The following is a 144,179-nucleotide window of genomic DNA, read 5'->3' on the forward strand; positions in this document are numbered from 1 at the left end:
GGACTAGGCCAATTGCAGACAGCAGCAAGTTTATCAGGATCAGGCTGTACTCCTTCGGCACTGACAACGTGCCCTAGGTATTTTACAGCTGGTTTTAGCAGGTGGCACTTAGATGGCTTGATTTTGAGGCCATATTTGGTAAGGACTTGGAACACTTCCGCCAGGTGTTCTAGGTGGTCCTCATACGTCTTTGAGTATATAATGACGTCATCTAGATATAACAATATGGTTTCAAAGTTCCTATGGCCTAAACAACGTTCCATCAGCCGTTGGAACGTCCCTGGAGCGTTACACAGTCCAAACGGCATGTAGTTAAATTCGAACAGGCCCATAGGTGTAGTGAAGCAGTCTTTTCTCGATCTTATGGAGCCATAGGTACTTGCCAGTACCCACTAGTTAAGTCCAAGGTGGAGAAATAGGCTGATGACCCCAGGGCAGTCAAGGACTCCTCAATGCATGGTAATGGATAAGCTTTTTTGTGGGCAATTTGATTGATCTTTCTGTAATCCACGCAGAACCTTATACTGCCATCTTTCTTTCGGACAAGGACTAAAGGCACAGCCCAGGGACTGTCCCGGATTATATTAGAGTCTTTCATCTCTTGTATCATCTCTTTCACAGACTGATAGGTAGTAGGTGGTATGGGTCTGTGCCTCTCCTTGATAGGAGGATGAGAGCCAGTGGGTATGGCATGTTGGATTACACTGACCTCTCCATAGTCCGTGGAGTGCTTGCTGAAAGCCTTGTGATGTTCTCTCGCTAGCTTCAGAACTCCCTCTATTTGCTCCTTCGGGGTGGATTCGTTCCCCACATGAAGCTCTTACCACCAGGATGTGGTCGAGGTGTTGGCGGTGGTGCTGCTGCTCTGTGTGGTCTGGAACGCCTCCGTGGCAGGCAGACGGATCACATCCTGGAAATACATCTGGAAAAGCTGAGCAACGGGGCAGTGCTTAAAAAGAGTAACGGGGTGATCACGAAAATTAATTAAACGGACAGGCACTTTACCTTGGGACTTGGTCACCAGACTCTTGACTGTCCGTACGAAGGGATGGTTCTCAATCTGGATAGGTTCCACTAGGGCTTGATAGTCCTGACCCTGGATCCCTAACACCGCACGGCACCACAGGATGTTCTGGGAATTCGGAGGCAGGATTACCGGCCGGTTGTCCCGGATCAGGACAGTACAAATTTCCCCTTTTTTGTTGGTGAACCTTTGTTGGGCGCACAGCACGCTGATAGTCTTTTGAATGACCCTTCTGGAAGCAGACGAGGCTGAGGATATAGTTTGGTTCAATGCCTCAAGCACTTCGGAGTAACAGTTTTTAAGGACATTAGTCCCTAGGATCACAAGGTGTCCTCCTTTATCTCCTGCTTGTACCACAATCACACCTTGCTGTGGTAAGGTGGCCTCTCCCACCTGAAGAGTAGGTTCCCAGTACCCATGGACTTTCACTGCCTTCCCGTTGCTGGCAATGATATCTAGCCAGGACTCTGGTGGCAGGGTGAGGAGACTTGGATCCCAGAACTTGTCAAAGGCAGGTCGTTGGATGGTGGTGACCTGTGACCCCGTATCCAGCAGGGCTTCAAAGGGTATCCCGTTGATACATATTTTAATTTTTGGACGGGATCCCACGTATTTAGGCATCCAGCTTGGATCCTTTGGACCTACTGTTCTACCTTCCGAGGGGCGGTCCTCTGCCTCAGGGGTTGCCCGTTTAACTGCCAGCACATTGATTCAGTATGTCCATATTTTTTGCAATAGTGGCAAACAGGCTGCTTTCGATTTTTAGACCGATAATTCGGTCGTCCATCAGGTTCCTTTGGGTATACATCCCTATATGCAGGTGGGAGCCTTGGAGAAAAAGGGCCTTCATCTTCTAACAGTAATGGTCTTTCCCACTCCTCTATTTTCTTGCATACTTTTGTCTAAGCTCAGAGTGAGATGTTCACTTGCTCCATTAGTGCTGCCACTACATCTGTTACTGGAGCCTGAGTGGCTTGACTGACTCCAGCCGGCCCCACATTGGCAGTTTTTGGTTGACAAACCTGAGGTTCAGGCAAGGCTGCTGGCCCTGCGGCCGGGTTTTGGCCTAGAATGCTGATGGCCAGCTCTTTAAAGTCCAAGAATGCACAATTGGGATGTTGGACTGACAGCATCCTCAGTTGGCCCATTAAATGCTCTGTACTTATACCTGCAATGAACTGTTCTCTAAGAGTCCTGTCCTGATCCTCAGCTTCCTTGGGGTCCACTTTGACCACAGCCCTCAGGGTCTCTTGCAAGGACAGAGCAAAATCGCAGAGCGACTCCCCAGGTTGCTGCTTCCTGCTGAAGAATCGCATTTTAACTTCGGACACCGTTCTGGCCTCAAATGTGGTGCCGAGGCAATAAAAAATCTGCTCCAGACTACTCTTTTCAGAACGGGGCCAGGACATGACTTCACTGCGGGCGGCCCCTTCTAACTGAGCTAGGAGGATCTCCATTTGTTGTTCAGCAGATATAGGATAGAGCCGGAATAAGGCCAGTATCTGTGTCACGGCTGAGAATGGGGGAAACCCTCAGCCGGGCGATGTCTCTCTCCAGTATAGCTGTTAGGCCAGGACAGGAATCAGGGAGCTGGTCACCTCCTATCACATCCCTAATTCTGACCCTGTCTCCTAGCCGTATGAGCCGATCCTGATGGTGGGAGGGCTCATACACTGGAACCTGTAATTCCTACTAGCCCTCAGGGTGGCCCTGGACTAGGAGAAGGGTGAGACGACCTGTTCCTCCTTGACACGGAGCAACAGGAGTCTCACTGGCCTAGCTATAAAGGAGAAGGGGAACATATACAGACATATGGTAATGGCAGGTAGTTGAAACTAGAATCACACCTACCTGCCACAGACACACAGCCTGGAACCCGTGCACAAGTGCTGCAGTCCACAACAACATAGACGGACACAGCACATATCAAACATCACACAGGAACCCAGGAACCATACAGGGAGTGCAGAATTATTAGGCAAGTTGTATTTTTGAGGATTAATTTTATTATTGAACAACAACCATGTTCTCAATGAACCCAAAAAACTCATTAATATCAAAGCTGAATATTTTTGGAAGTAGTTTTTAGTTTGTTTTTAGTTTTAGCTATTTTAGGGGGATATCTGTGTGTGCAGGTGACTATTACTGTGCATAATTATTAGGCAACTTAACAAAAAACTAATAAATACCCATTTCAATTATTTATTTTTACCAGTGAAACCAATATAACATCTCAACATTCACAAATATACATTTCTGACATTCAAAAACAAAACAAAAACAAATCAGTGACCAATATAGCCACCTTTCTTTGCAAGGACACTCAAAAGCCTGCCATCCATGGATTCTGTCAGTGTTTTGATCTGTTTACCATCAACATTGCGTGCAGCAGCAACCACAGCCTCCCAGACACTGTTCAGAGAGGTGTACTGTTTTCCCTCCTTGTAAATCTCACATTTGATGATGGACCACAGGTTCTCAATGGGGTTCATATCAGGTGAACAAGGAGGCCATGTCATTAGATTTTCTTCTTTTATACCCTTTCTTGCCAGCCACGCTGTGGAGTACTTGGACGCGTGTGATGGAGCATTGTCCTGCATGAAAATCATGTTTTTCTTGAAGGATGCAGACTTCTTCCTGTACCACTGCTTGAAGAAGGTGTCTTCCAGAAACTGGCAGTAGGACTGTGAGTTGAGCTTGACTCCATCCTCAACCCGAAAAGGCCCCACAAGCTCATCTTTGATGATACCAGCCCAAACCAGTACTCCACCTCCACCTTGCTGGCGTCTGAGTCGGACTGGAGCTCTCTGCCCTTTACCAATCCAGCCACGGGCCCATCCATCTGGCCCATCAAGACTCACTCTCATTTCATCAGTCCATAAAACCTTAGAAAAATTAGTCTTGAGATATTTCTTGGCCCAGTCTTGACGTTTCAGCTTGTGTGTCTTGTTCAGTGGTGGTCGTCTTTCAGCCTTTCTTACCTTGGCCATGTCTGTGAGTATTGCACACCTTGTGCTTTTGGGCACTCCAGTGATGTTGCAGCTCTGAAATATGGCCAAACTGGTGGCAAGTGGCATCTTGGCAGCTGCACGCTTGATTTTTCTCAGTTCATGGGCAGTTATTTTGCGCCTTGGTTTTTCCACACGCTTCTTGCGACCCTGTTGACTATTTTGAATGAAACGCTTGATTGTTCGATGATCACGCTTCAGAAGCTTTGCAATTTTAAGAGTGCTGCATCCCTCTGCAAGATATCTCACTATTTTTGACTTTTCTGAGCCTGTCAAGTCCTTCTTTTGACCCATTTTGCCAAAGGAAAGGAAGTTGCCTAATAATTATGCACACCTAATATAGGGTGTTGATGTCATTAGACCACACCCCTTCTCATTACAGAGATGCACATCACCTAATATGCTCAATTGGTAGTAGGCTTTCGAGCCTATACAGCTTGGAGTAAGACAACATGCATAAAGAGGATGATGTGGTCAAAATACTCATTTGCCTAATAATTCTGCACGCAGTGTACGCTGCAATAAACATAAAGAGACACCACTAGACATAACATAACTTAAGATGATCCATGTCTAAACATAAGTTTTATGACCACAAGGGTGGCCCTCACTGGCAGATGGTATAATAAACCAGGAGGGTGCCTCCAGCTTACAAACAAGGCTGGAGTACCCCTCAGACATCAAGTCTCAACTGAGGCTTTATAGCCCAAAGTAGCCACACCCATACTCAGACACACCCAGTGTTCACACACAGAAGGGAATTAACCCTTCTCACACCAGGGAAGGGAAGACAGCCACTTAAAGGGAAACACACACCAACACACTCACCTGTTACCGCCGGCAACGGCATGAGTGGCAACCATGTCCTGTGGAACAGCCAACAGGCCGAGACACTTCCACCACATGCACATAACACCAGACGTTGCCGCGGACAACCACAAGTGAAGGGAGGGGTCACCGTGCATACAAACATAATCTCGTGCACAACAAACAGACATACAAAGTGCATAGACAGAACTACAAAGTGCATACGTACACACACACCCAACTAGGTGTAACCGCATGCACTTGACAGCAGGCTGCCTAGCAACAGCTCAGACTGCTATACTGCCAAGCACCAATCATGTTGCCAGCGGCAACCACACGTGAGGCAACATATAAACACAAATTGCCATAGGCACCTGCATCCATAGACAGTGAGCAGCCCAGCAACAAGCTCAGGCTGCTACACTGCCAAGAACACCATGTTGCCAGCGGCAACCGCACGTGAGTCAAAACACTCACAGCTGCGGTGAACAACCAAACGACCGCTGACAACTGCAAGCGGACTCTAAGAGTCACGACCATGACCATGGGTCGTGACACTCTGGTCCCTAAAGTCCTTTAATTTGTGGGCTTCCCCTGAATATCGCGGAAACCAGGGGGCCCCAAAATAATACGGCATGGTTAATGGCATCAGGCTTGATGAACAGTAATAAACAGTAGGGCTTAGTCACTTTTTAGGTAGATAATGGCACACAGTTTTGTAATCCACAATGGCGCAGATATGATCGAATCCTGTTCGTGACGCCAATTTATGCAGCACGCCAGACCTGCAGGGTATTGCGATAGTGAGGTCACGGTTATGGGCAATCGAGGGTTACTCACTGTATTGGAGAACCCTGGGCAGGCATGCGGCATGCGGCAGTGAAGGAGAGGTAGACACAAGTTCCTCTGGGGCACACTCTGTATGTAGAGACCAGGCCTGATGGTGGATGAGCTGCCTGCCCTGGATGTTACAGGTATTTTGAGTGCCTGGGGCAAGGTCCCTTTAAGGATCGTGACGCCAGTGCCTGTAACGGTGGCACACCGATTTATAGGAGTAGTAATTGAGGTACACAGATGGTATGATGAACCAAACGTTGCTTTACTTAAAACAGTCCAAACTTTGTACATACAGTTGGTAATGAGGCAGCTATTCTGGCTGACTGTATCCCAAGGCCCGGTTGCCTAAATGCTGGCTTTAATCCTTGGTAAAATAATCCTTCCTCCCGTATTGACCCTTGCTTCTATTTTATAGTACCTCTGCCCATCAGCTTACTTATCTGAGCTGGTTGTATTGTCCTTGCTTAGTATGCAGGTGGCTGCAGGTTTCTCCCAGAAGGTAAGTTCTTCGTCTGGAGTAATCTTCTGAGCTAAGCTTAGACTCAGGAACTTCAGGCTGACTAGGTTACACTTCTAGCCACCTGGACTGAACTACCTCTCCCCTGTCTGGGCCTACCTATATATACTTAGGGCTCTCTATTTCCCTCTAATGTCTAGGAGGTTAAACTACACCCTAACAGGCCTGACACCCAGATAACACAGGGAAATGCATAATTAAACATCACAGTAATGCAAAAGACATGTTAACCCTTGTGTAGTGCCCACCTTTACCTAGTGGAACACTACACAAGTGGCTCAAGAACTGGTGTAGGAAGGAGGGGTTTGGGTTCCTGGAGAACTGGGCCGACTTCTCTAACGGCTACAGGCTCTATCGTAGGGACGGGCTGCACCTCAATGGGGAAGGGGCAGCTGTGTTGGGGAAGAAGATGGCTAGAAGTTTGGAGGAGTGTTTAAACTAGGGACTGGGGGAGGGAAATTACATTATAGGAGGGGAAGATTGTGCAGATAGGGACCGGGGGAAAGGTAGTGGGACTGGGGAAGGAATGGAAGGAGGGACTAGAACAGTTCAGAAGGAAAGGTGTAGGGTAAAAAATATACATAAACCTCTCAAATGTATGTATACTAATGCCAGAAGCCTGACAAATAAAACTGGGGAACTGGAATTAGTGATGTGTGAGGAGGACTATGACATAGTGGGAATAACTGAGACATGGCTGGATGATAGCTATGACTGGGCAGTTAATGTACAAGGTTACAGTCTGTTTAGAAAAGATCGTCAAAACCGGAGAGGGGGAGGGGTCTGCCTTTATGTAAAGTCCTGTCTAAAGCCCACACTCCGGGAATATATAAGTAAGGGACATAAACATGTGGAGTCACTGTGGGTAGAGATACATGGAGCTAAAAACAATAATAAATTACTAATAGGAGTTTACTATAAACCACCTAATATACCAGAGTCCACAGAAAATCTACTACTAAATGAGATAGACAAGGCGGCAAATCATAATGAGGTGGTTATTATGGGGGACTTGAACTAGCCAGATATAGACTGGGAAACTGAAACTTGTATATCTCATAAAGGAAACAGGTTCTTGGCAATAACCAAAGACAATTACCTCTCCCAACTGGTTCAGGACTAGAGGGACGGCCATACTGGACTTAGTATTAACCAATAGGCCTGACAGAACAACAGACGTGCAGGTTGGGGGACACCTGGGAAATAGTGACCATAAAGTAAAAACCTTCCAATTATTATTCAAAAGAGCATTTCTACAGGGAGGAACAAAAATACCAAACTTCAAAAAAGCTAAATTTAGCCAACTAAGAGAGGCCATAGGCATAACTAACTGGGACAAAGTCCTCAAAAATAAAAATACAGCCACAAAATGGGATATATTTAAAAGCATCCTAAAATCTCATTGTGAGAGGTACATACCGTATGGGAATAAAAGGTTAAGGAACAAAAAGAAACCAATGTGGATAAACAGAACTGTAAAGAAAGCAATAAATGACAAAAAGAAAGCATATAAAACACTAAAACAGGAGGATAGCACGGAAGTACTGAAAAACTATAATGAAAAAAAATAGAACATGTAAAAAACAAATTAAAGCGGCTGAACTAGAGACTGAGAGATTTATTGCCAAAGAGAGTAAAACTAACCCTAAAATGTTCTTCAATTATATAAATGTTAAAAAGTATAAATCTGAAGGTGTCGGCCCTTTAAAGAGTAATGAGGGGGGAGTCACAGAGAGCGACGAGGAGAAAGCAAAGCTGTTAAAAAAAAATTCTCCAATGTATTCACTGAGGAAAATAAACTGTCAGATGAAATGCTGAATGTAAAAATTAATTCCCCATTAAAAGTGTCCTGTCTGACCCAGGAAGAAGTACAACAGCGACTTAAAAAGATTAAAATAGACAAATCGCCAGGACCGGATGGCATACACCCCCGTATCCTAAGGGAATTAAGTAATGTTATAGCCAGACCCTTATTTCTGATATTTGCAGACTCTATACTGACAGGGAATGTCCCACAGGATTGGCGCATAGCAAATGTGGTGCCAATATTCAAAAAGGGTCCAAAAACAGAGCCTGGAAACTATAGGCCGGTAAGTTTAACATCTGTTGTGGGTAAACTGTTTGAAGGTTTTCTGAGAGATGCTATCTTAGAGCATCTCAACGGAAATAAGCAAATAACGCCATATCAGCATGGCTTCATGAGGGATCGGTCATGCCAAACTAATGTAATCAGTTTCTATGAGGAGGTAAGTTCTAGACTTGACAGTGGCGAATCAATGGATGTCGTATATCTGGACTTCTCCAAAGCATTTGACACTGTACCACATAAAAGGTTAGTATATAAAATGAGAATGCTCGGACTGGGAGAAAACGTCTGTATGTGGGTAAGTAACTGGCTGAGGGATAGAAAACAGAGGGTGGTTATTAGTGGTACACACTCAGATTGGGTCACTGTCACTAGTGGAGTACCTCAATATATTCAATATATTTATTAATGATATTGTAGAAGGCTTGAATAGTAAAATATAAATTTTCGCAGATGACACTAAACTGTGTAAAGTAATTAACACTGAAGAGGACAGTATACTACTACAGAGCGATCTGGATAGACTGGAGGCTTGGGCAGATAAGTGGCAGATGAGGTATAACACTGACAAATGTTATGCACATGGGAAGGAATAATGCAAGTCACCCATACATACTAAATGGTAAAACACTCGGTAACACTGACATGGAAAAGGATCTAGGAATTTTAATAAACAGCAAACTAAGCTGCAAAAACCAGTGTCAGCCAGCTGCTGCCAAGGCCAATAAGATAATGGGTTGCATCAAAAGGGGCATAGATGCCCGTGATGAGAACATAGTCCTACCACTTTACAAATCATTAGTCAGACCACACATGGAGTACTGTGTACAGTTCTGGGCTCCTGTGAACAAGGCAGACATAGCAGAGCTGGAGAGGGTCCAGAGGAGGGCAACTAAAGTAATAACTGGAATGGGGCAACTACAGTACCCTGAAAGATTATCAAAATTAGGGTTATTCACTTTAGAAAAAATACGACTGTATAAATATATCAGGGGTCAGTACAGAGATCTATCCCATCATCTATTTATCCCCAGGACTGTAACTGTGACGAGGGGACATCCTCTGCGTCTGGAGGAAAGAAGGTTTGTACACAAACATAGAAGAGGATTCTTTACGGTAAGAGCAGTGAGACTATAGAACTCTCGGCCTGAGGAGGTGGTGATGGTGAGTACAATAAAGGAATTCAAGAGGGGCCTGGATGTATTTCTGGAGTGTAATAATATTGCAGGCTATAGCTACTAGAGAGGGGTCGTTAATCCAGGGAGTTATTCTGATTGCCTGATTGGAGTCGGGAAGGAATTTTTTATTCCCCTAAAGTGAGGAAAATTGGCCTCTACCTCTCAGGGTTTTTTTTGCCTTCCTCTGGATCAACTTGCAGGATAACAGGCTGAACTGGATGGAAAAATGTCTTTTTTCGGCCTTATATACTATGTTACTATGTCATGGGTCATATCATATATAACATATTTTGCATTATATCTTCCATGGCTCACTAGTGTCACGTTGCTCACACCTCAGTGATGTCACACATCTCACCTCACGCCTCACAAACACTTCAGTCACAGTTTTACCTCACTGCCCTGTCTCACACAGTCCTGGCGCTATCCTGCAGGGGGCGGGTCTAGGTGATGTGGGCATGGTTTCAGAGCTGCAGGGGCGTGTCATCTGGCAATAGGAGGGTATATCCACGTAACCAAAAAGTTACGGCTCGTAGTGAGATAAGTGGGACTGTGCACAGCTGTAACCAGGGGCCACATGGGGCACTCAGTGTGGGACCGAACTATGACATCTGCTGGCCGGTGACCCGTGGGTGACACAAGACACCCAACTCCAGCAATGAGCCCTTCCATCTGTATTGATGGAAGCGCTCATTGCTTGGTACTTACCTGAGAGACGGGAACCTGGGGCGGACCTACATTCCACCCCCCCTTACCACGCCACTGTTGGTGCCAACGTGTTGATTATAATTTTTGGAAAAAACTTTAATGGTCTATATTTACTTGTCAATAGGGTTGAGCGAACCCGAACTGTAAAGTTCAGGTTTGTACCGAACTTTATGATTTTTTGACCCCAGACCCGAACCCAAACATTTTATTAAAAGTTTGGGTTCGAGTTCGGTGTTCAGCGATTTAATGGCGCGTGTTGAAAAGCTGCAGGGCTGCCAATTAACAAGCGTTTAACTCGTGTGCCCTTAGAAGTCATCACAGCCATGCCTACTAATGGCATGGCTGTGATTGGCTAGTGCAGCATGTGACCCAGCCTCTATATAAGATGGAATCATGTAGCACTGCACGTGACTCTGCTCTTATTAGTGTAAGGATAGGATGCTGCTGCTGTGAGGGAGAGAATAGGAAATAATCAGAAGTGCTTGTTAACTCAGCGATCTACAGCGATTTTGTTTTCTGGGTGCAGTGCACAATTCTTTTACTCTGCCCTGAGCCAGTGACACAGAAAAATAACTTTTATCCGTCTGCTAGTTAGGTGGGAGTCGGCGGCCATTTTATGGAAGTTCGGTGCACCAACACAGCATACTGTATGTGTATTTGTGACAGTCAAATACAAGGTTTAAATAGAGTTGAGCGAACCCGAACTGTAAAGTTCGGGTTCGTACCGAACTTTAGGTTTTTCGGCACCCGGACCCGAACCCGAACATTTACGTAAATGTTCGGGTTCGGTGTTCGGCGCTTTCTTGGGGCTTTTTGAAAGGCTGCACAGCAGCCAATCAACAAGCGTCATACTACTTGCCCCAAAAAGCCATCACAGTCATGCCTACTATTGGCATGGCTGTGATTGGTCAACTGCAGCATGTGACCCAGCCTCTATTTAAACTGGAGTCAAGTAGCGCCGCCCGTCACTATGCTCGGATTAGTGTAGGGAAAGGCTGCAGCTGATGTGAGGGAGAGATCAGGGAGAAATCTTATGAAGAACTGCTTTTTTACTCAGCGATCTACAGCAAATGTGTTTTGTGGGTGCAATTTTTTTAAGCCTGCCCTGAGCCAACTACTACTGAAAACGAACATTTTTTTTACTTCAGTTTGTCAATATCAATACATAATCGGCAGCCATTTTATGCAACAATAGTGAACCAGCACAGTATATCTGCATGTCTGTAAGTCCAGAAATACAGCTTTTTGCTTACTGGGGTTAAAAAACCTTTTTTTTTTCATATAGTGCACATCTAGGATTAGACGTGAGTGTCACATTTAGGCCAGAAATACAGCTTTTTGCTTACTGGGGTGAAAAAAACCCCCATCTGTTTCATATAGTGCACATCTAGGATTAGACGTGCATAAGTGAGTGTCACATTTAGGCCAGAAATACATCATTTTGCTTACTGGGGTGAAAAAAAAACATGTTTCATATAGTGCACATCTAGGATTAGACGTGCATAAGTGAGTGTCACATTTAGGCCAGAAATACGGCTTTTTTGTTACTGGGGTTATAAAAACCCTCTGATATACTGCACATCTGGGATTAGACGTGCATAAGTGAGTGTCACATTTAGGCCAGAAATACAGCTTTTTGGTTACTGGGGTGAAAAAACCCACTGATATATACTGCACATCTGGGATTAGACGTGCATAAGTGATTGTCACATTTAGGCCAGAAATACAGCTTTTTGCTTTCGGGGTGAAAAAACCCTCTGATATACTGCACATCTGGGATTAGACGTGCATAAATGAGTGTCACATTTAGGCCAGAAATACAGCTTTTTGCTCACTGGGGTGAAAAAAACCCATCTGTTTCATATAGTGCACATATAGGATTAGACGTGCATAAGTGAATGTCACATTTAGGCCAGAAATACAGCTTTTTGGTTACTGGGGTGAAAAAAAACCATCTGTTTCATATAGTGCACATCTAGGATTAGACGTGCATAAGTAAGTGTCACATTTAGGCCAGAAATACATCATTTTGCTTACTGGGGTGAAAAAAAAACATCTGTTTCATATAGTGCACATCTAGGATTAGACGTGCATAAGTGAGTGTCACATTTAGGCCAGAAATACAGCTTTTTGCTTACTGGAATGAAAAAAAAACCATCTGTTTCATATAGTGCACATCTAGGATTAGACGTGCATAAGTGAGTGTCACATTTAGGCCAGAAATACGGCTTTTTTGTTACTGGGGTTATAGAAACCCTCTGATATACTGCACATCTGGGATTAGACGTGCATAATTGAGTGTCACATTTAGGCCAGAAATACGGCTTTTTGGTTACTGGGGTGAAAAAACCCTCTGATATATACTGCACATCTGGGATTAGACGTGCATAAGTGAGTGTCACATTTAGGCCAGAAATACAGCTTTTTGGTTACTGGGGTGAAAAAAAACCATCTGTTTCATATAGTGCACATCTAGGATTAGACGTGCATAAGTGAGTGTCACATTTAGGCCAGAAATACAGCTTTTTGTTTACTGGGGTGAAAAAAAAACATCTGTTTCATATAGTGCACATCTGGGATTAGACGTGCATAAAAAAGTGTCACATTTAGGCCAGAAATACATCATTTTGCTTACTGGGGTGAAAAAAAACCCATCTGTTTCATATAGTGCACATCTATGGATTAGACGTGCATAAGTGAGTGTCACATTTAGGCCAGAAATACGGCTTTTTTGTTACTGGGGTTATAAAAACCCTCTGATATACTGCACATCTGGGATTAGACGTGCATAATTGAGTGTCACATTTAGGCCAGAAATACGGCTTTTTGGTTACTGGGGTGAAAAAACCCTCTGATATATACTGCACATCTGAGATTAGACGTGCATAAGTGAGTGTCACATTTAGGCCAGAAATACAGCTTTTTGGTTACTTGGGTGAAAAAACCCACTGATATATACTGCACATCTGGGATTAGACGTGCATAAGTGAGTGTCACATTTAGGCCACAAATACAGCTTTTTGCTTACTGGGGTGAAAAAAAACCATCTGTTTCATATAGTGCACATCTAGGATTAGACGTGCATAAGTGAGTGTCACATTTAGGCCAGAAATACAGCTTTTTGCTTACTGGGGTGAAAAAAAAACATCTGTTTCAATATAGTGCACATCTGGGATTAGACGTGCATAAGTAAGTGTCACATTTTGGCCAGAAATACAGCTTTTTGCTTACTGGGGTGAAAAAACCCTCTGATATATACTGCACATCTGGGATTAGACGTGCATAAGTGAGTGTCACATTTAGGCCAGAATTACGGCTTTTTGCTTACTGGGGTGAATAAACCCTCTGATAAACTGCATATCTGGGATTAGATGTGCATAAGTGAGTGTCACATTTAGGCCAGAAATACAGCTTTTTGCTTACTGGGGTGAAAAAACCCTTTGATATTGTCACAGCCAGACAGTTGAGAAGCTCTGACAGGAGCCTTTCAGATCCTCCTCCTTGAATTTCTTTGTTTTGGTTTAGTTTCTCATCTCGTTAGTCTATCTCAGCTGTCATGCTGTTGGACTGATTGCTGCCCTTTAAGTTCCTCCCCAGAATGCAGTAGTGTGCGTCTTATACAACTTCCTGGAGTGTGTGTGCATGCTGTTCCTTGTTCCCAGTCCACAGTCCCCAGTCCCCAGTCGTCTGCAAGATAAGTTCTGTTTATGTATTTATGATTTTCTGTTTTCTGGATCCAGGTGACCCTGACTCCCTCCGTGTCTGTGTAGGGAGCCGGTGGTCGTGTCCCCTCACTATTGTAGGGTCTTCAGGTGTAAAATAGTCGAGGTACGTGGATATGCGCCCATCCACCTTTGGGGTGGTCGCATAGGCTGAGCAATAAGGGAGAGCGGCAGGTCTCTTGCAGGGGTCTCCCCTTTTGTTCCTTAGTTGTGGATCCAGTGAGTCATTGCTTATATTATGGTCTTGTTTCCTGTACACCATCCGTGACATTATAAGCCGCCAAAACCGTCACAAGCATGGATCCGGTTTCACTTTTGGCTGAGCGCTTCCAGGGTCTTTCATTGGAGGTAGCTGATCTCCGTAAGACTTTTTCTCAGTTTCAAGTGACCGGTTCAGCTTGCGTTCATGGAGTTTGTTCTAAGCCTAAGATCTCGCTCCCGGATACGTTCTCCGGGGGTAGTGAGTATTTTGTGCGTTTTAGAGAGGCTTGCAAACTCCATTTTCGCCTTCTTCCCCATTCCTCTGGTGATGAAAAATGGAGGGTGGGGATCATTATATCGCTGCTCAGGGGTAACGCTCAATCCTGGGCCTTTTCGCTGCCGGAGGGGGCACGGCCCCTCCGTTCAGTGGATGAATTCTTTTTAGCCCTGGGTCAGATATATGATGATCCGGATTGTATTGCTCTGGCTGAGTCTAGACTACGTCTGTTATGCCAGGGTAAACAATCCGCAGAGATATACTGCTCAGAATTTCGGAGATGGGCAGCTGATACTGGTTGGAATGATGCTGCACTCCGAAGTCAATTTTGCCATGGTCTTTCAGAGAGATTGAAAGATGCATTTGCCTTTCATGAGAGACCTACCTCCTTGGATTCTGCTATGTCTCAGGCCGTTCGTATTGACAGGCGTCTTAGAGAGAGAGGAGAGATCTCTCCTCCTGTCATACTCAGTCCCGGGACAGTGCAGCGGTCTCTTTCTGTGCGCAGGGGTCTCAGTCGCTGTCAGCCCCTTCTGAGCAGGAGCCCATGCAGCTGGGGTTGATTGCCTCTGACGATAGAAGATTCAGCCCGCATGGGAGGGTTTGTTTTTGTTGTGGAGGTATAAATCATTTGGCAAATGTTTGTCCCTCTAGGAGATTCAGGCAGTTTTCTGGGAGTAATAAAGAAACTAAAAGGAAAAAATCTTTTAAAAATGTTCCGTCTGTTACTATTGGCAGGGTTGAGGCAGAAATTGAAGGTTTTCCGTTTGCTTGTAGTTCCCGTTTTGTCCTGCCTGCTAGGGTGGCGCTAGAGAGCAAAAGCATTTTTTGTGAGATTTTTGTGGATAGTGGAGCAGCTGTCAATCTCATTGATAATCAATTTGCAATAACTCATGGTTTCCAGGTATGCACTTTGGGAAAGGATATTCCTGTTTTTGCTATTGATTCCTCTCCACTTTCTCAGAAATCATTAAAGGGCATAGTTCACAATATCCGTTTAATTGTCAGTGATGCTCATGTTGAGGATGTGTCATGTTTCGTCCTTAGCGGTTTGCCTACTCCTCTAGTGTTGGGGCTACCCTGGCTCACTAAACATAACCCCACCATTGATTGGCAAGCGAGGCAAATAAATGGTTGGAGTGACTTTTGCAGAGAGAATTGCCTCATGACATCTGTTTCTGAGGTTTCTACTAAGACTGTACCACCTTTCCTCTCTGAATTTTCGGATGTCTTCTCTGAGAGTGGAGTTCAGGATTTGCCCCCGCACAGGGAGTACGATTGCCCTATTAATCTCATCCCAGGCGCCAAGCTACCTAAATCTAGTTTATACAATCTTTCCCAACCTGAGAGGGTCGCTATGCGTGCTTATATCTCTGAGAGTCTGAGAAAAGGACACATACGACCCTCGAAGTCACCTGTTGCCGCTGGTTTTTTCTTTGTTAAGAAAAAAGATGGTTCTTTAAGACCTTGTCTGGATTTCAGGGAGCTGAACAGTATCACTATTCGTGACCCTTATCCGCTTCCTCTGATCCCGGACCTGTTTAACCAGGTTGTTGGGGCTAAAGTCTTTTCCAAATTAGACCTAAGAGGGGCATACAACCTGGTCAGGGTCAGAGAAGGAGACGAATGGAAGACGGCTTTCAATACCCCTGAGGGCCATTTTGAGAATTTGGTTATGCCTTTTGGTTTGATGAATGCCCCAGCCGTTTTTCAGCATTTCGTGAACAGCATTTTTTATCATTTAATGGGAAAATTTGTATTAGTGTATTTGGATGACATTTTGATTTTTTCTCCTGATTTCAAGACTCATAAGGAACATTTACGTCAGGTCTTGCTCATCCTGCGGGAGAATAAATTATACGCGAAACTGGAAAAATGTGTGTTTGCGGTTCCAGAAATTCAATTTCTGGGGTTTCTTCTCTCCGCTTCTGGTTTTCGCATGGATCCCGAGAAGGTCCGCGCTGTGCTTGAGTGGGAACTTCCTGAGAATCAGAAGGCGCTGATGCGTTTTTTGGGCTTTGCCAATTATTACAGGAAATTTATTTTGAATTATTCCTCTGTTGTTAAACCACTCACTGATATGACCAGAAAGGGGGTAGATTTTTCTTCCTGGTCGGTAGAGGCGCGTAAGGCCTTTTCAAATATCAAGGAGAGTTTTGCTTCCGCTCCCATTCTGGTACAACCTGATATTTTGTTACCCTTCATAGTTGAGGTTGATGCTTCTGAGGTAGGGGTGGGTGCGGTCTTGTCTCAGGGTTCCTCTCCTGCCAAATGGCAACCGTGTGCCTTTTTCTCAAAGAAACTCTCCTCCGCAGAGAGAAATTATGATGTGGGAGATAGGGAATTGTTGGCCATCAAGTTGGCTTTTGAAGAATGGCGCCATTGGCTAGAGGGAGCCAGACACCCTATTACTGTGTTTACTGACCATAAAAATCTGGCCTACTTGGAGTCAGCCAAGCGTCTGAACCCGAGACAGGCCAGATGGTCTTTGTTCTTTTCAAGGTTTAATTTTGTTGTCACATTCCGCCCTGGGGTTAAGAATGTGAAGGCAGATGCCCTGTCACGTTGTTTTCCGGGAGGTGGGAATTTTGAAGACCCGGGTCCCATTTTGGCTGAAGGTGTGGTGGTCTCTGCTCTTTTTCCTGAATTGGAGGCAGAGGTGCAGGCAGCCCAGTCAGAGGCTCCTGATCTTTGTCCTCCTGGGAGGTTGTTTGTGCCTCTCGCTTTGAGACACAAGATTTTTAAGGAACACCACGATACGGTCCTTGCTGGGCACCCGGGGGCAAGAGACACAGTGGATCTCATCGCTCGGAGATTCTGGTGGCCTGCGCTTCGTAAGTCGGTTGAGAGTTTTGTGGCAGCTTGCGAGACTTGCGCTCGTGCCAAAGTCCCTCATTCACGGCCATCAGGTCCTCTCCTTCCCTTACCCATTCCTTCCCGTCCTTGGACACATCTGTCCATGGACTTCATAACGGACTTGCCTCGTTCCTCGGGGAAAACTGTGATTCTGGTGGTGGTGGACCGTTTTAGCAAAATGGTGCATTTCATCCCTTTTCCTGGTTTGCCCAATGCTAAGACGCTGGCGCAGGCATTTATTGACCACATTGTCAAATTGCATGGTATTCCTTCAGACATAGTCTTTGATAGGGGCATGCAGTTTGTTTCCAGATTCTGGAAGGCTTTCTGTTCTCGCTTGGGGGTTCGGTTGTCATTCTCTTCTGCTTTCCACCCGCAGTCGAATGGCCAGACAGAGCGCGTCAATCAGAATCTGGAGACATATCTGCGCTGTTTTGTGGCGGAGAATCAGGAGGAGTGGTGTTCTTTTTTGTCCCTTGCTGAGTTTGCTTTAAATAACCGTCGTCAGGAGTCCTCTGATAAGTCACCATTTTTTGGTGCATATGGGTTCCATCCGCAGTTTGGGACTTTCTCGGGAGAGGGGTCTTCTGGTTTACCTGATGAGGACAGATTCTCCTCGTCTTTGTCATCTATTTGGCAAAAGATTCAGGATAATCTAAAGAGCATGAGTGAGAGATATAAGCGTGTGGCAGATAAGAGACGTGTGCCTGGTCCGGACCTGAATGTTGGTGATCTGGTGTGGTTGTCTACCAAGAATATCAGATTGAAGGTTCCCTCCTGGAAGTTGGGTCCTAGGTTTATTGGGCCTTACAAGATCCTGTCTGTCATCAATCCTGTTGCCTACCGTCTTGATCTTCCTGACTTGGAAGATCCATAATGTTTTTCATAAGTCCTTATTGAAACCTTATGTTCAACCTATTGTGCCCTCGCCTTTGCCTCCTCCTCCGATTGTGGTTGATGGAAATCTTGAATTTCAGGTCTCTAGGATTGTGGATTCTCGTCTTGTCCGCGGTTCCCTCCAGTACCTCGTTCATTGGGAGGGTTATGGTCCTGAGGAGAGGATGTGGGTCCCAGTGACGGACATTAAGGCCTCTCGTCTCATCAGGGCTTTCCATAGGTCCCATCCTGAGAAGGTGGGCTCTGAGTGTCCAGAGTCCACTCGTAGAGGGAGGGGTACTGTCACAGCCAGACAGTTGAGAAGCTCTGACAGGAGCCTTTCAGATCCTCCTCCTTGAATTTCTTTGTTTTGGTTTAGTTTCTCATCTCGTTAGTCTATCTCAGCTGTCATGCTGTTGGACTGATTGCTGCCCTTTTAAGTTCCTCCCCAGAATGCAGTAGTGTGCGGCTTATACAACTTCCTGGAGTGTGTGCGCATGCTGTTCCTTGTTCCCAGTCCACAGTCCCCAGTCGTCTGCAAGATAAGTTCTGTTTATGTATTTATGATTTTCTGTTTTCTGGATCCAGGTGACCCTGACTCCCTCCGTGTCTGTGTAGGGAGCCGGTGGTCGTGTCCCCTCACTATTGTAGGGTCTTCAGGTGTAAGATAGTCGAGGTACCTGGATATGCGCCCATCCACCTTTGGGGTGGTCGCATAGGCTGAGCAATAAGGGAGAGCGGCAGGTCTCTTGCAGCGGTCTCCCCTTTTGTTCCTTAGTTGTGGATCCAGTGAGTCATTGTTTATATTATGGTCTTGTTTCCTGTACACCATCCGTGACAGATATACTGCACATCTGGGATTAGACATGCATTAGTGAGTGTCACATTTAGGCCAGAAATATGGCTTTTTGCTTACTGGGGTGAAAAAACCCTCTGATACACTGCACATCTAGGAATAGACGTGCATAAGTGAGTGTCACATTTCGGCCAGAAATACAGCTTTTTGCTTACTGGGGTAGAAACCCTCGGATATACTGCATATCTGGGATTAGATGTGCATAAATGAGTGTCACATTTAGGCCAGAAATACGGCTTTTTGCTTACTGGGCTAAAAAAAACCTCTGATATACTGCACATCTGGGATTAGACATGCATAAGTGATGTGAAATTTAGGCCACAAATACGGCTTTCTCATACTGGGGCATACTGGGGTGAAAAAAACCCCATCTGTTTCATATAATACACATCTAGGATTAGATGTGCATAAGTGAGTGTCACATTTAGGCCAGAAATACAGCTTTTTGTGTACTGGGGTGAAAAAACCCCATCTGTTTCATATAGTGCAGATCTAGGATTTGACGTGAATAATGACTGTGAAATTTAGGCCACAAATACGGCTTTTTGCTTACTGGGGTGAAAAAACCCTCTGATATACTGCACATCTGGGTTTAGACGTGCATAAGTGAGTGTTGAGGGACGTGTTGGATTTAAATATATATGTATATATGCCCTTGCCTCAATTGCTGCAACTGCAATAATATACTGAAGGGACAAACCTTTTTCCATCCACATAGTGGGAAGAAGTATGACATAAAAGGTTTTTTCACATGTTCCTCTGAGTTTGTGATCTATACATTGCAGTGCCCGTGTGGTCTCATCTATGTGGGTGAGACCACACAGGCCTGTAAATTGAGGATTAACCAGCATAGGTACTCCATCCGGAAATTGTTCACGAGGATGGAGAATGCATCTGAAAATTTGGAAGGTGAACTTCCGGTCCCGGAACATTTTTATAGATGTAAACATAGCGTTGCACAATTGAGGTTTAGGATCATCGATGGCGTTCCCGCACCACGGAGAGGTGGTGATCGGGAACGACTATTAAAACGCCTGGAACTCAGATGGATCTTTGAATTGGACACCATTGAGCCCAAGGGACTCAATCGGGAGTTCAAGGTAGGCTCCCTCTTTTGAATCATTATTCAGGATGTGATAATAAGGGTTTTTTTATATATTAAGTGCTAGTACCCGATATTATATCGAGATTATTAACAGATTTTATTCTTCCTTCTTTTTTCCTTTTCCCTTTGTTTATCACTTTTAGATAAGGCTGCCATGCGGGAAACGGGCGAGGGATGGACTAAGGTGTTTTGGGAGCAGTGACCTGGGAGCCGTCCAGCAGGTTCATCTTTACCATCACACGAATTGTGTGGCAGGTTCTGATTCAATTTACTGGATATGCGGGACGGTAGTGACTAACATGCATGATGGGTAGTTTTTTAGCTGGGGGGCTGATCTGTATATGTGGACTAAGTTGAGCCTTGGAGGCGTGGGGTGATGTCTACATAGAATGCAAAAAATTTATAGGAGTTACTGGGGATTAGCGTGGTAGGGGTCTCCCACGTGTTGGTGGGGCCCAGACCGGGTAAGGACACACACTGGTTGTCTCTCCTTTTTACTGAGGGAGACAATAGGTGTGGGACCAATATCCATCGATCAAATGCATTCTTTAACATATTGAGAGTATAACACACCAATAGATCCTGGAAATTTACTCCATGGGGTGTAGGGGTTTGTTTACTCTACACCGTGTGATACACGGGATTTCCCCCATATGCCATCCTTTGAGCTCATTTGTGGACTTATCTACGGATCAGCTCCGAATATTCATGGAAGGGCTTCCCTTTATGTCTACATGTGACATTATATCAGTCCGTCTTTCAGATATCCAGTTAAATACTGAACCGTGTTGTTGATATGATCGAGGTGTCATACATCCTGCTCAAGATTGGCTCCTATGACATTGTGGAACGAAACTATATCTTCCTTAAACAATAGCATTCTTCGGTTTGTGTGCCTATGGTGATCGGCATCTAAGCATGTAGTTACACAGACTGGAGATAATGCTGGATATGGAGAATTGCGGGAATAGACATACTCTTTCTGTAGGACTTGGGGTTACTATGACAGTGATTAGACGCTTAGGCGCGTCATCTGTCAGGTGACCGGGAGTAGCGTCACTGTGGAACGAAATTATATTTTCCTTAAACAAAATGATCCTTTGTTTGGTGTGCCCGTGGTGACCGGCATCTAGCCATATAGTTATATAGACTGGACATAATGCTGGATAAAGAGAATCGCAGGAAAAGACATATTCATTATGGAGGACATGGGGTTACCATGACAATGATTAGACGCTTAGGCGCGTCATTTGTCAGGTGACCGGAAGTAGCGTCATTGAACACATGATTGTATAGTTGGACATGTGATGTATGAGAATTTCGCACTAACGCTTGCGCAGCCGCAGTCACATGCGAAAGACGCCGCTCATCATGGACACACCACGGATCAATAGCCCAAGTATGAACGCTTGGTAAGCCTTATATTAATTTACACTGTGGTGGTTATACTGAATTAATTGTATCATTATTTGTACCTGAGAGGAGGCGGGTCTATTGGTGGTAGCACACCCACTGATTAATTGGTATGAATTAGTACCCTTATATATATGTAATATGAGTCACTTATAAACTTGTATGTAGCTTGAAAAAGACTGTTGTCGAAACGTTGCTGCTGTACATTTGGTGGATTAAAACACATTGAATTTGCTTCTGGAGTGCTGTGACCTTCTTCATCTTTGCTGGTATATTGGGGGTCTCTGAGGCCGAGACCTGACGCCACGAGCACCGCCGCAGAGTCTCTTGAATGTTTTCAAGTAAGTGGTGCTGTCCTATTAGACATTTTTTGTTCCCTTACATATATGCATGTATATTGGTCCTTTTGCATGGGCCGGTCCAGGTGGTATGGGTGTATACATGGAGATGTATGTATGCCCCCTTGTCAGCATACATCTCTATGTATAATATATCCATATGCAGGTGGGCTTATTACTGCCCATTTATGATATTGTGTATATGTACATGCATGTAGATGTGCCCCAAACATCTATATGGATGTATATACCTAAGTATCCCCAGGTTGTGCAGTGTGTATATGTGTACATATATAGATCAGCCTGGTTCGTTTATAACGTGGGAGGCTTACAGCTTGGGCAGGAAGTCCTTTGTTTCAGTTCTAGCTGTAACGGGGTTTTGGTGGCGCCCCCTAGTGTCTATGGGGTCCCTAACCCTAGTTAACTCACTATGCCTGACAGGCGGATCCTGAGCCTCCGCTATCTGGGAGTTGGGGTACATGTCTGCGGCAGTGCCTCCACCCAGTGGAACATCCGGGGTAGGGATGTGAGGCTCCACTGGGAACATACTTGGTGCAAATGAGACTGACACAGCCTAACTGGAATTAACTTTATATAATGCGTAACAAAATAAACCAACATACACAGGAAAATACAATAGCGTAACACAAATAACAGAGTAATGTGGATTCTTCCTCACCCACCCACTAGCACACCTGCGTCCCACCCCCTATCTTCGCCCTAATGGCCGTTGGTGCACATAGGAGAGTTGGGGCCCTTATAAGCTCTTGCTCCGCAGGGTCACTGAAGCAGCCTGAGCTGTGTAATGTCCGCACGGGACCTCAGAGTCTTTATTGTGGTGAGGAGACAGGTGCCCTGTGGTGATACAGGGAGAGGTTTGACTTACCCTCACAACACCATTTACCAGGCCAGTCCGCAGCAATCTCCTTTCACTGGATTCACCAGACGTCTGGACTCAGTGCTTGTCTTTGCCAGCGGTCCCTCTCTCAGCAGGTGTGATCTTGGGTGAAGTAAGTTCTCTCCGCCAGGTTCTATCTCTGTGCTGCAGTCTCTCAATGCCAGACCCATGTCCTCTCTCTGGCTGAGCAAATCGTAGCTTCTAGAAACTTTTCCAGGACCTTCCTCTTTAGAGCTGTGCAGCCCGCGTCGTTTTAGGACCTGCGATGATGTCACTAACCATGTGACTCATTTCAGCCAGTCATGTGGTCAATGCTCAATGTCTTATTAACAGCCTACTGAGTCCATCTACTGGGCATTTCAGATAACGCAGCCGGTGTAACTTCACAGGGTTACATGCTCCCCCTTGAAAAATACTTGCCTTCCACTGGCAAGTCCGAACCAGGGGGCTTAACAAAAATTCAACAGAAAAATGTTTAGCATACATACAGTACAGTTGGCACAGTAATATCCTAGCTAGCTATTTATTTAGGGTAAAGAGTCACTAACATTTACCACTTCAGCTAGTGCATGTAGGAAAGTGGCCATTTTAGATGCTGCTTGTGTCAGCGGGGCATAACTGGGCTCTCCTATATTATCATAAACTAAGGCCCTAGGGGGTTGCCGCACTCTGGTACTGTGTCTCAGTTCTCGCTGTGGGAGAGGATCTTGGGACATCAACTGTGGGACTTCGACTCCTGCCTTCGAAGTAGAGTCTCTAAGGGAAGTTCCAGGCACAAAACATGGACTTTCTGGATTTAACCTTGGAGGACTTTGTGACCCAGGAGAGGTTCCGGGACTTTGTGGAACCACCGGAGTTAAAGGAGGCAATTGCTGTGTTTCTTCTGCGGGTGATGCCCACCACTGATCCTCTGCACTGGGAGTTCCCGAGGTCTGCTCTGCCCCATTTCCAGGACTCTCTGCTGGGTTTTCCTCCAGTTCTTCACTACTCTCTTCCTCTTCATCAGCATACACAACTGGAAGCAGATGGTTTCTATGCCAAGCCTTTAGTCGGCTCTCCGGGCCCCTAATGTTGTACACTGGCAGTCCTTCCAGTTTGGACACAACCTCAAACAGGGTATCTTTCCATCTGTCAGCCAGTTTGTGTTTTCCAGGCACACCTAGATTCCGGAGGAGAACTTTATCCCCTGCTTGAATCTCCCGATATCTCACCTTAGAATCATACCTTCTTTTGTTCCGTTCTTCCATTTTTGCTGCCGCTTGGGTGGCCAACTCATAGGCCCGATGAAGGTTTTGTTTGAGGTTCCTCACATATTGAAAGTGTGAAGTTGAATCTGTTCCATCAGGAGACACTCCCAAACGGACGTTCTGTCGGTAATCGAGCTTCTCTTCCGAACATTAGGAAATAGGGTGAGAACCCTGTAGATTCATGCCTTGTACAGTTGTATGCGTGGATCATGGCTTCCACATGTTTACTCCAAGACCGCTTCTCGACTTGCTTGAGAGTCCCTAGCATATCTAGGAGGGTCCTATTGAACCGTTCTGGCTGTGCATCACCCTCCGGATGATAAGGTGTGGTTCTGGACTTCTGCACCTGCAACATGTCCAACAGCTCCTTGATCAACTTACTCTCAAAGTCTCTACCTTGATCAGAGTGTATCCGATTGGGTAGTCCATAGTGAATAAAATACTTCTGCCAAAGGACTTTGGCTACAGTCACAGCTTTTTGATCTTTAGTGGGGAAGGCTTGAGCATATCTGGTGAAATGGTCCGTTACCACCAGCACATTTCCAATTCCCGCTGTATCGCTCTCAATGCCAAGATAGTCCATGCACACAAGATCCATGGGTCCCGTACTTTTCAGATGACCCATAGGGGCAGCTCTCACAGGCAGGGTCTTCCTCTGGATACACCTCCTGCATGTCTTTACATGTTGCTCGACATGTTCCCTCATGCGAGGCCAATAGAACCGATCTTGTACTAGGCCATAGGTCTTGTCCACCCCGAGATGCCCATGTTGATCGTGGAGAGCTCTCAGGACCATGCCACGGTATCTGTGGGGTAGTACCAATTGTTTTCTGTCAGGGTGATCATGATACTTCACGACCCTATAGAGTACTCCATCTTCAAGATGTAGTCGGCTCCATTCCCTTCGGTATAATTCTCTTTGACTCACAGGTAGAGAAGTCAGCAATTTAGGATTCTTAGTCTTTATTGCTCTGATAACTATCCCAATATACCAGTCCTGCGCTTGAGCCTTCTTTTTGTCTTCTGTGGTGATACTGGACCACTGTTGAAGCATGACTGGAGCATGGAACACCTCAGGCACGGCTTCTGGAGAGTGGCTAATGGAGTCTATCCCCCTTAGCTCGGCAAACTCTTCTTGACTCTCGGCCACCACATACATCTGACAAAAGGCTCCTACCCCCGGCCCAGGGATCTCTTCCCACTCCTCTTCTTCTTGGTGAGGAGGGAGTCTAGGTCTGCGGGACAGGGCATCTGCGCTGACATTCTTGGGCCCAGGCTTGTACTTCAGGCTGAAACTGTAGCTTGATAAGGCAGCCAACCACCTATGTCCTGTGGCATCCAGCTTATCTGTAGTCTGAATGTAGGTAAGTGGATTGTTGTCAGTCCTTACTTCGAATGTTGCTCCATACAAATAGTCATGTAGCTTATCCACGATGGCCCACTTGAGTGCCAGAAATTCCAATTTATGGACTGGATAGTTCTTCTCTGCACCTGTAAGGCTTCTACTTATGTAAGCCACCGGCCTCAATCCTTCTGGATAACTTTGGTGCAGTACACCCCCTAGACCTTCCATACTGGCATCCACATGGAGGATATATGGTTTCTCAGGGTCTGCATAGGCTAAGACAGGAGCTTCTGTAAGTCTCTTCTTCAATGTCAGAAAGGCATCTTCACATCCTGAAGTCCATTTCTCTCCAAAGGGGTCTTTAGGAGATGGTGCCTTAGCACCCGTTACGTCAGAGGTAATCTTCAGTAGGTCATGTAACTCTCGAGCAATCTTTGAGTAGTCTTTCACAAACCTTCGGTAGTAACCACAGAATCCGAGAAAGGACCGCAACTCACTGATGTTATCTGGTCTTGGCCAATTCAACACTGCTTCAATTTTAGCAGGATCTGTGGCTACTCCTTCAGCGGAGACTATATGCCCCACATAAGTGACAGAGTTCTGGGCAAATCGGCATTTGTCCACTGATAGCTTCAGGCCTTCAGCTTGAAGTCGATCCAACACCTTTAGCAATCTTTGTTCATGCTCCTCTGGTGTCTTCCCGAAAACAATTAGGTCATCTAGATACACTAGACACTCTTTGGGATTCATATCCCCCACAGTTTTCTCCATCAGCCTCTGAAAAGTAGCAGGAGCTCCTGTGACTCCCTGTGGCATTCTGGTAAACTGGAAAAACCCCAAAGGGCAGATGAAAGCTGTCTTTTCCTGATCCTCCTTCTTCATGGGTACCTGATAATATCCAGACCTCAAGTCAAGCACACTGAACCACTGGCTGCCAGATAGGGCGTTCAGAAGATCCTCTATCCGGGGCAAAGTGTACTGATCTGGCACAGTCCTCTTGTTCAAAGTACGGTAGTCCACACATAGCCGAACTGAACCATTCTTTTTTCTCACTACCACAATAGGTGAGGCATAGGGGCTCCGAGACTCTGTGATGATGCCTGCTCCTTCCATCTGCTGGAGTATGTCCCGGACATCTTCCACATCTCGAGGGGGTATTCTTCTTGACCTTTCTCTGAAAGGAGTAGAATCAGCAAGTCTTATAGTATGGGTGGCACTCTTAGAACACCCCACATCCATCTCTGCTCTGGAAAACACTCCCTCTCGGGTGACCAGTTTTGAACGAAGGCTGTCTTTCCACTCCTGTGGTAGAGGAGAATCTTCTAGATCAAAATCTAAAGGTGCTTTCACATGATCCTTCTGTTCTGCACTCACAGACATGATGGACGAAACTTGATCCAAAAGGTGTATCACACCAATCTTCTGATGACAATCAATCCGGATTTCCGTGGGGGTTAAATTCTGTACCATCACAGGAAAGCTCCGACACCACCTTTTCCGCCAATCTTTTACCTCAGGTATGAGAGTCCACCCTTTCTTCTGATCCTCTTCAGGCAGAGACTCAATAAGGTATTGTCCAGTTCCCCCCAACATTTCATGGTGCATTGAGGCTATGGCTCGTAAGGTTTTGGTCTCACCAGGCTTCACAAATGCAAGTTCTGTTCCTGAATAGTGGCACGACCCTGGTTTTGTTTCAAGGGCTAGTCGTCTACACTCTTTCCCTAGGACAGGGCTGACCTCCATCAGTCGGTCTAAGGAGACATCTCCCACTTTTGTCAGATAGGCCTTGAATACATCCTGTACCATCTTTGCATTAGTGCCCAATATTATTGGGGCACACACTTTCCTGGCTGCAGGGCATATTAAAGCTTCCAGCTCCATAGGACATATTATCCCAGTGTTTAACTGGGGAATAGTTATGGTCACTTTTATGCATCCCTCCACAGGTTGAGCTTGAGAACCAACGCCCCATAGCTGAAACTCTCCTGCAGGTTCCATAGGAATGTGTTTCAAATGACGTTCATAGAAGTCTCGGTAGATAATGGTGACTTGAGAACCTGTATCTAGCAATGCTGAAGCCTGAATTCCTTCTACTTGCACGTGTATCAAAGATTTAGGCCCAATCTTGGCTCCTACAGATAACCCATATGTAGGCCGGGTCTTCCTTCGCTTGTAAGACCTGGTCATTTGAGTCTCCTCAAGCTCGGTTGCCAGCACCTCCACATCCACCTCCATGGAGTTCGCAGGGCACTCCCGCTGAAAATGCCCTGACTTTCCACATTTAAAGCAATCCCCTCGACGGGGTGAATCCTCAGGAAACAGTTTTTTCTGAGTCTTCCTGTGTTGCCCCCCACTTCCAGGGGGAGGATCTGCTCTCTCTGGTGGTGACTTGCATAAGAACTCCAATTCAGCCACCTTCTTCCTAAGAGCTGACAGTTCTGTATCCTCTTTCTCCTTCTGTAGGGGTGGACACATCTGGTCTTCCAATCTCCTGGCTGTATTTATTAAGGTGGAATAAGGCAGGACTTTATCATCCAACTTGGCTCTCAGCAGAATCATAATTGGATTATTGATTAAGCCACCTCTCTGAATTTGCTTAGATAGCCGATCATCCAACTCAGAGGCAGGAACTGCTCCTTTATGGAATAACTTTCCAAGCGATAGCTGTAACCGGTTGATATAGTCAGTGGCTTTTTCATGCTCCTTCTGCTTAGTGGCTAGGAACTTAACCAGCAGATCATCCAAATCTTCTGATTTCCCATAAGCATCCTGCAAAACTTGTAGATAGTCGTGCACAGTAGCTTGCCCATTTACTCCCTTGTACAGTCTTATCATGTCTGTAGCGGGAAACCGAAGACTCTCCACCAACCGCTGTTTCTTTATGGTATCCGTACAAGACCATTCCTCCAACAACTGCATAGCATTATCCTTCCAGACCTCAAAAGGCTCTTCTCCTGAAGGAACAGGCTGATTCCCAGAAAACACCTTTAGTTTGCGGTAACTATGGGTGTGGTTTGCCGTCACTATGGCTTCTGAGAGTTTCTGGAGTATGTCCGATACATCACTACCTCCTGTAGGCGGGGTGCGGACTTCAGGGTTGTCTGGTTTCAGTAATGCTGTAGATGGATGAAATTCTGCTTTAGGAGTAATCATCCTCCGTTCTCTAGGAGGATGGGCAGCTTGCTTAGGAATGGCTCCGGCCTTTCCGGAGATGAGAGTCAGGAGCTTAGAATAATTTTCTGTGACATAATCTCTCTGTTATAATTTAAAGGGTTGTTGCAGCGAGACCCTTTCTTTCTTCTCAAGTAGAGCGTACACTAAAGAGCATCCTTCATCCGGGGCTCCATATAAATGAATGTTGGTAGGCATCTCATGGTCTCCCAAGTCCGTATGACAATATATTAACATGTAAGTTTGGCCTTCAGAATCCTGCAGGATATCCCTGACGGTCGCCATTTCTATTCCCAATCGAAGTTCTATACACAAGATGACGTGATTCATCTCACAGCAGGATGGGACTCTGCATAACATCACAGCTTGCTGCAATGGTACATTTCTTTGCTGGGCCCACTCTTTTGCAAAGGAGGGAGTGGCCTGAGGATTTAATCTATTCTCACTGGTTGTACCCCAATTGATCTCAGCAGTGCCTCCATATGTAACGGGGTTTTGGTGGCGCCCCCTAGTGTCTATGGGGTCCCTAACCCTAGTTAACTCACTATGCCTGACAGGCGGATCCTGAGCCTCCGCTATCTGGGAGTTGGGGTACATGTCTGCGGCAGTGCCTCCACCCAGTGGAACATCCGGGGTAGGGATGTGAGGCTCCACTGGGAACATACTTGGTGCAAATGAGACTGACACAGCCTAACTGGAATTAACTTTATATAATGCGTAACAAAATAAACCAACATACACAGGAAAATACAATAGCGTAACACAAATAACAGAGTAATGTGGATTCTTCCTCACCCACCCACTAGCACACCTGCGTCCCACCCCCTATCTTCGCCCTAATGGCCGTTGGTGCACATAGGAGAGTTGGGGCCCTTATAAGCTCTTGCTCCGCAGGGTCACTGAAGCAGCCTGAGCTGTGTAATGTCCGCACGGGACCTCAGAGTCTTTATTGTGGTGAGGAGACAGGTGCCCTGTGGTGATACAGGGAGAGGTTTGACTTACCCTCACAACACCATTTACCAGGCCAGTCCGCAGCAATCTCCTTTCACTGGATTCACCAGACGTCTGGACTCAGTGCTTGTCTTTGCCAGCGGTCCCTCTCTCAGCAGGTGTGATCTTGGGTGAAGTAAGTTCTCTCCGCCAGGTTCTATCTCTGTGCTGCAGTCTCTTAATGCCAGACCCATGTCCTCTCTCTGGCTGAGCAAATCGTAGCTTCTAGAAACTTTTCCAGGACCTTCCTCTTTAGAGCTGTGCAGCCCGCGTCGTTTTAGGACCTGCGATGATGTCACTAACCATGTGACTCATTTCAGCCAGTCATGTGGTCAATGCTCAATGTCTTATTAACAGCATACTGAGTCCATCTACTGGGCATTTCAGATAACGCAGCCGGTGTAACTTCACAGGGTTACATAGCATTCTGTCACACGACCCCACGATGATGTCATCACCCTCCTGTTGAAGGAGGAGGGGGCTGCTTTTGTGCTATAAAACCCCAAGCAGGGCAGAGGTGCGGTGTCTTGGATACCTGGACTGCAATGAGAGACACATGGGAGCTGCACCCTGAAGGAAGAGAGGCCATATGGCCCTGAGGATGGCTGAGTAACCCTTTCCCTCCAGACCCTTAATACACCTGCCCTGATTCACCCCTTCCCTGCCACCAACATACCCCTGTAGCTGCCCTGTAATCTTACCCCTTTACTGCTGCCTGCATACCCCAGTAGTAGCTGAGTGTGTGTTTTGGGTGTGCTGCTAAGGAATGTATGTATGTGTATTGTACAGCTAGAGTGTGGGGTAGAATTGGGAATTGTCTAGTGTAGTGAGGTTTGTATTGTGGTGTGTACGTCTATATGTATATATATTTATAACCATTGATCTATAAATATATATAGCTATAGTGTATAATTAGATTACGATTATTCCCCCTGGTTTACCCCTATATCCCCCCCTGGTTAACACCTGAATAGTTACTACCCCGTGTTCCTTGGCCTGTATGTATTAACTCCTGCAGTGCCATAATTGTATGAATATCCCCCCCTGGTTAACCCTTGCATTGCTCTGCAGCCTTGGTATTTGTGTCTGTGGCCTGCATACACCTCCTCACTGTACACTTGTAGGGTATTAACCCCTGCATTGCTGTACAGCCCTGAACTCCCCCATTGTCAACCCTTACGTACCCTGTCCCACCAACGATCCCTGAAGCCCTGATCACCCCCCACTGTACCTCACCCCTATTCCCTTGTCGTACCCAATAGGGACAGTAAGTAGAACCAGGTGGGTGGGCTGCTAATATAAATGTGTGTGTGTATTGTATAGTTAGTTTGTGGGTGGAATTGGGAACCGTGTAGTGTAGTTTAGTGCTGTATTTATATAACTGTATTGTTAGTGTATTGCGTGCGTAGTGTATTGTTGGTAATAATAAATACTGTGTTTTATATATAACTATCTGTGTAATGTGTGGTTATTAGCGATAGTTAGTTTAGTAAGGCGCATGCAGCTAGCTTAGTGATTAGCGTAAGGTAAAGGCAAGGTATATTATTGTTATATAAAGGTATAAATGGGCGGAGTCATCAATAGACGGCTCCTCTCATTTATGAATATTAATTATTGAAATTTGCATAAATATTGGTGATTAATATTCCCCCTTTACAGTGAGTGTCACATTTAGGCCAGAAATACAGCTTTTTGCTTACTGGGGTGAAAAAACCCTCTGATATACTGCACATCTGGGATTAGACGTGCATAAGTGAGTGTCACATTTAGGCCAGAAATACGGGTTTTTGGTTACTGGGGTGAAAAAACCCTCTGATATACTGCACATCTGGGATTAGACGTGCATAAGTTACTGTGAAATTTAGGCCACAAATACCGCTGTCATATAGAGTTAAAAAGAAAAAAAATTGAGTGCAATACCCTACATCAGGGTTTTTGTTGGCGGTTAATTATTTTTAACAGACTTAACCACTTTTTACTTTGCTTGGTGAATGCTAACTATGAGGCAAACATCTAATAAGGGACGTGGTTCCAGTGGTGGGTGACATGAAGCCTGATTCTCTGCTATGACATGAAGACTGATTCTCTGCTGACATGAAGCCTGAATCTCTGTTATGGGACCTCTCTCCTCTGCCTGGGTGCCTGGGCCTAAATATGTGACAGTGGCCTGTTCCAGTAGTGGGTGACGTGAAGCCTGATTCTCTGCTAGGACATGCAGACTGATTCTCTGCTGACATGAAGCCAGATTCTCTGTTACGGGACCTCTCTCCTCTGCCTGGGTGCCTGGGCCTAAATATCTGACAATGGACTGTTCCAGTGTTGGGTGACGTAAAGCCCGATTCTCTGCTATGACATGCAGACTGATTCTCTGCTGACATGAAGCCAGATTCTCTGTTACGGGACCTCTCTCCTCTGCCTGGGTGCCTGGGCCTAAATATCTGACAATGGACTGTTCCAGTGTTGGGTGACGTAAAGCATGATTCTCTGCTAGGACATGCTGACTGATTCTCTGCTGACAAATTATCAACCTCTTGTAGACTACAAGAACTCAATTACAAAATGTTAACGAGGTGATATAGAACTCCGGTAAAGCGCCATCAGTTTTATCCCCTTGTGTCAGATGCCTGTTGGCGATGCTCGACAGGAATTGGCACAATGCTTCATATTTGGTGGGAATGCCCAGGAGTGGGTCCCTTGTGGAGAGAAGTTATCACCCTAAACAATTCTCTTTACTGGTCTACTATACACCTCACACCCTCAATGATGCTGATATCGGTCTTCCTAGGAAGGACCCAGCAAATTAAAAAGGGTACTTTAAGATTTTTCATTATGGCAATGAGACAAATAATCCTCCGCAGCTGGAGATCGACTGAGAGTCTTTGGAAAGTGACTTGGGCAACTGCACTAGATGTCTTAAGAAGGAGGCACAATATCTGCCTTCATAAAAATGTGGGAACCATGGATTCGGTTCCGTAACTCTTCCCAATTCTCGGTTTGGCTGACCAATGGCATTGCACCCCAAATTACTGACTAAAAGATCAGTGCTCGAGACTAGCAGTTATCTCCCCATCCTTTGCCCCTCCCCCTACCTATTGTTCCCGTCTTGTCTGTCTTCCCGTTATTTGTTTCTAGTTTGTTCTCTAACAGTGTAATACAAACGTCTTGTTTGACGGATGTTCGCTGTAATGGAAACATCTTTAAATTATCTCTTAAATTACTTGCAATGTTTTATGACACTTGTACTCAGATTCTTCAGATTGTGTCACTGTATATGCATATATGTCTTGGAAGTTTCTTGTTCTGAAATACCTCAAGATTCACAATCGTTTGTATTGGGTTATTATTATCATATCTCATTACTTCAATAAAACTGATTAAACCATAAACTTCTAAGCCTTCTAACGTCCCCCCAAAAAAATTTCATTTTCAAAATGATCTAAACATGAAGTAGACATATGGGGAATGTAAAGTAATAGCTATTTTTGGAGGTATTACTATCTATTATAAAAGTAGAGAAATTGAAATTTTTCCCAATTTTTTGTAAATTTGGTATTTATTTTATAAATACAAATGAAATATTTTGACTCAAATTTACCACTGTCATGAAGTACATACAGTCAGGTCCATAAATATTGGGACATCGACACAATTCTAACATTTTTGGCTCTATACACCACCACAATGGATTTGAAATGAAACGAACAAGATGTGCTTTAACTGCAGACTGTCAGCTTTAATTTGAGGATATTTACATCCAAATCAGGTGTACGTTGTAGGAATTACAAAAGTTTGCATATGTGCCTCCCACTTGTTAAGGAACCAAAAGTAATGGGACAGAATAATTATCATAAATCAAACTTTCACTTTTTAATACTTGGTTACAAATCCTTTACAGTCAATTACAGCCTGAAGTCTGGAACGCATAGACATCACCAGACGTTGGGTTTCAACCCTGGTGATGATCTGCCAGGCCTCTACTGCAACTGTCTTCAGTTCCTGCTTGTTCTTGGGGCATTGTCCGTTCAGTTTTGTCTTCAGCAAGTGAAATGCATGCTCAATCGGATTCAGGTCAGGTGATTGACTTGGCCATTGCATAACATTCCACTTCTTTCCCTTAAAAAAAACTCTTTGGTTGCTTTTGCAGTATGCTTTAGGTCATTGTCCATCTGCACTGTAAAGCGCCGTCCAATGATTTCTGAAGCATTTTGCTAATTATGAGCAGATAATATTGCCCGAAACACTTCAGAATTCACCCTGCTGCTTTTGTCAGCAGTCACATTATCAATAGTGATAAGCGGCAGGGGTCATATTCGAATTTGTGATATTTCGCAAATATTTAGTAGAATATTCGCCGAATATTCGCGAATTCTAATATTCGTTATATTCTACGATTTTTTTTACTCGAAATATCGACAAGGTAATAATCGCGTAATATGCAAATTTTCATCGCAAATTTTTTAATTGCCGAGCAAAAACATGATTCCTCCCTGCTTCTTGCTTGTGGGCCAATGAGTCATAGCACTATATCGAATATATTCGTAATATTTTAAAACAAGAATATATAGCAATACATCGAATATTCGAAAAAAACTAATGTAGAGCAATTTAGCTAATATAGTGCTATAATCTTGTTTGTCTAATAGATGTAACTTTTTTCTTATCTGAAGTACAGATTGGAAAAAATTTCAACTATTGAAAAAAAAGATTATAGCACTATATTAGCTAAATTGCTCTACATTCGTTTTTTCGAATATTCGCTGTATTGCTATATATTCTTGTTTTAGAATATTACGAATATTTGAAAAAACAAATATATTCGTTTTTTCGAATATTCGTAATATTCTAAAACAAGAATATATAGCAATATATCGAATATTCGAAAAAAATAATAATATAGAGCAATTTAGCTAATATAGTTCTATAATATTTTTTTTCAATAGCTGAAATTTTTTTCCTATTAGTAGGAACTATTAGACAAAGAAGATTATAGCACTATATTAGCTATTTTGCTCTATATTCGTTTTTTTGAATATTCGCTATATTGCTATATATTCTTGTTTTAGAACATTACGAATATTCAAAAAAACAAATATATTCGATATAGTGCTATATATTAGTTTTTTAGAATATTTATCATTTATCCCATTTAAAGTCATGATTTCTTCCTGCTTCCTGCTTGTGGGCCAATGAGTCATTGGCCCACATGCAAGAAGCAGGGAGGAATCATGTCTTTACTTGGCAATTGAAAAATTAGCGATAAAAATTAGCATTTATGAAAATTTGCATTACGAAAATTCGCAATAAAAAAATCTCGAATATTCAAAATTACGAATGTATATCACTATATTCAAAATTTTTGCGAATTTTTGAAGTATCTATATTCGCGATAAAAATTCGCTATTCGAATATTCGTGATCAACACTAATCATCAATAAATACAAATGAACCAGTTCCATTGGCAGCCATACATGCCCACGCCATGACATTACCACCACCATGCTTCACTGATGAGGTGGTATGCTTAGGATCATGAGCAGTTCCTTTCCTTCTCCATACTCTTCTCTTCCCATCACTCTGGTACAAGTTGATCTTGGTCTCATCTGTCCATAGGATGTTGTTCCAGAACTGTGAAGGCTTTTTTAGATGTCGTTTGGCGAACTCGAATCTGGCCTTCCCGTTTTTGAGGCTCACCAATGGTTTACATCTTGTGGTGAACCCTCTGTATTCACTCTGGTGAAGTCTTCTCTTCTACCTACCTACCTCCTGGAGAGTGTTATTGATCTGGCCAACTGTTGTGAAGGGTGTTTTCTTCACCAGGGAAAGAATTCTTCGGTCATCCACCACAGTTGTTTTCCGTGGTCTTCCGGGTCTTTTGGTATTTCTGAGCTCACCGATGCGTTCCTTCATTTTAAGAATGTTCCAAACAGTTGTTTTGGCCACACCTAATGTTTTTGCTATCTCTCTGATGGGGTTGTTTGGTTTTTTTCAGCCTAATGATGGCTTGCTTCACTGATAGTGACAGCTTTTGGATCTCATCTTGAGAGTTGACAGCAACAGATTCCAAATGCAAATAGCACACATGAAATGAACTCTGGACCTTTTATCTGCTCATTGTAATTGGGATAATGAGGGAATAACACACACCTGGCCATGGAACAGCTGAGAAGCCAATTGTCCCATTACTTTTGGTCCCTTAACAAGTGGTAGGCACATATGCAAACTGTTGTAATTCCTACACCGTTCACCTGTTTTGGATGTAAATACCCTCAAATTAAAGCTGACAGTCTGCAGTTAAAGCACATCTTGTTTGTTTTATTTCAAATCCATTGTGGTGGTGTATAGAGCCAAAAATGTTAGAATTGTGTCGATGTCCCAATATTTATGGACCTGGCTGTATGTGACGAGAAAATAATCTCAGAATGGCCTGGATAAGTAAAAGCGTTTTAAAGTTATCACCACATAAAGTGACACATGTCAGATTTGCTAAAAATGACCTGGTCCATAAAGGGCTTCTGTCACCCCACTAAAGTCAAAAAAAATTTTTGGGCTAGTTAAATTCCTTATACTGCGATATATGAAAATATAATGGTCTTACTTACTTTCCCTCTGCAGTTCCTTATAAAAACGAACTTTTATAATATGTAAATTAGGTCTCTACCAGCAAGTAGGGCGTCTACTTGCTGGTAGCCACTGCAAAAAACCGCCCCCTCATCGTGTTGATTGACAGGGCCAACCGCGATCTCCTCCTCCGGCCGGCCCTGTCAGCATTTCAAAAATCGCGCGCCTGTGTTGATTTGGCGCAGACGCTCTGAGATGAGGAGGCTCGCCTCCTCAGAACTTCCTCAGTGCGCCTGCGCCAGTGACATCACCAAAAGAGAAGATGTCATCGGCGCAGGCGCACTGAGGGAGTGTTGAGGAGGCGAGCCTCCTCATCTCAGAGCGCCTGCGCCGAATCAACACAGGAGCGCGATTTTTGAAATGCTGACAGGACCGGCCGGAGGAGGAAATTGCGGCTGGCCCTGTCAATCAACACGACGAGGGGGCGTTTTTTTGCGGCGGCTACCAGCAAGTAGACGCCCTACTTGCTGGTAGAGACCTAATTTACATATTATAAAGTTCGTTTTTATAAGAAACTGCTGAAGGAAAGTAAGTAAGACCATTATATTTTCATATATCGCAGTATAAGGAATTTAACTAGCCCCCAAAAAAAATATGACTTTAGTGGGGTGACAGAAGCCCTAAGGTAAAAAATGGCACAGTCTTGAAGGGCTTAGACCAGTCTACTGCATACAAGGGATAGTTACATAGTTATAAATAGAGTGGCGTCCTAGATGATAATACCTTCTAGTGGCGAAAGAAAAATACAAAGTCTCCCACCCGGGAAATGGATTTAGCCCATCAGTAAAAATAAATAATATGATGGATAGGGGGTGTGCCTACCAGACTATCTAATGGTATACAATACGCCTGTATATCTTTTTATTTTCACACAGTGGATTGGGCAGAGATGTTTTCCAACCTTTTAAACAGATATGTGTAGCAAAAATAGGGAAATTCAAAAAAATCAAATCTGATCTCAACAGGTGGCAGAGCCTCCCCTTGTCTTTGTCTGGAAGGTGTCATCTGGTGAAGATGGTGTGTTTTCCTAGATTACTCTATCCCCTACAAACGGTACCAGTACTTCTGAAACATTCTGATGTACGTGACCTCCAGTCAGTGTTCACGAGATTTATTTGGGCAGGTAAAAGACCCCGTGTGGCCTTGACCAAATTAATGTTACCTAGAGAGTTGGGCGGCCTTAATGTACCAAACATTAGACTGTACAACTTGGCCTGCCTTATTAGACATGGTTTGGATTGGGTGCATGAGACTAGCCATTTCTCCAATTATGATCTGGAGACGCAGCTGTCCCACCCTTGGCCCTTGGTAAATTTGTTGCACTCCAGGAGAAAGGCTCTACCCCAGCTTATGAAACACTCTTTGATAATCCGTGACACCATGGTTGCATGGAAGGAAGCCCGCAAGCTGTCCAGAAAACCTTATCTAGCCTCTAGGGTAATGGGTATTTGGCAACATCCAGAATTTCCGCAGGGAGTGACGAACAAGATGTTCCAGGTCTGGAAATCTAGAGGCATTAAAACTTTACTTGATCTTCTACAGGTAGGGGATAAAAGATATCTTTCCTTTCCAGAACTGTGCCAAAAATACAATCTAGATAAACATCATATGTTACCCTTTCAGCAGGTGTATTTGTTCTGCAGGGATAGACTAAGAGATGTAGCAAGTGAATGCTCAGGGGACTCATTGATCTTCTCTCTGGGGGCAGACAAGTCCAGACTCTCTATAGCCCATATATATAAAGTGTTAAGGGAGTCAGGTAACAAAGCCTCAGCCCAGTTCCTTTTTAAAAGATGGGAAAAGACGTTAGGTATTGCAGTCGCACCCGAAAAAGTTATCCAGGGTTGGCTTAGAGTGTGCAGAGCGGTGCCCTGTGAGATCTGGAGGGAATCGCATTTGCGTTTGATGCACTCAGCCATTTATGCTTTTGCTTTCCCTAAAAAACCAAATAAGACAGAATTTCTCACTGCTTGCCCGAAGTGTGGGGTGGATAAGGCAGATCTGGCTCACTGCGTATGGTTGTGCCCTCAAGTACAGGCCTTTTGGAGTCAGGTCAGAAGCTGGATTGGGGAAATTTGGAAAGTTGACCTAAATCTAACACCTGAAGTTATGCTCTTCCATGATTTCGAGGATTCTCAAAATTCTACCCCCCTGATAGTAGATGTAGTTTTGTTGGTATCACTGCGTTGTCTTCTTCAGAAGTGGCTGAAACTTGAGGTCCCGGGGATCCAGGAGGTTAAGTCACAGTTGGTGCGTTTAATGTATATTGATAAACTTGACACAGAAGCTAATAAAGATAAGAAAACTAAGGGCTTTTTTAAAAAATGGAAAACTTTTATTGCAAATAACTTCAAACAAGAGGTCATTAAGGAGATTATGCAGTCTTTCCAATATACAGAATGGTACAATCTGGAAGCCCTCAAAGGTACTTTGGGAAAACTGACCATATGACTTGACTTGACTTAACTATACAAGGGCGTGTGGAAATTGTCAAAGATCATGGGGGAAAATAACCAATAATCTGTTGGAATAATAGGGAGGTGGGCAGGCGCTGATGTGACTAGTTTGGTGGGGGGAGGGGACGGAAGGGGGGTTAGTGGGTCTTGTACTAAAATTAAATGTGTATTGCCATTTTGCTCATGTAACCGAAAGTTTGTTAAACTTTATATGACGGTGAAACCAATAAAAATTATTTACAAAAAAAAATAAAATAGGGAAATTGTTAAGCCAGCCTCACATCCTCAACTAACACGTTTTAGACAAAAGCTCTTTATCAGAGCAAAGTAGATGTAAACAGCTTTTCTAGTTGCAAGACCTTAAGGGGAACCTCTAGGTGGGTACATTTTCTATTATGGAGACCAGGTGATATACGTGATGATTATTGTAGGCTAGACATTGATCCTCTTAATTTCTGGGGAAAATATATGCAAATGAACATGTTTTTCTGTCTTTTATTTTATTTGGGGTGGCCCCAGAACATTGGGAAATCAGGGGCAAACAGAATGAACAAACTGTGCTGGAGTATAACAATGGATGGGTGCGGCCGGTATACTTCTCTACTCTGCCCAAGGTATAGACAAGTCCTGTGGGATCTATGTCTGGTTCATTTTAATGAACGTGAGCTTGTCCATGTTGGCTGTGGACAGGCAGATGCGATTGTTCGTGATCACACTCACACCCCCTGCCATGCTAAACACATGTGTAACATCCCGGAGTATGTCATCTGGTGTAATCTAACATTGCATTCTTAATTATAGGTATTTTCTAGGCCTGTTATATATATTATGCTGCAATTTCCATGTACACCAGCAGGTGGCAGCAGTATGTAGCAGGACCTTATCCAGTTTAGTATTGCTAGACTGGAATAGTTCATTCCAGTCTAGTCTCCCTCCCTCTTTGAGCAGAAGTGGGCTGGCCCATGTCCTGTCTCATGGGGAGGAAGGAAAGTTCTAGTTAGTGTACCAGCCCCCCTGCTTGGGGTAGGCTGCATTAGTAGGAGCTCCCAGACATAGGGATCCCAACCTAGGATCCAGCCTCGGCTGAGGCCAAAGATCCCTCTTTCCAGTCTGAGCCGTTCAGCCTCGACTGTGGACCAGCAAGCAGCACCTCCAGAACTCCAAAACTCCAGGAAGGACCATTCCCTGCGAGCAGTCCTGTGAGTAACTTATCCAGAGACCAGGAGAAGCCAAATTCCTCCTCAGCTAGTCAGGCCCACACCAAGCAGACAGACAGAGCAGAAGAGAGATACCTGCCAGATTCACTAGGCATATGATAAGAAGCAGAATATATATTGATTCCTGCCACATATTGCCAATACCTGCTGGGACCCAAGACTATTGCTGTACTCGTATGGATTATGCTGCCATTAAGTAAAGACAAGTTGGATTATATCACCAGTCTGGATCTCATTCCTTATTATCGAAGTTCCTCAGTTACTCCTACTAACAACACTCAATTTATTGCAAGTGAGCCAGGATCCAGGAGTCCAGCCGTACCAAGGTCGGAGACACCGTTCACACTATACCTACCACCACACTGATACATTTTCCACTCTGGCATTCCTCACCTGGTACGTGAGTTATATCATCTTAAAGGGCCCTGTGTCACTGCGGAAAGGATCTAAGATACACAGATAACAAAACAAACAAGTATCTAGGCGAGAAGCTGGGGATAAGGTCATCTCCTAGCAAATCCCTAACAGCTCTCCCTATACTGCTAAGCCCAAATTCAGACCCTTATGGTGGGAATAATGTGTCCTCGTGCCTGGGCTGAAAATACCCTAGAATCCCTGAGATGGTGAAAGGGGAAAAGGGGCAGCCTGCTCCCTCAGAACCAGGAGGGGACAGACGTCACTCAAACAGCCTTGACAGCAAACCAAAGAAATAAGAAACCAACTTATCTTATCAGAGCAGGAACAGCCAATCCTTCCTTCCTTGCTTGCTTCCACAGCCTGACAAAAGCTATAACCCGCACAGAACCCTGGGAGTGAGAGTAATTTAAACCAACGACCCCACCCAGAGCACCTGAAGGGAGGCGGATCTAGCACGACACATGCTGCTAATCTGGCAGATCTCCGCATATCGTCTGAGCAAGGCATGACACCCTGCGACTATAACCTGCGCACATTGCTATTGGCGTCACAAACAAAAACTATTAATATTGCGCCAGTGTGCATCAGTCCCAATCCGGCATACTGCACATATGCGGACAATACACTTGCTGCAGGGCAGGCCAGCACCTCCAAGGATTAAAGGGCAAGCTCAGGTCATCTGTCCAAATTGGAGACCTGAAGTTAAATGGGGCAGACCCATCAGTCAGTACTCTTTCACCATGTTGCTGAAACACTGCCACCTGCTAACACGGTACGTATCAGATGGTGGTGCTGGATGTTGTGGCGTGCTGACGAAGGTGTTCCATATTTCGCCCACGCTAACCCTCCCTTCTGAGGTGGTGCCGGTGCCCCTGCTGCATTGGCCACTTCCTCCTCCTCTGCCTCGTGCTTCCACTGAGACCCCGCTGTCAGGTGGGAATGCGACACGTTAGTAGTGCGTCTACCAGCGTGCACTTGCATTCAAGCACATGCTGGTAGATGCTCCAGTGTAAGAAGTAAGGATGGCACGTTGTCCTTGTAGCAGGGATCAAGCAGGGTGGCCACCCAGTAATCAGCACTGGCAACAATCAGGGCAACTCGGAGGTCATTGTGCAGGCACTGCAGCATATAGTTGCTCGTGTACCAGGCTATTGCACACAATCAGGCCGGGCTTGAGGCTCAGCTGCACAAACAACCACTCATCGGTCTGTTCTTCCATGCCCGTCCACAGCTCCTGCATGGTGTAACTTTTCCCCCCAACCATATGAGTTTCAGAACAGCCTGCTGTCATTTCCCCCTGGATGTGCTGAAGTGGGTGGTGCAGGTGTTGCGCTGACATAATAAGAAGGCGGTAGAGGAGCAACAGGAGAAGGAAGCGGAGTAGGAGGCGGAGGCAACAGGAGGCACTGAGAAACCGCTTTCTGCCTCAGGCTCAGCCACCACTACATTTACCCAGTAGGCAGTTAGGGAGTAGTGATGAGCAGCATAGGCAATATTTAAATTTGCAATATTTCGCAAATTTTGGGCTGAATATTCACCATGAATTTGCAAATTTGAGAATTCGTGATCTCCAGTCATTGTTTACTTGATTGCGAAAATCGGCAATGTCAATTCACGATTAGAATATTCAACACTATTCGCGAATATGAATATATAGCACTATATTCTAAATATTCGTGAATTCTCGAAGTGGCGATATTCACAATTAAAATTCGTGATTAGAATATTTGCGCTAAACACTATTAGGGAGATATAACGTTCCGGCCCGTGTTTACTGGTCCAAGTATCGGTGGTTATGTGGACCTTGCCACTGATGGCGTTGTGCAACGCACATGTCCGTCTGCTGTTAGCGCAGGGCAGGGATGGCCTGTCTGGAAAAGTAGTGGTGGCTGGGAACCATGTACTGTGGGACAGCCACCCCCATAAGGTTTTTAAAACTGACCGTCTCCACCAGGCGGAATGGCAGCATTTCAAAGGCCAGGAATTTGAAATGCTGGTATTTAGGGTACCTCCTCTTTCTCTCCAGTGTTTGTGGGATGGACAGCTGAACACTTCCATGGGACAGTGGGGAGATGCTCGGTGACACTGCTGGTGTTTTCACATTCTTTGCGGGGAGCCAAGTGGCCCTTTTGCTCCAGAGAGGGAGGAAGAGGCCGAGACTGCAGCAGAAGAGGGAGTAGGAGGAGCCTCAGATCGTTCATGATTTTTCAGGTGTTTACTTCACTGTAGCTTGTGCTTTGCATTTAGATACCTGGTCATGCAGGCATATATAGTTGTTAAGGTTGGAAGAAGACAACCTGTAATCCTGCTATATTGATCCATGGAACAAATCACAGGATCAATGGATCACAGGATCAATGTCCATCTTCCTTTTAAAAAGGGGTTGGACCAAAAGGAAAGGGTGTGTAGAACATAATTTCTATACATTGTAAAAAGCCTCAATGTTATTTAAAATTAAAATGTCATCTTTTTTAACCCCTTAAGGACATAGGACGTACCGGTACGCCCTATTTCCCGAGTCCTTAAGGACCAAGGACGTACCGGTACGTCCTGACTTAAATTCGGAATTCCGGCGCCGCGGGGGTTAATCGGAACGGGATGCCGGCTGAAATCATTCAGCCGGCATCCCGTAACAACGCAGGGGGGGGTCATTTGACCCCCAGTATCAGCGATCGCAGAAAACCGCAGGTCAATTCAGACCTGCGGTTTTCTGCGTTTCCGGTCCATTCGGGTGTCCTGTGACCCGATGAACCGGAAAAAGACTGCGATCGGTGGCGTAATTTTACACCACCTATCGCAGTCCGAGGATTTGGAGAGGCGGTGCTGGCCCTGGTGCTGAACGCCGCTGTCCAGGGTGCTGATTGGTGCAGGGGAGAGAGGCGCGAGATTCAAACTTCCTGCGCTCCTCTCTCCCCTCCTCTTCCTGTCCAGCACCCTGACCGTGCAGCATCGTCCAGCACCAGCTCCTGTGTCCCCCTAATCGGCATCCATCACCCTCCTGCACCCATTGCCACCCAGGTAGGTTAGGGTCAGTGAGGGAGAGGCACCGTTAGGCAGGGAAAGAAGGGAAAAGTTAGTTAGGAAAAAAAAAAAAAACTTTTATTCCAAACTTCCATCTATCCATCTAACCCTAACCCAGACCCCCCCCTGCCACTTGCGTTGTACCACTGATCAGCAAGTTTTAACTTTTTTTTTTCCTAACACTTGCCCTTTTTTTTTTGCCTTTTTTAGTACGCGAACACCCGTTGCCCCCACACACACGCACATATAATAAAGGTTTACACACACGCACACCTACACGCACACACACCCATGGCCCGCCGGATGTTCTCGGCCGAGGAGGCATACGCCCAGATTGCCTCCGACTCTGAGAGCCCCAGTGAGGATGAGGATGACCCCACATTCCTTTTATCATCCGCATCCTCCTCATCATCATCGGATGACGATGAGCCACCAAGGCGGCGGAGACGCCGCCAGGCGGAGCCAGGGGCCCCACATGCTAGGGATCCTGTGGCTCACCCTAGTACGAGCCGCCCTGGGGTTCGTACTGGTTTCCCGGCCCACCAAATAAGTCCACCGGAGCCCCCTGCCGATGAACTTAGTTGGTGTCCCCCAGTGGACTTTGAGCCTGAGATTCCGGATTTTGCTGGCAATCCTGGAATCCAGATTCCCACAGTGGGGTTTACTGAAATAGACTATTTTAGTTTTTTTTTCAGTAACCCACTGGTGAATTTGATGGTGGAGCAGACGCCCAACAGTTCGTCGCTCAAAACCCAGGCTCAGTTTTGGCTAGACCCGGTGGCTGGACGCCGGTCAGTGCAGCCGAGATGAGGACATTTTGGGGCCTCGTGCTGCATATGGGTCTAGTCCAAAAACCCAGTGTCAGGCAATACTGGAGTGGGGACGTCCTATACCAGACCCCACTGTACAGTATGGTCATGACACGTACACGGTTTGAGGCCATCCGGAAATGTCTGCATTATTCCGATAATGCAGCATTTCCACCCCGAGGTGATCCTGCCTATGACCGGCTGTATAAGATACGGCCGGTCATCGATCACTTTGGGGCCAAATTCATGGAGGCCTACGTACCTGGAAGGGAGGTTGCGGTTGATGAGTCTCTCGTTGCGTTCAAGGGGAGACTCAGTTTCCGCCAATACATTCCCACAAAGCGGGCGAGGTATGGCGTGAAGCTATACAAAATTTGTGAGAGTGCCTCAGGGTACACTTACAAATTTCGTGTGTACGAGGGGCGAGATTCCCGTATTCAACCCCCAGAATGTCCCCCCACTCTGGGTGTTAGCGGGAAACTCGTGTGGGACCTTATGTACCCACTGCTGGATAATGGTTACCACTTGTATGTGGATAACTTTTATACCAGCATTCCCTTGTTCAGGTCCCTTGCCGCCAGATCCACGTTCGCTTGTGGGACCGTGCGGAAAAATCAACGCGGCCTCCCTGCCTACCCCCTCCAGGTACCTAGCCCCAGGGGTGAGACCCGTGCCCTTACCAGTGGAAACCTGTTGCTGGTCAGGTATAAGGACAAGAGGGATGTCCTTATGCTGTCCACAATCCACGGTAACGGCACCACCCCTGTCCCTGTGCGAGGTACCGCGGCAACGGTCCTCAAGCCCGATTGTATCGTCGACTACAATCGGTATATGGGAGGAGTTGATCTCTCTGATCAAGTCCTCACGCCATATAACGCCATGCGCAAAACCCGGGCATGGTACAAAAAAGTTGCGGTCTACTTGGTACAGGTTGCCATGTACAACTCTTTTTGTACTATCCCGAAGCGCTGGCAGCACAGGGACATTCCTCCAGTTCTATGAGGCAGTCCTCAAGGCCCTGATCTTTTCGGACCGGGAAAGAGCAGGCCGGAGTACCTCGGGAACTGGAGGCGCCCGGATCGTCCCTGGCCAACACTTTCCAGGTGTGGTCCCCCATACTGGAAAGAAGGGACGAACCCAAAAAAAGTGCAGAGTGTGTCACAAGAGGGGGATACGGAAGGACACCACTACTCAATGTGACACGTGCCCCGATCATCCGGGCCTCTGCATTATCAATTGCTTCAGGGAGTATCACACTTCCATGGAGTACTACATTTTTATAATCCCCAACAGTCCACTAGAGAACATAAAACACTATGGCTCTCAGACTTTGGAGACACGGAAACAATTTTTCTTTCCCCAAAAAATATTAGTTTTAGTGCAGGCATCCTCAAACTGCGGCCCTCCAGATGTTGTAAAACTATAACTCCCAGCATGCCCAGAAAACCTACAGCCATCAGCAGGGCATGGTGGGAATTGTAGTTTTACAACATCTGGAGGGCCGCAGTTTTAGGATGCCTGCTTAGTGTTTCCAAAGTCTGAGAGCCATACATATTGGGCATCGTCGCGTGCGTAAAAGTCGTCGCTATAAAAATAACTTTTGACCAAACGCCTCAGATGAACGGTGTTAAAAATATAAAATAAAAACTGTGCCAAAACACCCATTTTTGGGCAAAATTTCAATTTGAATCCATTTTGCCGGTAATAAAGCAAGGGTTAACAGCCAAACAAAACTAAATATTTATTGCCCCGATTCTGTAGTTTGCAGAAACACCCCATATGTGGTCGTAAATGGCTATATAGCCGCACGGCAGGGCATAGAACGAAGGGAACTCCATATGGTTTCTGGAAGGCAGATTTTGAAGGACAGTTTTTTTTTTTACACCATGTGCCATTAGAAGCCCCCCCTGATGTAGCCTAGACTAGAAACTCCAAAAAAGTGACCCCATCTAAGAAACTACACCCCTCAAGGTATTCAAAATTTACTTTACAAACTATGTTAACCCTTTAGGTGTTCCACAAAACTAAATCGCGAATGTAGAAACTATTTTAGAATTTAATTTTTTTGTTACATTGCCTCAAAAAAGAGTAAAATAGAGCAACCAAAAATCACTTTTATGGAGTTTCTACTCTAGGGGTGCATCAGGGGGCTTGAAAGGGTACATGGTGTCAATAAACCAGTCCAGCAAAATCTGCCTTCCAAAAACCATATGGTGTTCCCCTTCTTCTATGTCCTGCCGTTTAGCCAAATAGTAGTTTACGACCACATATGGGGTGTTTCTGCAAACTACAGAATCAGGGCAACCCATTTTGAGTGTTGTTTGGCAGTTAACCCTTGTTTTACTCCTGGGAAAAATTTATTATATTGGAAAATTTTCCAAAAAATAGAAATTTCTAAATTGTTTCTCCATCTGCCATTAACTCTTGTGGAACACCTAAAGGGTTAACAAAGTTTGTAAACCCAGTTTTGAATACCTTGAGGGGTGTACTTTCTTAGATGGAGTCACTTTTTTGAAATTTCTATTCTGGGGGTGCAACAGGGGGCTTCAAATGGGACATGGTATAAACAAAACCAGTCCTGCCAAATCTGCCTTCCAAAACCCATATGGTGTTCCCCTCCTTCTATGTGCTACCGTTCGGCCAAACAGTAGTTTACGACCACATATGGGGTGTTTTTGCAAACTACAGAATCAGGGCAACCCATTTTGAGTGTTGTTTGGCAGTTAACCCTTGTTTTACTCCTGGAAAAAATTGATTAAATTGGAAAATTTTCCAAAAAATAGAAATTTCAAAATTGTTTCTCCATCTGCCATTAACTCTTGTGGAACACCTAAAGGGTTAACAAAGTTTGTAAACCCAGTTTTGAATACCTTGAGGGGTGTAATTTCTTAGATGGAGTCACTTTTTTGAAATTTCTATTCTGGGGGTGCAACAGGGGGCTTCAAATGGGACATGGTATAAACAAAACCAGTCCTGCCAAATCTGCCTTCCAAAACCCATATGGTGTTCCCCTCCTTCTATGTGCTACCGTTCGGCCAAACAGTAGTTTACGACCACATATGGGGTGTTTTTGCAAACTACAGAATCAGGGCAACCCATTTTGAGTGTTGTTTGGCAGTTAACCCTTGTTTTACTCCTGGAAAAAATTGATTATATTGGAAAATTTTCCATAAAATAGAAATTTCAAAATTGTTTCTCCATCTGCCATTAACTCTTGTGGAACACCTAAAGGGTTAACAAAGTTTGTAAACCCAGTTTTGAATACCTTGAGGGGTGTACTTTCTTAGATGGAGTCACTTTTTTGAAATTTCTATTCTGGGGGTGCAACAGGGGGCTTCAAATGGGACATGGTATAAACAAAACCAGTCCTGCCAAATCTGCCTTCCAAAACCCATATGGTGTTCCCCTCCTTCTATGTGCTACCGTTCGGCCAAACAGTAGTTTACGACCACATATGGGGTGTTTTTGCAAACTACAGAATCAGGGCAACCCATTTTGAGTGTTGTTTGGCAGTTAACCCTTGTTTTACTCCTGGAAAAAATTGATTATATTGGAAAATTTTCCAAAAAATAGAAATTTCAAAATTGTTTCTCCATCTGCCATTAACTCTTGTGGAAGACCTAAAGGGTTAATAAAGTTTGAAAAAACAGTTTTGAATACCTTGAGGGGTGTAGTTTCTAGAATGGGGTCATTTTTGGGAGGTTTCTATTATCTAAGCCTCACAATATGACTTCAAACCTGAACTGGTCCATAAAAAGTGGGATTTTGAAGATTTCAGAAAATTTCAAAATTTGCTTCTAAACTTCTAAGCCTTGTAACATCCCCAAAAAATAAAATATTATTCCCAAAATGCTACAAACATGAAGTAGACATATGGGGAATGTAAAGTCATCACAATTTTTGGGGGTATTACTATGTATTACAGAAGTAGAGAAACTGAAACTTTGAAATTTGCTAATTTTTCAAAATATTTGGTAAAAATTTTATTTTTTTATGCAAAAAAATTAACTTTTTTGACCCAATTTTAGCAGTGACATGAAGTACAATATGTGACGAAAAAACAATCTCAGAACGGCCTGGGTAAGTCAAAGCGTTTTAAAGTTATGAGCACTTAAAGTGACACTGGTCAGATTTGCAAAAAATGGCCTGGTCCTTAAGGTGAAAATGAGCCCGGTCCTTAAGGGGTTAAGCTATCTACTGTATTTGCTGTGACCAGCTCCTGCGACAGGCTATTCCAGAGAGGGTGTTTAACACAGAATACATAACCTACAAAAAATACACGAGTCTGCATGTAAAGAACTTATATCAACACTATATACATGCGCGACGCCCCATCCTCACGGAGCCCCGAGCGGCGTCGCAACCCCAATACATGCGCTGGGAGTCCATGCGCACCACACACGCCATATTAAGTGAGGGCAGCAGGACTGGAAAGCATCTTAATATAACAGTATATGTGGTACAAGGAGAACAATGAAATTAACAACAGCGTCGATATGCCGGCATGTATGGTACATAGGATGGAAATAATGTATTGTACCCAAATGTTAATACCCCTGTACCAAAAGTGAAAGTAACATAAAAACAAAAGCAAAATAACTGCATATGTGCGACGTGAGAGTAAATGACATGAATACAGTGCACAGCAATACTAAATAGTGTAAAACAAATGAAAAATAAAAATGTAAAACGTGTGAAATGTGCAAAATATGTGAACAAAAATTTGTTAGAATAAACAATCGTGAGAATGAAAAAAATAAAAATGAAAAAATATAAATAAAAAAATAATAAAATAAAAAATAAACTAAAATGTGAAAATATGAAAGAATAAAAAATAAATTGTTCAATAATAGTGAATCAGTAATAAATAATGAATAATAAGTGTGAATAGCATATTGAGTGTGCTTAATGTGAAAGCTGGATAAAACATAATGGTGAATACCAATTTTGCAAGTGATGACCATAAGTGATATCACAAAGTGAGATCTTTTCTTTTTTTATGCACTAGTGTTCTACAAGCACTGCTTCTGTGCAGGTAATACACAACGCATACATGATGACCCTAACCTCAATAGAATAGAAACATCACGATTTAAACCCATAAAAAATATATACAAAATATATAAAAAAATATATGAAGGAATATATAGCACATAAAAAGTATATAAAATAATATGTATTCCCCGTGCCCACGCCATTCAGAGACGTTGTCTGCACTTCCTTTATTGAGAGACTGAACACACCCGCATCCAAAGACATAGGTGGTCTACCACAAATCCTCCCAAAAAACCAACAGCATAAGGACCTGCAAGATAGAAACACATATTAGTCCAAATAACACCACTCCCACACACATCCAGCATCACCAAAAGCCCGGAGGTCGTGATAGGGATTTGTGCACTTTGGGCAACATATACATACAGTGGCTGTTACCGGATGTTTAACTAAAAGCCCCTCATAAACACTCTTGGTGATAATGCCAGTTGCCACTGCTTCCTTAAGAATAAGATCCAATTGAGTTTTAAAGTTAGTAGTGGGATTATCAGGCAGTCATTGATAACATTCCTAAGCACGAAGTTGGCGAGAGGCCTTGGCCTCATACATATCGGTTGGCCATACGACCACATTCCCACTCTTGTCAGCTGGCTTGAAAACCACCTCCTTCATCTCTCGTGGTTGTTTCAATGCATCTCTGATCTTTCGTTAAATTATTATATTTTCATCCGCCCGGAAGCTTGTACAATTCCGTCACCACCATTCTGACGAACATCTCAATCGGCGGACTAAGAGACAGGGGTTGGAATGTGGATGACCGGCCACGAATAAATGGTGGAAATTTAGAGGCACCTACTTCTTGTTCAGCCAATAAAGATTCTAACGTCCTGAGTGCTTCCAACTCCTCCGGGGCAGAAAAAATATCATCACTCACGGTCTTAGAATAATGCTTTTTGAAAATCAATTTTCTAGCAAACAGAAACATATCCTTTATGGCCACAAAATTATCATAGGCCAATACTGAACTATAGGACAGCCCCAAAGATAAAACCTCCAGCTGAGCCTTAGAAAATTGTAATTTAGATAAATTAATTACCTTAAGTTCACTGTTTCCAGAGTCGCCAGAATGATTATATTTTCTCTTCATCGGTGGACGTGTTTGAGGCAGTTGATAGCCATCCATCCATGACACTTGTGGCTGTTGTGACACATTGCTGTTGGATGAGGTTGTTGAGCTTGCCCCTGACCTATATTTCTGACGCCGTTGTTGCCATTTAAAAATCCTATTTTGTAGATAATGCTGAATATCTGTTTGAAATTTCCTTGCTTTTATTTCCTGGTTCTCCTTATCCCATCTGGAATGTTCATTGTTTAATTCCTGTTTGAATCGTGCACATCCCTCAGAGTCTGCCACTTTACGCAACTTCTCTTGTAGCAGACCAATTGATTTCTCAATTTCCTCGAGGTGTTTCTTCTTATATCCTTTGAGTAATTCAATGAAGGTGCGCGAGGACAATTTGCAAGCGTCTTCCCATCTTTGTTTAATTAGATCATCATCTAGTGGAAAGGATGGATATATTTGTACCCGCAGACCTCTCAGGGTCATTTCCTTGATTAGATATTGTTCAAGTGCTGCTTTATTCCACCACGTTTTCGTCCTCTTTTTGCATAGATTTTTCAACATTTTTTGTGTCTCTAGGAGATCCGGTTGTGTTGAGCCCAGGCTCATTGCAGCATCGTCCTTAAAGATCCTTGTTACTTGTGAAAGCCAATCAGATTCCTTAGCATGAAAATCCATAATATTGGGAATATCTACCAACAACAAGCATGAAAAACAAAAAAATTATTTCCCAAAAGGAGTTATACATTAAGCGACACGTATATCACTCAGCTACACAACCTACAAAAAATACACGAGTCTCCATGTAACGAACTTATATCAACACCATATACATATCCAAAAATATATTTTATTAGTACATCACTTCATAATATCGATGTCACATGATTGACAATACACAACAATTAAAATATTAAAACAAAAATGACAGTACATGACTGTTAGCAGGATAATAAAGTGCTAGTGCAAATATATCATGGTCAGTAAACACACTGCTCAGTGCATAATGTACAGCTGGCTCAAAAAATGCTGTGAGATTTAGTATCTACAGCCAAGTTTAGTGCCTAATACATACCCAAAATACATCCATCCATAGTGAAAAAATGATAATAAATATGAATCACACCAGTGTGCAATTAATAAATAACAGGACTAAATGCATAAATGCCATATAGTGGAATCACCACAAAGACTGTATAAATGGGAAACAAAGATTCACCAGGCGGAGTACACAAATGATAAAGATAAATGAATAAGTCACAACACTAAATGAAAGTACTGACTGACATAAAATAAGTCATACTCATAAGCACTGTACTGACCCAGAAACTGGTGCTGTTCACTATAAGGAGCATGGACCTCCCGCCACGAGACCAGGGAGCGCACTCAAACGCCAAAGTCAGGAGGAGGGGAGTCACACAAGATTTCACGCGACGCCCATCCTCACAGAGCCCGAAGCGGCGTCGCAACCCCGACGCATGTGCTGGGAGTCCATGCGCACCACACACGCCATATTAAGTGAGGGCAGCAGGGCTGGAAAGCGTCTTAATATAACAGTATATGTGGTACCAGGAGAACAATGAAATTAACAACAGCGTCGATATGCCGGCATGTATGGTACATAGGATGGAAATAATGTATTGTACCCAAATATTAATACCCCTGTACCAAAAGTGAAAGTAACATAAAAACCAAAACTAAATAACTGCATATGTGCGACGTGAGAGTGAATGACATGAATAGAGTGCACAGCAAAACAAAATAGTGTAAAAAAAATGTAAAATGTATGAAATGAACAAGCCCAGTAACCTCCATTTTTTAAGTGTATGAGTGCGGTTTGTGTTACTGTGTGTTTGCTATACGTGTGGCCTGTGCCACTGTGAGCCTGCTTGCGAGTGGGGTGCTGTCGGGTTTTCTATAAGCCCTTAATTAATCGGTGTATTGATTTAAATGTCATAGATGGTGGCAGCGTGTTGGGGTGCATGAGAAGCTGTGTCAGGGTGTGATCGAGGCTCAATCTAAGGCCTGTGTGTAGGGGCGCAAGGATTGAGTTTCCCTTGGATAAAGCTAAGGCGAAACGTACGTCAGGGAGTTGTTCTCTCTCTCCTCCCTCCTCGGATACCAGGGTCAGTATGTTATGTGTATGTGTTTGGTAATATCTGGTTTATACTGATACCACTTTGATTGCCATTAATGATATTTACCGAGATATTCCCAAATTGGAGCCATAATTTTGGACCAAATTGTGTTTGGGACATTTATATGCAAATTGGCAATCTGTGGGATAGGTATTAGATAGTGATGAGCAAGCATGCTCGGCCGAATACCTGTTCGGCTCGAGCATCGCTATGCTAAGCACATGGCGGTACTCGGCCGAGTACCACATGTGCTCAAGCGCCATGCTCGAGTCTCCTTCCCTCATGTTTCGCGACTGCTAAGCAGCCAATAAACGTGCAGGTAAGTACTGGCATCACTGTAAGGCCAGTAGCCATGTTGGCTACTGGCATTACAGTGATTGGCTGGCCGAAACGCGTCATCGGATGCTATATAGCACACAATGACGTGGGTTCAGCTCATTGTGAGTCAGGGAGATCTGCGCTTAGGAAGGGAGAGATCGTGTGGGGAGATTGTGATCGCAATATATTTCAGTGAATAACGTTTCAAAGACCCAAAAGTCCTTTTAAGGACTATTGTGTGTTGTGGCAGCAATTTAATTGTGCAAAGTAGTACTCAATTATTTTTTTTATACTTTCCAAAATACTGATTCTTTTGCTATATAGAAGGTGTCTGCAGTGACTTGTGACATCTGTGCAGCAATACCTTCTGTGTGTCAGGGGCAGAATAGAAAGAATATTAGTGAAAACAATAATTTTTTTCACATAATCTATGCACATTTTTGCTGTCAACGGTGTAATCCGTGAATTGCGTGATCTGTGCTTCAATACCTTGTGTGGTTGTCAGGCCCATATATAGGGAAATATTTAAAATACAGAAAATAATTTTTCTCCCATAATCTGTCCACATTTTTGCTGTCAACGGTGTAATCCGTGAATTGTGTGATCTGCGATTCAATACCTTGTGTGGTTGTCAGGCCCATATACAGGGAAAAATTTAAAATACAGAAAACTATTTTTCTCCCATAATTTATCCACATTTTTGCTGTCAACGGTGTAATCCGTGAATTGTGTGATCTGCGCTTCAATACCTTGTGTGGTTGTCAGGCCCATATATAGGGAAAAATAAAAAATACTGAAAACTATTTTTCTCCCATAATCTGTCCACATTTTTGCTGTCAATGGTGTAATCCGTGAATTATGTGATCTGTGCTTTAACACCTTGTGTGGTTGTCAGGTCCAGATATAGTGAAAAATATAAACTACATCAGAAAACAGTGTCTGTACTACAGATTCCTGTCACACCGGTGACAGGTTTTAGAAGGTCTGAAAGATTATCTGCACATTAGTGATCTGACAGCCTCTTTTGGTTTTGGTTTCACTTTGTCTGTGTGTTGCTTGTATTTCCACACCTCCTGTTCAGGTGTGGATCATGTGACCTTTACCCTATTTAGTCTGACTTTACCCATCACTCCTTGCTCTGGATAGCTTCATTTGGTTTTTGGAAGAGCTGGAGTGTGGTTCTAGTTGAAGTCCTGTTCATCCATCCTCCATCCTCCATCCTCCATCATCCCTCCTCCATCATCCATCATCCTTCAGCCTCAGAAGTTCAGTGTTCCGTTTGTTGTATTTTGTATTCCCCCAACCTTTGTTGTTTACTAGGCCTCAGCGAGACGCTGGTTCCTTCACCAGGGAAGGAGCGGGTAGTCTCTGCCCTGTCATTACCATTAGGCCATCCGAGGGCCACCAGGGTTTTCTAGGTTCCTGTGTATGGGCATATCTACCATCGAGAGGTAGGAACAGGGTTTTATAGGTAGTGACCCTTTTCCTTCCCTAGTGGTGAGGCCTAGTGTCTTTTCCCTTCCTTCTTGTTGTCTTTTGGTGTTCTCCCCTACTACATCCGTGACATTATCCAGAGCCAATACCGCCATTTTTTGTTCTGATCTGTGCAGCTATGGATGCTATGACTGCACTGGTCGAACAGCTGCAGAATCAGATTTTGGAGGTAGCAGACCTCCGTGCGATGGTTTTGCAGATTCAGAGTCCACAGGATGCTGGTTCCGGTGGTGGGTTCCAGGCCTGCCAGGGTTCAGGGAGTCATGTAAATGATATTTTAGGCTGCGTCCATACTCTTCTGGTGATGAGTGTCAACGTGTGGGTATGATTATTTCATTGCTTAAAGAGGACGCCCAATCTTGGGCTTTTTCTCTGCCGACCGGATCACCATCCCTCCGGTCGGTAGATGAATTCTTTAGAGCCTTGGGTCTCATCTATGATGACCCAGATCGGATCTCTCAGGCCGAGACCAAGGTTTGCGGCAGGGAGAACGTTCTGCGGAGAACTATTGCTCAGAATTTAGGAGATGGGCTACGGATACAGAGTGGAACGATTCTGCTCTCCATAGCCAATTCTGCCAGGGTCTCTATGAGAGACTGCATGACGCATTGACTTTTCATGAAAATCCTGAGTCATTGGAAGCAGCTATGTCCCTTGCTGTACATCTTGATAGACGCCTGAGGGAGAGATCTAGGGGTCCTCACCTTCAGGACGTACTGTCCAATAAGGGTACCGCTTCCTTTGACACTTATGGTGGAGAGAGACGGGTGGTTGTGCCTTGTCATGAGCCTATGCAGTTAAGAGAAGCTACTCCTGGAACTACTGGCAAAAGCTTGGGTCATGTGAAAGGAGTCTGCTTTTGTTGTGGCAAGAAGGGACATTTTGTGAATATTTGTCCTTACTTGCATCATCAAGGTGTAAACAAAAAGAAAAAGTTTAATCCCCAAATTACTATTGGTAATGTGGGTGGGGAGCAAGAAAACTTACTTTTGTCTTTTACTGGTAGTACCCGTTTTCTCCTGTCTGTCGAGGTGGCGCTAGAGTCCAAAACTGTGAAAATCGAAGCATTTATCGACAGTGGGGCAGGAGTTAACTTGATTGATGGACAGTTTGTATGCACTCACGGGTTGACCACTAATGCATTAGAGAATAGTATTTCTGTCTTTGCAATTGACTCAGCACCTCTCGCCCAAAAATGCCTGTCGCAGGTACTGAATGACATTCATTTAAGAGTGGTTGATTTGCATCAGGAATCTATCTCCTGTTATGTGTTGGATGGTCTGCCTGCTCCGTTGGTGTTGGGCTTACCATGGTTAAGCAAACATGACCCTAACATCGATTGGCAAACGAGACAGATTGTCGATTGGAGTGATTTTTGCATGGACAACTGTCTTAATGCATCGTTCTCTATGGTTACCACTAAAACTGTACCCTAGTTCATTTCTGAATTTTTTTATGTGTTTTCTGAGAGTGGTAATCAGGAGTTGCCTCCGCAATGGGAGTATGACTGTCCCGTCAATCTTATTCCCGGAGCTAAATTGCCCAAATCTCAGGTGTATAATCTTTCGGAACCCGAAAGAAAGGCTATTCGAGAGTATATCCCCGAGAGTTTGGCAAAGGGACATATTAGACCATCCAAGTCCCCAGTGGCTGCTGGATTTTTCTTTGTAAAGAAAAAGGATGGTACCCTGAGACCATGTCTGGACTTCCGTGAGCTCAATCGTATTACCGTCGTGATCCTTACCCCCTTCCTTTGATTCCGGATTTATTTAGTCAGATTGTCGGTGCCAATGTGTTCTCTAAATTGGATCTGAGGGGGGCTAATAATCTGGTAAGGATCAAGGAGGGGGATGAGTGGATGACTGCATTTAATACCCCTGAGGGTCATTTTGAAAACCTGGTCATGCCCTTTGGGTTAACCAATGCTCCTGCGGTTTTTCAACACTTTGTCAATGACATCTTTCATCATCTGGTGGGGAGGTTTGTCGTTGTATACCTTGATGACATACTAATTTATTCGCCTAATATGGAGACTCATCAGGATCATGTGAGACAGGTGTTACAGATCCTAAGAGAGAATAAGTTGTATGCTAAGATGGAAAAGTGTGTATTTGCTGTACAGGAAGTACAATTTCTGGGTTACCTTCTCTCATCCTCAGGTTTTCGTATGGATCCCGAGAAGGTCCGTGCCGTGTTGGACTGGGATCGACCCGAAAATCTGAAAGCGCTTATGCAGTTTTTGGGGTTTACCAACTACTACCGTAAATTTATCTTGAACTATTCATCGGTGGTTAAACCTTTAACAGACATGACTAGGAAGGGTGCTGATATTTCTATCTGGTCTGATGCGGCATTACAGGCCTTTTCTGCTGTGAAAGAATGTTTTGCTTCGGCTCCAATTCTGGTGCAACCGGACGTGTCTCAGATATTTATTGTTGAGGTTGACGCGTCTGAGGTAAGGGTAGGAGCAATATTGTCGCAGGGTCCTTCACCCAGTAAATGGCACCCATGTGCATTTTTCTCTAAAAAACTCTCAACTGCTGAAAAGAATTATGATGTGGGGAATAGGGAATTGCTGGCCATTAAGTTGGCATTCGAGGAATGGCGGCATTGGTTGGAAGGAGCAATTCATCCTATTACGGTAATTACAGATCACAAGAATCTGGCCTACTTGGAGTCGGCTAAGCGACTGAACCCAAGGCAGGCCAGATGGTCATTGTTTTCACCAGATTTAACTTCATCGTCACTTACCGTCCTGTGGTTAAGAACGTCAAGTCGGATGCTTTGTCACGTAGCTTTCCTGGGGAGGGGGGGGTGAGTCTAATGACCCTAGTCCCATTTTATCTGAAGGGGTGGTTATATCCGCTCTTTATCCTGATCTCGAGGCCAGGGTGTTGGAGGCACAGGAGGATGCTCCGGACTCTTGTCCTCAGGGTAAGTTGTTTGTTCCCTCCGAATTACATCACAAGGTGTTCGAGACATCACTGTACGGTGATTGCTGGGCACCCTGGGAGTAGATCGACTGTCGATCTCATCTCTCGCAGATACTGGTGGCCGGGGTTTGCGTAAGTGTATTGAGGACTTTGTGTTCAGCCTGTGGTACCTGTGCACGTGCTAAGGTGACACAATACTCGGCCTCCGGATCTCTGCTTCCATTGCCCATCCCGTCCAGATCTTGGACCCATTTGTCCAATGGATTTTAATCACAGATTTACCGAATTCTTCGGGAAAGACCGTGATTCTGGTGGTTGTCGATCGTTTTAGTAAAATGGCACACTTTATTGCATTACCTAGTCTACCCAATGCTAAAACTCTTGCGCAGGTGTTTGTCGACAACATTGTGAAACTACATGGCATTCCCTCTGATTGGTGTCCAATAAAGGGACTCAGTTGTTTCCAGATTCTGGAGAGCGTTCTGTACTCGTCTGGGTGTACAATTGTCCTTTCTTCTTCGCTTTTCATCCTCAGTCGAACAGACATACGGAGCGCACTAATCAGAATCTTGAGACTTACTTGAGATGTTGTGTTTCAGAGAATCAGGAAGAGTTGGTCTTCATTTTGTCGTTAGCTGAGTTTGCTATAAATAATCGTAGACAGGAATCCACTGATAAGTCGCCGTTTTTGGGGGCATATGGGTTCCATCCACAGTTTGGTACATTTTCTGGTGCTCATAATTCTGGCATTGCTGAGGAGGAACGATTTTCTTCTTCTTTGTCTTCTATTTGGCAGAAAATCCAAAATAACCTGGAAAAGATGGGCAACAGGTATAAGCGTGCGGCTGACAGGAAAAGTATGAGTGGTCCGGACCTGAGAATCTTCCCATCCTATAACATTATTACCATCTCCCCGGTCCTTAGTTTAAACACTCCTCCAACCTTCTAGCCATCTTCTCCCCCAACACAGCTGCCCCTTCCCCTTTGAGGTGAAGCCCATCTCTATGATAGAGCCTGTAGCAACAGAGAAGTCGGCCCAGTTCTCCAGGATCCAAACCCCTCCTTCCTACACCAGTTCTTGAGCCACTTGTTAACCTCCCTAATCTCCCGCTGCCTTTTTTGTGTGGCTCGTGGTACAGGTAGTATTTTGGAAAACACTACCTTTGAGGTCTTTGCCCTAAGCTTCAGACCTGAATCCCTAAAATAATTTTTAAGTGATACTCCACCTACCTCTAACGTTGTCATTGTTCCAATATGGGACATGACTGATGGATCTTCTCCAGCCCATGCCAGTAAATCTGTTAACCCGATCCACGATGTGTCGAACTCGATCACCAGGAAGACAACACACCGTTTAAACGATCCCGGTTTTTTGTGCTAGATCGCCCTATCTGTACCCCTAATAATTAAGTCTCCCACTACCAGCACCGTCTGGCCTGTCCTGCTCTCCTGGCCCCCTGCTTACTGTGAGCTGACATTCCCTGACTGGCAGATTTATCACTATTCTTGATCAATTAATTCGGAACAAAATAAAATTTCTTGAAGAATTATGGCGAATCACCCAAATCGAATCTTTCAAAAACTTTGCTCATCTCGATTGATAACTTAAAGATTTATTATATGTTACTGATAGCTGAGTAAAAATACAAAAATAAATGCTTCAGAGTGGGATATTTAAGGACTCTATACTGACAGGAGGTTCCACAGGATTGGCGCATAGCAAATTGTGGTCAATATTCAAAAAAGAGTCCAGAAACTATAGACCGGCAAGTTTAACATCTGTTATGGGTAAACTGTTTGAAGGTTTTCTAAGAGATGCTACCGTATCTTGGAGTACCTCAATGAAAATAATCAAATAACGCCATATCAGCATGGCTTCATGAGGGATCGGTCATGTTAAACTAATTTAATCAGTTTCTATGAGGAGGTAAGTTCTAGACTTGACAGCGGCGAATCAATGGATGTCGTATATCTGGACTTCTCCAAAGCATTTGACACTGTATCGCATAAAAGGTTAGTATATAAAATGAGAATGCTCGGACTGTGAGAAAATGTCTGTATGTGGGTAAGTAACTGGCTGAGGGATAGAAAACAGATTGGGTCATTATCACTAGTGGGGTACCACAACGGTCAGTATTGGGCCCTATTCTCTTCAATATATTTATTAATGATCTTGTAGAAGGCTTGCACAGTAAAATATCAATTTTTGCAGATGACACTAAACTGTGTAAAATAAATAACACTGAAGAGGACAGTATACTGCTACAGATGGATCTGGATAGATTGGAGGCTTGGGCAGAGAAGTGGTAGATGAGGTTTACCCCTGACAAATGTAAGGTTATGCACATGGGAAGGAATAATGCAAGCTACCAGTACATACTAAATGGTAAAACACTGGGTAACACTGACATGGAAAAGGACCTAGGTGAACAGCAAACTAAGCTGTAGAAACCAGTGTCAGGCAGCTGCTGCCAAGGCCAATAAGATAATGGGTTGCATCAAACGGGGCATAGATGCCCATGATGAGAACATAGTCCTACCACCTTACAAATCACTAGTCAGACAACACATGGAGTACTGTGTACAGTTATGGGCTCCTGTGAACAAGGCAGACATACAGATGTAGCAGGGTTAACACTCAAGCTCAAATTTCTTAATTCATCGTGTTATCTTGAAACAAAAGCCATTGAAAAGCAATTGAAGATGTTTGCTTAACGCATTTAGTTTAGATAACACATCTCATAAAGCATGAGTGTTAACTCTACTACATCTGTAGCAGAGCTGGAGAGAGTTCAGAGGAGGGCAACTAAAGTAATAACTGTCTGAAAGATTATCAAAATTAGAGTTATTCGCTTTAGAAAAAAGAGGACTGAGGGTAGATCTAATTACTATGTATAAATATATCAGGGGTCAGTATAGAGATCTATCCCATGATCTATTTATCCCCAGGACTGTGACTATGACGAGGGGACATTCTCTGCGTCTGGAGGAAAGAAGGTTTGTACACAAACATAGAAGAGGATTCTTTACGGTAAGAGCAGTGAGACTATGGAACTCTCTGCCTGAGGAGGTGGTGATGGTGAGTTCACTAAAAGAGTTCAAAAGGGGCCTGGATGTTTTTCTGGAGTGTAATAATATTACAGGGTATAGCTAGTAGAGAGGGGTTGTTGATCCAGGGAGTTATTCTGATTGCCTGATTTGAGTCGGAAAGGAATTTTTAGGCTTCTACCTCAGTTTCTTTTTTGCCTTCCTCTGGATCAACTTGCAGGATAACAGGCCGAACTGGATGGACAGATGTCTTTTTTCGGCCTTATAAACTATGTTGCTATGTTACTATGTTATAATGCATAAAGCAGCAGTAACCATGGGGCTCCATAATATAACTTAGAATGGGTCATCATTTCATTTTTTGCATCCCCTTCCACTGTCCATGGTCATCGCTAACTACACCTTAGATCTCAGTGGAAAAAGACCATCTTAGATGTCAGGCCTCATAGCAGCTGCTATATCTTCTACCCTGGTAGTTATACTCATGGCCTCTCCTTCTCTCTAACTATTGATCGACACATCTAAGGGTTTAAATATCTGTAATTGAAATTGTCTGTTAGGGCTCATGCATACGAACGTATTTTCTTTCCGCTTCCGTTCCGGTTTTTTTGCGTGCCGTATGCGGCACCATTCATTTCTATGGGTCCACAAAAACAACGGAAAGTACTCCATGTGCATCCGTTTCCGTTTGTCCGCATGGCCGTTCCGGAAAAAAGTAGTGCATGACCTATTATTGTCCCAAATCACTGTCCGTGGCTCCGTTCAAATCAATGGGTCTGCAAAAAATACGTAATGCACACGGAACATCTGTTTTTTGGGATCCGTGCTGTAGATTCTTAGGCCCAGCCATGTGCTTGTAGTTTGTAAATAAAGATGTGTAGACAGGTGCAGTGTGGAGTATGCCAGAGCAAAGATTCAAGCATGCCTTGCATGGATGTTGAGGAGCTTATTTCTTTAGTGCAGGAAAGGCCAGAACTGTGGGACACACGGTCAGATAATTATCATGACCGTGTTCAGAAAGACAGGGCATGGGTGGAGGTGACGAAAACCATATTCGGCTCAGAGTGGGAAGGATGCCCTAAATCCAAAAGAACAACTCTTGATAAGCCAACCCTTGCTGACCATGAAATTTTGCATGTAAAGCATAATGTATAGGCGATGTTTAGAAAGTATTTAGCAATCAGCTACATACCCTATTATGGCCACCAACATAGTTATAATATAAGCATGTCTTTATGAGTACGTTTTCTGCAGCAACTGGAATGTAATGTCATAATGGTATTTTATAATTGCCATCATAGTGTGACCCTGTTGTAAAGTGTTTAAGAACGTGTTGCATCATTAACAGTATGATAGCAGCCATGTGCATTCTATTCACTGCATGTTCTCTCATGTACCAAGTGATGGCTGCATTATTTCATAATGCATGTTTAATGTTCTGAAGTGCCTCTTGTCACGCTGTTAGCACATTTACAGGTTAACATTTTTGCTTTCCTTATAACTACAGAATATAATTAACTAGTTATGTGGCCTAATGTACACCTAAGTTATCGTCATAAGTTGGAGCTCATTTTGTGTACTTGAATATGCGCACATTAACGACATTATGTATTGTATATTGTTCTTTATATTTTAGTCAACAAAGTAAAAACCAGATGGCAGTCCTGCCGGGACCAGTATAGACGTGGACAAGTTATGTTGAAGGGCCACAGTGGGGATGGTGGCCTAAAGAAAAAGCCATATTTATATACGGCACAGTTGCAATATCTGACTCCAGTTCTGGAACTAAGGACGTAAGTGAAAAAGTTATTTTGTTTAAGTATAATTTTATGTAATTATGAAAATATATGTATATGCAAAAATGATTTCTATTTATTAGTTATATTTAACCCTTTGTCATTCTCCTTTTAGTACTGTGGACAACCTTCAGCAAGAGGCTGGTGGCCACTCATCCTCCAATTAAGATGAGGCAGCAGGCCCACACTCCCCAGCGGCCCAATTGTCGGAGGGACTAACAGTCACTGCCCAGGATCCCGCTGCAACCCTGAGACCACTGATAATGTACCATCAAGCCCAGAGTATGGCACGGGCTAGAAGGTGTAGGAGGCAAAGGCCCACAAAGTCAGCATTTTCTGTGGGGAGACGTTGCGGCATGACGTGAGCAGACGGGCGTGCAGCGGTCCTCCCCCCTCCCACAACGCCGACTCCGGCTCCTGCTCTCGCTGCGGCTTGGGCGATGACGCTGATGCGCTGATGCGCTTCTCGACCCGATGAGCTACCCGACCCCTTGCTGAGAGGCTGACCTACCTGATCGATGTGCCTGCTGGGTCCGCTGGTCCGTCCCCTTGCTGTGGAGCACTGCTGCCCTCCCTGCTGAGTTGGCTTCCGAAGCTGGACGTCCAGGGTCCTTACCAGGGGTCCTAGCTGTCTCAGGCTGCCCATCCGTGCCCGCTCCGGGTTGCTCAAGGTTGGAGGTTCCATGCGGTGTTCGAAGTCTGGGAGTCGCAGCGCAGCGTGAGTAGATGCCCCTTCGTGTGTGGCTGTTTCTGGGAGCCCCGTTTGCCCGGCGATGTCTGCTAGGAGCAGTCGTCTGTGAGCCGTCCCCCCGGTTTCATCTGCCCTGTTGCCGGGTGGTCCTGAAGAGAAGGGGGCTGGCTGGGAGAGGCCGCTTCGCTCCCCTTATTACTGTCTTGGCTGCTTCATTATATGCTTCACTATACGTTGCTTCACTTGCCAGCTGTTTTACTGATTTACCCGTGGGGCTGCTGCGATAGCTGTTAGGATCAAACAGCTTCCCTTTTTGGGCCCTATATCAGCTATATCAGTGTATATCACCACTGCCCCTGCTCCGTTGCTGGATACGGCACCGCTCCGTGGTAAAAACTGCTCCATCTCCCCTCTGATCCCCAGACCCCGGAACCTACGAGCCCCAGAACTGGGATAATTCCATTCAGGAGTTTTCCGTGATTCAGGTGACTGGGGGGCCTATATGCAAGATCCCTGATTTATTTACACTCCCTGGGTGCTACAAGATATTCACGGTTGTGTGTATAAGAAATATTGAGATCTGCGCAACATTAACTCTGAAGTTACCGTGTAAGAGGGAGAAAGGGGAAGGGAACAAAAGGGGAAAAGGGGGAAAAAAGGAAAAAAAAAATGGCCCCAAAACCGCAAAACAGAAGGTCCATCGGAACCTCTTCACCCAAAGGGGGCGCTGTAAGGACGCACCTTGATAAATATATTAAATCCCCCCCTCCATTATCCAAGACAAGGGGTAATCAGAAACAAACATCACAGATGGGGGATTATGAAGAGAATGAAAACCCTCTAAATAAGGTGGGAGAAAACCGGGTAGCAGAAGTAGATAACCAGATGAGTAATATTGATCACAAATTAGCAGGTATACTGGAGGCAGTTAAAACAACCAATCAATCATTAAGTACTCTGACGACAACGGTGGGAGCAGTGCAGACCGACATCTCGGTAATCCGGGACGATCTAAATAAAATGAGGCAGCGTGTTAAAGAGTACGAAACCCTGACTATAGAGCTGCAAAAAGATTCCAGCCAGATTACAAAAAGGATGGCAACAGTAGAGAGTGATAATAAGGCACTGAAGGAAAAAATGGCTGATCTGGAGGACAGATCACGGAGAGACAATCTCAAATTAGTGGGTTTCCCAGAAGGAGCAGAAAAAGACGACCCTACAGGTTTCATACAAAAATGGCTGTCAGATAATATAATAGCCACAGGAGCGGTCGTAGCACTCACAGTGGAGAGAGCACACCGTATCCCAACAAGAAAACCCCTACCAGGGCTAGCACCAAGGCCTTTGTTAATTAAAATGACCTCCTCAAGGGATCGGGATAATATCCTTAGGTGGAAGAGAGAAATACAAACGGTGAAATACAACGATGCTAATATAGAGATATACCCGGACTTTTCGAAAGCTACGCAAGATAAAAGAAGAGAATATAAGGATGTTAAAAAGAGACTGATACAAGCCCAACTAAAATATTCCATGATGTACCCTGCGAAACTACGGGTTATCTACAAAGAAACCGTTCAATTCTTCTCCAACCCAAGTGATGCAGCCGATTGGATGGACTCTCAGGGCATTAAATAACCTGCTCATGGTCGCGGTGGGGGAGAGCTGGGGGGGTTGACGGCGGGGGGGGGGGGGGGGATAGTCTATAGTTAGAGACCTATAAGCCGCAGGCTGCGACTCGCAGGTCAGAATGGTATTGGGGTTTGGGGGGTTGGGGAGGTGGTTTCTTTCCGCGGGGGACTGTCGTGGTGTTGAGGGTATGTCGTTGGGGGTTCCCCTGTTCTTCCGCTCAGTGCTGCCTTATTACTTTAAAATGTCTAGTATATTGACATGGAATATCCGCGGTTTTGCGGATAAAATTAAGAGGTGCGCAGTGTTCGATTTAGTTTCTAGACATTCACCAGCAATAGTGGCCCTGTTAGAAACACATCTTACAGAAGAAAAAGTAGCAGCGCTGGGCGGAAGGAGATGGGCCTCTCACGAATATCATTCCTATTACTCTACATTTTCCAGGGGAATTAGTGTTTATATTCATAGACAGGTAGACTACGACCCAATAGAACAGCTAATTGATCAAGAGAGCCGGTACATTTTTTTGCACTGTTATTGGCAGGGGCAAAGGAGAATTATTGCGTTTATATACATTCCACCCCCTTTTACAACCACTGTATTATGTAAATTGATGGACTATATTGCAGCACGAGAGGAGTGCCCGGTGCTGGTGATGGGCGATTTCAACTCGGTCATGGACATTAAAAAAGATAGGATCTCCACCATAACTAATTATGAATCAAATTTAGGTTCAAGTACAGTACTATCTAGAATCTGTACAGAGATGGCACTGGTTGATACTGTATATGGCGATCTCTTTATGGAAATAAGCAAGTATTTTCATGCTTTAGTAACACATATAGGTCTATGTCCCGAGTTGTTCTGGCCCTCGCCAGCCCCAGGTTTATTAATAGGGTTAAAAAAATGAATTATGAATGTCATGGTATCTCAGACCATAGCCCGGTTATGGTAATACTGGACAGTCCTAATAAACCAAATCAAAATAGAACTTTTAAACTTAACCCCCACTGGATGACATTGATAAGGGATCTAGATAAGATTAATGAAGAAATAAAACTCTTTTGGAGGGATAACGTTAATTCAACACATATCCATATGGTTTGGGACTCGCTTAAGGTATATCTTCGGGGTATATATTCACACGAAATCAGGAAACAGAAAAATCTCTTTGCCCAAACTCAAAAAGAAAAAGAAGGGATGCTCAACCAGATAATGAATGAAATTAGCCACGCAAATACCCCAGAAAAACAACTTCAACTTAAAAAAGCACAAGATGAATACAAACAATATTTACATAAAAAAGCACAGAACAAAATGTTCTTTTCAGGGTTGAGGAGCTTCAGCGAGTCCGGCAAGCCAAGCAGACTATTATCTATGATAGTAAAAAATCAAAGGGGGGGTACTAATATTATCGGAATTAGGACAGAGGCAGGAAATACCCTATGAGACCCTGATGATATCCTAAGGGAATCTACCAGGTATTTTTCGACGTTATATCAAGCCGGGTCTAAAAATCAGGGAGGAAAAATAGATCAATATCTGGATAACATTGAGATCCCTGAATTTGACCAACAAGATATTGACTGGTTGAATAGACCTATCCAACTGACCGAGCTACAGACTACGTTGCACTCTATCAAGGGTAATACATCCCCAGGGGTGGATGGCTTCCCATTCGAACTATACCGGAAACATGAGGGAATTATTCTTCCCCAAATGTTGGAGGTATTAAATCAATCTTGGACAATGGGTTCCCTACCACCCTCATGGATGGAAGCTACCATCACATTGATCCCCAAAAGAGGGAAAGATCCGCTGTTAGTTGCTTCCTACCGCCCCATCTCTCTGTTGAATACAGACTATAAAATTCTTGCCAAATTGTTAGCCAACAGATTAAAAACTGTTATCCATAAAGTCGTTCATGTAGACCAAACCGGGTTCATTCCCAAAAGGAACATACAGGATAACATAAGGCGGGCTTTCCTGAACGTCCAGATGGGGGATGGGGAGGACTGCTCCATCCTGTCTTTGGACGCCGCTAAGGCCTTTGACAGGGTGGAGTGGTCCTTTCTTTGGAGAGTAATGTCTCGGGTGAAGATAGGCGAATATTTCTCCAGATGGGTTCGCATTCTGTACCAAAACCCGGTATCCAGGGTCCGAATCAATGGTGAATACTCTGCCCCTTTTCCCCTGACCCAAGGAACACGCCAGGGCTGTCCCCTCTCCCCTTTGCTCTTCTCGCTGTTCCTGGAGCCAATTGAATGCAAAATTAGAACAGATGTGGAAATATCTGGCTTCGGGTGCGAGGGAGAAGCTGACAAAATTAGTTTATATGCGGACGATATGCTGCTCTTTTTGGGGAAGGGGTATATAAACTTGCCCAGGGTTATGGAAAGTCTAGATGAGTTTGGATGCCTATCTGGATACTATATAAACTGGGAAAAATTGAAATTTCTCCCATTAAGACACCCGGTCCCACTGGGCCATAATTTTCGGGTTAGTATACTGACCCCAGCAGATTCCTTATTGTATCTGGGTATCCAGATAGGGACCAAACTGGAACATTATATGAAACTGAATATACTCCCAATAATAGATAAAGTTAAAGAAAAAATTAGAACATGGCTAAAACTCCCCCTGTCACAAATCAACCGACTAGCGCTTATTAAAATGACATTACTACCAATGTTACTATATGTTTTCAACGCTAGTCCAATTACGATAGAAGACAAGTTTTTTAATAAGTTAGAGACCCTCTTTAATGAACTGATATGGGGCCGCAAACGAGTCAGAATTAAGATACGGTATCTGTATAAAGAAGAGGGTGGAATGTCCATCCCTTTTTTAAAAGGATATTATCTAGCTGCCCAACTGAGATGGTGTGTGAGGAATCGAAAGAATAAATGCATCTGGCTTCTTTTTGGGGAGCATTGTAGACCATGGTCGGATCTTTTCCACATCCTCGAAACCGGTATTTTTAAGAAGAAAACAATAATAAACCCGTTTAGTAGAATGCTTGGGTACATCTGGCAACAAATTAGAGATATGGTGGGTGCATCTGAAGCAGTTCAGTACACCCCATTGTGGGGGAATGCACACTTACCACAAGTTATGCAACTGGGTCACGCTGAATATTGGGAAAAATATGGGATATATTTAATTGCACAAGTTTTTCATAAAGGACAGATTAAGCCCTTAAATGAAATATTACCAGACACCAAATTAGGATTTATGGATAAATTTCGATATGAACAACTACGTCATGCTATATATCACACGGAGAATAAGAATTATTTGAAGATAGTAAGTAACACTTTTTTAGATCTTTGTCAAGATATGACATTTAATACTTTTATATCACACATCTACGCTAAGTTAAAATATGAACACACGAAAATGATCACATTTAGGGGTGAGGCTAAATGGGAAAGAGACCTACAAAAGGGGGAACCTATTTTGTGGAACACTGTGTACAGAAATATTAAAAGATCGACTGTGTCACCCGCCCATGCATGGATTCTTTTGAAAATCATACACCGCCTCTATTATACACCAGCATTACTGCATATCATTTATAAAGATAGGAAACAGAACTGCTACAAATGTAACAAAGACAGAGGAGACTATAAACATCTGTTGTGGGAATGCCCAGGGATAAATGAATATTGGATTAAAATATTCCGGAAATTGCAGGACTGCTCCCCTATGAAGTACCAGGCATGTATTGACTACGCCATCCTGGGTACATTCCCAGAGACAGATAAAAATAAAACTGAGCAGATACTTTGGTTTCGGGGCACTGCACTAGCCAAAATAATAATTGTTAAACACTGGGGCACCATGAAATACCCCAGTTTTCATGAGTGGATGGAGTGGATGAATAGGGTTAGGCAGTATGAACATATTCTAGCCCAAACAGTAGGGAAAAAGGCAGTCTGGTCGCGGATCTGGGGTAACTGGAAACAATGACAGTCGATGTAGATACGGCAGCTTTGCGGAAAAGAAAGGGGGCAACTGGAAACAATGACAGTCGACGTAGATACGGCAGCTCCGCGGAAAGAAAAGGGGGGGTGGAGGGAGGGATAGGGGGGTTTATAAACAAAAGGGAAACTCAGTATAGGATGAGATGAATTTATTATTGTATTCCTATTCTATTGTTTTGTGACATTGAAATGGAAGATTGTTGATTTCTATCTTTTGGAAAATAAAATATATATAAAAAAAAAAAGGACGTAAGTGAAAAAGTTATTTTGTTTAAGTATAATTTTATGTAATTATGAAAATATATCTATATGCAAAAATGATTTCTATTTATTAGTTATATTTAACCCTTTGTCATTCTCCTTTTAGTACTGTGGACAACCTTCAGCAAGAGGCTGGTGGCGACTCATCCTCCAATTAAGATGAGGCAGCAGGCCCACACTCCCCAGCGGCCCAATTGTCGGAGGGACTAACAGTCACTGCCCAGGATCCCCCTGCAACCCTGAGACCACTGATAATGTACCATCAAGTCCAGAGTATGGCACGGGCTAGAAGGTGTAGGAGGCAAAGGCCCACAAAGTCTGCAGATGCTCGGGCACAGGTAGACCACCATGTGCTCGAGTATCTAAATAAAAGACTAGATGAATCCAAGGATTTGCCCCATATATCTCTGATTTGTCCAACGACAACCAAAGGCTATTAGCTAATGTGTTCACATCATGCATTCGCATATTTCATTCACACCTTGATCCAATAGAGTTGGTTACAGTAGTGGACCAACTCAAATATCGCGCCATTGTGGGAGAAACACATCCCCAAGGCCAACCAGGCCCCAGTCAGCCTTTCCAAGGCCAACAAGGCCCTCTTCAGCCTTTCCAAGGCCAACAAGGCCCCAGTCAGCCTTCTCAAGGGCAAAATGTTGCTGGATATTCACAGCCATTGTTCAGCCAAGAAAGGCCTTATTATGGGCGGCCAGGGTCGGCTGCTCCCCATTCCTCATTTAGGCCACAAGGGGAAAAGGGTGCACCTCAACCTAATGTACAAGGGCCCTTTACAAGGGAGATTTTTGACTTACGGTATGTCATTTTATGTTTCTTTGTGTTTTAGTTGTATATTATAAAGGCTGAAGTCAAAGCTTTATTTTTTTAATGATTGTTTTATTTAAAATACAGTTTATTATTTAAAATCCTCTATTTCCTACTGTCATTATTCCACATAAGATAATTTAATAAAAAGGAAAATTGTATGAGTTTATTAATAACATAAGATAAACACATTTTTTTATTAGCACATACACTCGCCCTTTACAACATTATCATAAAATGGTGAAGCTTTTCTGGAATTTCAAGAACATCCATGGTTTGCAACGTATACTTCTCGGACTGTCAAGATGACCTGCAACAAAAGAAATAAGAAAAAATATTAATATATAAAACACACTTTTCCAATAAAAGGTGCAGGATAACGTATAGATATTGACTCTTGATCATGACCACGTTAACATAAGCTCATTACTTAGAGACTGTTATTATCTATATTACTTACAATGCTGTATGGTTATTATAAACCATGATACATTGCTCATTTACACATTAAAAACAATACCCTGCAATACATCATTGCAGGTAATGCCTTCTCAGTAGATGATAAAGCGCAGCCATAGTCAGTGGGCGGACCATGGGAGCACACATGAGCCATCTTTCTTTCATCTTGTGTTCAAGCTATTAAGGAATTTGTGTGTGGTCCTGAAAAATTTTAAAAAATCATATAATATGAGGTAGAAAATGCGGCTGCCATCAAGGGAGACACTATGCTTATGAACAATACCTTAGTAACTGGCTTGTAAAAAAATTATGGTAGTAATTAATCCGTCACATATTTGTGTGATCTAAAGCGATTTTTTTTCTCTTTCTGACACCGACACTGCATATCTGACAGTCAAATAAAACCAGTAAATACCGCTGTTACATTGTTGGTTGACAAATTCCAATTCCAAGTAAATTTTTTGGCCTGCGCTGCATTTATGGCAGCCGAATAAAATTAGTAAATACTGCTGTTACATTATTGGTTGAAAAAAGCACACTTTTTGTGCTAGATAGTACATTTGCGGTCTGCGCTGCATTTCTGACAGTCCACAAAAAACGTTAAATACTGCTGTTACATTGTTGGTTGAAAAAAAGCACACTTTTTATACTAGATAGTACATTTGCGGCCTGCGTTGCATTTCTGACAGTCCAATGAAACCGTTAAATACTGCTGTTACATTGTTGGTTGAAAAAACTCACTTTTTGTGCTAGATAGTACATTTGCAGCCTGTGCTGCATTTCTGACAGTCCAATAAAACCGTTAAATACAACTTTTACATTGTTGGTTGGAAAAAAAAATCACTTTTTGTGCTAGATAATACACTGCTCAAAAAAATAAAGGGAACACTTAAACAACACAATGTAACTCCAAGTCAATCACACTTCTGTGAAATCAAACTGTCCACTTAGGAAGCAACACTGAGTGACATTCGATTTTACATGCTGTTGTGCAAATGGGATAGACAACAGGTGGAAATTATAGGCAATTAGCAAGACACCCCCAATAAAGGAGTGGTTCTGCAGGTGGTTACCACAGACCACTTCTCAGTTCCTATGCTTCCTGGCTGATGTTTTGGTCACTTGAATGCTGGCGTTGCTTTCACTCTAGTGGTAGCATGAGACGGAGTCTACAACCCACACAAGTGGCTCAGGTAGTGCAGCTTATCCAGGATGGCACATCAATGCGAGCTGTGGCAAGAAGGTTTGCTGTGTCTGTCAGCGTAGTGTCCAGAGCATGGAGGCGCTACCAGGAGACAGGCCAGTACATCAGAAGACGTGGAGGAGGCCGTAGGAGGGCAACAACCCAGCAGCAGGACCGCTACCTCCGCCTTTGTGCAAGGAGGAACAGGAGGAGCACTGCCAGAGCCCTGCAAAATGACCTCCAGCAGGCCACAAATGTGCATGTGTCTGCTCAAACGGTCAGAAACAGACTCCATGAGGGTGATATGAGGGCCCAACGTCCACAGGTGGGGGTTGTGCTTAAAGCCCAACACCGTGCAGGACGTTTGGCATTTGCCAGAGAAAACCAAGATTGGCAAATTCGCCACTGGCGCCCTGTGCTTTTCACAGATGAAAGCAGGTTCACACTGAGCACATGTGACAGACGTGACAGAGTCTGGAGACGCCGTGGAGAACGTTCTGCTGCCTGCAATATCCTCCAGCATGACCGGTTTGGCATTGGGTCAGTAATGGTGTGCGGTGGCATTTCTTTGGAGGGCCGCACAGCCCTCCGTGTGCTCGCCAGAGGTAGCCTGACTGCCATTAGGTACGGAGATGAGATCCTCAGACCCCTTCTGAGACCATATGCTGGTGCGGTTGGCCCTGGGTTCCTCCTAATGCAAGACAATGCTAGACCTCATGTGGCTGGAGTGTGTCAGCAGTTCCTGCAAGACGAAGGCATTGATGCTATGGACTGGCCCGCCCGTTCCCCAGACCTGAATCCAATTGAGCACATCTGGGACATCATGTCTCGCTCTATCCACCAACGTTACGTTGCACCACAGACTGTCCAGGAGTTGGCAGATGCTTTAGTCCAGGTCTGGGAGGAGATCCCTCAGGAGACCGTCCGCCACCTCATCAGGAGCATGCACAGGCGTTGTAGGGAGGTCATACAGGCACGTGGAGGCCACACATTTTGACTTGTTTTAAGGACATTACATCAAAGTTGGATCAGCCTGTAGTGTGTTTTTCCACTTTAATTTTGAGTGTGACTCCAAATCCAGACCTCCATGGGTTGAAAAATTGGATTTCCATTTTTTAATTTTTGTGTGATTTTGTTGTCAGCACATTCAACTATGTAAAGAACAAAGTATTTCAGAAGAATATTTAATTAACTCAGATCTAGGATGTGTTATTTTTGTGTTCCCTTTATTTTTTTGAGCAGTGTACATTTGCGGCCTGTGCTGCATTTCTGACAGTCCAATAAAACCGTTAAATTCTGCTGTTGCATTGTCGGTAGAAAAAAGCACACTTTTTGTGCTAGATAGCACATTTGCGGCCTGCGCTGCATTTCTGACAGTCCACTAAAACCGTTAAATACTGCTGTCATATTGTTGGTTGAAAAAAACACCCTTTTTGTGCTAGATAGTGCATTTCCGGCCTGCGCTGCATTTCTGACAGTCCAATAAAACCGTTAAATACTGCTGTTACATTGTTGGTTGAAAAAAAGCACACTTTTAGTGCTAGATAGTACATTTGCGGCCTGCGCTGCATTTCTGAGAGTTCAGTAAAATCGATAAATACTGCTGTTACATTGTCGGTTAAAAAAACAAACTTTTTAGTGTTAAATAGTACATTTGCGGCCTGCGCTGAATTTCTGACAGTCCAATGTACTGCTGTTACATTGTTGGTTGACAAATTCTAATTTTTCGTGACGGTGAAGTAATTGTAATAAATTCTCCTGTCACACTGTTGTGTGACCTCAAGAAATGTTTTCTCTTTATGAGACCGGCACAGCCTTACTGTCAGTGAACTTAATTGTTGAATTGTAGCCTGACATAAACCATCTGTTAGTTTGGTGGGTGGACGCAAAGAATGAGGAGAGCGTCAAACAAAGGAACATGGCCCTGGTCGTGGTGCTGCTGGTGTTTGTGGAGCTCCTGTTGCAGGGAGAGGACGTGGTCACTCTGTGCCAGCTACACGCCCAAGTGAGACACCTTTCTCAGGTGCGAATAGGCGACAGAACCTTCAGCGTTATTTAGTAGGGCTAAATGAAGCTCTATGAATGGTGAGGCCAGAACACATACAGGCGATAGTAGATTGGGTGGCAGACAGTGCCTCCAGTTCCTTCACATTGTCTCCCACCCAGTCCCCTGCTGAAAGATCAGAGTTGGCACCTGCAGCCCGTGGCCATCAGTCTTTCACCTCACCCCCTTGCAAATCAACTAAGCAGTCTGAGCCCCAAGTCATGCAGCAGTCTATTCTGCTTTTTGATGACTCTGCTAGAAGGGCTTCCCAGGGCCATTCACATAGCCCTGCCCCAGAAGTGGAAGAGATTGAGTGCACCGATGCCCACCCACTTATGTTTCAGGATGAGTACATGGGAGGACCACCGCAGCACGTCTCGGATGATGATGAAAAACATTTGCCAACTACTGTGGCTTTCAGCAGTGTGCATACCGACAAGGAGGGCAAGGGTGACGACTGGGTGGAAAATGATGTGGAGGATAATGAGGTCCTCGACCCCACATGGAATCAAGGTCATGCGAGTGACCTGTGTAGTACAGAGGAAGAGGCGGCCACCGGCACAGCAGAAGAGGGAGAAGTGTGCAAAAGTGGAGTGGCCATCCCCTAGACAGTATGCCTGCTACTGCCCACTGCAGCAAGGGACCGAGCACACCAAAGCCAGCTCCAAGCATTTCCCTGGCATGGCAGTTCTTCAGAGAAAGTGCTGATGACAAGACATGAGTGGTTTGCACGCTGTGCAATCAGAGCCTGAAGCAAAGCATAAACGTTCTAAACCTGAGCACAACCTGCATGACCAGGCATCTAAGTGCAAAGCACGAGCTGCAGTGGAGTAGACACCTCAAAAACCACGAAAGGTCTCTGGCTCCTCCTGCTTCCTCTTCTGCTGCAGTCTCAGCCTCTTCATCCCCCATCTGGAGTGGCAGTGGCACCTGCCACCCCGCAAACAGAGGATGTGCCAGCAATGCCACCACCTCGGTCACCAAGCATCTCCGCAATGCACCATGGAAGTGATCAGCTGTCTCTCTCCCAAACACTGGAGCGAAAGAGGAAGTATCCCCCTACCCACCTGCGATCCCTGGCCCTGAATGCCAGCATTTCCTAATTCCTGGACTTTGAAATGCTGTCATTCCGTCTGGTGGACACGGACAGTTTTAAGAATGGGATAGCGGTGGCTGTCCCCCAGTACATTGTGCCCAGCCGCCACTACTTTCCCAGGCGGGCCATCCCTTCCCTGCACAACCAAGTGGGGGACAAAATCAGGTGTGCTCTGCGCAAGCCATCTGTGGCAAGGTTCACCTAACTACGGATATGTGGACCAGTAAGCATGGTCAGGGACGTTATATCTCCCTAACAGCACACTGGGTAAATGAAGTGGCGGCTGGACCTGAGGTGGATAACAGTTTGGCGCATGTCCTTCCACCACCGAGGATTGCAGGGCGTTTCTCTTTGCCTCCTGTTGCTTCCTCCTCCGACTCCGCTTCCTCATCCTCTACCGTCTCCTCATCCGGTCAGCGTAACACCTTCACCACTAACTTCAGCACAGCCAGGGGTAAACGACAGCAGGCAGTTTTGAAACGAATCTGTTTGGGGGACAAACCCCACACTGTACACAGTAATAGAGCAGCTGAGCAATCAACCACTGCTAATCTTTCCCAGCACATGCCCACTGCAGGGAGAGACGAGCATTGCATCCTGTTTCCAAGGATGTGGTCACGTCACCAGGGGGCGTGGCTCAGCAGCGCATCTCTCCAGATGCCGAGGCTGAGGATTGCACTGCTGGAGATCAAACAGGTAAGTTTATTACACCAAGAGTTTTAATAATTAAAGGGGTTATCCGACTTAAATAAATCTATTCTAATTGCATTTATTGTAGACCAGTGAAAGATTCTTAAAATCACTTTCATCACCTATCTATCACTGTTTGGCCAGTTCAGTTCAGGGTCATGTTACACCTGACGTCAGTAAGCCGGCTCTGCTGGTGACGTTTCGTTTACAAGCTTTTCCCTGCTTGAGGGAGTGGCCTGGCTGTGTAAACGAGACGTCACAGCCTCTGGTGCCCTTCCCCCTCCAGCTCTTGTCACTGCCTCGGCTCTGCTATGCGATCGCTGATGTGCAGTACATACCAAGGCGATCTCTTCTCCAGCAGCACAGGGTATGTTTGTCCCTCCTGCATTCACTGGGGCTAGAGGTGGCAGTTTGTAAACGTTCCCCTCTGCATCTGGGGATCGTTTTTACAGCCCTGGTCCCCCCCACACACTAGTACACATTCAACACCCCCTGGGAAATTATAAATAAATTATTGGCCATCATTATTATGATCATCATCATCATTATTCAGCTATATAAAATCCTTATCTGCCACCAATATATGGATTTATCTAAGCAATATCCATATTGAATATATATTTGAATAATATAGATATTGCTTAGATACAGATAATGCTAAGGATATTTTCACACTAGCGTCAGGACGTATCCGACAGGCTGTTCACCCTGTCGGATCCGCCCTGCCGCTATTTGACGGTGCCGCTGGACGGATCCGTTATTGCAATTCATTTCTAGACGGATCCGCTCCTGGATCCGTCTACAAATGCTGTCACTTGTCACACTGATCGGCGGATCCAGCAGGCACGCAGCTCCGACGACGGAGCTGCCTTGCGGATCCGGCGTTGCAAAACAACTGAAGGACGGATCCGCCCTTCCGGTCTGCGCATGCGCAGAACATGAAAAATGTGAAAAAGACTGACAGAGGGATCCGTCCATCCACATGACAAGCGGATAGACGGATCCGTCCTTCCGGTCTATGCATGCACAGAACATGAAAACTGTGAAAAAGACTGAAAGAGGGATCCGTCCATCCGCATGACAAGCGGATAGACGGATCCGTTATTGCAATGCATTTCTAGATGGATCCGCACCTGGATCCGTCTACAAATGCTGTCAGTTGTCACACTGATTGGCGGATCCGGCGGGCAGCTCCGACGATGGAACTGCCTGCCGGATCACACTAACGCTAGTGTGAAAGTACCATAAAAAGTCGAAAATCCAGGACTTTTAGTCAAGTGGCCCTCGCTGTGCACTGCCGTGCTGCGCCATAGCTCCACCACCGTCCCCTTTATAGTCAATGGGGACAGAGCGGCAGTCCAGCGGCACGGCAAAATAGCGGCTGGCCGGATCCGACAGGGTGAACAGCCTGTTGGATCGATCCTGCCTCTAGTGTGAAAGTAGCCTTAGGCTCCATTCACACATCCGCAAATGGGTCCACATTTTTTGGACTAGAAACAAAAGCAAACATGAAAAAAATGTATGTAAAATAACATAACTTACACTGTGCAGCTGCAATGTGACAGGAAGATCTTCTGCCCTGTGTGTGTATTTATTAAGTGCAGAGCAGGGGGAGGGAAAGGTCAGGTTGTTCACGCCCAGAAATATTCATGAGGCAGAGCTCAGGCTTTGTTGTTATACGCCCCCTCAGCATGTACTGCAGCATGTAAACACAGCAATGACAGGACCATGAAAAGGTGCAAATATGGGTTTTAACTTGATGAAATCAAGCTTAACCAAATTATATGTATATCCTGATGGATTTTAAGTGTTTTTTTTTTTTTTATTAACTTGGATAACCCCTTTAACTTTTTGAATTAGTCTTGTCATTTCTTTGTGATACAGTTTCTTTGTGTTGCTGCTATGAAAATGTGAATATTTAAACAAATAATAATATTGGATTGAGCTCATGTTGATTTTCTGAACATCTGTACTATTGCAGTGTAGCAGTCTTTTATAGCATTAAAGCAAACATATCTACTGGAATTAAGAATACAGCTACTGAGAAAGTATTTTTCTTTTCTAACCATAAAAAGGAAAGTGCCTCTATCTCCTTAATCTTGAAATCACTGTAACCACACATCATATCTGATGATTTTGAACATCTTAATTTCTGCAGTCTGTACTAAGATGTCTTAACTCCTTCCTGGCCTATGATGTACTATTACGTCAAGAAAGTCAGTGACTTCCTGCATCTTGACCTAATAGTACCTAATCATGGTGATCGGGCAGACACTAGAGCGGTGTGCGCCCGATCACTGCAGGGGCACGGCAGTCCATGATAGACTGGCCCCTGCTGTCTGTGCCATAGAAGGGGTTTGCTGCAGGTGAGGGAGCCCATTGTGTCCCTGTGCTGCTGCTGTGCTGTATATCACATGATCCACTCTGTCTGATAAACACCATAGTGCAACACCAAACGATCAAAAAGGCGTATGTCCCACAAAATAGTACCAATGAAACTGAAAGAAAATCGCAAAAAAAAAAAATACAGCTCTTAGAACATGGAGACACTAAAACTTCATTTTTTGGTTTCAAATATGCTATTATTGTGTTAAAGTGAATAAATAAGAAAAGTATAAATATTAGTTATCGCCGCGTCCGTAACCAACCTTCTCTACAAAAATATCACATGACCTAACCCCTCAGGTAAACACCGTAACAACAAAAAATTAAAATAGTGCCAAAAAAGCAATTTTTTGTCACCTGACATCACAAAAATTGCAACACCAGGCTATCAAAAAGGCGTATGCCCCACCAAAATAGTACCAATCAAACCGTCACCTCATCCCGCAAAAAATCAGTCCCTACCTGAGACAATCAGTCAAAAAATAAAAATAACTATGACTCTCAGACAATGGAGACACTAAAATATGATTTTGTTTGCTTTAAAACTGCTATTATTGTGCTAAAGTGAAATAAATAAAAAAGAAAAGTAGACATATTAGGTATCGCCACGTCAATTACAACCTGCTCTATAAAAATATTACATGACCTAACCCCTCAGGTGAACACCGTAAAAAAATAAAATAAAAGTGCCAAAAAAGACATTTTTTGTCATCTTACATCACAAAAATTTGAAAAAACAAGAGATCACAAAGTCGTATGCCCCCCAAAATAGTACCAATCAAACGTCACGTCATCCCACAACAAATTCGATTCTAACTAAGACAATCGGTCAAAAAAATTAATAAGCTACGGCTTTCAGACTATGGAGACACTAAAACATAATTTTTTTGGTTTTCAAAAATGCTATTATTCTGTAAAACTTAAAAAATAAGAAAAGTATACATATTAGGTATTGCCAGGTCCATATCAATTTTCTATTTAAAAAAGTTGCATGACCTAACCACTCAGGTGAACGCTGCAAAAATAAATAAATAAAAACTGTGGCAAAATTACCAATTTCTTGGTCACCTTGCCCAATAAAGTGTAATAATGAATGATCAAAAAATCATATGTACCCAAAAATGGTACAAATAAAAACGTCAACTCTAAGGTGTTCAGAAAATGGAGACACAAAAACATATGCTTTATTATGTAAAACTGAAATAAACAAAGTAAAGTAGACATATTTGATGTCATTGCCTCCATATAACCTGCTCTATAAAAATAGCACATGCTCTACCCTGTCAGATGAATGTTGTATAAAATAAAAAATAAAAACGGTGCCAAAGCAGTCCTTTTTTGGTTACCTTGCCTCACACAAAACGTAATATAGAGCAATTAAAAATCATATGTACCCCAAAAAAATACCAATAAAACTGCCACCTTATCCCCTAGTTTCCAAAATGGGGTCACTTTTTGGGAGTTTCTACTGTAAGGTGCATCTGGGGGGCCTTCAAATGGGACATGGCATTTAAAAACCACTCCAGCAAAATCTGCTTTCAAAAAACCATATGGCACTTCTTTTCTTCTGCGCCCTGCCGTGTGCCCTTACATCAGTTTACGACCACATGTGGGGTGTTTCTGTAAACCTCAAAATGACTGTTAACCCTCGATGTGTTAAAGAAGAAAATGGATTAAAATGGAAATCTGCCAAAAAAGTGAAATTTTGAAATGTTATCTCCATTTTCCTTTCATTCTTGTGGAACACCTAAAGGGTTAACAAAGTTTGTAAAATCAGTTTTGAGTAACTTAAGGGGTGTAGTTTCTACAATGGGGTCATTTATGGGGGTTTCCACTATGTAAGCCCCACAAAGTGACTTTAGAACTGAACTGCTCCTTTAAAAAGTGGGTTTTGGAAATTTTCTTAAAAATTTTAAGAATTGCTTCTAAAATTCTAAGCCTTCTAATGTCCTAAAAAAATAAAATGGCATTTACAAAATGATGCCAACATAAAGTAGACATATGGGGAATGTTAAGTAATAAATATTTTATGAGGTATCACTTTTGGTTTTAAGAGCAGAGAAAATGAAATTTAGAAAATTGTGAATTTTTCAACATATTTGGTAAATTTGGGATTTTTTCTTAAATAAAGGTGAAATATATTGACTCAAAATTATGGCTATCATGAAGTACAATGTGTCACGAGAAAAAAAATCTCAGAATGGCTTGGATAAATAAAAGTGTTCCAAAGCTATTACCACATAAAGTGACACATGTCAGATTTGCAAAAAATGGCCTGGGCAGAAGGGGTTAATATCATATATTTAACAATGTTGTGTAACAACTCTGGGTCACTTAGCTTTCCAGTATCGCCATCTTCTCAGATTAGATGGTTGGCACAACTCAAGAAACCACTCCAACACTGCAGATTTGGGGACACACAGCCATAACCAGATTTATTGTCACTTTTACAGGTATCAAAACATAACCCATAAACATAAATCCTCGGCCGTCCGGTCACTAACACAGTAGTTTTCCCTCTCTATCCGTATCTGGGTCTACCACCCAGCTCCCCAAAACACAACTCATTGCTTACCCCACACAGGGATTAGAGGGTCCTTGTTCCCACAGGCCATGGTGCAGCCTTCTTCTTCCCCAGACTGGGAGCCCTGATTGAGGAGCCCAGCCTACATTTACCTAAGATCTTGGCTGCTAATTTCCTCTCATTAACAGACTGGCTGATACACACAGAGGATAAAACACTATTTTCCCAGCCTTTCTTCTTCTTAACCAGCTTCCTCTGGGCAAGATACACCATTTCAGTGGCCCTCACATGGCCCTCTGGCAGCTCCACTGCCACAGTTGTTATTATACAAGGCTACTTCTGTTCTGTTATTGGAGCTGACTGACTCTTGATGACTTGGTCTGGTTTTGTAATTTTTCTTTCAATAGTAGGCTTAACTATATTTAATTTAATGTTAGAAAATATGAGAATACCATAAACATATAGACTATGAGACAACAAGATAATTCTTGGAACTCCTCACAGCATAGACTTTACATGTGCTTGCCTATAGGCATCTCTTTTCTTTATGTTGTGAAAATGTACACATTTATATTCCTTAATTGGTCCACAAATATTCAGTTGAGCTGGTCACAATACTTTAGGACATTCAATGAGTCACACCAGTTTACTGCTGGTCTGCTTCACATGCAGACAACCAAAACAAGTCAATTAAAGAAGACCTGTCATTCTGAATTATGCCTCTAGATTCTATATAGCATCAAAAAGCCTATACATCTTTGCACAGTAGGACTGTAGGATCGGTATGTATTTTACACTTGGTGTTTTGCTTTTTCTTTTTCATTTTTATGTTGTTACAATAATTGTAGCAAACAGAACAACATTTTTGAATTTATTCTAGGTGACATTAATTTAAGAAGATGTAATTCTGACATAACTGGATAACAGAAGCCTAATGGTATATTCACAAATGGCAGATTTGTTGCAGAAATTTCTGTGACTGTTCCATAGAGCTGAATGAGGTTTGTACCAATCCATTCGCATGTTGCAGAAAAGAAAATGACTGCACATGTATAAATGTGAAATTCTGTCAAAATTAAAGACAAGTAGAGTTGAGCGGACACCTGGATGTTCGGGTTCGGCAGGTTCGACCGAACTTGAAAAAAAAGTTCGGGTTCGGGACCCGAACTTGTCCCCCAAACCCAAACCCCATTGAAGTCAATGGGGACCTGAACTTTTGGAGCATTAAAATGGCTCTAAGATAGTCCTGGAAAGGGCTACAGGGCTGCAAAAGGCATCAAAATGTGCTTAAGAGCATGGCAACTGTTCTGCAAACAAATGTGGATATGTGGAAATGACTTAAAATAACATAAAATACAGAAAAATAAAAAATAACAATCTGGATCTAGGAGTAGAAGGTTGAGGAGGCTGTGGATGGGTGGATGTGGCGGTGTATGTCTGTGTGTGTATATTTGGGCCATGCTAACCCTGCCTTCTCAGGTGCTGGCGGTGCCCCAGCTGCGTTGGCGACCTCTTCCTCCTCCTCTGCCTTCGCCTTGTGCTTCCACTGTGCCCCCGCTGTCAGGTGGGAATGCCATCAGCAGCGTTCGCTTGTAGTCGCGAATCTTCCGATCAGTAACAGATGTTTTCACTAAGTTTAGTTCCCTTTCAGCAATGCAGAGCAGGGGTTCATTCACGGCAAAAGGGGATTGTAACAGGGTTCCGAAGGTCCACTCGGTCCCCCATTACCCACAGACCTGTTGCTTAGCTTTGGGAATGAGGATCTGTGTTTGACCTCATTCCCAGGGCGGCTTTACTGCTGGGTGACTCCCTGCTCCTAAGTCTGCCTTGAGCGCCAAGCTGATCACTCGGTGCTCAACTGGTTGGTCTGTCGGTCATGTGACGCTGGCCATGTCACATGACCCTCACTCCCCACTATAAATACAGGCAGCCTGCTAGTCACAGGTTGCCTGTTAATTTCTAGGTTCCTGGCTATTTTTAGGACTACTGAAGACTCACCTGATTCCGTTCCCTGACGATCCTTTGCCTGCTCCTCCTGTACTGCGCATCGGTCCTGGTATTGTGACCTCGGCTCCCACCTGATTACTCTCTTAGGACTCCTCTTGTACTTCTCTGCTCTCCTGGTATTTGACCCCGGCTTCTCCTGACCATTCTTTGCTTAACCCTTTGTACTGCGTAGCTCTCTTGATTCTGACCCGGTCCGTTCATGTTCCGTATTTTGTCTTGTCTTTCTTCCCTGCACGTATCCTAAGTTGAGGACTGTCGTCCAGTTGTCCCCTGTCATCAGGACTCGTGAGGCAAGTAGGCAGGACCAGGGGGGAGGGTGGAGCGCAGTGGTCACTATCCCTCCCCCTGTGTGTGTGTGGACGTGACCGTTACAGATTAACAGGCCAAATAACCACTGTATTATGAATCCTCTTACTACCCTGACTGACCATGTCTCTAACTTGACACAGATGGTGCAGGAACTAGGAGGGAAACTCCGTTCTTTTGAGTTAGGGCAAGGTTCTTCCACTCCTCTGCCCTCCAGTCCACATTTTGAACCCCAGATCAAGCTCCCAGAACCCTTTTCTGGAGACCGAAAGAGCTTTCTCTCCTTTAAGGAGAGTTGCAAACTCTACTTCTGTTTGCGCCCCGGTCCTCCGGTCCCGAGAGCCAACGCGTGGGGATTATCATTTCTCTACTACAGTGTGATCCCCAGGACTGGGCATTTTCATTAAATCCTGGGGCCAGTTGTCTAACTTCAGTGGAGGTTTTTTTTCAGGCCCTGGGTACCCTCTATGACGAACCAGACAGGGCCCTGGTAGCCGAGACGGCTCTTAGGGCACTGGTTCAGGGCCATCTCCCTGCGGAGGAGTATTGCACCCAATTCAGACGGTGGTGTGTCCCCTCAAGATGGAATGAACCAGCCCTGAAGAGTCAGTTTAGGTCTGGTCTATCTGATAATTTTAAAGATCTATTAGTCAATTATCAAATTCCTGAGACCTTAGAGGAGATGATGACCCTAGTTGTCCGACTTGACAGACGAGTTAGAGAGAGACGACAAGAACGACAGTTCTGTTCTCAGATGGTGGTCCAGCCAGAGGCCTTTTCCAGGGACAACACTGAGGTCTCCACCGAGGAACCCATGCAGGTTGGCATGACCCGGGGTAATCTTTGTCGCAGACGCGGAGAGTGCTTCTACTGTGGAGATCCTGGCCATTGGATCAACAAGTGTCCTAAGAGGGTCCTCTCTGACAAGTCTCCTAAGGCAAGACAACCTAAAGACCAGGTACACCCTGATTTTTCTAAATGTAAGCTTTTGGTACCCATAACAATTTCTCTGGGGGTTAATAAGTGGCCGGGTAAGGCCTTTATTGATTCCGGTTCAGCGGCCAGCTTTATTGACTTTGAGTTTGCTAGTAAATTGGGTATTCCAATGTTTTCTTTACCTACACCTATCCATGTCATGGCTATTGATGCTACTCCCCTGATTGGTGGTACGGTGAGGTCATGTACCTCTGAAATTTCTATGACCGTGGGTGTGTGCCACTCTGAGAGATGTTCTCTTCTAGTCCTGGAGAATCTACCGATTGAGGTGGTACTAGGGTTGCCTTGGCTCCGTTTACATAACCCCACAATTGATTGGTCCAAAGGAGAGTTGGTGAAATAGGGATCTAAGTGTGACTCATGCTTGTCCGTGGTCCAGGCTGGGGTTTCAGTAAGGTCTAATACATTACCCTCTGTTATTAAAGAATATTCTGATGTGTTCTCGTCCCCTACTCCAGAGGTTCTACCCCCCCATAGACCTTATGATTGCGATAGAGGGTGCCGAATTTCCTAAAGGGCGAATTTATAATCTTTCAGGGCCCGAACGCAAGGCTATGGAAGATTATATTAAGGAGAGCCTTGCTAAAGGGCATATTAGACTTTCAGTCTCTCCTATGGGAGCAGGGTTTTTCTTTGTTAAAAAGAAGGATGGTGGTCTTAGGCCTTGTATTGATTACCGGAGATTAAATAAAATCACTGTCCAAAATAGATACTCTCTCCCATTGATTCCGGATTTATTTAACCAGGTTTTGGGGGCAATCTGGTTTTCCAAGATTGACCTGAAAGGGGCATGCAATCTAATCACAGGTTGCCTGTTAATTTCTAGGTTCCTGGCTATTTGTTGGACTACTGAAGACTCACCTGATTCCGTTCCCTGACGATCCTTTGCCTGCTCCTCCTGTACTGCGCATCCGTCCTGGTATTGTGACCTCGGCTCCCACCTGATTACTCTCTTAGGACTCCTCTTGTACTTCTCTGCTCTCCTGGTATTTGACCCCGGCTTCTCCTGACCATTCTTTGCTTAACCCTTTGTACTGCGTAGCTCTCTTGGTTCTGACCCGGTCCGTTCATGTTCCGTATTTTGTCTTGTCTGTCTTCCCTGCACATATCCTAAGTTAGGGACTGTCGTCCAGTTGTCCCCTGTCATCAGGACTCATGAGGCAAGTAGGCAGGGCCAGGGGTGAGGGTGGAGCGCAGTGGTCACTATCCCTCCCCCTGTGTGTGTGTGGACGTGACCGTTACAGGGGTTCTTGTCACCCAGCAATAGAACAGAGGATTTTGAGAGATTTAGGCCCCTGTCACCCAGGCACAGCAGGGGTTCATTCACGGCAAAAGGCGGTTCATGTCACCTAGCAATAGAACAGAGGATTTTAAGAGATTTAGGCCCCTGTCACCCAGGCACAGCAGGGGTTCATTCACGGCAAAAGGGGGTTCATGTCACCCAGCAATAGAACAGAGGATTTTGAGAGATTTAGGCCCCTGTCACCCAGGCACAGCTGGGGTTCATTCACGGCAAAAGGGGGTTCTTGTCACCCAGCAATAGAACAGAGGATTTTGAGAGATTTAGGCCCCTGTCACCCAGGCACGGCAGGGGTTCATTCACGGCAAAAGGGGGTTCTTGTAGCCCAGCAATAGAACAGAGGATTTTAAGAGATTTAGGCCCCTGTCACCCAGGCACAGCAGGGGTTTGTATACGCCAAAAATGGTAAAATGTCACCTGACAATTGAAAATAAGAATTTTTTCAATTTAGGGCACTAAAATTGGCATTTTTTTGCATTAAAATGGCTCTAAAATAGTCCTTGAAAAGGCTAGAGGGATGTAAAAGGCAGTAAAATGTGCTTAAGAGCATGGCAAATGCTCTGCAAACAAATGTGAATAGGGAAATAACTTAAAATGAAATAAAATAACTAAAAATTACAAATTATTAACCTGCAACTCAGAGAAGGAGGTGGATATGGAGTCGGAGGTTGAGGAGGCGGTGAATGTGGTGTTGTAGGTGGAGGCAGCAATGGAGGAGGTAATTTTTTATTGGGGTAGGTAGCCCCCAAAATATTGGGACAAATAAAAAATAAATAAAACAAAGAATCATTGCACTTCACTTGAGTACAAGAATGTATGTTTGATGGTGGTATAAATGTCTATTCTGCACAATGTACAGACAAGTCTTGTGGGATCCTAGGCAGAGAGTACACTGCCTGCGGGGCAGGCCAGCACCTCCAAGGCATACAGGGCAAGCTCTGGCCATGTGGACAATTTGGAGACCCAGAAGTTGAATGGGGCAGAACCATCAGTCAGTACGTGTAGTCGTGTGCACAGGTACTGTTCCACCATGTTGTTCAAATGCTGCCTCCTGCTAACACGCTCCATATCAGAAGTTGGGGTCGGTTGTTGCGGCGAGGTGACAATGGTTTTCCACATGTCGGCCATGCTAACCCTGCCTTCTGAGGTGCTGGTGCTGACACAGCTGCGTTAGCGACCTCTTCCTCCTCCCCTGCCTTCGCCTTGTGCTTCCACTTGTCCCCCGGCGTCAGTCGGGAATGCTCTCAGGAGCGCGTCTACCAGCGTGCCCCTGTAGTCGCGCATCCTCCGATCATGCTCCAGTGAGGGAATTAAGGACGGCACATTGTCTTTGTAACGGGGATCCAGAAGGGTGGCCACCCAGTAGTCAGCACACGTTAAAATGTGGGCAACTCTGCTGTCGTTGTGCAGGCACTGCAGCATGTAGTCGCTCATGTGTGCCAGGCTGCCCAGAGGTAAGGACAAGCTGTCCTCTGTGGGAGGCGTATCGTCTGCGTCCTCCATATCCCCCCAGCTATGCACTAGTGATGGGCCCGAGCTGCGTTGGATGCCACCCCGCTGTGAACATGCTTCATCCCCATCCTCCTCCTCCTCCTCCAGTAGTGGGCCCTGGCTGGCCAAATTTGTACCTGGTCTCTGCTGTTGCAAAAATCCTCTTTCTGAGCCACTTCTAAAAGACTGGCCTGAAAGTGTTAGAGATGACCCCTCTTCCTCCTCCTCGTCCTGGGCCACATCCTCTTCCATCATCGCCCTAAGTGTTTTCTCAAGGAGACATAGAAGTGGTATTGTAACGCTGATAACGGCGTCATCGCCACTGGCCATGTTGGTGGAGTACTCTAAACAGCGCAATAGGGCACACAGGTCTCGCATGGAGGCCCAGTCATTGGTGGTGAAGTGGTGCTGTTCCGCAGTGCGACTCACCCGTTCGTGCTGCAGCTGAAACTCCACTATGGCCTGCTGCTGCTCGCACAGTCCCTCCAGCATGTGCAAGGTGGAGTTCCACCTGGTGGGCACGTCGCATATGAGGCGGTGAGCGGGAAGGCCGAAGTTACGCTGTAGAGCAGACAGCCGAGGGGCGGCAGAATGAGAACGCCGGAAGCGCGCACAGACGGCCCGCACTTTATGCAGCAGCTCTGACATGTCGGGGTAGTTGTGAATAAATTTCTGCACCACCAAATTCAGCACATGCGCCAGGCAAGGGATGTGCGTCAAACTGGCTAGTCCCAGAGCTGCAACAAGATTTCGCCCATTATCGCACACCACCAGGCTGGGCTTGAGGCCCACTGGCAGAAACCACTCGTCGGTCTGTTGTTCTATACCCCGCCACAACTCCTGCGCGGTGTGGGGCCTGTCCCCCAAACACATCAGTTTCAGAACGGCCTGCTGACGTTTACCCCTGGCTGTGCTGAAGTTGGTGGTGAAGGTCTGTCGCTGACCGGATGAGGAGGTGGTAGAAGAGGAGGAGGAAGCCGAGGGAAGAGGAGGCAACAGGAGGCAAAGAATGATGGAAGGACGTGCGCCAAACAGCTCTCTGCCTGGGGGCCAGCCGCCACTACATTTATCCAGTGTGCAGTTAGGGAGATATAGCGTCCCTGGCCGTGCTTACTGGTCCACGTATCTGTGGTTAGGTCGACCTTGCCACAGATGGCGTTGCGCAGCGCACACTTGATTTTATCCGATGCTTGGTTGTGCAGGGAGGGCACGGCTCTCCTGGAGAAGTAGTGGTGGCTGGGAATGACGTACTGTGGGACAGCAAGCGACATGAGCTGTTTGAAGCTGTCCGTCTCCACCAGCCTGAATGACAGCATTTCAAAAGCCAGCAGTTTAGAAATGCTGGCATTCAGGGCCAGGGATCGATGGTGGCTAGGTGGGAATTTACGCTTTCTCTCAAAGGTTTGTCAGATGGAAAGCTGAATGCTTCCGTGTGACATGGTGGAGATGCTTGGTGACGGAGGTGGTGTTGTTGGTGGCACATCCTCTGTTTGCTGGGCGGCAGGTGCCAACGTTCCTCCAGAGGTGGAGGAAGAGGCCGAGGCAGTAGCAGAAGAGGGAGCAGGAGGGGCCTGAGCCCTTTCTTGGTTTTGAAGGTGCTTACTCCACTGCAGCCCATGTCTCGCATGTAGATGCCTGGTCATGCAGGTTGTGCTAAGGTTCAGAACGTTAATGCCTCGCTTGAGGGGCCACCTGGGTCTTGTCGTCAGCACATTGTGTAAAGAAGTGCCATGCCAGGGAACTCCTTGAAGCTGCCTTTGGTGTGCTCGGTCCCTGGTGACGTTGGCCAGTAGCAGGCGAACTGTTTTGGCGATGGCTGCTCTGCTTTTGCATCCTGCTCCCGCTTTTGCTACGCTGTTGCCTCGGTCTCACCACTGCCTCTTCCTCCGAACTCTGAAAGTCAGTGGCACGACCTTCATTCCATGTGGGGTCTAGGACCTCATCGTCCCCTGCATCGTCTTCCACCCAGTCTTCCTCCCTGACCTCCTTTTCAGTCTGCACACTGCAGAAAGACGCAGCAGTTGGCACCTGTGTTTCGTCATCATCAGATATGTGCTGAGGTGGTATTCCCATGTCCTCATCAGGAAACATAAGTGGCTGTGCGTCAGTGCATTCTATGTCTTCCACCCCTGGGGAAGGGCTAGGTGGATGCCCTTGGGAAACCCTGCCAGCAGAGTCTTCAAACAGCATAAGAGACTGCTGCATGACTTGAGGCTCAGACAGGTTCCCCGATATGCACGCGGGTGATGTGACAGACTGATGGGCATGGGTTTCAGGCACCACCTGTGCGCTTTCTGCAGAAGACTGGGTGGGAAATAATGTGAACGTGCTGGATCCACTGTCGGCCACCCAATTGAGTAGAGCCTGTACTTGCTCAGGCCTTACCATCCTTAGAATGGCATTAGGCCCGACCAAATATTGCTGTAGATTCTGGCGGCTACTGGGACCTGAGGTAGTAGGTTCAGTAGGACGTGTAGCTGTGGCAGAATGGCCACGTCCTCTCCCTGCACCAGAGGCTCCACCAACACCACCACCATGACCATGACCGCGTCCCTTATTAGATGTTTGCCTCATAGTTAGCATTTACAAAGCAAAGTAAAAAGTGGTTAAGTCTGTTAAAAATAATTAACCGCCAATAAAAACCCTGATGTAGGGTATTGCACTCAATTATTATTTTTTTAACTCTATATGACAGCAGCATTTGTGGCCTAAATGTGACACTCACTTATGCACGTTTTATCCCAGATGTGCAGTATATCAGAGGCTTTTTTCACCCCAGCAACCAAAAAGCCGTATTTCTGGCCTAAATGTGACAGTCACTTATGCACGTGTAATCCCAGATGTGCAGTATATCAGGCTTTTTTCACCCCAGTATGCCAAAGCCGTATTTATGGCCTAAATGTGACAGTCACTTATACACGTGTAATCCCAGATGTGCAATATATAGGAGGCTTTTTTCACCACAGTATGCCAAAGCCGTATTTCTGGCCTAAATGTGACAGTCACTTATGCTTGTCTAATCCCAGATGTCCAGTATATTAGAGGCTTTTTTCACCTCAGTAACCAAAAAGCCGTATTTCTGGCCTAAATGTGACAGTCACTTATGCACGTGTAATCCCAGATGTGCAGTATATCAGAGGCTTTTTTCACCCCAGTATGCCAAAGCCATATTTCTGGCCTAAATGTGACAGTCACTTATGCACGTGTAATCCCAGATGTGCAATATATTAGAGGCTTTTTTCACCACAGTATGCCAAAGCCGTATTTCTGGCCTAAATGTGACAGTCACTTATGCTTGTCTAATCCCAGATGTGCAGTATATTAGAGGGTTTTTTCACCCCAGTAACCAAAAAGCTGTATTTCTGGCCTAAATGTGACAGTCACTTATGCTTGTCTAATTCTAGATGTTCAGTATATTAGAGGCTTTTTTCACCCCAGTAACCAAAAAGCCGTATTTCTGGCCTAAATGGGACAGTCATTTATGCACGTGTAATACAAAATGTGCAATATATCAGAGGCTTTTTTCACCCGAGTAACCAAAAAGCCATATTTCTGGCCTAAATGTGACAGTCACTTATGCTTGTCTAATCCCAGATGTGCAGTATATTAGAGGGTTTTTTCACCCCAGTAACCAAAAAGCTGTATTTCTGTCCTAAATGTGACAATCACTTATGCATGTGTAATCCCAGATGTGCACTATATTTAACAGATGTATTTTCTTAACCCCAGTAAGCAAAAAGCTGTATTTCTGGACTTGCAGACAAGCAGATAGCCTGTGCTGGTGCACTATCGTTGCATAAAATGGCTGCCGATTTATGTATTGATATTGACTAACTGAAGAAAAAAAAAATCGTTTTCATCAGTAGTTCGCTCAGGGCAGGCTTAAAGAAATTGTGCACTGCACCCACAAAACACATTTGCTGTAGATCGCTGAGTACAAAAAACTGTTCTTGATAGGATTTCTCCCTGATCTCTCCCTCACAGCAGCTGCAGCCTCTCCCTACACTAATCCGAGCAGAGTGACGGGCGGCGCTATGTGACTCCAGCTTAAATAGAGGCTGGGTCACATGCTGCAGTTGGCCAATCACAGCCATGCCAATAGTAGGCATGGCTGTGATGGCCTTTTGGGGCAAGTAGTATGACGCTTGTTTGTGACGGATGAGAGTGGGGGACACTCTCATCCGTGTGATGTTAACGGAAAGGGAAGCTGCTAGGCCAGAAACAACAAAATTAGGGAGCAGGTCACCTCCTACAACGTCCCTAACTCTGACCCTAACTCCTAGCTGTATGAGCCGACCCTGATGGTAGGAGGGCTTATACTCAGGAACCTGGGGTCCCTACTAGCCCTCAAGGGATCCCTGAACTTAGGAGAAGGGTAAGACGACCTGTTCCTCCAGGACACGGACGAACAGGAGTCTCACTGGCCAAGCTGCAAGGAAGGGGGAAACATCAACAGCATAAGGATATGGCAGGTGAGTGAAACACTTCCACACCTACCTGCCACAGACACACTGACTGGAACCCGTGCTCAAATGCTGTTGTCCAGACCAAACACAAAAGGACACAGCACACAACATGACTCACACAGGAAACCAGATCCATATAGCTGCAGTAAGAAGAGACATCACAGGAACATAAAGTAAACATCACGACATTCTTTATTACTGCAAGGGAGGCGCTCACTGGAGAGATGGTAAAGGCTACCAGGAGGATGACTCCAGCAACATGTAATAGAAAGACCAGCACTCCGTGATTTCTATGTTGGAAGAAAATTTCTTTATTCGTCACCCATATGTGACGCGCGTTTCGGCACCAGTCTGTGCCTTTATCAAATAACAGGTGATAGTAGCTCAATCCCACATATACAATACACCATTTAAATACACTTCAAATAACCCGCCCCCTAATCACGCGAGTGGTCATGTGACTAGGACCGGAGGCATCCGCCCCCAGTCAGATGACCAGTCACGCGATTATGACATCATGTTGCTACGTAACCCAGTACAAACAAAGTTAAATCTATCAGAAGATAGAGTACGGCAGAGTATATATCTAGGTTTATATATTACTAGGCATCTGAGTAATCAGTGATCAATTACAGAACCAAATACAAACATTTTTACAATGTATATACTTAATCATCATGCGTTCCACATATTAATTCAAATAAAACTGTTATGTGGAACGCATGATGATTAAGTATATACATTGTAAAAATGTTTGTATTTGGTTCTGTAATTGATCACTGATTACTCAGATGCCTAGTAAGGCCTCTTTCACACTTGCGTTGTCCGGATCCGGCGTGTACTCCACTTGCCGGAATTACACGCCGGATCCGGAAAAACGCAAGTGTACTGAAAGCATTTGAAGACGGAGCCGTCTTCAAATTGCGTTCAGTGTTACTATGGCAGCCAGGACGCTATTAAAGTCCTGGTTGCCATAGTAGGAGCGGGGAGTGGGGGAGCAGTATACTTACAGTCCGTGCAGCTCCCGGGGCGCTCCAGAATGACGTCAGAGCGCCCCATGCGCATGGTTGACGTGATCCATGCGATCACGTGATCCATGCGCTTGGGGCGCCCTGACGTCACTCTGGAGCGCCCCGGGAGCCGCACGGACGGTAAGTATGCTGCTCCCCCGCTCCCGGCTACACTTTACCATGGCTGCCAGGACTTTAGCGTCCCGGCAGCCATGGTAACCATTCAGAAAAAGCTAAATGTCGTGTAACGGACCGTTTCAGCAGACAAGGGGTTAAAATCCGTTTAGGCGATATGCCCCTTTTCTGAGAGACAGGCACAGCTACTGCAGAACACCAACTCCCGAACTGGATACAAAGTAGCACTCCAAACTGGAACCTCACGAATAGCTGCTAGCAGACGAACAGGAATCAGCTTACACTCCTGGCAATCAGTCTCTAACAGCATACAGCGGATCCCCCCAATAACGAGACAAGGCTCCGTGTTGAGGGTCAAGCAGTGGTCTGAGGTGCTGGCACACCCAGCCTGTTTTTTATTACAGTTGTTTGCAAAATACATGTCCGCCCACAGGGAGGTATAAAACAACCAAGCCCATCTGGTGTACACGCCCCTAGGGGACTAGAATGAAGACTGACATAGGACAGATATGCAGCACTGTAGGATACACAGAGACAATACATCCCCACAATGCATCATGGTTTCCTCCTCTCTGCCCTGGAGACACCCGAGGCGTAATCCAATTATCTCTCAAGACAAAGAGAAATCACCAATACACATGTGCAGACAACAGGACAGACATCACCATTTAAACACACAATGGGACAATGGCACAATAGAAACACACCCAGCATATTCCTCCCAAGCTGACAAGTTACACTTATTATAAATTGTTACAACTTTGTGAGTTTACATTGGCCATACATATAACTTACATCAATTTAAACAGTATAACTTGGGGACAAACCTATCCAAAATTCACTTGAATAGGTTCAGGGGTTTAAAAGTTAGTATGGGCCATAATTCTGAGGCAAGAGGCTGATAAACAGGCCTCTCCAAAACCCAGTGGCGAGGTTGGTTTCGCCACATGTCGGGTCCTGCAATGCGCCGAAACGACGTTTAGCTTAAGGCCGGATCCGGATCAATGCCTTTCAATGGGCATTAATTCCGGATCCGGCCTTGCGGCAATTCTTCATGATTTTTGACCGGAGCAAAAAGCGCAGCATGCTGCGGTATTTTCTCCGGCCAAAAAACGTTCCGTTCCGGAACTGAAGACATCCTGATGCATCCTGAACGGATTTCTCTCCATTCAGAATGCATTAGGATAAAACTGATCAGGATTCTTCCGGCATAGAGCCCCGACGACGGAACTCTATGCCGGAAGAAAAGAACGCTGGTGTGAAAGAGCCCTAATATATAAACCTAGATATATACTCTGCCGTACTCTATCTTCTGATAGATTTAACTTTGTTTGTACTGGGTTACGTAGCAACATGATGTCACAATCGCGTGACTGGTCATGTGACTGGGGGGCGGATGCCTCCGGTCCTAGTCACATGACCACTCGCGTGATTAGGGGGCGGGTTATTTGAAGTGTATTTAAATGGTGTATTGTATATGTGGGATTGAGCTACTATCACCTGTTATTTGATAAAGGCACAGACTGGTGCCGAAACGTGCGTCACATATGGGTGACGAATAAAGAAATTTTCTTTCAACATAGAAATCACGGAGTGCTGGTCTTTCTATTACAAGTATATGGGGATTCGACCTGCTGACCGCGCACCTGGACCCTAAAGGAAGCACAGTGCCGTCCATTTGTTCCTAATCAAGACTCCAGCAACATGTCTGGAGTACCCCTCAGACTTCTGGCTTCCAGCAGGAGCTAAATAGGCCAAGCAGCCACACCCACACACACACACTAAGAAAGGAGTTAACCCTTCCATCACCAAACAGGGTAGTGAAGCCACTTAAAGGGGAAAGTGCACACACACATAAACCCCGTGCACACCAAACAGGAAAAGTGCACACATATAAACACAAATTGCCATAGGCAACCGCATGCATAGACAGTGAGCATCCCAGCAACAAGCTCAGGCTGCTACACTGCCAATACTAATATGTTGCCAGCGGCAACCACACGTGAGGCAACATAGTAACCGCACTCACCAGTGGTTAAAACAACAAGAGCAGACCGCGGGCAACTGCATGCGGGTCAAGGAGTCACGACCATGACCATGGTCGTGACATTGTTGATTGGCTGCTGTGCAGCCTTTCAAAAAGTGCCAAGAAAGCGCCGAACACCGAACCTGAACCCAAACTTTTACGTAAATGTTCGGGTTTGTGTCCGGGTGCCGAAAAATCTAAAGTTCGGTACGAACCCAAACTTTACAGTCCGGGTTCACTCAACTCTAAAGACAAGTATTATGCTTACATCATTTTTTCCAAGGCACAGACTGCCCGAATCACATCTCCTTTTGGTGGTTGATCTCTCTAATCAATGCTTAGGGAGCACCTATTCGACATGTAGGAGCTTGCTGAGCAGTCAGGGGACTTGGTGGAGAGCAATTGCATTTAGGGTTTGTGGACACATCTCCCACATTTTCCTAATTTTGCATCTACACCATTGGAAACACATAGCGATTTGTTGGACTAGTATGAATAACACTAGAATCGAGATTTGATTTGATGGCCCTGGATATCATATAATTTGGATATCATCCTTTTGACATCATTTAGCTGTTTTCAATTGGCCATCTATATATATCCGAGATAAGCCCTGCCTACTCAACATATTCCCAGAGGGACTGTCATAATGTCACCTATAGCATACAGTAGCCAAGAATCGACATAACTGCTTTACAAGCAGTCCCTAACATCCGGTTTGACCGCCCAGGTTTTATTGTGATGATTTTTCTCAACCTCCATATTTTTTCATCTTTATATTTATATGCCTATTCATCTGATCAAATTTTTGGAACTTAGTGTGATCTATGTGATTCACCTTCAGGGTTGACTCCCTGAGGAACCCTAAGTTTGGGGGAAACGCGTTGGGGTAGACAGACCCACCTATGGTCATTTATGGTGAATAATAAGGTACAGGGACCCATTAGGGCCATCTAGGGTGTGATAGTTTAGGCACGAGGACAGGGAGTCCCTACCATCAGGGGCCGTCTCTGGGCTGAGCCATACTGTAGGGCAACATTAGGGATAATATTCCCTTCCCTTAACCTAGATCTGTACCCCGTATATTGGGTATCTTTACTGATTATCTTTGTGTGTATCAGATGAGTATCTTTGTGTGTTTTAGACCGTCATTAAGGAATTTATTCAGGGTATTTACGTTTTAAAACGTAGAAATAAAGTATATTATATTTTAAGGGTTTAACTTTTTCGGCTGGACTTTTGTTGTTTTTCTTTGTTAATGCGTAGGATGCTGATGTAAAGTAATTTGATGCAACTGAAATCAAAGGTGTTGCTATAGTCTGTTTTAGTATTTATTTTACTAAACTAGAGCAGATTTACTAATGCTGGGTAATTTTATATAGTGTAAATTTGGACAACACACTATAAACATACACCAGATTTATCACAGTAGTTGACTCTGAATTTAGACTGCCTAGTCTAAGCTTATATCACCTATCTTACTGTCTTACTTTTGAGCCAAAATTATGGTGCATTTTTGACGTTCATTGTTGCATCTTAGCCCATGCAATTTTTTGGTAGATCTGGCCAAACAACTAAGCTACACCCATTATCAGTAAATCACCCCTAATCTTAGTACAGTCCACTTAATGGTATGGGGATAATTCATAAAGAGATCATTCTTTGTTATGACATGCTGCAAGTTCCCCAACGGGAACCTAAATTTATTTATAATTTTGATTAAGAACATTTATTTATGTCCTCCGTGTGCTGTCCACATTCGTTGTTCTTTTCCGCGGCCACGCCATCACGGACAAGAATAGGCATTTCTATATGAGCTATCTGTTCTGTTCTGCAAATTGTGGAAAGCACACAGGCGGCATCCGTGTTTTGCGGATCCGCAATTTGCGAACTGCAACACACGGCATGGTCATGTGAATGCGCTCTTAGACTGGGAAACAGCAATGAATATCTAAAAACTTATCACATTGGGAGCCTGCAATAAAGATAGTTTTGAACTAATATCTTTCCCCTGAAAGACTCTCCGAGATGTTTACTTAATCTCTTATACGGTATACAGTTGCAAGAAAAAATATGTGAACCCTTTGGAATGATATGGATTTCTGCACAAATTAGTCATAAAATGTTATCTGATCTTCAATGTTACCATGTTTTTATTGAACACACCATGTGAACATTCACAGTGCAGGTGGAAAAAGTATGTGAACCCTTGGATTTAATAACTAGTTGAACCTCCTTTGGCAGCAATAACTTCAAACAAACGTTTCCTGTAGTTGCAGATAAGACGTGCACAACGGTCAGGAGTAATTCTTGACCATTCCTCTTTACAGAACTGTTTCAGTTCAGCAATATTCTTGGGATGTCTGGTGTGAATCGCTTTCTTGAGGTCATGCCACAGCATCTCAATCGGGTTGAGGTCAGGACTCTGACGGGGCCACTCCAGAAGGCGTATTTTCTTCTGTTTAAGCCATTCTGATGTTGATTTACTTCTATGCTTTGGGTCATTGTCCTGTTGCAACACCCATCTTCTGTTGAGCTTCAGCTGGTGGACAGGTTGCCTTAAGTCTTGATAAACTTGGGAATTCATTTTTCCTTTGATGATAGTAATCTGTCCAGGCCCTGACGCAGCAAAGCAGCCTCAAACAATGATGCCCCCACCACCATACTTCACAGTTGGGATGAGGTTTCGATGTTGGTGTGCTGTGCCTCTTTTTCTCCACACATAGTGTTGTATGTTTCTTCCAAACAACTCAACTTTGGCTTCATCTGTCCACAGAATATTTTGCCAGTACTGCTGTGGAACATCCAGGTGCTCTTGTGCAAACTGTAAACATGCAGCAATGGGTTTTTTTTAGACAGCAGTGGCTTCCTCTGTGGTATCCTCCCATGAAATCCATTCTTGTTTGTTTAGTGTTTTACATATCGTAGATTCGCTAACAGGGATGTTAGCATATGCCAGAGACTTTTGTAAGTCTTTAGCTGACACTCTAGGATTCTTCTTTACCTCATTGAGCAGTGTGCGCTGTGCTCTAGCAGTCATCTTTACAGGACGGCCACTCCTAGGGAGAGTAGCAGCAGTGCTGAACTTTCTCCATTTATAGACAATTTGTCTTATCGTGGACTGATGAACAGCAAGGCTTTTGGAGATACTTTTATAACCCTTTCCAGCTTTATGCAAGTCAACAATTCTTAATCGTAGGTCTTCTGAGAGCTCTTTTGTGTGAGGCATCTTTCACATCAGGCAATGCTTCTTGTGAAAAGAAAACCCAGAGCTGGTGTGTGTTTTTTAGAGGGCAGGGCAGCTGTAACCAACACCTCCAATATCATCTCATTGATTGGACTCCAGTTGGCCTACACCTCACTCCAATTAGCTCTTGGAGATGTAATTAGTCTAAGGGTTCACATACTTTTTCCATCTGCACTGTGAATGTTTACATGGTGTGTTCAATAAAAACATGGTAACATTTAATTCTTTGTGTGTTATTAGTTTAATCAGACTGTGATTGATTGTCTATTGTTGTGACTTAGATGAAGATCAGATCACATTTTATGACCAATTTGTGCAGAAATCCATATCATTCCAAAGGGTTCACATACTTTTTCTTGCAACTGTATATAAAAATGAGTTTGTCTGTCTGGACGTCTGTCTGCTCTTTATGTGCGACAAAACGACTGGACCGCTCTTCCCCAAATTTGGCACACATGTACATCAGGTGTCCTGGAAGGCTCTCTAGAACGCACCGTTCCTGAGATATTCCCAGAAAATGACCTGCATTAGCCAATACAAGCCTGCAAGTCTTTCTCTTCAAATCCCAACTGCCATACACACAATCAAATGTCCCTTATCAGCCAATAGAAGCTCGCAGCCCTTAGTCTCCACATGCACACAGTTTTACTCCAGGTTTCCATAACAACCCAGCCATTTTTCTTCCCTGCTGTAAGTTAACTTTAGGCTAGGGCTACCGGACGACAATAAGTCGCACGTCACATAGGGCACAACTACGCTGATACATGCATCCATCTTGGATAGATTTCTGCATGCTGCATGCTGCAGTGCGACACCATAGTCTATCATTATAAAAATTGTTGAAACAAAATGTTGCGTGACACATTGTCGTGTAGTCCTAGCATTAAAGGCAGGGCACTATGGAGGCCATGTTAAATGGGCAGGCATTGTGGAGGTCATTGTTAAAGGAGCGGGTGCTGTGGAGGTCACTGTTAAAGAGGCGGGCGCTGTGGAGATCAATGTTAAAGGGGCAGAGCACTGTGGAGGTCACTGTTAATGGAGCGGGCACTGTCGAGGTCACTGTTAAAGGGGTGGGCTCTGTGGAGGTCACTGTTAAAGAGGCGGGCACTGTGGAGGTCACTGTTAAAGGGACAGGCACTGTGGAGGTCACTGTTAAAAGGATGGGCACTGTGGAGGTCACTGTTAAAGGGGTCGGCACTGTGGGGGTCACTGTTAAAGGGGCAGGCACTGTGGAGGTCACTGTTAAAGGGATGGGCACTGTAGAGGTCACTGCTAAAGATGCAGGCGCTGTGGAGGTCACTGTTAAAGGGGCGGACACTGTGGAGGTCACTGTTGAGGCAGCAGGGTACTGTGAGGTCACTGTTAAGGCAGCGGGGTACTGTGGAGGTCACTTTTAAGGGGATAGGCCCCTGAGGAGGTCACTGTCAAGGGAGTAGGGTGCTGTGAAACTCACTGTTAAAGGGGTGGGCTGCTGTGAAGGTCCCATTTTTAAAGGGGTGGGAAACTGTTAATGGGGCGGGGTGCTGTAGAGGTTACTGTTAGGGGATACTGTCGATATCTTTTAACGACACACACAAACATTAAATGAAATAGATGAAATATACCCGTGCAAAGCCAGGTCCTTCTGTTAGTATTGTAATAAATGTCAGAAACAATGCTCAAATATTGGCTTGAGTTTTCATATATGGTGGAATCGTCCATCAATGCCGTCTTTTTGGACAAATATATTCCAATTACACGAAATTACAGAGCTGGATCTTCTAAAGATGTTTAATTTTCACAAGCGATAGCAGGAGATAACAGGTCTGATCCTTTTTCCAATGCAGTACAATACTGCATTGGTTTGTCACTTGAGCTGGCAGATAGTCCTTTTATAGTACTGACACGCTGAACAGCAACAGCAACAGCAAGCACTGTGAGGGAGATGTGACCATAACTGGCAGGTTTCTTTCCTATGCATAACAAATCATGGACCGGAGGCAGGACTCATCTACCTTTATAGCGCTAGGGCGCGCTGCTACGTTCGGCAGTTTAAAAGTGACAGACCTCTGAAATCAGCAGGTCTGTCACTAAACTATGTTCTTCTCAGTGAGAGCAGCATAGTAGAGGTGACAGGTTCCCTTTAAGTGACAATCGTAAGTCCATTTTACTAATTTGTACAGTTTGCCCAAAGTCATTCTAGCATCCTCCTGTCCCTGTTTAAAGGGTTAGCTTTTGAAGTAATTCAAAAGCACGCAGATCATAAAGTCTGGCTTTATAAAGGTATATCCAAATTAGAAGAATTCTTTAATATTCCTCACCATTTTCTTTTACTTAAAAATCCAATCGCTTTCATATATCCATTAGAGCAGGGATGCCCAATCTGCGGCCCTCCTGCTGTTGCAAAAGTACAATTCCCAGCATTCCTGCACAGCTTACAGCTATTAGGGCATGGTGGGAGTTGTAGTTTTGCAACAGCTGGAGGGTCGCAGGTTGAGCATCCCTGCATTAGAGCATTAAAAAACGAAAAACAAGTGAGACATTTTCGAAACTAATGGGATCTTACCACAAAACAAATTATTATAACCTATGTGATTTGGGTCTTTGTTTTAGACCCCAAGAGATCATCTGAAGGCATTTCCAAAGTCTACCTAGCTAAGCAACGTATACAATGGAAAACTGACTTGCAATGAGCTGTGACTAACAAAATATCAACTTCATATAAATCAATTGAAAGCTTTACAGGTAATATTTAAAATGTTTTTTTCCCCATGATATTGTACACGACTATCTCCTTTTCAACAAACTTAGAACCAGCCCAGTAACTCCTATGAATCCAGAGATCTCCCCATTCATTGTTCCAATTGCTTTGCTAGATTTATTTCAACTGGCAGCTTAGGACATGTGCACTTTCTCAAGGGACTTGTTCTTTCTACTGCAGCTGGTGGCAGTTGAGGGATGGAACTGAGCATGAGCTTCTATCTTAGTTAACAGGACAGAGAAATTACAAAAAGAGCAAACAACTGGTGGTGCTATACAGATAGTTCAGTGAATAACTCAGTGGCTATACTAAATATTTAATTACATGCAATTTCAAAAGTATTCAGATCAAGATGATGGTTTGAAAAATGTACAATATTTTTCGTGAGATAACCTATTTAATATCTTCCCAGTTGGCAAATATGTACTCACAGGCCTCAAAAGGCTTTTTAATGCATATTTGGTCACTCTGAGATTATTACATTCTTTTGGTAGCAAATATTATAATCTACACTTAAATTAATTGTCAGATATAGTTTTCCCTGTGGCCAATACATAGCATTACTGTCATTAGATTTATCATTGGATGTACACCAGAAGTACAAACATTTTGTGCATACCATATTTTAAAAAAAATATATGTTTGGGGTGTGGCTTAAGCAGCCCAACAGATTTGGTGCAATTTACACCAGAAACTGATGTAAATTATACTAACAGATTTGCTTTTGTTGTACAGACTACTAGAAGATCTTATTAGGTCTACACACTTCTGATTGAGACAACATATTTTCTATCACAGCTTAATGGTGTCTAGATCATGTAACTCTAAAAAATCACATTGTCCACAATAACTGTATAATGCACCATTTAATTTTAGACCGAATGGATTGGATACTTTTACATCCAATTAGACAAAATGGGTCCAATTTGCTGTCTTTTTCTGCTAGCTATGGCACTTACATAAGCAAAAGTATGAAGCAACTCACCCTGTGACAGTGGGAAGCTTCAAAAACTGAGTACACTAGTTAATCTTGGTGCCCACAGAAAAAAAAAACTAAGGATCAATACTGGATAGAAGATAGCTGGCTCTCCTGGTGTTTTTAATTATTTACTAGTAAGTTGAAATAAACAGAAATGACATATAATGACTATCATAAATATAATCACAAAAAAGTGAATCTTTCAGAAAGCTGCTCTATAGCCCTGATCTCTAGTTTTGTTAGCACTCTAATAAGCTAAATTATCAAACTGGTAAGAATTTAGCTTAAATTAGTGTTTATTATCTGAAAGTAAAGATAATGGTTAGAGATAGAGCCATGAGAGAATCATATTGAAAGAATGCAGTGAGAAGGAGAAGCAACTGTCTGCAGATGCAGTGACACCTGGAGCATGTGGCAGACAAACTGATGAACATTTTTAAGAAAAACATTTTTACTGTTAAAGCGGCAGGGCGCTGTGGAGGTCACTGCTAAAGGGGCAGGATGCTGTGGAGGTCACTGTTAACGGAGTGGGCAATGTCGAGGTCACTGTTAAAGGGGTGGGCGCTGTGGAGGTCACTGTTAAAGAGGAGGGCACTGTGGATGCTACTGCTAAAGGGGCAGGATGCTGTGGAGGTCACTGTTAAATGGGCGGGCACTGTGGAGGTCACTGCTAAAGGGACGGGCACTGTGGAGATCACTGTTAAAGGGGTAGGCACTGTGGAGGTCACTGTTAAAGGGGCGGGCACTGTGGAGGTCACTGTTAAAGGGATGGGCACTGTGGAGGTCAATGTTAAAGGGTTGGGTACTGTGGAGGTCACTGTTAATGAGGCAGGCACTGTGGAGGTCACTGTTAAAGGGGCGGGCACTGTAGAGGTAACTGCTAAAGAGGCGGGCACTGTGGAGGTCACTGTTAAAGAGGCGGGTGCTGTGGAGGTCACTGTTAAAGAGGCGGGCACTGTGGATGTTACTGTTAAGGGGCAGGGGCCACTATTAAAGGGGCAACTGCTGTGGAAGTCACTGTTGAGGCAGCAAGGTACTGTAAGGTCACTGTTAAGGCAGCGGGGTACTGTGGAGGTCACTTTTAAGGGGATAGGCCCCTGAGGAGGTCACTGTCAAGGGAATAGGGTGCTGTGAAACTCACTGTTAAAGGGGCGGGCTGCTGTGAAGGTCAAAGTTAAGGGTATTGGCTGCTGTGGAGGTCCCATTTTAAAGTGGCGGGGAACTGTGGGGGAGTCAGTGTTAAGGGGTGGGAAACTGAGAAGTTCACTGTTAAAGGGGCGGAGTGTTGTAGAGGTCACTGTTATGGGGATACTGTCGATATCTTTAAACGTAAATTGAACTCAACAGAAATGACATATAATTAGGGTTGAGCGAACCCGAACTGTAAAGTTCGGGTTCTTACCGAACTTTATGATTTTTGGACCTCGGACCCGAACCCGAACTTTTCAGTAAAAGTTCGGGTTCAGGTTCGGTGTACAGCGAGTTAATGGCGCTTTTTGAAAGGCTGCAGAGCAGCCAATTAGCAAGCGTTTAACTCATGTGCCCTTAGAAGCCATCACAGCCATGCCTACTAATGGCATGGCTGTGATTGGCCAGTGCAGCATGTGACTTAGCGCTGCACGTCACTCTGCTCTGATTAGTGTAGGGATAGGATGCTGCTGTGGTGAGGGATAGAATATGACAGAATCTATAATCAGAAGTGCTTGTTAACTCAGCGGTCTACCTAGATTTTGTTTTGTGGGTGCAATGCAAAATCTTTTTACCCTGCCCTGAGCCCAGTGACCCAGAAAAATAACTTTTATCCGTCTGTTAGTTAGGTAGGCAGCGGCCGTTTTATGCAAGTTCTGTGCACCAGCACTGCATATGTGCATTTGTGAAAGTCAAATAGAAGCTTGAAATACTGCAATTATATTCTGAGTTTTATAAAACACCCATTTTTGGCAATACCCTCCATCTGGGGCATATGCTGCATTAGTCAGTGTGCAATTTAAGCTAGAAATACAGCTATAATTTTCTAGGTTTTAAAAAAACACCCTTTTTGGGCAAAATACTCAATTTTACAGCCCTTGCTGCATCTGTCAGTGTGAAATTCAAGCATTGCATGCTGCTGTCATATTCTGTTATTTAAAAAAACACCCATTTTAGGCAAAATCCTAATTTTGCAGCGTTTACTGCATCTGTCATTGTTAAAAACAAGCTTGAAATACTTCAATAATTTTCTGGGTTTTAAAAAACACCCATTTTTGGCAATACCCTCATCTGGGGCCTATGCCGCATTAGTCAGTGTGCAATTTAAGCTAGAAATACAGCAATAATTTTCTGGGTTTTAAAAAACACCCTTTTTTTCAAAATACTAAATTTGACAGCCCTGGTTGCATCTGACAGTGTGAAATTCAAGCGTTAGATAGTGCTGTCATATTCTGTTATTAAAAAACACCCTTTTTGGACAAAATAATAAATTTTACAGCCCTTGTTGCATCTGTCAGTGTGAATTACAAGCGTTAGATACTGCTGTCAAATTCTGTAATTAAAAAAAATACAGAATTTTGCAGCCTTTGCTGCATATGTCATTATGAGATACATGCGTTTGATACTGGTGTTCTATTCTGTTTTAAAAAAAAACACCCATTTTGGGCAAAAAACTAATTTTGCAGCCTTTGCAGCATCTGTCAGTGTGAGATACATGCTTGAAATACAGCAATAATATTCTGGGTTTAAAAAACACCCATTTTGGGCCAAATACTAAATTTGCGGCCTTATGTGCATCTGTCAGTGTGAGATACAAGCTTGAAATACTGTACAGCAATAATATTCAGGATTTAAAAAAACACCCATTTTGGGCAAAGTACTTAAAGAGGACCTTTCACCGATTCTTACCCTATGAACTAAGTATACAGACATGTGGAGCGGCGCCCGGGGATCTCTCTGCACTTACTATTATCCCCGGGCGCCGCTCCGTTCTCCTGCTATGCCCTCCGGTATCTCCGTTCCCTAAGTTATGGTAGGCGGAGTCTGCCCTAGCGCTGGCCAATCGCATTGCAGAGCTCACAGCCTGGGAGAAAATAACCTCCCAGGCTGTGAGCTCTGCGCTGCGATTGGCCAGCGCTAGGGCAGACTCCGCCTACCATAACTTAGGGACTGGTATCTCCGCCTACTATAACTTAGTGAGCGGAGATACCGGAGGGCATAGCGGCAGAACGGAGCGGCGCCCGGGGATAATAGTAAGTGCAGTGAGATCCCCGGGCGCCGCTCTCCATGTCTGTATAGTTAGTTCATAGGGTTAGAATCGGTGAAAGGTCCTCTTTAATATTGCAGCCTTTTCTGCATCTGTCAGTTTGAAATGCAAGCGATAGATACTGCTGTCATATTCTGTTATTAAAAAACACCCTTTTTGGACAAAATAATACATTTTACAGCCCTTGTTGCATCTGTCAGTGTGAAATACAAGCGTTAGATACTGCTGTCATATTCTGTTATTAAAAAACACCCTTTTTGGACAAAATCATAAATTTTACAGCCCTTGTTGCATCTGTCAGTGTGAAATACAAGCGTTGGATACTGCTGTCAAATTCTGTAATTAAAAAAACACCCATTTTGGGCAAAATACTGAATTTTGCAGCCTTTGCTGCATCTGTCATTATGAGATACACGCGTTTGATACTGGTGTTCTATTCTGTTTTAAAAAAAAACACCCATTTTGGGCAAAAAACTAATTTTGCAGCCTTTGCTGCGTCTGTCAGTTTGAGATACATACGTTAGATATTGCTGTTCTATTTTGTTATTAAAAAAACACCTATTTTGGGCAAAAAACTTAATTTTGCAGCCTTTGCAGCATCTGTCAGTGTGAGATACATGCTTGAAATACAGCATTAATATTCTGGGTTTAAAAAACTACTAAATTTGCGGCCTAGTGTGCATCTGTCAGTGTGAGATACAAGCTTGAAATACTGTACAGCAATAATATTCAGGGTTTAAAAAAACACCCATTTTGGGCAAAGTACTTAATATTGCAGCCTTTGCTGCATCTGTCATTGTGAGATACACGCGTTAGATACTGGTGTTCTATTCTATTATTAAAAAAAACACCCATTTTGGGCAAAAAACAAGATTTGCAGCCTTTGCTGCATCTGTCAGTGTGAGATACACGCTTGAAATACAGCAATAATATCATGGGTTTAAAAAAACAACCATTTTGGGCTAAATAATAAATTTGCAGCCTTGACTGCATCTGTCAGTGTGAGATACAAGCTTGAAATACAGCAATAATATTCAAGGTTTAAAAAAACACCCATTTTGGGCAAAGTACTTAATATTACAGCCTTTGCTGCATCTGTCATTGTGAGATACATGCGTTAGATACTGGTGTTCTATTCTGTTATTAAAAAAACACCCTTTTTGGGCAGAAAAACTAAATTTGCAGCCTTTGCTGCATCTGTCAGTGTGAGATACATGCGTTAGATACTGCTGTTCTATTTTGTTATTTAAAAAAACACCTATTTTGGGCAACATTTTTTATTTTGCAGCCTTTGCTGCATCTGTCAGTGTGAGATACACGCTTGAAATACAGCAATAATATCCTGGGTTTAAAAAAACAACCATTTTGGGCTAAATAATAAATTTGCGGCCTTGTCTGCATCTGTCAGTGTGAGATACAAGCTTGAAATATTGCAATAATATTCAAGGTTTAAAAAAACACCCATTTTGGGCAAAGTACTTAATATTACAGCCTTTGCTACATCTGTCATTGTGAGATACACCTGTTAGATACTGTTGTTCTATTCTGTTATTAAAAAATAAATTTGAGAAATATGAGGAGAGCGTCAAATAAGGGATGTGGCCCCGGTTGTGGTGCTGCTGGTGGAGCTCCTGTTGCAGGAAGAAGACGTGGTCGATCTGTGCCAGCTACACGCACAAGTCAAACACCTTCCTCAGGTGAGATTAGGCGACAGAACCTTCAGTGGTATTTGGTCGGGCCAAATGCAGCTCTACGAATGGTGAAGTCAGAACAAGTACAGGCGATAGTAGATTGGGTAGCTGACAGTGCCTTCAGTTCGTTTACATTGTCTCCCACCCAGTATTCTTCTGAAAGATCAGAGTTGGCACCTGCAGCCGATGTCCATCAGTCTTTCACCTCACCCCCTTGCAAATCAGCCAAACAGTCTGAGCCCCAAGTAATGCAGCAGTCTCTTCTGCTTTTTGATGACTCTGCTAGCAGGGTTTCCCAGGGCCATCCACATAGCCCTGCCCCAGAAGTGGAAGAGATTGAGTGCACAAATGCCCAATCACTTATGCTTCAAGATGAGAACATCGGAGGACCACCGCAGCACGTCTCGGATGATGACGAAACACAGGTGCCAACTGCTGTGGCTTTCCAATGTGTGCAGACTGACAAGGAGGGCAGGGGTGAAGACTGGGTGGAAGATGATGTGGAGGATGATGAGGTCCTCGACCCCACATGGAATCAAGGTCATGCGAGTGACCTGTGTAGTTCGGAGGAAGAGGCGGTGGTCGCACAGAGCCACCAGCACAGCAGAAGAGGGAGCAGGGTGCAAAAGCAGAGCGGCCGTACCCTTGTCCTTTGAAATGCTGTCATTCCGTCTGGTGGAGACGGAGAGTTTTAAAAGCCTTATGGCGGTGCATCGTGCCCAGCCGCCACTACTTTTCCAGGCGTGCCATCCCTTCCCTGCACAACCAAGTGGGGGAAAAAATTAGGTGTGCACTGCGTAACGCCATCTGTGGCAAGGTTCACCTAACTACGGATACGTGGACCAGTAAGCACGGTCAGGGACGTTATATCTCCCTAACAGCACACTGGGTAAATGCAGTGGCGGCTGGGCCTGAGGCGGATAGCAGTTTGGCGCATGTCCTTCCACCACCGAGTATTGCAGGGCTTTTCAGTTTGCCTCCTGTTGCTTCCTTCTCCTACTCCGCTTCCTCATCCTCTACCGGCTCCTCATCTGGTCAGCGTAACACCTTCACAACCAACTTCAGCACAGCCAGGGGTAAACGACAGCAGGCAGTTTTAAAACGTATTTGTTTGGGGGACAAACCCCACACCGCGCAGGAGCTGTGTACAGGCCTTGAACAACAGACCGATGAGTGGTTGGTCCCAGTGAGCCTCAAGCCCGGCCTGGTGGTGTGCGATAATGTGCAAAACCTCGTAGCAGCTCTGGGACTAGCCAGTTTGATACACATCCCTTGCCTGGCGCATGTGCTGAATTTGGTGGTGCAGAGATTCTTAAAAAAATTACCTCGATATGTCATAGCTGCTGCATAAAGTGCGGTCCGTCTGTGCGCGCTTTCGGCGTTCTCACCCTGCTGCTGCTTGCCTGTCAGCGCTGCAGCATAACTTCTGCCTTCCCGCTCACCACCTCATATGCGACGTGCCCACAAAGTTGGAACGCCACCTTGCACATGCTGGCCAGACTGTGTGAGCAGCAGCAGGCGATAGTGGAGTTTCAGCTGCAGCACGCACGGGTGAGTAGCTCTGCGGAACAGCACCACTTCACCACCAATGACTGGGCCTCCATGCGAGACCTGTGTTCCTTGTTGCGCTGTTTCGTTTACTCCACCAACATGGCCAGTGCCACTCGGTTCTCAGCGTTACTATTCCACTTCTTTGCCTCCTTTAAAAAACACTGCTGGCGATGATGGAAGAGGATGCGGCACAGGAGGAGGAGGAGGAAGGAGGGATCATTTCATAGGGTTTCCGGCCAGTCATTCACAAGTGGCTCCGAGGGTGGGTTCCTGCACCCACAAACGACAGGTACACAATTGTCCAGCTAGTGCACAGTTCTGGAGGATGACGAGGTGGAAGATGAGGAGGAGGAGATGGAGGAGGAGGAACCATGTTCACAGCAGAGTGGCACCCAAACCAGCTCATGGCCATCACTGGTGATACAGAGGACACAGATGATACACCTCCCACAGAGGACAGCTTGTCGTTGCATCTGGGCAGCCTGGCACACATGAGCGATTACATGCTGCAGTGTCTCTGCAACGACCGCCGAGTTGCCCACATTCTAACTTGTGCTGATTACTGGTTGGCCACGCTGCTGGAGTACAAGCGCACGCTGGTAGACGTGCTGCTGGTGGCATTCCCACCTGACAGCGGGGCCACAGTGGAAGCACAGTGGAAGCACAAGGCGAAGGCAGAGGAGGAGGAAGAGGTCGCCAACGCAGCTGGGGCACCACCAGCACCTCAGAAGGCATGGTTAGCATGGCTGAAATGTGGAAAAGCTTTGTCAGCACGCCACAACAACCAGCACCACTAGCTGATATGGAACGTCTTAGCAGGAGGCAGCATTTCACCAACATGATGGAGCAGTATGAGTGCTCACGCCTACACGTATTGAATGACGGGTCTGCCCCCTTCAACTTCTGGGTCTCAAAATTGGGCACATCAAGGCCCTTTAGGCCTTGAAGGTGCTTGTCTGCCCTGCAGCCAGTGTATTATCTAAATGTGTGTTTAGCATGGCAGGGGGCATTATCACAGACAAACGCAGCCGCCTGTCCACAGCCAATGTGGACAAGCTCACGTTTATTAAAATGAACCAGGCATTGATCCCACCGGCCTTAACCATCCATTGTTATACTACAACGCAATTGATCATTGTTGTATTTTGGATATTTCACACTCTTTTGGAGTGTACCCTAGTAAAAAAATAATAATAATTCAACCAAAAAACAGTGTTGGCTACCTCGTCATCCTCCACCACCGCTTCCACCTATACCCCTACGTCCACCGCCTCCTCAAACTCTGACTCTATATGGACTTCCACCTCATAAATCAAGTTTATTTTTTTTATTTTGTACATATTTTATTTTATGTAATTTCACTAATTTGTCTTTTACATTTTCGGGTGAAATTCACTAATTTTTGGGTGTGATATAACACTGCTATACCTAGTAGACACGTAAAAACATTTCGCAAATATTTCTGTTACATTGTCTGATGAAATTAAGCAATTTTTGGGTGTGATATACCACTCCTATACCTAGTAGACAGGTAAAAAAAAAAAATCACTAATTTGTCTGTTACATTTTCGGGTGAAATTCAACTATTTTTGGGTGTGATATACCATTGCTATACCTAGTAGACAGGTAAAAAAAAAATTCACTAATTTGTCTGTTACATATTCAGGTGAAATTCACCAATTTTTGGGTGTGATATACACCTGCTCTACCTAGTAGACAGGTAAAATTTCACTAATTTGTCTGTTGGATATTCGGCTAAAATTCACCAATTATTGGGTGTGATATACCCCGGCTGTACCTGGTAAACAGGTAAAAACATTTCACTAATTTTTCTGTTACATTTTTCGGGTGAAATTCACCAATTTTGAGTGTGATATACCACTGCTATACCTAGTAGACAGGTAAACAAATTTCCCAAGTTTGTCTGTTACATTCTTGGGTGAAATTTGACCATTTTTGCTGTGATTAAACCCCTGCTCTGCATAGGTGATAGGGAGTGCTCAAAAGTTCGGGTCCCCATTGACTTCAATGGGGTTCGGGGTTAAGTTCGGGTCTATTTTCGGGTCCCGAACTCGAACTTTTTTGTGACGTTCGGTCGAACCCGAACATCCAGGTGTCTGCTCAATTCTACATATAATGACTATCATAAATATAATCGCCAAAAAAGTGAATCTTTCAGAAAGCTGCTCTATAGCCCTTATCTCTAGTTTTGTTAGCACTCTATTAAGCTAAATTATCAAACTGGTAAGAATTTAGCTTAAATTAGTGCTTATTATCTGAAAGTAAAGATAATAGTTACAGATAGAGCCATGAGAGAATCTTATTGAAAGAATGCAGTGAGAAGAAGAAGCAACTGTCTGCAGATGCAGTGAAACCTGGAGCATGTGGCAGACAAACTGTTGAACATTTTTAAGAAAGACAAATAGGAGAAATTATATATTTTTTAGCCTAAAATAAGTAGACGGCAATAATAAAAAAAAATAATGCAAAGGTGTCCATTTAGCAACTTGTCACTTTTATGCGTGATTGCAGATATCTTCCTTGTATAAATGCTGTGTGTTTATCATACGTTTGTTTGTGTTTGTTTAATTTGTTAAAACACACACATACACAAATACATTAAATACATTCCAAAAGTGGAAATTTGTAAGGATCAAAAACACATTGGAAGACACCTCATTCCAATAGGAATCTATGTCCTGTATCTGCACCTTTCACTTCAGGCAACTTCCATTAAGTTCTGAAGATTCACACTTGCTGCTGGGTTAGGATAATTGCACCAAGCATTATTTTCTTACACTAGGATCAGTTTCCCAAAAAATAAAAAATAACATTACCTATCAATAAGTATTTTTTTAGAATATGGGAGGGAATCACATAAACACATGGAAAACATGGATTTAATGTAATTATATCAGTGCATCTCTGTGTGGAAAATTCATAATTAAAAATAAAATTTAAGTATATGGAAGTTTACTTATTTACGTAGTACTTGATACTGTTTTTTCCAGCGTGGCATCCTAGTAATCTATGGAGTAAAGTACAAGCTAGGCTTGGCACTTTCATCGTACAAGAATCTAATCCCATGTTAATCAGTACATAAACAGTCTGCAGGCTCAAAGGTCACAGCAAGTGACAGAGAGGGAGAAAAACTTATTTATGTCTTACTAATTTTTACAGAAGAAAAAAAATATATATTTGTACCGTGTTTGAAGGAATCTCAATCCTTTTTCAGTCTTAATTTTTACAGAGAAATTTTTAGTAACATTACCAACACTTGATTTGCAATGGGTCGTATATTAATTCTTCTTCTTCAAATCTCTCTGTTATTGCAAGGTAAGAAAAATGTTATGTTTTGGTTAATAGTTTGAATGAACAATGGCTGATGTATTACACCATATGAATGGTTAGATGATTATACTGAAAAATGTATGTATAAAGTGATAATATGGTGCTTAAAATAATTATTTGGTAATGGTATGTAAAAATAGCAGGCACAAAAACAGTAATTTAATTAGAAAGCATAGGTTATTCACTTTTATCCACATTCATAATTTTGTTATATGAATAGGATATGCAATATTTATCACCCAAGTGTTAGATTGGTGGATCCTCATTAATACATTGGACAGTGGGGTTTTATGGAGTGGATCTCCTTACATATCTCCCACAGAGTTTTATGAAAAAGTTGGTTGCAAAGTCTAATGCCGCCCCGTACAACTCCCCCTCAATGTAGACATGCTGGTGATTAAGAAACGGGGACTCAGGAGTCAGGATTTCCAAACTAGTGATTTTGAAGGTCCAAAAATATGGATTCCTTGCAACATATAGCACCTATCCTCTGGATAAGTAATGCATGTTGTTTGTGGGAAACCCCTGTAAGGTACAGCATGCTTTACATATAAAAAGAGCATGTACAGGCAAGAAAAAAATTGGCTGCCCACTGTGTGACCCCTAACTGTACTTCATTGTAAACTTCTTTAGTGGCAAGTTTGCGATAATTCTTATTTACATATACAAAAAGTATTAAAATTCAATACTAAACAATTAAATACTAAACTGTATATATGTGTGTTTTTTTTTAAATACAGGTATTTTAGGGGCTTCATTTTTTTCAGAGGAAGCTACAAACCAGTTTTTAAGGCTGAAAAGACAAGCATTCTCAAGACATTTTTGGGAACCTGCTCCCTTAGAAAGTTCATGGGCATCCACAATTACAGACCAGGTATTGGGTGTGTGTGCTGGGAATTTTGATTTGTTCAGTTAGACTTTAACAATGTGATAGATTTTGATATTTGTAAGATTCTGTGTTTTAACTTATGTTAACCCACTTATAATAAAAAAGAATGATCGGGCAAACTTTATGAAAACTGTGAAGGCAAGAATTCCCATGATTTCCAACAAATTGCTCAATATCCAAAGGACAGTGCATAAAAAAATAATACAGTTATCAAAATGTAAAAGTACAGACCCATACATTGCACAAAATAAGAGTCTGAAAATATAAAGGATAAAAGAAATAGAACTTATACATTATGAGACTATAGCCTGGGGGTAGCATGAAAGTCAGCCAGATCATCAATTGAGTTATCCCTCAAAGAAGGACTGCAGATTCCACCACTAGCCCCCCTTCCTCTGATGTCATGGAGAGGCTAATGTGTATGCTAATGGACACTTACAACCAAGTTTTTTTTAGGTCAACATAACCAAGGTTTTGGCTCCAAATTTGTCCACTAAGATATATTTTCTTTCATCATAGCAACTTTATACTACAGTGCCTTGCAAAACTCTTCACCCCCTTGACTTTTTTCATGTTTTGGTGCCTCACAACCTGGAATTAACATGGATTGTTTGAGGATTTGCTTTATTTAATTTACAAAACATGCCCACGACTTTGAAAAAGGTTTTTTTTATTGTTAAGCAAACAACAAATAGGACAAAATAACAGAAAAAGTCAAGGTGCATAACTATTCACCCCCCTAAAGTCAATACTTTGTAGAGCCACCTTTTGCGGCAATCACAGCTCCAAGTCGCTTTGGATAAATCTCTATGAGCTTGCCACATCTTACCACTGGGATTTTTGCCCATTCCTCCTTGCAAAACTGCTCCAGCTCCTTCAAGTTGGATGGTTTCCGCTTGTGAACAGCAATCTTTAAGTCTGACCACACATTTTCTATTGGATTGAGATCTGGGTTTGACTAGGCCATTCCAACATACTTATATGTTTACCCTTAAACCACTCAAGTGTTGCTTTAGCAGTGTGTTTGGGGTCATTGTCCTGCTGGAGGGTGAACCTCCATCCTAGCCTCAAATCACGCACAGAGTGGTACAGGTTTTGGTCAAGAAAATCCCTGTATTTAGCACCATCCATCTTTCCCTCAACTCTCACCAGTTTCCAAGTCCCGGCTGCTAAAAACATCCCCACAGCATGATGCTGCCACCACCATGTTTCACTGTGGGCATGGTGTTCTTTGGGTGATGTGATGTGTTGGGTTTGCGCCAGACATAGCATTTTCTTTGATGGCCGAAAAGTTAAATTTTAGTCTCATCAGACCAGAGCATCTTCCTCCCTACATTTTGGGAGTCTCCCACATGCCTTTTCGCAAACTCACAACGTGCCTTTTGTTTTTAGTGGCTTTCTTCTGGCCACTCTGACATAAAGCCCAACTCTATGTAGTGTACGGCTTATTGTCGTCCTATGTACAGATACTCCAGTCTCTGCTGTGGAACTCTGCAACTCCTCCAGTTACCTTAGGTCTCTGTGTTGCCTCTCTGATTAATGCCCTCCTTGCCCGGTCCGTGAGTTTTGGTGGGCGGCCGTCTCTTGGCAGCTTTGCTGTTGTGCCATGTTCTTTCCATTTGGTTATGATAGATTTAATGGTGCTCCTGGGGATCATCAAAGATTTGGATATTTTTTTATAACCTAACCCTGACTTGTACTTCTCAACAACATTGTCTCTTACTTGTTTGGAGAGTTCATTGGTCTTCATGGCAGTGTTTGGTTAGTGATGCTTCTTGCTTAAGTGTTGCAGCCTCTGGGGACTTTCAAAAGAGGTGTGTATATGTATAGACAGATCATGTGACACTTAGATTGCACACAGGAGGACATAATTTCACTAATTATGTGACTTCTGAAGGTAATTAGCTGCACCAGAGCTTTTTATGGGCTTCCTAACAAAGGGGGTGAATACATACGCACATGCCAATTTTATGTTTTCTATTTCTAAACAATAGTTATATTTATATATTTTTCTCATTTCACTTCACCAACTTAGACTAATGTGTTCTGATCCATCACATAAAATTCAGATTAACAAAACATTGAACTTAAGGCTGTAATGTAACAAAACATGAAAAAAGTCAAGGGGGTGAATACTTTTGCAAGGCACTGTACCTTCATCCAACCCATCATAATGTTCCGCACACGTTCATAACAAACATGGAGGGGTTAGAGGCAGCACTTAATAAGTAGTGATGGACGAACATCGGCTGGGGCGATTCGCAAACACAATCAAATGTTCGCGAACTGCAAGTTCGAGGCGGGCCCCATTCACTTTAATGGCAGGTGAACCTGAAAAACTTTCAGTTCATTATTGCAGCCACCAAACACTTCCAAGAAGTGCACAAAACGTCCCACAGCATGGACAGTGACATACCAGAGGGGGATCAATAGGAAAATTCAGACAAAAAATATGTATTTTAATCAGAGGCCATTTTTATGCGTCTTAAAGGGAAACTGTCAAAATATGGTCTGCTGGAGCCTAGAAAATTTTTATTTTAGGCCGTGGGAGTACAGGCCCCAAAAATTAGGCATTCATCTGACAGAAAACATCAAGTGATTATGTGGCTGAAGGTATATTACACGGTCATTGGAAATCAATTTTACTGCAGGCCAGTACAAATAGATGTCAAATACATTTGTTTAAAATAACAACAAATATGAAATTGGATTAAAAACATGGCTAACGAAATCCCCCTCTTGAAAAAAAACCAAATGATAATAGTTGAAAATCGATAACACGTGGTCATCGTCAACAGGTGTTGAATTCCTCCGAGGTCCCAAACATTAGGCAATCATCAGACAGAAAAAAACCAAGTAATTATGTGGCTGGAGGTATATTAGAAGGTCATTCAATATAAATTTTACTGCAGGCCAGTGTAGTACAGGCCCCAAACATTAGGCATTCACCGTACAGAAAAGAACAATTCATAATGTGGCTGGAGGTACATTAGGCGGTCACCGTATGATAATTTTACTATTGGCCAGTTAGATTACAGGCCCCAAAAATTATTCATTCAAAGTACATAAATGATCAAGTGATTATGTGGCCGGAGGTACAGTCAGGTCTATAAATATTGGGACATCGGCACAATTCTAACATTTTTGGCTCTATACACCACCACAATGGATTTGAAATGAAACAAACAAGATGTGCTTTAACTGCAGACTGTCAGCTTTAATTTGAGGGTATTTACATCCAAATCAGGTGAACGGTGTAGGAATTACAACAGTTTGCATAAGTGCCTCCCACTTGTTAAGGGACCAAAAGTAATGTGACAGAATAATCATAAATCAAACTTTCACTTTTTAATACTGGTCTGCAAATCTTTGCAGTCAATTACAGCCTGAAGTCTGGAATGCATAGACATCACCAGACGCTGGGTTTCTTCCCTGGTGATGCTCTGCCAGTCCTCTACTGCAACTGTCTTCAGTTCCTGTTTGTTCTTGGGGCATTTTCCCTTCAGTTTTGTCTACAGCAAGTGAAATGCATGCTCAATCGGATTCAGATCAGGTGATTGACTTGGCCATTGCATAACATTCCACTTTTTTCCCTTAAAAAACTCTTTGGTTGCTTTTGCAGTATGCTTTGGGTCATTTTCCATCTGCACTGTGAAGCGCCGTCCAATGAGTTCTGAAGCATTTGGCTGAATATGAGCAGATTATATTGCCCGAAACACTTCAGAATTCATCTTGCTGCTTTTGTCAGCTGTCACATTATCAATAAATACAAGAGAACCAGTTCCATTGGCTTCACTGATGAGGTGGTATGCTTAGGATCATGAGCAGTTCCTTTCCTTCTCCATACTCTTCTATTCCCATCACTCTGGTACAAGTTGATCTTGGTCTCATCTGTCCATAGGATGTTGTTCCAGAACTGTGAAGGCTATTTTAGATATCATTTGACAAACTCTAATCTGGCCTTTAAGTTTTTGAGGCTCACCAATGGTTTACATCTTGTGGTGAACCCTCTGTATTCACTCTGGTGAAGTCTTCTCTTGATTGTTGACTTTGACACACATACACCTACCTCCTGGAGAGTGTTCTTGATCTGGCCAACTGTTGTGAAGGGTGTTTTCTTCACTAGGGAAAGAATTCTTCGGTCATCCACCAGAGTTGTTTTCCGTGGTCTTCCGGGTCTTTTGGTGTTGCTGAGCTCACCGGTGCGTTCCTTCTTTTTAAGAATGTTCCAAACAGTTGTTTTGGCCACGCCTAATGTTTATGCTATCTCTCTGATGGGCTTGTTTTATTTTTTCAGCCTAATGATGCACCAGAGCTTTTTATGGGCTTCCTAACAAAGGGGGTGAATACATAACACCCTCTTTGGATCTCATCTTGAGAGTTGACAGCAACAGATTCCAAATGCAAATAGCACACTTGAAATGAACTCTGGACCTTTTATCTGCTCATTGTAATTGGGATAATGAGGGAATAACACACACCTGGCCATGGAACAGCTGAGAAGCCAATTGTCCCATTACTTTTGGTCCCTTAACAAGTGGGCTGCACTTATGCAAACTGTTGTAATTCCTACACCGTTCACCTGATTTGGATGTAAATACCCTGAAATTAAAGCTGACAGTCTGCAGTTAAAGCACATCTTGTTTTATTTAATCCACTGTGGTGGTTTATAGAGCCAAAAATGTTAGAATTGTGTTGATGTCCCAATATTTATGGACCTGATTGTATATTAGACGGTCAAGGGATATCAATTTTACTGCAGGCCAGTGGACTACAGGCCCCAAAAATTATTCATTCACCGTACAGAAAAGAACAATTGATAATGTGGCTGGAGGTACATTAGGCGGTCACCATACAACAATTTTACTGTTGGCCAGTTAGATTACAGGCCCAAAAAATTATGCATTCAACATACATCCATGATCAAGTGATTATGTGGCCGGAGGTATATTAGATGGTCAATAGATATAAATTTTACAGCAGGTCTGTGGACTACAGGCTCCAAAAATTATTCATTCACCGTACAGAAAAGCACAATTGATAATGTGGCTGGAAGTAAATTAGGCTGTCACCGTATAAACATTTTACTGTTTGCCAGTTAGATTACAGGCCCCAAAAATTATGCATTCACCATACATAAATGATCAAGTGATTATGTGGCTGGAGGTAAATTAGACGGCCATTCAATATCAATTTTACTGCAGGCCAGTGTAGTACAGGCCCCAAACATTAGGCATTCACTGGATAAAAATGAACAAGTAATTATGTATATTAGACTTCATTAGTGATGAGCGAGCACCAAAGTATTTGGGTGTTCGGCCCGAACACATTGCTATATTCGTGTGCTCGGCCGAGCACCCGAGTATAATGGAAGTCAACAGGAGACAACCAGGCACCCCCTGCTCGGAAGAGAAGAGGGTGTCTGGTTCATACAAAAGGGTTAGAAATTGATTGAAACTCCATAAAAATTGTTTGGAAACAGCATTAAGAGGATAGCTGGATGCATCCTAGACTCCTATTATGTACGACATACAGTACAGACCAAAAGTTTGGACACACCTTCTCATTCAGAGAGTTTTCTTTATTTTGATGACTATGAAAATTGTAGATTCACACTGAAGGCATCAAAACTATGAATTAACACATGTGGACTGATATACATAACAAACAAGTGTGAAACAACAGAAAATATGTCATATTCTAGGTTCTTCAAAGTAGCCATTTTTTGCTTTGATTACTGCTTTGCACACTTTTGGCATTCTCTTGATGAGCTTCAAGAGGTAGTCCCCTGAAATGGTTTTCACTTCACAGGTGTGCCCTGTCAGGTTTAATAAGTGGGATTTCTTGCCTTATAAATGGGGTTGGGATCATCAGGTGGATACACAGCTGATAGTCCTACTGAATAGACTGTTAGAATTTGTATTATGGCAAGAAAAAAGCAGCTAAGTAAAGAAAAACGAGTGGCCATCATTACTTTAAGAAATGAAGGTCAGTCAGTCAGCCAAAAAATTGGCAAAACTTTGAAAGTAAGGGCTATTTGACCATGAAGGAGAGTGATGGGGAGCTGCACCAGATGACCTGGCCTCCACAGTCACCGGACCTGAACCCAATCGAGATGGTTTGGGGTGAGCTGGACCGCAGAGTGAAGGCAAAAGGGCCAACAAGTGCTAAGCATCTCTGGGAACTCCTTCAAGACTGTTGGAAGACCATTTCAGGGGACTACCTCTTGAAGCTCATCAAGAGAATGCCAAGAGTGTGCAAAGCAGTAATCAAAGCAAAAGGTGGCTACTTTGAAGAACCTAGAATATGACATATTTTCAGTTGTTTCACACTTGTTTGTTATGTATATAATTCCACATGTGTTAATTCATAGTTTTGATGCCTTCATAGTCATGAAAATAAAGAAAACTCTTTGAATGAGAAGGTGTGTCCAAACTTTTGGTCTGTACTGTACAATAGACAACCACACAAAGGCTGTATGCCAAATGCCAGGTATGTGCAAGCCATCAATCTATCCATGAGACAGATGACAGGCTTAGTCAACATACCTTACAATGGCAGCCTTGTGCAGTATTTTATAGTCTTCTGACAAGAATATTTGTCTTGTCATAAGACTGTGAAACCAATATAGGGCGCTGTTCCTAACTTAATAGTGCCATCTATTAGTTTTCATAGTCTTATGGCAGCTGAAAAAAAGGCAGATTCTGCTCATTTGCATGTCTTTCCCATATGCCCATGTTTATGCCCATGTTTATGCAAATTAGTTTTTACATGACAAAACTGTATAGAAAGGTTATTGAATATTATGTTAGGACAATCTGAAAACTTTTTGTCGCCCTAATGATATTGATACAGGTGTGCAGGTCCACTCAAGCCATCCAACAGGTGCAAAATATATTTGAGGTTTACTGGGTCTCAGTCAGATGAGAGCTGGTTTGGAATATCTCATAGTGCACAAGGTATGCTGGCTGTTATCTGTCTCATGGATAGATGGATGGCTTGTACATACCTGGCATATAGCCTTTGTGTGGTTGTCTATTGTATGTCGTACATAATAGGAGTCTAAGACGCATCCAGCTATCCTCTTAATGCTGTTGCCAAACCATTTTGATGGGGTTTCCATAAATTTCTAACCTTTTTTTTATGAACCAGACACTTTCTTCTCTTCTGAGCAGGGGGTGCCTCGGGTTCTCCTATTGACTTCCATTGTATAAATTGAATTATTCGGCCGAGCGCTCAGATCTGCCGAGCATAGCGATGCTCGAGCCGAACAGCAGTTCAGCCGAGCATGCTCGCTCATCACTAACGGTCATTAGATATCAATTTTACTGCAGGCCAGTACAAATACATGTCAAATACATATGTTTAAAAGAACAAAAAATATAAAATTGGATTAAAAACATGGCTAACGAAATCCCCCCTCTTAAAAAAAAAACAAATGATAATAGTTGAAATTCGATAATACGTGGTTGTCACTGGTGTTGAATTCCTTTCTTTTATGCTACTGTATTTACATAAGACAGGGACCATTACTTGTTCTGGGTTGTGGCGGATATTTGTGGACTGTCATGAGGAAATTCAATTAAACGTGGTTGTCACAGGTGTTGAATTCCTCTGAGATCCATGTCTCATTCATTTTTAGAAATGTGAGGTAGTCCACACTGTCATGATCTAGGCGAGTGCGTTTAACGGTCACAATCCCCCCTGCTGCGCTGAACGTCCTTTCGACCAGGACACTCAACGAGAGGCAAGCCAAGAGTTCCATGGCAAACTGTGCCAGCTCTGGCCACAGGTTAAGTCTGCACACCCAGTAGTCCAGGGGTTCCTCGCTTTTCAAAGCATCCACATCGGCCATTAACCTGATGAAGTCGGACACCTGTAGGTCTAGGCGTTACCTAAGGCTGGATCCGGAGGGTGTCTGTCGATGGGTTGACTGCAAGAATGATCTCATATCCAAAGTGACCAACACATCTTCAAACTGTCTATTCTTGCATGCGCTGTAGGATTTGTACTCGCAACAGTTTCTCTGTGGGTGGAAATTCCTCTGCCAGTGTCAGCAACAGCAGAATGCAGCATCTCTTGCAGCAAGGCCTCTGTGATGCTGGTAACATTTTGTGTTTGTACCGGGGGTCTAAGTACGTTGCCACCCAGTGCTGGTCCTTTCCCTTTATGCTTTTTATACGCGGGTCCCTCTTCAAACACTGGAGCATGAAGGCCCCCATTTGAACTATATTGGAAGTGGTGGAGCGCCCTGGCTCCTGCTTATCGCCCAGGAGAATGTCATCCTGGGTCTCCTCCCCCCATCCACGGACCAGTGATCCCAGAAAAGTTTAAAGCCTGCTCTTCTTGCTCCTTCTCATCCCCCCAGGCATGACTCCTCTTTAGACTCCTGCTGACTTGTCTCAGATGGAGTAGCCCCCCTAGGAATTCATTCAGCATTGCTACTTCCTAATCTTCCTGCTCCTGCTCCTCGACGGCTTGATTAATGACATAATGCACGCTTCATAAAGAAGGCGTAAAGTACGATGTCACTGATGGCGCCTGGCTGCGACTAACCAGTTTGGTGATCTCATCAAATGGCCGCAGAAGTCTGCATGCATCACGCATGAGCAGCCACTAGCGCGGTAAAAAAAAACAAGCTCCCCAGAACCTGTCCTGCCGCAGAGTTCGTACAGTTAGTCTATCAATCATATACAAGGTGGGGTTCTAGTGCGTCGGGCAAGTGATGTTGCCGCTGAACATCAGCAAGGCGAGCCATGGCCATGTAAGATATTTTAAAATGGCCAGAGATTTTCCTGGCCTGCCTCAAGACGTCCTGGACCCCCAGGGTATTTGGCAGCGAATCGCTGCACGACTTCAAGTTCAGGACGTGTCCCATGCATAGCACGTGTGTCATTTTGCCGTTTCAGCGCGCTCAGCAGATTGGCACCATTGTCGCACACCACTTTACCAACTGTCAAATTGAGCGGGGTTAGCCACTGATCGGCCTGTGTCCGCAGAGCTGAAAGCAGTGCAGGACCGGTGTTGCTCTTGGCTTCCAGGTATAAAAGCCGCAGCACAGCATGGCAACGTCTCAACTGGCACGTCGAATAGGTTCGGGGGAGCTTGGGGGGTGCAGCGGAAGAGGCGGTAGCAGTCGAAAAGGAGGAGTCAGCCATGGAGGAAACAGAAGATGGAGTAGGAGGAGGAGAAGAAGAGGCAGGCCTGCATGCAATCCGTGGCGGTAACACCAAATCCACATGGGTGCCACGGGTTAGATGCTTGACGGCCGTCTGAAAGATCCCCCAGTGGGCAATAAAAGTTATGTACCTTCCCTGCCTGTGTTTGCTAGACCACGTGTCTGTGGTCAGATGTATCTTGGCACCGAAACTGTACCAGAGATACATTCACTTATCACTGAACTTGGCCATATAGCGCTGGGATGCCCTTCTGGGAGAAATATTTCCTTCCGGGACCATCCATTGCGGTGTGCCAATGGCCACAAATTTTCTAAAGGCCTCCGAGTCCACCAATTTATATGGCAGTAGTTGGCTGGCTAGCAGTTCCGACAAGCCAGCGGTCAGCCGTTGGGCAAGAGGATTATCCGGCGTCATAATTTCTTTACGCTCGAACATTTGGGCCATGGAAGCCTGCCTTGTGCCAAATGAACGCGACGATGGTACGGTGGAAGGTGGAGGACAAATGGGAAGAGAGAGGAGAAGGAGAAGAGGCAGGACTTGGAGCACCAGGAGGGTGGCTTTGTGGGTTCTGACGGCATTGCTCCCACTGGGCTTGGTGATGGGAGGACAGGTGCCTTCTTAAGGTGGTCATCCCTAGGTGAGTGTTGGGCTTACCGCAGCTTATGCGTTGACAATACAGGCTGCATATTGAAACACTATTAACAGCAGCTGACAAGTTAAAAAAAAGTCCACACTGCGGAGCCATGTGCCGGCATCCTGGGAGCTCAAGATGTGACCGTGCATGGTGGATGGCTCACTCCAGATACATTTGCAATCTGCTTTTTGCCTCCTGTGCACTGCGAGTTCTGCCTGCTTCTCCTCCTTCTCCTCCCTATATCCCCTCCTTTCCTCTCTTGTGGGCACCCACGTGACGTCCATTGACACGTCATCATCGTCACCTTCACCACCACTGATTTTAGAGATCTCAGAGTAGGCAGCAACAGCTGGGACCACCCTCCTTAGGCTGATCTGGGTACTGTCGTCAGACTGCTGGGAGGCGGCCGTTGCTACCTCCTCTTCCTCATCTGATGCCAAGAATGGCTGTGCATCGGTAAGGTCTGGTAATTGATGGGGAAATAATTATTCTGACTCGAGTGGAGGAGCTATGGTGGTGGTGGTGGTGGTTTCTCTCGGGGTGCACACAGCAGAGTGAGGAGGGTGCAGATACAAAGGATGAGGAGGGTGCAGAAGCGGAAGGCTGAGTGAGCCACTCAACCAACTCTGGTGCATCCTTTGACGTAATCGCACGCACCTTCTCCTACTTCTCACTTAGGCTCCAGCCTGGTGCACCTGCCCGACCCCTACCACCCCTGCGGAATGGCCTGCCCCTTCTTCTGCCTTTCATTTTCAAAATTACCCTGTGACAAAGTCCCTATAGAAGAGCAGTTGCAATTAGTTGTTCCAATGGCGTTTGTCCCTCTGTATAGCTCTGGTATCTTAGCAGAACCGCACACAAATGCTGCACAATACAAATTCACTATATAGAAATTATATTAAAGGTATATCACACCCCTGCCTCAATCAGATTTTTCTGGGGGCAACTGGTATATCACATCAGTTGCAATTAGTTGTTTAAATGGCGTATGTCCCTCTGTATAGCTGCAGTATCTCAGCAGAACCACTGGCGTAGCTATAGGGGTCGCAGCAGTCGCAATTGTGACCGGGCCCCTAAGTCAGGGGTGCCCACGGGGCCCCCTCAAGCCAGGAAAGCCACAGTAACCCCCCCATGCCCCATCATTGGTGGCAGCAGCAGTTCCGATCGGAGTCCCAGCAGTGTAATGCTGTGGCTCCGATCGGTTACCATGACAGCCAGGACGCTACTGAAGCCTCTCCAGGTGAAACGTACGTCGAGGTGCAGCTTTTGGTCACACACACCCTGGGTCCAGCATATCATGGGTAATATATGTTATGTTGCTATGCTCAGTTAACTGTCATTTTTTATCATTGTCCACACTTGGCACACTTGCCTCTGCTTGTATTTACAGCTCATAGGCTATTTGCATATTTCATGCGGCTATCCTTGGCCCCTGGGCGGGCTTGTCTGCCATGTGTGGTCTTATCTTGCATTTTGTTTATTTACTTTTTCTTTGCATGCAGCATACATATGAGTATATGTTATGTTGAGTGAACCTACAGTTCTCACATATTTTATGCTGGTGTATACCCAGGACTGTGACCTCTTTTTCCTTGCCAGCTGGGTGTTTGGGAGGGATGTTGTATATGACCTCCTCACATGAGGTCTCCCCCTCTCCTGTATCCTTGTGCCTTATGTCTTATATATTGTCTGTTATTTGATCATGTCTTAATAAATTACATATATTTTATATGTGCGTCTCTCCCATCTTTCTTTGGGGTTATTGGTTATGTTCTTGCGTTGCCATGGTCAGTTAGTCAGCAGCATACTTACATGTGCTGTGGCCGCCCAACGCTCCTTCTTCTTGTAACCCGTATCAGGTCTGTGCGGCGCATTGCTATAAGCATAAGCAATGTGCCGCACAGACCTGTGACGAGTTACAAGAAGAAGAAGCGTCGGGCATCCACAGCGCATGTAAGTATGCTGCTGACTAACTGTCCATGGCAGACAGGACTTCAGTAGCGTCCTGGCTGCCATGGTAACCGATCGGAGCCTCAGCATTACACTGCTGGGACTCCAATCGGAACTGCCTCTGTCACCAATGTTGGGGGGGGTTAGGGGAGGGCGCACTGCCCACCAATGATTTTAATACTGGGGAGGGGGGGGGGCGCATTGCCCACCAATGATTTTAATACTGGGGAGGGCGCATTGCCCACCAATGATTTTAATACTGGGGAGGGGGGGGAGGGCGCACTGCCCACCAATGATTTTAATACAGGGGAGGGGGGAGGGCACACTGCCCACCAATGATTTTAATAAAGGGGAGGGGGAAGGGTGCACTACCCACCAATGATTTTAATACAGGGGAGAGGGCGCACTGCCCACCAATGATTTTATTACCGGGGAGGGCGCACTGGGGGCTGATGGAGAGGGTACTAGGGGCTGATGGAGATGCACTGACTGGGGGCTGATGGAGAGGCACTGGGGGCCGCTAGTGAGAAGCACTGGGAGCTGATTTAGAGGCACTGGGGGCTGGTGAGATGCACTGGGGGCTGGTGGAGAGACTACTGGGGGCTGCTTTGAGGCTACTGGGTGCTGCTATAAGGCTACTGTGGGTTGCCATAAGGCATGGGGCTCTTATCTGAGGTCTGATTGGGGGTCATTCATATTGGGGTCTGAGCTGAGGTGTTATCTTAGGTCTTATTAACATTGGGGATCTTATTGGGGATTTTAGCTGATGTCTGATTAACATTGGGGGTCTGATTGGTGGTCTGACCTGAGGTATAATGAAAAAATATCCGGAGCAGCTTGGAGAAAAAAGGCCTCACAGTCTCCCACACTCCTGCCCAGCCAAGCCTGCCAGCACCCTTGAGGCCAAGCCAGCCAGCACCCCTGAGGCCAAGCCTGCCAGCTCCCCTGAGGCCAAGCCTGCCAGCACCCCTGAGGCAAAACCAGCCAGCACCCCTGAGGCCAAGCCTGCCAGCACCCCTGAGGCCAAGCCTGCCAGCACCCCTGAGGCCAAGCCTGCCAGCACCCCTGAGGCCAAGCTGTAATATGACATATAGCGCAAATTCCAGTTTTTGTTTAAGTTTTATGTTGCACTGAATTTTCTGCAATATATATATATATATATATATATATATATTATATATTTTTTTTGGGGGGGGGGTCGGGGTGGCAGTGGATCTTGGGTAAGTTCCCATACTTTTTTCCCCAGGACTTGACGCGTGGAGTGGTCCCGCAATCTGGGCGGCAGTTCTGACTAATTCTACTTTAATACACAGACATTTAGATTCATACATTTCCTACACTGGCACAAATGCGTTGCCAGTGACCAACTGTCTGGGCTCAGTCCAACGCGTAACTGTCGCAAGTGCATGAGGAGCTGCGGATGTGGCGGCAAGGTCCGAGAGGTATGCGGGGTTGGGAGATCATAATTTTTTTTGCTATGGGGCCCAGTCATTTCTAGCTACGCCCCTAATCAGAACCACACACAAATGCTACACTATACAAATGCACTATATAGAAATGATATTATACGTATATCACACCCCTGCCTCAAGCAGATTTTTCTGGGGGCAACTGGTATAGCACACCAGTTGCAATTATGGTAGTTGTTCCAATAGCGTTTGTCCCTCTGTATAGCTGCAGTATCGCAGCAGAACCTCACACAACTGCTGCACAATTCAAATGCACTATAATATACTTTCTACGTTAGAAATTATATTATAAGTATATTACACCCCTCAGTATGTCACACCTATCGATAGCACACCTGTACCAGTCCTTAAAAGGACTTTTGTGGCCCTATTAGCTAGCATTTGGTGTCTCTAACAGTCTGTCCCTGCTCTACACAGCAACCTCTCCCTACACTGGCAAAAGACTGAATGTAAAATGGTGGCCAGATCAGGTTTATTTATAGGGTGAGGGGTTTGTCCATGTGCTGAAAAGTCTCAATTTGCTGTCCTGTCCCACCTGATGGATGTGTCAAGGGTCAAAGTTCTGGACAATGCAAAGAATATGGCGCCGGCAGACATTGCCATATGTTCGCCTGTTCATCGAACAGCGAACGAATCAAGTTCGCCGCGAAACAACCGCTGGGGCGAACTGCAAGGCCATCTCTATTGATAAGTTCCTTAATTACTACATCTAACAGAGCCCAGATTGAAGTAACATTGACACAGGTGATGTTGGTAAATGGCCTAAGTCTACCATGAGCCACACACTGCCAAGTAATGGATTTGGTCCAGTATTTCTTTGAGGAATTTTTATCTGTATGGGTTTTTATACGTGACCCCTTCTGCAGATTAAGGTATCCTCGGCCTGACCTTTCCAATTGCTCCACCAGATCTAGGGTGTTTTGAGGAAACCCCAATGCAAGGATAGGGTTTATGAGAGCTGATCTCCTCTCTCTGTGAAGTTGTTCTGCTTTCATGGTTTTGTTTAGACAGACTTGGTTTTCTAGTTTTAGGAAAAAGACATTGACAATTTTATAGCCAATCAAATGAATACCGGGGAGGGGGGGGGGGGGTTCTACTATGCTATACCACCACAGAAATGATTCTGATGGCCCACTCTATGTGTATATAGGACCTTGAGGGACCTGTTTTATTAGGGTCCATTATTGTCAGAGCTTAGGCCCACAGGAGGATTTTATGGTACTCTGGTGGGCCAGTTCTACCCTGCCACCGGCTCCCACACAACCTCTTTGACCTACAAGAGATTCCTTCAGGAATGTTGTAGTGTCTGTTGCTTTGACATGGTAGAAAAATGGAGCATACTGTGCTACATCAGTCATATAAAATCTGACTGAATTTGTGGCAGATTCTCCAAAGCATATGTAAACAAGACTTAATTAAATATGCTGTAAAGTACAAATGTTCCACTTTATACTATGTTCAAAATGGTTCTGGTGGTTCCCAATATGTGCTTCCTGCTGTTATCTGCTTTGTTCATTAAGAACTTCCGACATACCACTGCTGTACAACTGAAGTGTTGGGGTACAAATAGGCATACCATGGATTGGATGTTAGTCCCTGACAAATGCATTCTTGTAAGTTATTGAGTGGTTGAAAATTTGGTTGCCAGTGTAAAACCTTGTGATCAAGGTGAAATTATTGTATGGCCATCAATTACTATACTTGAATTTTCATTTTGGCAGTCATGTGTATATACAAATTCTTTGGTGCTGCAATGTATTCTGAAAGACTTCAGATGCCTTCACTTTTTTTCTTATTTTATATTGCGACCTTGTGGTAAAATAAATAAATAATGTCCACCATCAATCTGCTCTCAATAACCCATAATGAGAAAGTGAAAACTGAATTTTAGAAATTTTTGCCAATTTATTAAGAAGGAAAATTTAGCTCTGGGAGCCTCCCATTTCTCTGGATCATCTTTGAGATGTTTCTTCACCTTCATTGGAGTACACCTTTGGTAAATTCAGTTTATTGGACATGATTTGGAAAGATACACCCCTGTCTATATAAGGTCTCATGACTGACAATGCATATAAGAGCAAAAACCAAGCCATAAGGAGGTAAGAACTGCCTGTAGAGCTCTGAGACAGGATTGAGTGAATGCACAGATCTGGAGAAGAGTACAAAATTGTCTGCTGCAGCAAAAGTTCCCAGGAGCACAGTGGCCTCAATAATTCTTAAATTGAAGAAGAAGTTTGGAACAACTAGGATTCTTCCTAGAACTGGCCACCCCACCAAACAGTGGCTCCCCAGCCACCTTCTGTGCAGGAAACTGCTGTGCAACCCCTTTCATTTAATTTTGGCAGTTCCCTGCAGTGCGTGGCTGGGGTGCTTTTGTGTTGGGAATTTTTTTTATAGGACAATAGAACAAGACAAAATAAGTGTTGTGTTGTAAACCTTTTTTTAAACCATCTACTGTATTTTCTGTGACCAGCTTCTGCGGCAGGCTATTCTAGAGATTCACAGATCTTACTGTAAAGAATGCTTGTCGCCTCTAATGACTGAATCTTTTTTTCTCCAGTCGTAGGGAGTGGCCCATTGTTTTTTTAGGGGGTTTAACACATAATAGCTTCCCTTGATATTTTTTGTATGGTCCATTTATATATTTGTACAGGTTAATCATGTCCCCCCTTAGACGTCTTTTTTCAGGGCTAAACAAATTCCGTTTGTTTAATCTTTGATCATAACTAAGAACTTCCAGGCCTTTTATGAGTTTAGTTGCTCTCCTCTGTACTTTTTCTTACTCCAAGGCATCCTTTTTATGGACTGGTGCCCAGAACTGAACTGCGTATTCCAGGTGAGGCCGCACCAACGCTTTGTTTAGTGGCAATATTAAATCCCTGTCTCGCGAGTCCATACCTCTTTTAATACAAGACAAACTTTTGTTGGCCTTAGAGGCAGCTGACTGACATTGCATGCTGTTATTTAGTCTACGATCTACTAATACACCCAGATCCTTCTGAACAAGTGACTCTCCCAGTTTTACTCCCCCTAGAACATATGCTGCATGCAGATTATTAGCCCCAAGTGCATAACTTTACAGTTATCTATATTAAACCTTATTTGCCAAGTGGGGGCCCAAACAGTAAGTTTGTCCAAGTCAGCTTGTAACTTATTAACATCTTCCATAGACTGTACCGTATTACAAAGTTTGATGTCATCTGCGAAAATAGAAACAGCACTATTAATCCCATCCTCTATGTCATTAATGAATAAGTTAAATAATAGCGAACCCAGCACAGAACCTTGGGGTGCATCACTTATAACCGGGGACCCTTCAGAGTAGGAATCATTGACCACAACTCTTTGGAAATGATCATGAGGCCAATTTTCAATCCAATTACAAAGTATATTTTCTAAACCAATAGACCTCAATTTACCCATTAGTCATCCATGTAGGACAGTATCAAACTCCTTTGTAAAGTCCAAAAACAATATTGACAGCCTTCCCTCTGTCCAGGCTTCTACTCACCTCCTCCTAAAAACAAATCAGGTTAGTTTGACAGCTTCTCTTCTTATTAAGACCATGTGGGCTATCACTTCTGATATTATTGACAGTTACATAATTCTGTATGTAGTCCTTTAGAAGGCCCTCAAAAATGTTTCCCCACTATGGATGTTAAGCTTACTAGTCTATAATTTCCTGATGAAAATGGGCACCACATCTGCCTTACACCAGTCTCTTGGTACAATGCCTGTCATTAAAGAATCTATAAATATTATGAACAGAGGCAAAGCAATAACTGAACTGAGCTCTATTTGAACTCTAGGGTGTAAGCCATCTGGACCTGGGGCCTTGTTCACTTTTAATTTTTTTTATTCATATTAAGGCCCATATATATATAGTCAGCCAGGTAAGAATGTTATTTGAGGTATTTCCACCAGTGGCACCACCGTCATGAGATGCCCTCTCTTTTTTTGTATATACAGATCTAAAAATCCCATTTAGGGGTTCTGCCTTCGCTTGATCCCCAGTGACCAACACCCCGTTTCCAACATTTAGGGGCGCTACATGTTCTGGCCTTGTTTTTTTTGCATTTATGTATTTGAAGAATGTTTTGGGGTTGTTTTTCTTTTCTTTGGCTACCTGTATTTCACTGTGTATTTTTGCTGACTTTATTACCCCCTTACATATTTTATTTAGTTGTTTATACTTTATAAAGGCTACAGCTGACCCTTCCGATTTGTATTTCTTAAAGGCCCTCTTTTTGTCATTTATTGCCCTTTTTACACAATTTGTAAGCTATTTGTTTGTACTTGTTACCTCTAGGAATGCATTTAGCAATATACTTATCCAAAGTAGATTTAAAGCATTCCCATTTAGCATTAGCGTCATTATGTGACAACAGTTGCTCCCAGTCTATGTCCTGAAGTGCAGCACTCAAACCTGGTAAATTCACCTTTTGGAAATTAAGTGTTTTGTCCTACCGACCTGAGTTTGTTTTTTTACAGTTTACAGGAATATAATTATATTGAGGTCACTGTTACCAAGTTTTCATGGACAGTGACATTTCTCTCAAGCTCTTAATTGTTAGAAAGTACTAGATCTAGAAGAGCATTGCCTCTAGTAGGATCTTCTACAAACTGGCCCATAAAATCATCCTGCAAAAAGCTGAGAAATTTTCTCGGATTTGCAGAACCATGTTCCCAATCTATGTTTGGATAGTTGAAATCTCCCATTATCACTACTGTGCCAGGAAATTATAAAATGCTCTAGAAAGTGCTGCTTTGTAGTGCCATTTTAAGATTGTTTCCTTGAAGTCACTTTGTGGGTATGGCTTTACATTGTTGGCTGTGCAGATACTGTAGCAGAGCTGCCTCCCATTGCAAAAAAAATTGCAATGGGAAATTCTGTCTGTGAACAGGCCCTTATAGAGTAATTTAGTCAATATATGATTAAACTATTATTTCATGTAGTACAACAATTCGGCAATATTTGTGAAATAAAGACATGATATATCACAGTATTGACAGTTTTTGTTGATTTGCTTGAAGGTCAGTGAAACATGGAGATCATTGGTAAACTCCATACAATATTACCTAAATATGGAGTCAGACTGTTCGTCATACTCTTCTGCTAAGATCAGGTAAGACTTGCTGAAAATGTATTTTCTGAAGAATTCTTATCACTATGGATGAATAGGGATGACTGCATATGCCTTTAATATATAACTTAAACTAAAGTGAATATTTATTGAAGGAGGCCCCTTTAGACTCCAACCACTGACAGAGAAAATAGTTAGACACTACATATCAGTGACGCCACAGCAATTATTTTTTTCACTAAGCCATAACTATACTCAGTCTCACATATCTGATAAAATCTATTATAGGGTACAAGGTACCAATGTACCTTGTGATTAATGAAAGAACTAACTGGTCCTACCGCATCCAGGGTGTCAATAGTGTGTTCATGTAATGTCCGCTGGATCCGGAACAAGTTCGTTGTGGTGCAAGTGCAAGCAGTAGCGCAACATGCAGCCTGCTGGGGAGCGCTAGAGCTCAGTGGCAGAGTGCAGCAGGTGTAACGTATCAAAATATGACAATGTCCCTTTAAGAAGTAAAAACTCTCTCCGACTTGCGCTGCATCCAACTATCTGGTTTCCTCAGAGTGGCAGCAATGTAAATGACTGTGCTCACATTTATAACCACTCATTTCTTTCCATGTAACACAGCACGTGTGTGAAAAAAAGAAAAAAAAAAGATGCATAAAAACTGCAGTTGTTTGCTTGCAAACATTTCAAGCTTTATCTTCTTCCAAAAACATACAAAACTTACTTGCATATAATCTCAGGGGGATCACAGTCATAAAGCGCAATATGCAGATAATAAGGTGTGAAGTCCCAGAAGGTAGTACATGTAGATGCTGTATACGGAAGTGATTAGCACACCAAGCGCGCATGATGCTATGTTTTGGGTGGCTCAATCCCCTTTGTCAAGCACATGTGCTTCATACTCGACTAGATTTAAGTAGTGGTTGGTTTTAACCCCTTTATATATGTACAATGCAACATCAATCAAACAAAGCCATACATCCCACCATCAAAATCTTCTGGTCACAGAAAAACATTAAAACTGCCACATTCATTGAGCCCTTTGGGGCTTAAAGAATCTAATGTATGGATCCAAAACAGTTCCTTTTGTTATAAATGTTTTGTTTTAAAAAAATGTCTTGCCACAGTTGATTCAAAGTGGAATTTTCCTTTTTTTACATTCACAAGTGAACCTTCATTCATTTCTATGGGGCTGCCATTGGTCCCATGGAAGTGAATGCAAGCGGTGGCCGCACAAGCGCAGTGCGCTCATATTCATTTCTATTGGCCCACAGCTATTTTCGGCCTGCCAATAGAAACGATTGGTGGTGGCCAGATCCAGCACTGCTGTGCTGGCCACTACTTTGCTGACTTTGTTTTAGTCTTTGTTTTAGAGATAGGTTTGGGTACCACCTCTGGGATATGCCCCCGTTGTCTGAGATGGGGACACTCCTTTAAACCCGTGCATCTGTAGATTTTAACTCAAGTCTACCTCTTTGGAGATTTGAAACTAACCTGGTACCATGGGCAGCATGAAATCCTGACATGACTTCATAACAGAGACCAACTATACGTTTTACTCTAAAATGCTGCAGTAGTCTTAAAATGCCTAACTTGACTGACAGATGTCTGCTTATACACAAACAGGAAGAGCCTTTCCAGTCAAGCAAAGCAGGGCACAGTGAGAAGAGTCTACTGTGCGGCTCCTAAAATTATAAGGGGAATTTATAGAGGCCGGCATTTCATTTTAATAAACAAATACTGGTGTAAGATGCACCAAAGTTAGTAAAAATGTATGCCTCTCAATAATTTTCACATACTGCAGGCGGTCTCTGTGGCAGAACCTGAAATCTGCACTAGGTAGCAGGCGTAGTTTTCTATTGTACCTCATGCCAGTTTTCTAGCATAAACATTGCCAAATCCATCAAGCCACAGCCCTCCCACATCTTTGCCTCGTCCACCTCTCAGAAAGTGTTGAATGCAGTGTAAATGGGCAAGAACTCCCACTAAGTGCGACTTGTTGCTGCAAATGTTCTGGAACAGAGGGCTTGATAAATTTCCCTTCATGTTTTTTTCTGAAATGCCGCAGTAAAATGTAGCTGTGTCCGTCATAAGGTTGTTGTTTGGGTGGCACGAACCTGATGTCAGGTTACCTTTTAAGTTCTTTAAATGTTTCTATTATTTTATATAGATGTTAAAATGGTACATAATAAATTATCCTTTATCATGTCCATGCTGTTAATGAGTTCAACATAGAAAATATATTTCAGATATAGCTTTAGTCATTAAAGAAATTCCTCATATGCCATTTTAATTATTTGCCTTGTTGGAAAATATAAATAATTTACAAGATTATCAGTTCCTATGAGCTAAGTGCATAAAATATGTAGATGCTATTTAATTTTCCTTTAGAACTTCCACATATATTTTTCACTTTGATTCAAAGCAATCGCCATACTCACTAATGATAAATAAGGAAATTAATGTTGTAAAATTTAATGCCACAAAACACATCACATATTTTAGGATTTAACTTATTACATTTCAAATGTTATCTACAGATGACCTTTTTTCTAATAAGGTGATAGCATAAAACACAATATTTTCACTGCATACAATAAGACACTCAAACAACATATTTGTATCACTCATTGCTTGTACATTTCCCACCTATTTGCAATCTAGAAATGTTGTAGCAGATGCTCATTCTAAATATAGATTAATAGAATTGATAATAAATAGTGAATAAGGTTCAGTTTCATTAAAACCCTGCCATGTGTTGTGATGTGGTAAACAATTTAGAATAAAACCTCAGTATACAGTCAGGTCCATAAATATTGGGACATCAACACAATTCTAACATTTTTGGCTCTATATACCACTACAATGGATTTGAAATGAAACGAACTAGATGTGTTTTAACTGCAGACTGTCAGCTTTAATTTGAGGGTATTTACATCCAAATCGGGTGAATGGTGTAGGAATTATAACAGTTTGCATATGTGCCTCCCATTTGGCAAACTCTAATCTGGCCTTCCTGTTTTTGAGGCTCACCAATGTTTTACATCTTGTGGTGAACCCTCTGTATTCACTCTCGTGAAGTCTTCTCTGGTGAAGCAAGTTGTCGTGATGTCAGTTGCATTGAAGCAACGAAGACATGGAGTCCCCTTTAAGTATAGTGGTGTTGGTACCCAGATGTAGAATTTCCAGAGTGGTGTAGGATGGCCTACAATCTCCCTGAAGGTGTTGTATGCACATGTCACGGTGCTCCTACCTGGATATCCATTGATCCCAGACGTGGTTGTCCGAAGCAGTGATAAAAGGGATGCTGAACTTGGGTGATGAATAAGTAGACTAAATGGAGTCCAGACTTGGTATATATACGTTGAACACATTTACTTTGCATAAACTTTCATCAGGAAACAATCTTTCAAACTTTATCTTGGTCATCAGCAGGCTTTGACTTAAGTTTTGGCAGGCAAACACTTCTGCAACAATCTTAGCTCTGCTATATCTGTACTCTCTCAGCGCTGCAATGTTGGCTGGATTAAATAGGAACTTTTCCGCTTCTGATGGAACTTAGCTTTCTGTAGTCTATCTCTCACTGTAATCCTGGGAAAACTTCTTCCTGGCTTCAAGCTTCCTTAGCTTGGCTTTAGGCAATGCAAGCCCAGGAGGGGACATGCAACCATTTAGAACTCACAGGCACGGCCTGTCAGGCAGGGACGAGGCCTGCTGCTTCTCCTTACAGGGGGTAAGCTAGACTCTGCACAACCTGTCCCCAAGGAGGGGAAGGCTAGACTGACCTTACTAACTAGACTCCTCCCTCTCTAGAGAGGGCTGGAATGGAACAAGAAGGTTCCTCTCTAGGGAAACTAGCTCTGCCAATGTTGCCACCATCTGCTGGTGAACCAGGCACATTACACTTTAACAGTTGTTTGCAAGTAAATATATACACACATTATGCAGGACATGGTGATAAATATGCATAGATGACACAGGATTAACATTAAAGATAGTGGGGGGTGCAAAAGAGGTGGTAATGCCACTCTGGTGTATTACATATGCTTAGGATTCCAGTGGGCAGTCTTACTCAGTAACTGATAGCCTTCTCTGTATAAATGTGCATACAGAGATACAGATGTAGCAGGGTTAGCACTCAAACTCTTAACTCAAGTTTCTTAAATCATTGTGTTATCTTGAAACAAAAGCCATTGAAAAGCAATTAAAGGTGTTTGGGGATCCACGAATCCACGGATCCGCAGATCCGCAAAACACGAACACCGGCAATGTGCGTTCCGCATTTTGCGGACCGCACATCGCCGGCACTTAATAGAAAATGCCTATTCTTGTCCACAATTGCAGACAAGAATAGGACATGTTCTATTTTTTTCGGGAACTGAAATGCGGACGTGTGAATGGGGCCTTAACTCTACTACATCGGGTAGCTAATCAGTGAGTATGACTGCCCACTGGACTCTTAAGTATAGAAAGAGCAAAGATTTAAAGGGAGTCCGTCACCAACTTTTCAAATTCTACACTGCTTTTATTGGCTTTTTGCACACACGATCATATGTGTGTTGTTTTAGTCCGATTTTCTAAATCTGCCAAAAACAAGGTTTTAATGGTTTGCAAATGGGGGCTCGCAAGTGCCCAGGGGCGGCGTTCTGACTGTAAGTGCCCAGGACCCTCAGTGTTTTGTTCTCCTAAGGCTACTTTCACATTAGCATTTTGTTTTTTTTCGGCATAGAGTTCCGTCACAGGGGCTCTATACCAGAAAAGAACTGATCAGGCATATCCCCATGCATTCTGAATGGAGAGTAATCCGTTCAGGATGCATCAGGATGTCTTCAGTTCAGTCATTTTGACTGATCAGGCAAAAGAGAAAACCGTAGCATGCTACGGTTTTATCTTTGGCGAAAAAAACTGAAGACTTGCCTGAATGCCGGATCCGTAATTTTTTTCCATAGGAATGTATTAGTGCCGGATCCAGCATTCAAAATACCGGAATGCCGGATCCGCATACAGTTTGCCTGACCAGGCAGGCAGTTCAGGCAACGGAACTGCCTGCCGGAATCAAACAACGCAAGTGTGAAAGTACCCTAACTCCAGCCCTAGCCTCGCCTGGCCAGCCCTGTAATCAACTTACAGCAGAGAACGAGAGAGAGAGAGGGAGGGAGAGGAGAAGGCGCTTATAGGGTAAGTATGTACAGGTGGAAGGACCCTGGTCGGGTATGTAGTCTGCTCACCTGTATTTGTTGTGCGTGACTGGGCACAACTCCAGTGAAGGCTTTATAGCGGTGGAGGGTTGGTGCAGCCAATGCCATTTGGAATCTTATTGGCAGTGGCCAAGTGGGGAGAAGAATTGCACAGGAATGAGCATCAGTATGGTATCTGCCATGTCTCTGGATGGATAGTCAGTAGGCACGAGAAATTGCCCAAGGCACAGATGAAGTATTGATCTTTTTTTGACAATGCATTTTGGGGTGCATGGCCCCTTTCTCACGTCTAAAAGGCAATTGTCATATGACAGAAATCACATAGTACAATGTTTCAAAAAGAAGAGTGAAAAATTGGGTGAGGATGAAACCTCATATCTATAAGGTAACAGGTAAGTTGTTTGGAATATATCCGCAAGAAATCATAATATATATAGAATAAATGATAGATACATAAAAATATAAATAGAAAATATATATACAAATGTGGTCCCAATATTTGTATATGAAAGAGAAGATAATACATATAAATACAACATGATTCGTATAAATGTTTGCTTATATAGATAAAACATGGAGCATAGGTAGCATAAAATCATTTTGCAATTGATAAAACATAATTTATACTGATTCATATATATAAAACATGATTAAGAGCTCCAGTGTCAGTCTCTAGTTAGCTGTTAGAAGAAATAATAAAGAAACAACAACATCAAAAAAAGGTATGAATAAATAAAAAGAGAGGAGTGGAAGATATTTGATGTGGTGGTGTACCTCCGGGAGTGGGGGGTAATTATGAAATGCACACTAAATGCAGTAGATGGGGTGATCTGTAGGTCCAGAAGCAATATTATTTTCTATCAGGGGAATTAGTTGCCTTAATAGGGGTGGTAGTTATAGCTGGAGGGATGAAAAATGGAAGGGGGGGGGGGGGCGCAACATGAATAAGTTAACATATTGGCCATATAGATGGATACTAGCGAGCATCGTTGCTCCTTGTCATGGTGAGAGTGGTCGGGAGCAGTGCGTGCTGTGCGTAGTATAGTTCAATGGGGATGGTGACCTGTAGTGTGTAAGCTCGATTGTAGGGAGGCACAGATGGGAAAAGCGACTGGATGCTGCTGCTGTTCTGCGCATGTGGCATGAGCAATGTGTGCTCTGAGGAGGACAGAACAGGATGTCAGGTGCGGGGTCGTGGCCAGGTGATGATAGTGAAATGAAAGTGATTATGTTAGGACTGCATGATGTGATGGGGTGGAGTTACTAATTGGTGGGGGAGGGAGACAGAATTGGGCATGAGAAATCAACCATAATAATGGAGACTGGGTTGTTGGGTTGAGGGGGGCCGTGGCCAAAACGGCCACAGAGAACTAATGCTACATGATTAATATGATGCTTAAAGGGATTCTGTCATCAGATTTAACCCCTCTAACCTAAACATATGCTCATGTCCAGACTAATAAGAAGAATTCTAAGCTGGCCTTATTAAACCTCACTGTGGCTCTATTTGCCCAAAAAACAGGTTTTTATAACCTGTCAATCACTTACTTAAGGTGCCCAAGGGGAGGTCCGTTAATACAGGGTGCCCGGCCACACCCCTCACCGTCTGGTGCCCAGCGCCGCCTTCCCTGTCTTCAGCGCCGCCTTCTACAGCTCAGCGCTGCCTCCGCAATCCTCCCAGTCCCTCTGCCAGATCCCGCGCCTGCGCACTAGGCTCAGCTTGATGCGCCCGTGCGGACTCCTGGCAGCGGCTTCGTTGAGCGAAGTGCGCATCAGGCCGGCGCATGCGCACTTCGCTCAATGAAGCTGCTGCCAGGAGTCCGCAAATAGAGCTACAGAGAGGTTTAATAAGGCCAGCTTAGGATTCTTCTTATTAGTCTGGACATGAGCATATGTTTAGGTTAGAGGGGTTAAATCTGATGACAGAATCCCTTTAATATAGTGTTTATGATATAATGAAAAACGGAGATATATAAGCAACCAGGGGGTGAGTGAGCAAACTGGGAATTACATAAACGGGTGGGGGCCATCGGGACGATGAGTGAAAAACTGGGGGCTGCATGGATAAATGGGGACCATGAGAAGTGAGAAGTGACAAAAAGCTTTTTTGGAGTGGGACTGTTTTCCAGAAAAAGAGGGGGGGGGGCTTACATTACTCTGTCCCAGTGGCCACAATTGGCAAATCATGGACAGCACATTAGCTCAGTGGTTAACACTGGTGACCTGCAGCGTTGGGGTCCCGGGTTCAAATCCGACCATGGACAACATGTGCATGGAGTCCATATGCTTCCTGGCACTCTGGCTTCCTCCCAAAGCCCCACTGAAACAGAGCTCAGATTGTGAGCCCCTCAGGGCACAGAGTGATGATAATGTCTGTAAATTGCTGCAGAGTACAGCAGAGCTACAAAAATCTAAAAGTACTTGTTTTCCAGGCTTTCATTTAGTCCATGGGGTTCCAGTCTTAAAAATCCAATACATTTCTCTTCTTTGCAGGGTGCAGAAGCGGTCATGGATTGATTCTGGCGGTCCTGGCTTGGTGTTAGGGTTAGTCTGGATGGATTCTTATTGTGGCCGGTAAAGAAGTATCAGGAGATGCTGTGCTTCAAAAAACCACGTGTGATATTATTTGACCAGTGTTTGTTCATGCGTTCTCTTAGTGTACGGCCGACATATTGTAACCAACAGTCACATTCAATCAACTAGATGACGCATGTTTAAAAATGATTTGATATGATTTGAAGGTCTCACCTGTTGTGTTGCTCATAAAATGTTTTGTCTTTGTTGTGATGTTTAGACAACACATACATTGCTGGTGGCCATATTTGTAGCTGCCCACTGTTACTAGGTGATTGGAGATCTTGGTCTCTTTGTTGCTTGAACCTTTTTACAGGGATTACTGGGTGCTAATATGTTTTTCAATGTCTTTGCTCTTCTAAATATCATTTGTGGCCTTGCCGGGATGGTGTCTTTGAGGAGTGGGTCATTTTCTAAAATTTGCAAATGTTTGATTATTATTCCCCTCAGAATGTTATGGTTAGTGTTATATGTGGCAACTAAAGAGGATTTGAATTTCTCAGAGTCTGTTGTGGATTTCTCTTTTACCACCAGGCAGTCTTTTTGACTGATTTTCTTGGTCTTCTGATATGCTCATTTAATGACTTCTTTGGAGTATCCTTTTCTTTGAAATCTTGAAATTAAGATTTGGCTTTGTGCATCATAGTCACTTGTGGAAGTACAATTTTTTCTGATATGTCTGAACTGGCTAAAAGGTATATGTTTTCCATTTTTTGTGATGTTCGCTTTAAAAGTCTAATTTTCAGAGCTTAGAAGTAGGTCCAGATACTCAATTGTGGTACTTGAGGTATTGGTAGCGAAGGTGAGGTTTCAAGTGTTGGAGTTGAGGTGGGAGATGAAGGATGATGCTTTATCTAGGCTGCCATTCCAAATTACAATCAGGTCATTGATGTAGCGTTTGTAGTGTAGAATAAGATGTTTTGTTGCCACTCCTGTTTATTGTGAATATACTGATCTTCAAAGAAGCTCATATACAGATTGGCAAATGCAAATCTTGCCTCCATAGAGGTTCCCTTACATTGTCTATATAGTTTTCCTTCGAATGAAAAGGTATTGTGGGTTAGAATGAAATGAAAGGCTTATATGATAAAAATTCTATGGTTGGGTGACAACTCCATATCCTGTTCAAGATAATAGCTTGTGGTGTTGATTCCAGCTTATTGTGGAATGTTGCTGTAGAGTGCTGCCAAATACAGGGTGAGCCATAGATAGGAGTTCTTCCACTTGATGTTTTCAAGAGATGAAATGTGAAGAGTCCCGGAGATAGGAAGGAAGATGGATCACATGTTTCTGGAGAAAAATATCCAAATAGTGTGATAGATTGCTGGCGAGTGAAGAGATGATGGGTCTTCCTGGTGGATTAGTGCTATCCACCACTGGACTTTCGGTTAATGGTAAAATATAGTGCTGTAACCGGATGGTTGATTAGGATGTATTCACATTCCTTCTTTTCGATGAACAGTGTTGAATATTGTCCACCACAAGAGAAGTAAGGAAATCAGCGGCACTCACCAGTTGCAGGATGTCATCATTCCATTATTTATTGCAGTTTGCAAGAAATGCATACAAGCATCGTAGGGCTGAGGCGGACAAGCCTTCACATAGAACAAAAGCCGCCTGAGCGGCGAAGGGCAGCAACGGCCGTTTTGCACGAATGTGTTTCTTCCGGCTACCTGTGTGACGCAGACAGGTGTGCCGGCCTATTTAAGGAGGAGAGTGAGATAAACCCAATGGGGGGGGTGTAGTTCTCAGACACAAAAGGGCATCACCTGTGTGCGTGTTACAAAAAAATCATCCACAGCAATCAAATAACATCTCAGACAAATACACTAAGATCATTTCGATCATTAAGACCTAAGGGTCCCATGGCATCCGTGCGGATTATCCATCGCGCTTCTTTTTGCAATAAGAGGCGATGCCTATCACCTCCTTGTGTCATAAATGGGATCACCTCAACTCCAGCAAAGCCCAAGCACTTTTTGTCTCCCCCGTCATTCTGCCATACATGATCTATAAGACGGGGGCAGCCTTTCCTTGTTCTGATGAGGTGCTCCCGGAACCTTTCTAACATGGGCCTAATTGTTTTGCCTATATAGAAAGCTCCGCACACGCATTTAACCACGTACACAACGTGCGTGGTTTTACACGTGCAGAATTGTCTCATTCTGTGTGATACACTCCCTATGGAAAGGACCTTGTCCCGGAGGATGTATCCACAGAAGGAGCAATTACCGCATCGATGGTTTCCTGAAGGCTTTTTCACGGCTAGCCACTGATTTGGAGGGCTTTCTACACATCCTGCAACTGGTGAGTGCCGCTGATTTCCTTACTTCTCTTGTGGTGGATCGTATTCTATTGTAAACTTACCTAAGCAGGCACCACCGTTAGTTCGCATACCATATACCCGGTATACACAGAGGACTTGTTAACTATCTAATCAGCGATTTGTGTGGGTCCAGTGCTGCCTGAACTTTCTTCAGTTTTGGTGAAAGTGTTGAATATTGTTGCTGCAAAAGTTCAGGTTCGAGTTCGATGTTTGGGCATTTAATAAAGCTTGTTGAAAGGCTGCAGAGCAGCCAATCAACAAGCTTTTAAGCTGCGGACACTTAGAAGTCATCACAGCTATGCCTAGTAATGGCATGGCTGTGATTGGCTGGTGCAGCGTGTGGCCTCTATACAAGCTGAATCACGTGTAGCACCCACCCATCAGCTCTGAGTAGTGCAGGGACAGGAGAATGTAGAAAAAGGGGTAGTGACGTGTTAAAACCTAACTTTTAATAGGACAATTATGAATCCCATCTGGGAAATGGACCCCTACCTGACAAACAAAACACAGACACAGAAAAACAGGGGACCTGGTGTGGCCGGTCACCCAATAGTCAAATAGACAGAGGCGTCCCAGGATGGAACAGGGCGCAAGTGTTATGACCAGTAAATGTGAACAAAATAACAATAGTAATGAAGACCGTGGCATGTGCCGTGGTCTATAAACATGCCATAGAGGCAAAATTAAGGGTAGGTCTTACCGGAAATTGGGCAAGAGGACCAGCCGGTCCAATGCCCTTAAGGGAGGTATTCTTGCGTATGGATGCGTCCCCCAGTAGTGGTCACTTTGTGCAGGAGGGCCACAGGGTAGAAGCTGTCCCTGGTGTTGCCCTACTTGGCCTAAAACTGCCCTAAAGTGCCTACTAATACGGGGTCCAATCCCCGCAAGGGGTGGCCCCGTCCGGAACAGTATGCCTCCCCGCTCACTACCTATCTGTATGGTCAAACCAGAAATGGGGGAGGGGAGGGAGGAAGTACGAAAGTACCAGGATGGCGCAGACTTAGCGGGACTAAATAGTCCTAGATCACCCAGAATCCTACAGAGTGAAAAAAACACATACACAGTGGTGTAATCAGTCTGGGGCGCACATTACCTAGATACAATTGCATGGCATGGCCTGTTAGATAGTATTACTTACTGTTTGGTGTGAGGGTCATGGGAATACTCATCACTGGATGCGGCACTGCGGATATAGGTGCCGATCATCTGCCAGCGTCTGTCAGCGCATAAAGGCGCGCTGAAGGATTTAAATGTGAGGTGGAGGGGTGCTGGACGCATGCGCAGTAGGCGCAGCCGCCGCTCACGTGCCTAGATAGGTGTCACGTGACGCGGTCGGGCGCGTCTTTGGTTGCGCATGCGCAGATGAAAGAGCTGGCAGCCACATCGCAGCGCAGACTCACCGCGTCACGCCGTCCCATACAGGTCATGTGATGGGGGCGCGACCGTGGCGGATCGCTGCAGAGAGCTATCCAGCGGCAGGTATGGGAGTGGCTGCTATAAGTGATAGTACAGCCCCTGCAACAACATACGTGCCAATGCTGGGGGAAAGAAATTTACAGTCCTCTCCAGCATAGGACCAGGAAAGGGGACTTAATTGGCAGTCCGGTGACGGGTATAAATAGGAATAGTAGCAATATAAGCTAAACAAGCGTTAACCTGAACAGTGCAGGGACAGGAAGCAGGCAGCTGAAGTGAGGGAGAGTGTTAGGAATTTCATCTGGCTGTTTATTCTATGGGTGACCTATAGTGATTTTTTGTGGGTGCAATGCACCATCTTTGCACCACTAACACAGAAATATAATAATTAATCTGGCTGTTAATTCTGTGGGTCACCTATAGCGATTTTTTTGTGGGTGCAATGCACCATCTTTGCACCTCTGATGCAAAAATATAATACTTAATCTGTGTGTTAGTTTGGTGGGTGACATATACGCATTTTTGGTGTGAGGTACACCTGCACTGCATCCGTGACAGGAAAATTAATATAGTTAATCTGTCTGTTAGATCAGTGGGTGACATATACACATTTTGGTGTGAGGTACACCTGCACTGAATATATGACAGGGAAATTAATATAGTTAAAGGGCTTCTGTCACCCCCAAAACCCTTTTATTTTTTTGGGGGCTTGTTAAAATCCCTATTTAACTACTATTCCCTATATAGGGATCTTACCTTTGTCTGTGGCTTCTTTTCCTTAAAAAACGATCTTTACTAGTAGAAACAGCTGGTATAGGGGTTGAGACTGGCAGGTTAGGGGTAAAAACCGGATGATAACCAGAGTTCAAGAAAAATGGGGTCTGGGCAGTGGAGCTGTGTTTAGAGTTATTATAAGTGAACTCGGCAGTGGGGAGGTAATCCATCCAATCGTCTTGAAGGTAACTGACAAAACACCGCAAGTATTGCTCCAGAGTCTGATTTGGTTCTTTCCGTCTGACCGTTAGTCTGGGGATGAAAAGCAGAAGACAGATTGATAGAAGCATCTAGAGCTTTACAGAAGTTCCTCCAAAATCCCGAGGTAAACTGAACCCCCCTGTCAGACACCACATTATCCAGAATTCGGTGCAATCTAAATATTTCGCGAACCATCAGATTAGCAGTCTGTTCCGCTGTGGGTACACCTCTGGCTGGGATAAAGTGAGCCATCTTGGTGAGACGGTCCACTACTACTAAGATAGTGGTCATATTGTGTGAAGGCGGTAGATCCACCACGAAATCCATGGAAATTGACCCACAAGGTCGTGATGGAACTAGGAGTGGCTGTAATAATCCCAGAGGAGCAGATCGGGGAGTATTGTTTCTGGCACAGGTCAGACAAGAGGCAACATATTTCTTCACATCTTTTTTATAACTAGGCCACCAGAAGGATCGGAATAAAAGATCTTCAGTCTTCGTGGCCCCAAAATGCCCTGCCAGTTTAGAATCATGTACTAGTCTAAGTACTTCAACTCTAGCACATTCGGGAACATATATGCAATTAGAATGCGTCCATAATCCATTCTGAAAAGTTAGACTAATATCCGTTGATGGATTACAAAGGAGTGGGTCACTACTGTAACCATCTTTAAGAAGTATTAGGAACTCTTTGGGTGTAGTAGCCCCCAGGAAGTTCTTTTGAGGTAAAATTGTACAGTCTGGCTGGTTTTCTTCAAAGGGATTGGACAAAGTTCTAGATAGGGCATCGGCCTTGCCATTCCTTGATCCAGGTCTGTAGGAGATCACGAAGTTGAACCTGGTAAAAAAACAAAGCCCAGCGTGCTTGTCGAGATGATAGCCTCTTAGCGGAACGGAGAAATTCTAAATTCTTGTGATCAGTTAGTACAGTCACAGGATGATTGGCCCCTTCCAGAAGGTGTCTCCATTTGGAAAATGCATCTTTGATGGCCAGCAGTTCTTTATTGCCAACATCATAATTCTTTTCAGCAGCAGACATTAGACGAGAATAATAGGCACAAAAATGAAGCTGCATGTTATCTCCAGTCCTCTGAGAAAGAATTGCTCCCACAGCGTAATCCGAGGCATCTACTTCTACAATAAAAGGTAGTGTGGGATCCGGATGTACCAGGATGGGTGCAGAAGTAAAAAGGGTTTTTAATTTGGGGAACGCAGCCTGTGCTTCAGGTGACCAGGAGAAGGGTTCGCCTTTCTTTGTCAAATGAGTGATTGGTGCAATGACTTTAGAGAAATCTCTAATAAATCTCCTGTAGAAGTTTGCAAATCCCACAAATCTTTGACCCTCTTTAATATTAGTTGGTGTGGGCCACTCTACTACTGCTTTAATCTTGGCAGGGTCCATACTCAGCCCTTCTGGAGAAATTATGTAGCCTAAAAACAGGGTTTGTTCAAACTCACATTTCTCCAATTTGATGTACAGTTTGTTGTTTCTCAGTCGTTCAAACACTGTACAAACATGCAGTAAAAATAGTAAATGAGGCGCACAGGAACACACCAAGACCAACCAGAGGTGCACACAGTAAAGTGGACTCACCCAGTCCACTAAAATGACGTAAAACTTGTGATAAAAGAACTGGGCACTCTCAGGATATAGGGATCATACAGATATTTATCATGTATAAGACAATAAGAAAGGACAATAAAAAGAGAGAATATGGCCCTCCTATTGGACTAAACAGCACTTCCTCACTATAACTAGCACTATGAATCTAGATAAGTACGAATAGCTTGTATGGCATATTCCTGAAATAAAACGGCAATAAAATGGTACAATCGATCGCTAAATCACAAATTATTCACACAATAAAAAAAATTTCACACAATAAAAAACGCATAAATAGCGTGGACGCTGAATGTTCACTGGGAAAACTCCAAATGTCACTGTTGCGAGTTATTCCCAAACTCACTGATAAAATTCTTAAGGCTTACTGAGGAAGGGGCAAGCTTAAGCCCCGAAACGCGTCTAGCTCTAACATGACCCCGAACTTTGAAAAGTGTGAGGATCAACAGATAGTGCCGGAACTGCGTACCACACCGCTCAACACCACGATAAGGTTAAAGTATAAGAAATTTGTGACGGCCTACAGCAGAGACCAGGCTGCACATGCCAGACTTTTACCTACGTGGGATTTCAACAACCTGACCGCTCAAAAAAAGTCTGGAGGTAATTTATAAAACGCGACCCAGCAGAGCGACCGTGTGCAGCGAAGTGGTGAGAATTTTTTTTTTTCGGTAAGACTATCTTTTTCATCGAATATTTGCTGGCAGGAGATTT

This window comes from Bufo bufo, chromosome 3, assembly GCF_905171765.1.
Source record: "Bufo bufo chromosome 3, aBufBuf1.1, whole genome shotgun sequence".
Lineage (NCBI taxonomy): Eukaryota > Metazoa > Chordata > Amphibia > Anura > Bufonidae > Bufo > Bufo bufo.